Here is a 144,179-nt window from a genome sequence, read left to right on the forward strand (position 1 = left end):
GGTACAGTATTCTTCGGCTACTGTCTGGAGAGCATCATGCAATTGACTGTGGCAAATCTGTCCACTAAAGAGACATGACTGATTCTCCTCCAACTGGGCTAATTCTACTTTTAGTTACTTTTTATTATGCACTTCTATGTAGAGTGTTCAGATCTAACCCCAAGATGGATGGCCATTTACCCAAATCCTAACTTCCTTCCTTCTCCCCCGCAGGTTAAAAAAACAAAATAAAATTGATACTTCTGTGGGTTTGACAGCTGAGTCTCTTTTAAGTAGGTCAACATGGCAATTTTGACTTTAAGAGACCAAAGGTCACTAACTGCACAAAAGCATTTCTTCCTCCTGCACCTGGCTTTGCTCAAGTAACATTGTCTTTCCTTTTCCTCCTCACCACAGTGCTTGGGACGAGAATGTAAACATCGACATAAACAGCAGCCCTGTGACCACATGAGACTTCTCATCAGTAGGTCCTGTCAGCCAGCCAAGTGTTTCCTCTCTCGCTTGCTGGAAAGTCACTGAGGTTTCCGTGGTAATTTAGTGTCCCCTTTACTTTGGCCTCCATCTGAGAAAAAAAAAAAAAAAAACCATTAAATTGATATGGTTTGCATATTGTAAAAAAGAAAAAGCAAGTAAAACCAGTTTATTGTGAATTACATTTCTAAAAATATAACCTTTATCTCACAAGGTGATGGCATTACAGAAGCTGATTAAACATAAGTGGTAGAAACTCAGTGACTGAAAACTACTCCAGCAGGTGTCTACCATTTATTTACCTCATAACCATGTCCAATGCTGGGTCATAAAGGAACCAGATTATACAATGTCCACCTTTAAGAGACCTACTACATTTTTAAAAAATTCCTTTGGAAGAGTAGGCCAATTTTATTTTCTTATAAGTGAAACTAAGTATTTTGCCATAATGTGACATGTGGTAATTCCCAAGCACTATGAACACAGGACACTGGTAGTGAAGACAGTCCAGTTCTGGCTTAGCTTGGGCCCGGGCCTTGTGGTGCAGGCTACAAGTCTGTTGCTGAGCAGCTTAGTTTCAACATCTACCAGTGCTGCTTCCCTTCACTGTTTACAGAAAATATGCAGCCATTCTATGCAATCCTCAGCCAAGTACTTCTACCAACACAGGAAGGAGAGAAAATGGGGTTCTCCAGGCAAGAGTAGGACCCAGCAAGCCCAAGAATATAGTCTCCATCAGCTCAGGGCACTAGTCAGGAAAACAAAGACCCAAAGACAAGCCAGGCCTGACAGAAAATGGCAAGGGAAGGAAACTCTTCAAAAGGAGAGGAATAAATGAGGACCCTGAGTCACACGGCCAGTCCCACTCATGCCATATCCAAGCACCTTGAATAACATTTTACATTTATTTATCTTCTTAAGATTTATAGGCTGGGTGTGGTGGCGCACGCCTTTAGCCCCAGCACTCGGGAGGCAGAGGCAGGTGGATCACTGTGAGTTCGAGGCCACCCTGGTCTATAAAGTGAGACCAGGACAGCCAAGGCGAACACAGAGAGACCCTGTCTCAAAAAAAAAAATTATTTATTTATTATGTATAGAATGTTGTGCCTGCATGTACACCTGCACACCAGAAGAGGATGTCAGATCTCATTATAGAAGGTTGTGAGCCACCATGTGGTTGCTGGGAATTGAACTCAGGACCTATGGAAGAGCAACCAGTGCTCTTGAGCACTGAGCCATCTCTCCAGCCCCTTTGAAAAACATTAAAAAAAATAAAATAAAAACTGTCTTGGAGGAAAAGGTGTATCGATATTAATTATCATTTCAAAATTGTATTAACAGTTCTACTAAATAACCAGGGCTTTTTCATTCATAGTAAGATATATATATACCCACACACATTTGTAGAGGGGAATAATTGGATCTATGATATAACCAAATTATTAAAATGATAAGGTACTATTAAAATAGGATTTCACTCAGAGTAACATTGTTTAATTTTGAAAATTAAAGCATCCTATTAACTGGACTGTGAATGTCTTCATAGCAGAGTTTGGTGCAGTATGGCCATGGCCAGAAGAGGGCATCAGATCACATTACAGATGGTTGTGAGTCACTATGTGGTTGCTGGGAATTGTGTTGCTGGGAATTGAACTCAGGACCTCTGGAAGAGCAGCCAGTGCTCTTAACCTCTGAGCCATCTCTCCGTCCCACAGACGAGACTCTTTCAATCAATTACTTTTATTAGATTCCAATAGGTTGTCTATTAAACACACACATACACACTTTTTTCCCTCCTCAGTGTTGGGTTAGAGAAGTGGTACTGAAGCTTTTCAAACTGGCAGTTCTACAAGTTTAATGCCTTATATTGTACTTTTTGAGTGAAAAGTTAATTAAATCTGAACTTAAATTTCAGTTATTTGGAAAATACTTAGTATTCCTTTTCTCATTCTGGGAGAGTGGTGCCGAGTAAACAGAAAGTTCACACAGAGCTTGAACACTGGGGTCTTTTGAACAAGAAGAGTCCTGTTTGTCTACTTCTTTGTAGGGGTCACATTCACACCAATCACCAAAGCACATGTCCTCAACTACAATATATTCAAGCCAAATTAAGTTCAGGAAGATCAGAATGAGTGTTGGGCAGCTCACCACAGAGTTAATGATGGCCTATTGTCCCAAGACTGCTGCACAGATCCAATTTCTGCCCTAAGCTCAAGAGTAGACCAGTTTAAAGACAGTTTATTTTAATTTTATATGTCTGAGTGCTTTGCCTATGTATATGTCTGTCACCATATATGTGTGCCTGGTGTCCACGGAGGCCAGAAAAGGGCATCATGTCCTCTAAAAACGGCTGTGAGCTGCCACGTTGATGCTAGGAACTGAACTTGGGTCCTCTGTAAGAGCAGTATGTGACTTTAACTGATGAGCCCTTGAATATGAATGTAATAAAATGTTCGTGTGCACTGTTATGTGGCAGTGAGAGAATACTTTTGTGGAGTTGGTCTCTTTACCTCTTTTTGTGGGTTCTGGGGACTGAATCAAGCGCCTTTACCTACTGAGCCTTCTTGTCAATGTCTTTAATTTTGGTTAACTATTTTATGAATCCATTTTAGGCTATACATCAACATATTAAAATTCTTCAAAAAAGTCTTCTCGTGTCTAACATCTCATTTACCATTTTCCTTTGTTTTAAAAGTGCTCATTGGCACTAAGTCAAATAAAAAAAAAAAATTTCCCCAACGTTTGTTATTCCATTCATACTATTTGAAGACAGTTTAACCAGCAGCTATAATGATTATATACAACAGAAACCAATAGCTTGCTTACCATTAAACGCTTGCTGTACGTGTGTAGGCAGAGGTGAATGGGAAAGTGTTGCTGCATGCTGAGTTCCTGGCTGTAAACTCTTTAGTAAATCTGAGAGGAAAACACACTTGTCAGTGATCTTTAAGGTATCAACCCCTTAGATTAAACTCAGAAATAATGCTGTATTTACCACCAGCCTAAGCCCCAGCTCTAAGAGCTTCTAACACTACAGCATGCCTTATTTATAAAAAGGTGACTTAAGTAAACAGTCCTTAGTATGCTAGGACTCTGGCTTTCGCTTACATACTGCAGTACAATAGAAATGTGATACAGATGGTTCAGTTGTTCATCTAAATAGAGAGCCACTTACTCTGAGTTAGGCTATGATGGAAAGCGGCTGAGGTAGATCCCGAGGTGGTTGTCACTCCAGCTGTGTCCGTTCCAAAGCCAAGGAGCTCCAAGGGAAACTGGAAGGGCATGGTCACTGGAACAAGGCCACCCAGCATCCCAAAAGGAGTCACAGTTTGATTTGTTACAGACAAAGGTGATGTCATGAGAGTCAGAGGTGAGGCATTAGCCAATAATGATGCTCCTGCTGTGGACTGTGTAGAAACCAGGGATCAAAATAGATTAAGAAATAAAGCATCGCACCTAAATTGATCTTAACATTTTCATGGATGCAAGACTGCACCTTTATGTGTTCTAACAAATGAGAGAGAGAAATTAAGACTGGGGTAAAAAATACTAAGAATGGCTCTGAAAACCTGCAAATGACATTTGAAAAATTTTGAACACACAGCTCTTACATCAACACTGTAGACTGCTTCTTAGGTGTTCTTGCTTGTAAACCTCAAAGTCCAAAACTTGTATTTCCCCTTCTCTGCTTCTCCTTCCAAAAGCACAGACACGAGTAACTCCAGCCAATTTCACTGGACTCTGCAGGCTCCTTTCCTGGCCCTAAGCAGCTGTCCTTAACTGCTGCTCTCAACAGAGCACCAGAAGCAGCAGAGGCTCTGAGAAAGCGCCCCAAACTGAGAACTGCCCAATTGACACACCACAAAGGGCTCCAACTGTGAGCTAGCACTGCACCCCCACCCAGTTTTCTTTTTTTTTTTCTTTTTCTTTCTATAGCTCCACTGTTATTTGTAGATTTCTTCCCATCTCCCAGTAATAATCTAATATTATTTGTAGCCTTTTCTAAAAATCAAACTTACTGATCAACAGCCTCCATTTTCAGCACTACTAGTTTATCCAGAACTGCTGAAAGCTGGTTTCCACTGAGCTACTTTTCTAAAATTAGACTCCCTAAGTGTAAGTGTTTTCTTGCTAGGAGGTGGTGGCGCACACCTTTAATCCCTGCTCTTGGTTAGCAGAGGCAGACGGATCTCTGTGAGTTCGAGGCTCTTGCTCTTTGAGCACATTCAATTCTTCCAATGACTTTCTACGTAGCAGTTAAATAATTTTTCCACTTCTGATCTTTCTTCATTATGGGCACTTATCAAACATTATTTGATACATCCAACTTTCTTAGAAGCAAACATCACAGATTACAGTCCTGGCACTAGGAGTTTTCTTTTGTAGCCTGTAAGGTTTCCTTTAAAATGTTACAATTTTAACTGTGTTTAGGAAAATGGAATTTAAAATTTTTTTTTATTTTTTTAATTTAGAGATCAGAGAGGTAGCTCAGTGATTAAGAACCAGTGATTATAGAGAACCAGAGTTTATTTCCCAGCACCCACATCAGGCAGGTTCACAAAAGTCTATAATTCTAGCTCTAGGGGAGGGTCAATGCCCTCTTCTGGCTTCCAAGGGCACCTAAGTATTTTATGAACATGAGAACACACACATGCACACACACACAAAATTAAATATTAAAAATTATTTAATGGGGGTCTGGAGAAATGGCTCAGTGGTAAAGATCACTATGCAATTTCCAGCAACCTCATGGTGGCTCACAACCACGTATCTGATGCCCTCTTCTGTCATGCATGCAATACACACAAATGGAGTATTCATATACACAAATAGCTGGGCATGGTGGGGCACGCCTTTAATCTCGGCACTTGGGAGGCAGAGCCTGGTCTACAAAGCGAGTCTAGGATAGCCAAGGCTACACAGCGAAATCCTTGTCTTGAAAAACAAAACAAAACAATTTTAAAAAATTATTTAGAAGGTGTGACCTTTGAGGCCAGCTTAGTCTAAATAGCAAGTTGCAGGCCAGCTAGAACTTGCGAAAAGCTTTTTTTTAGTTGGTAATACGTATGAGTTATTGTTAGTTTTGTGTGCTATTTCTACTAAAACACCCCATTAATTAAGAATTGATGTTCTATTAATTAGTTTTTCAAACGGGGTCTCTGTGTAGCCCAGGGTGGCCTAGAACTCATTATGAAACACAGACTAACCTTGAAATGAGTTCTTCCAGCCTCAGCCTTGCAAGGACTGTGATTACAGGAGGACACCACCACGCCTAGTAAGGGTTAAAGGTTTCCTTCCTTCCTTTCTTTTTTGGCTTTTTGAGACAGGGTTTCTCTGTATAGCCTTGGCTGTCCTGGACTCACTTAGTAGACCAGGCTGACCTAGAACTCACAGAGATCTGCTTTTGCCTCAGCCTCCCTGAGTGCTGGGATTAAAGGTGTGCACCACCACAGCCCGCTAAGGTCTTATTTTTTTATGTGTTAGAAAATACATGTAACTTTCCAATACATATGTGGCATACTGCATATTATCATATACTCCAGTGTCCACACCACCACTGAACAGAAAGGGAGCTCAGTCTCCAGAAGCCATCTTAGTTTGACTCCACTACTCGATTTCCTCCACTTTCCTCCTTTGTTATCACTGATATTTATAACCTCAGCTCTGCCCTGTCACCTCGATTTTAGTCCTATGAATCAGAGTTTAGAGACTAACACTACTTTGGTTTCCAACACTCGACTAACCTAACGTGATCAAGGCTGCAACCACTACCAGGCCCACCTTGTCCTGCTGTCAGGAAGCCCTTCTTTTTCAGGTCCCTGGACTGTAGCCTGTGTCTGCAGGCCTCACAACTGAAGGACGGTTTCCTCTTTGCCTAACTTTCTCCTCACACCCAAGTACTAATCCTCAACATTTTGTTAATTGACACTCTGAAGAGCTGCCACTCTTTTTCTTTACTATGTCAATTGTGATACACAGTGGGTACATTTAAGAAAAAAGAAAAACTACCCAGTTAGAAAGAATACCTTTTTTTTTTTCCTTTTGGCTTTTCCAGAAATAATACTCTTCAAAAAAAAATTTTTTTAAAGAAACTAAGATAAAAAGAATCCTGTATCAATTTAAAAGTAAGCAATAATAGCTTCCTCACTTTAAACCTAAGCCTATTATAGTTTCAAGATAGTATGCAAGGCTATTTGTCCTGAATGGACTCTCTCAGCGAAAACAGTAAATAATGCAAATGAGCTGACCCTTTCAAAGCCTTTCTCTAAGAGTCTAACTGAAGCTTTACAACAGATGGAGAAGATAAGTTAGAACAAGTTCCTATTTTAAAAAAATAATGTGAATGCTGGGCATGGTGGCACACCCAGCACTTGGGAGGCAAAGGCAGGCAGATCACTGTGAGTTCCAGGCCAGTAAAATCTACAAAGCGAGTCCAGGACAGCCAAGGCTAAACAGAGAACCTTGCCTTGAAACAAACAAACAAACAAACAAACAAACAAACAAAGTGTATACCAGCAATTTAAAAAAATGCTATAACTAATGTTTTACACTTTCTAAGAATTTTCCAAATCTAATTTTGTTTATGGAAGTGGAATGCCAGGTAACCTCAACGTTACACTGACATTTAGGAGTCACTTCAGGAAGTAGAAAATCCAACTGTTTGTAACATGTGGGAGCACAGAAAAGCTGTCAACAGAATATATAGATAGTGTCCACAATTAGACATGTTTTCTAAGCTTTCTCCTTATGAGTGGAAGCTGCTTTTCTCAGGCAGGCACTTGATCTTATAAAGCAACCATTCTATTTGGTAAGAGAGCTATTTCCCACTCACCCAGAATAATATTCTGAAATATAGCCATCCCACTTTCTTGGTTAAGATCTCCTCTCAAGCCAGGCACGGTAGCGCACACCCGTGATCCCAGCACTCAGGGAGACAGAGGCAGGCAGATCTCAGTGAGTTCGAGGCCAGCCTGGTCTACAAAGTGAGTCCAGAACAGGCAGGACTACACAGAAAAACACAGTCTCTAAAAAACAGATTTCCTTTCAACAGTTTCCCTTCCTCACAGAGTACACCTCAAATCCTTACTGTGCCCTACCAGGTCCCCTTGACCTAGGGAGACCTAGTCTCCTAATAGTTGGTTACACAGCACACGGGGGCTCTTTCCCTTGGCATTTGTATACTGCTGTTTCCTATAGCCACACCAACTTCCCGTCTTCTCTATACATGCCTGTGCTCTGTTCTTCCAACTTTCAGCTCAAATCAAATAGTATTTCCTTTAACAGGCTTTCTGAAGTCTCTGATGTTACCAATAACCAAGTCTTAACTGTTTTTTTTTCCCACAGCACATGCTTTAAAACAACAACAACAAAAAACAAAAACAAAAACCCCACAACAACTTATCTTTAAATAAAGCTTATCTAAAAGATCTGCTCCAGGAAAGCAGGTATACTGTGTTGTTTCCCTTGGTTCTCCAGCTCACAGAAGAAAGCCTGGAACACACTACCCAGTTTGCTTACTGAATGATGGCTTTTAGAATCATAAAATGGCAAATACGTGGTCGTACAAAGTCAGAGTTGACAGTCAAGAAAGAGGAAGAATGCTCTGGAAGGAAAGTTATTAAGTAGAAAATAGAGCTAAAACTTTGATTTGAACGTTCAGCCTTTGTTCAATGACCTCTTTCTCTCTCACTGTGCTGCAGCTAGCGCTACAGACCCTTGTAGACAGGAGGTGCAGGCTTCACCAGCAATGTGCCCCAATGTAGTCCCTCAACAAAAACATCTGCTTTCAGCACCTAGGTTCAACAGACATCTGGAGGCCACAAGCAGCTGAGAAGACTTCAGAGATGCGGTCACATGAAAACTACCCAGTGGCAGAGGTGACGTAAAGTTAATCAACTGCTCATTTTTTCCTGAGTCAGACCAGTAAGACAGAAAGAGAGATCAGAGAGGGCAGGCACCTTGGGGTTTCCATATCATAAAGCCACTTGGGAGTGGAGGAGTACCAGGAAGGAACTTGTCAGGAACACAAATTTTGTCATGCAGCTTTCTTGATGACAGATCAGTTACTCTTTACAACAGTGAATGTCTTCCTTTGGGATACATGATTATCAAATACAAGAAGGCCAGGCAGATTTTAGAGGTGAAAAACAGCGAAGGACAATTTAACCAGACATTTGAAGGCAATGAGGTAAAAAAACAAAATATAAAACCAAATTTTAAGTGTAGAAATCTCCCCTACCGTTTTATAATAAGAAAGTAAATGAAGTTATACCTCTGATAGTGCAATAGAGACGATACTTATGTCATGGGAGATTTAACCAACATCTGACCACTATTTCAGCAAGATGGTACAGCTATATGAGAACTACAGTTCTTATTTTTGTAATGAAAGTCAGAAGATAACACAATGGTAACACTTATAAAATTAAGAGCTTGTCAATCATTCTTTTCTTCTTCTTTTTTGAGACAGGGTCTCACTATGTAGCCTTGACTCATCTGGAACTCACTATGAAGACTAAGCTGAACTCAAACTCAGAGCTCTGCCTGCTTCTCTGCCTGGGATTAAAGGTGAGCCACACCACACCTGATCGCCTCTCATTCTTTCGAGCTGGACATGGTGGTGCGTGCCTATAACCCCAGCACGTGGGAAGAAGGCCTTGTCTCAGAAAAAACAAAAATGTAGATGGTGAAAAAGAAAGTATGGGGACACGAATTACCATTTTTATTAGAATTTCATTTTTTTCTTTGATCAAATTAAAGGTTAGTTTTAGAAAGAGTCATCTCTCTAGCAACTATGAGCAGTAATGAAGGCTAATTCCCAGATCTTATCTACAGTTAACCATTTTAATGAGCAATCCCCATTATAGAGCATCTGAGTTTTGTTATTTCCCCCTCTCTTAGAGGAAAGGTCTCACTACTTTGCCTAGGTTAGACTTGAGCTCATGGGCTCAAGTGATCCTCCTGCCTCAGTGCTGGGCTGCAGGTGAAGAGCACTCCACTGAGCTTCATCTTCTTATAACAACAACATTTAGGACCAAGTACTTATACGTTATAAAATATGGATTTTTAATAAGGTATTTGCAACACTATATTATATAAGACCATTTTTTTAAAAACAGCCTTAAGACACCCTACAAATAAAAGGTTACGGTAGGCACAGGTGGTTTTTTTTTCTTCTTGCCTCTGAACTTGTTCATAGTGAATATATATGACTTCTAGGACAAAAATAAAACTAAGCCACACCACTAATGTGAAGGACAAGTCTCTGAAAGCCTCAGAGTATAGACAAGGCAGAGAAATGAACACAATACAAGAGAACACAGAAGTCAGAGCCAAGATATATATGAGGAGCAAATCAGACATGTCAGTCCAAGGCTATCCTTTAGCAGCTGGGAGACTACAGTTGGAGGACAGCTACAAGTCTGAAGCTAGCCTGGGCTACAGAGTAAGATCCTGTGTCAAAAAAACAAGAAACAAAAGAACACCCAAACCAACTTCTTAAAATAACCTTATGCTAAGTGGAGTGTATCAACACATGCTGGGAATCTCAGCTTCAGGACCAGAGTGCAGCAGGGTCCTAGCCAATCAGGCCTATGTACAAATGTCTACTCTCTAACATAGCTCTGAATCAGAAACAACTACGAAACAGAGAATAACATAATCTATTTTTTAATTAAAAAAAAAATCTTAAAATTACATTTATTCTTGGGTAGGGGGACTGTGCCATTGTTACGTGGGTGTGGAGGCCAGAGGACAACTTTCGGGAGTCTGTTGTCCTTCTACCAGGGATTGAACTCAAGTCGTCAGGCTTGGTGGCAGCACCTTTACCCATTTAGCCATCTCCCTGGCTGAGAATAAAATAGTCAGGTCTGAGGTTCACTATGTTCTAACTACAAAAATTAATGAAACTGGATAAACACAGCATAGTCTAAGGAGACCGGGGCTTAAAGGTAAATGTTCTAGTCATTTCAGCAGACAAAACACATCACTTATTAAAGGGAATAAGACAGCATGGCCTCAGACTTCTCTATAATCCCAAATACTAATCAAGGAATAGTGAGTGGAAGTTAGTGAGCCAGGAAGGCAACTCACGTAAGTGATACAACATAGAAAGAAATAATCAGGTGTGCAAAAGCAACAATAAAGTAAATGCTATTTTTGTCCTTTCTAGCAAAGAGTCCTTGGCTATTCGAGCGGCAAGTTTAAACTAAAAATTAACAAATTGAGAAAATGTGGTATATAGGCATTAGAACACTGAGCAGACAAAATTATACATGAATAACTAAAAAATTAATGTAAAATGAAATTTGGAGAGGATAAATTTAAAGAATACAAATGTATAAATTTGATGAAATAAACAAAAAAGGCTGGCTCGGTGTTAAAGCACTTGCTGCTCTCTCAGAGGACTAGAGGCTGGCTCCTAGCCCCTGCTTGTAGCTCCAGCTACATGAGATTAGTCACGCTCCTCTGGCCTCTTCTCAAGCACTGCACCCCATATGCACACCACGCGGCCACACACAGTTATGTAGACAGAAGACAGGGCGACAAGTGAGTATATGCCAAACTCCCGTGCTGCTGATATGTTGTTCTTGCTTTTAATACGAGAGAGGGGGTGTGGAGACTTTTTCCCCCCAACAGTGTGTTATATAGCTCATGCTGGCCTTGAACTTGCTGTGTAACCTTATGGTCACTTGGCCTCCACCTTGCAAAAGTTAGGATTGCAGGAGTATGCCACCATGTCTGGCTAGCTAAGAGATAAAGTTTTAAATATACACTCAAATTTTGTTTTTTCAAAATAAATGATTAGGTAAATGTGTATTTTTTCCTGGTATTGGGGATTGAACTTGGGGTTTCACACATGCTAGAGAGACTATCACTGAACCAACACCCCCACCTTCCCATCCTACCTTCTAAAGTTTTATGGCTTTATTTTCATGCAGCCCAGGTTTGCTTAGAATTCCCTATATATATAGCCCAGGCTGGCCTTCAACTTGAGTTCTTCCTGCTTCAACTTTTCCTGTGCTAGGATTACAGGTGTATAGCACCATACACACAGCTTAACATGATATGTGGTTGAAAACAAACAAACAAACAAAAAATCTCACACTCCAACAAAACTTCCCCCAGCACCATGATGTCAACATTGAAAAAATTCCACGGCCTTTATAGACCTATTACATCAGTTTATAAACCTATGTGATCAGTCTATTATAAAGACAAACTATATGCTGTACATATCACATGGAAAGGCATTGACTCAGAAAGTTTGTGCAATCATACATTTACCATATACACAGTACATACATACCTGCACACTGGCTGTTACCACTGAAGACCCTGAGGCAGAGGTTGGTCTATGTGCAGTAGACAACGGTTTAGTAGCACCCTGTGTTCCACTTCCTGTTCCCCCAGATAGACTAGTCCTATTAGCTCCACTTGAGTTAAGGTTGCTACCTCTGCTGGCAGGTACATTCATTGGAATTCCACTCAAGCTGCTCTTCCCAACAGTTCCAGTGGATGATGAGTTTGTTAGTTTAGAAGGGCCTTGAAGAGTTTTTGTAGTCGGAAGGCCAGAAGTGCGATTTGAGGGCAACAAATTTAGAGTGGGCGACTGTCTGCTGATGTTCACTCCACTGGGCTGTTTATGTACAGGGTTGTTACTTGGGGAGTGGCTACTCTGGGCTACTAGTGTGGTTGGACTTGAAGAACTTGGGCATATAGCAGGCTTGGGAGTAGGGTTGGATTTAGAAATAAGTTTAGTGGATACTGAAGGCTTAGCTGACAGAGAGGGTTTGGGTGAGGCAGAAGGTTTAGGTGAGGGCAAAGGTTTGGGAGAAGTGGCAGGTTTAGGAGATGCAGCAAGTTTGGGAGATGCAGCCATCGAGAAGGGAGATTTGAAACCCTGCGTAGAGATTTGTGACACCATAGCCTTGGCTAAATAGTTACTGGAGGTAGTGGTGCTCGGTGCTGTCCTAGAAACCAGGGGGTGGGGCCCCTGAGAACCATTTCCAGGTGATGGGGTAGACAAAGGGAGGCGGTACATCAGTGGCTTATCTGAAGTCTTGAGAAGTTGGGATGAACAGGAAAGCTGGGGGTTATTACTTAATTTCACCACTGGGTTGGTCTGTGATTTACTAATGGTGGCTTGTAATGGAGACACATAGTTCTGCTGGACAGCTGAGTGCTGGTGCACCTTTGTTCCTTGTGTTAGCGAAGAAGCATCTTGGGCCTCTGATGCTCCCAGAGCATGAGAGGAGGCAGCAGCTTGGGTTTGGGAGGAGGAGACATGAGTCTGTGAAGAGGAAGAAGCATGTATCTGGCTTGACCTTTGCAGTCCTTGCTGGAGGAGCCTGGCCGGCAAAGGTTCTAAGGAAACTTTAGGGTTCTGAATTGAAGAACCAGCAATAAGGCCTGAAGAAATACCAGTATGAGCTAAATCCTGGGGTTTCTTTGGTACTGGCCCTGTGTGACCAGCAATAAGACTTGATGAGTGTGCAGTCTGAGTAGAGTCTAGTTTTTTGGGAGTAGCCAGTGGTAGCTTACTCATGATGCTCGCTAGTTTTTCTTCTCTTAGCCCTGGACGAGGTTTTGTAGTTGGCACATGCAGCCGTGAGCCAACTGAGGGGCCCTTGTTGCCATTGTTGATGACAGCTAAAGCTTCAGAGACAAGATCCAGTGAAGAGGAGTGGAAAGAAAGGTCTTCATCCAGGGAGTCATCAAGGCAGATGGTTTCTTGAGCTGGTGTTGAGCTGGAGCTGGCTGAGGCAATGATGGGTGTGCTGGAGCTTGTGGAAGGACCACCAATGGAAGCCACCAAGGATGCAGGAGCTTTTGGGTCTTTTTTTGGGCTACATTCCTAACATAAGTAGCATTGTGTTGGAAAAAAAAAAATACAGAGAGTTAATTACAAATTTTAAATTTAGTTTTTATAAGACTAAGAAATTTTCTATTTTATTTTATTTTTTATTTTTGCTTTTTCGAGACAAGGGTTTCTCTGTGTAGCCTTGGCTGTCCTGGACTCACTTTGTAGACCAGGCTGGCCTTGAACTCACAGCGATCTGTCTGCCTCTGCCTTTTGCGTGCTGGGATTAAAGGCATGTGCCACCATGCCTGGCAAAACTAAGAAATTCTTATGATGACTAAAATTATATTTTGGTTATTTTGCTTGTTCTGATACAGGTCTGGTTATAGCCTTGCCTGTCCTAAAACTCCCTATGTAGACCAACCAGGCTGGCCTTGAACTCACAAAGATCCTAACTCAGTACCTCCCAAGTGCTGGTATTAAAGGCGTGCACCACTGTACTAGCTCTTTCCTCTCCTCTCCCAACCCCCACTCCCCCTTTCTTCAAGCTAAAAATCTTGAGAAGACTGTCAAAACCAAAACAATACTGAGAAGATAGTGCTCCACCCAGCTCTCCTTGTAACATAGTGTGTGACACACTGTACTACCATGTCCTGGCAAGTCATCTTGCCAGGACCTGAAAATGGGGCTAAAAGACACTTACTGAGGGTGACATCACTTGTCAACTCCACTTCTATCAAGTATTCAGAACCTACTTCTATTTGAGCTTATATGAAGCTTTATTCTCTTGGGGCCCAGGAGGGACTTTACCTTTCTGTCTAGACTATGACTCTTGTCTAATATGGTTTGTTGGATGCTGACTCTTGCTCTCTGGCTCCTTGTATTCCTATAGCTACCCACCACCAGCACATAGGAAAACTAGTAAGTTATTCAACCATATTTAATCATATGTCTACTCAGTATGATAAACATCATTTGTAATTTATCAAATATGTGTTTAGTATTTCCTACGAGTAAAGCTCTGTCCTAAGGAAATAAAGATATCAATGATTAAAATGCTAGATATCTAAGTGAATACTTTCTTAAAATTCAAGAATAGTTAAGAGAATTACTCTTCAAAATATTCAGAGTAAAGGAAAAATAATAGCAAGTTAAAGAGCAACCATTTATTTGTTGAAAGTAAACAAAGTACTAGATTTCATGTTCAAGAAAAAGACACAACTACTTCACAGATCAATAAATCATCTCAGAGGCTCTATTAGCTCTTTAGAAAGAAAAGGTCCCAAACCTAGGGCCTTACACACTGATGCATACAGCACATCGCTCACCTGCAGCACGGCGGGCAAAGAACGGACAAGAAGGGTCTTTACCATCACCCCCTACAGTGTCACAGTAAGTAAGCTGCTATGGATGCTGTTGTACTCTAACTTCCAGAGCACTTGTCCTAAACTTTCCTTCCAACAACTCCAACTTGAAAATCTCTCTACCTGTAGAATCATGGGTATGACCCAATTAGGGTCATACTTTGCTAAGCTGAGAAGGTAACACATGAGACCTATATTTGCGCATGTCAACAATCCAAGCACACTCTTAATAAAACTCCATCATTAGGAAGAGGATAGGACTGAGGTGAGGTCAATAAGGTTTACAGCAAAGTTTCAATTTTAAGTTTCTCTTTGGGGAAGACAGCATCTCATTATCCCAGGTTAACTCCAACTCTCTATCATGCCAAGGATCATCTTCTGATCCTCTTGTCTCACCTCCTGAGTGCTGGAATTACAGTCATGCTCCACACGACTGCTTTATGAGGGCTTCGCGCATGCTAGGCAAGCACAAATCAAATGAGCTACATTCTTGGCCCAGCTATGTCTGCTTTTAGGAATATTTTTATTGCCTTATCCACCATATATATTAATTTTGGCAGTGAAGGAAGACTTGTTCTTTGCTAAAGAATAGAAGAAATGTGGGAGGGCTCATAATCTAGCTACTCCTAAACACTGTTAAGATTATTTTATGTTTAGCTAGCTGGGCTCTGGTGGTGCAAGCCTTTAATCCCAGCACTCGGGTGGCAGAGGCAGGCGGATCGCTGTGAGTTCGAGGCCAGCCTGGTCTACAAAGTGAGTCTAGGTCAGCAAAGTCTACACAGAGAAACCCTGTCTCAAAAAAACAAACAAACAAAAAAAGGTTACTTTATGTTCTCTTTTCTTGGGAGTGGGAGCAGGTTGAGACAGGGTCTATGTATCCCTGAGTGGCCTAGAGTTATGTAGAAGACCAACTGATCCCAAACTTACTGCAATTCTTTTGCCTTTGCCTCCAGCGTGCTGGGATTACAGATAAGTACCACCACGCCCAGGTAATTTTATGTTCTAAATTAACAAATCTGTTAGGGATTTAATTGTTTGTGGTGTCCACTGATTCTAATCTGTAACTAATATATCCTCCCACATTGTCTATATTTCAGACATTAAGCTCGTGGGGCTTGTTTTGGGGCCTTTTTGTGTGGTGCTGAGATAAGCACGGGGCCTCTGGTATGCCAAGTATACTATGTTCTGCCTGAGCTCCACCTACAGTCTGTGTGGACTTTTAAGTAGGGAGGCCTAGGATATGGAACAGCACACAGCACAAAATCTGCTTCTGCCTGCTGCCCTGGGTTATTGCTAAATCAGTAAAATGACTCCCTTACCTTAGGGCTTTGTCACATTGCTCAAGGAATGCAAATTAAACTTTTAACAAAGGAGACATTTTCAAGCAGGCCTATCTTTCTCCAATCTAGACGCTTTGGCCAAGACAGAAACATTTTGTTTCTCTGCTGGTAGGCAGATGTTCTCCTCTCTGTCTATAACTAGAGATGCTCTTCTTTCAGCTTTACACAGGCTTCTTTTCTATTTTTGACTTGTACTGACCCCAGAAAATCCAACCTGCTATATTCTGAGAAGAGAGTGAAAATAAACACAATGTGATGGTGAGTAGTCTCTTCAAGGGCAGTGAAGGCCTCAGCAACAGACCATCAACTCAGTAGCTCCTCTTTGACTCTGGAATTTCTCCTTTGTATTTACAATCTTAGCTATGTTTTTTTGGACAGGGTTTCTTTGTGTAGCCCTGGCTGTGGTAGAACTTGTTCTGTAGACCAGGCTGGCCTTGAACTCAGAAATTCGCCCGCCTCTGCCTCCTGAGTTCTGGGATTAAAGGCATGTACAACCTTGCCCAGTCAACTATGCTTTTAAAGAATGTTTGTTCCATTTTATCCAATATATATATGGATATCATATATATATATATTTTTGTTTGTTTGTTTGTTTGTTTGTTTGTTTTTCGAGACTGCCTGGACTCACTTTGTAGACCAGGCTGGCCTCTTACAGCCAACTGCCTGCCTCTACCTTGTACCGAGTGCTGGGATTAAAGGTGTGTGCCACCACGCCCAGCCCAATATTTTTATATAGAATTAATGTATGTAAATTACTACAGCTCCACAACCATCTACTCCCAGCACTCTGGAAGGCAAAGGCAGGTGTTCTGTGTGAGTTTGAGGCCAGCCTGGTCTACAAAGTTAGTCCAGGACAGCCAAGGATAGACAGAGAAACCCTGTCTCGAAAAACCAAAACTAACCAACCACACAAAACAACAACAAAAACCCATGTACTTCTCGAACGGACTTTTTTGAAATTTCAAACAAGCACTTCTACTCCATAGCGTGGACCTCAACAAGGTCCACAAGGCGAGGAAGAACAGCAGGGAGCTGAGGCTCTGCCAAAGCCCTGGGCGCTCACCAAGCACACCTGTGGGACATGATCAGGGAGGTGTGCAGCCTTGCGCCCTGTGAGCGGTGCGCCATGGAACTGCTCAAGGTGTCTAAGGACAAGTCAAGTTCATCAACAAGAGAGTGGGCACACACATCCAGGCCAAGAAGAGGAGCTTAGCAATGTGCTGGCAGCCATGGGACTGATGCCTGAACCCCAATAAATGTTTGTGAGGGGGTGGGATAGGGAGGGGATGGGTGAGGTGTGTGTGTGTGTGTGTGTGAGAGAGAGAGAGAGAGATGGGTGGGGTGGGGATGGGTGAGGTGTGTGTGTGTGTGTGTGTGAGAGAGAGAGAGAGAGAGAGAGAGAGAGAGAGATGGGGACGGGATGAGCTGGCACAATCAACTTAGCATAGCACCTATTAATCTTAATCTTTGCTAAACAGCATGTGTCCTTTTCATCTTAAGAGTCTATCCCAATACTCACCAATTAGGACCAACTACAGATTTGCTGGACTCTTACCTTAACTTTGGGTTTTGATGCAGGAATCACCTTTTTCTTTGCCCTACAATAAAAGATTAAAACGAAGGTTATTCCAAAAGCAGTTGTGTGTCAGAAATTACAGCACACTACCCTAATTCTTTCCATTATTTGAAAACCTCTTTGAAGGCAGGAACTACATATAAATATTCAGTTTGCCTGGTGATCGTCAGCAATATTTTTCTAATTCAGATTGACTAAAAGGCAAAAAATTATTAAAATAAACATAGATAAGGAAAATAATTAAAAACTACCCATAAATATATAAAACATAAAATATCTCAGAACAGGTTAGCCTAAGGAAACTTGCTTCAAAGGATTGGTAAGAACTCACAATTATTTGTAGGGAAACAACTTCAATGTATGACAAATACAAACCAGGGCAATGGGTTATTGATGACATTTTACTTAAGAAAAAATTAAGGTTCTACTGAAAATTATTTAATTGCAAAAAACAAATAAAATTGTTAGAATAATAGCAAATTAACTATTTGATTAAAAGGCAAGAAGGAAGATTTGTGAGTTTGAGATCACTCTAGTCTGCAAAGTAAGTTCCAGGCTAGCCTGAGCTACATAATGAGATCCAGTCTCAAAATAAGAAGCTTTTGTTTTTGTTTGTTTGTTTTTTTCGAGACAGGATTTCTCTGTGGAGCCTTGGTCATCCTGGACTCACTTTGTAGACCAGGCTGGCCTCAAACTCACAGCGATCCGCCTGCCTCTGCCTCCCGAGTGCTGGGATTAAAGGCATGCGCCACCACGACCGGCTCAGTTTCTTTTGATTTTTGAAGATAGGGTTTCTCGCTGTAGCCTTGGCTGTCATAGTATTCACTCTGTAGTTCAGGTTGGCCTGGAACTCACTGAGATCCACCTGCCTCTGCCTCCCTGAGTGCTGGGATTAAAGGTGTGTGTTACCATCGCCTGGCTTACCTATCCTATTTTTTGATACAATTCAATCAATCAATCAGTCAGTCTATCAGTCAATCACAAAGATAGCAGTAACAATGGAACTATCTCTACAAAGCCAAGGAAGGGCTAGGACATAGCTCAATGGCAGAACATTTGTCTGGCAGGTATAAAAGCCTAGGCTCAATGTCCAGCATTGAGGGGAGCAAGACATAACGCCAAGGACTCATCCAAGCTATTTAAGAACCCGAGGCAGGCCAGGAGTGGCGGTGCACACTTGTAACCCCAGCACTAGGGGGGCAGAGGCAGGCAGATCTCTGAGTTCGAGGCCAGCCTAGTCTACAAAAAGGACAGCCTTACACAGAGAAATCCTGTCTCGAAAAACCAAAAGAAAAAAAAAAAGGAAAAAAAAAAAAAAGGAAAAGAAAAGAAAACAAAGAGAACCAGAGGCAGAAATATCACTTGGCGCCCAGGGGTTTAGGAACAGACTGGCAACAAAGCAAGCCTCTGTCTTGAAAGGAAACACAAAGCATAACTGAAACAATGGATCTCTAATGATATGCTAAGAAAGCATCTAAATACTTAAAAATTTCCAGTTCTTCTAACTGTCTGTATAAAAGGAAGAATTTTATAATATCCCCCAAATACTAATTTGAGGTCTTAGCAAAATTAAATTAAAAGCACATTAAAGTCCTCAGCAAATTATCTATAACTTATTAACTTTATGTATTTCAATAGCTTTTTTTTAAAGTGCTGGAGATGAAGCCAAGGGCTTCTACCACCTGAGCTACTTTCCTGGTGAATCAAAACGTACCCCCGACCCAGAAACAAACCCAACACCTGGCTGTGTGTTAGGGGAATAATGGCCACTCTTTAATAGTCTTACTGGTTGCTTACTGGAGAGTGCTTCCTAGCATATGTGCTTAACTTCTCCTATAAACATTTTAAAATGTTGATTTTTTTATTTCCAAGTGATTGTGCATCTGTATATAAACATGCCTCATTTACTATACAGTGGTCAGAGGGCAACTTCCAGCAGTCAGTGTTCTCTTTTCACCACTGGGCTCTAGGGCTCCAATTCAGGTTTAGGTGGCAAGTGCTTTAATCCACTGAATTATTTCTTAGACCTAAAATCTAGTTATTTTTATGAAGCTGCGTTTGTTTCTCAGGTTCTCTCTTGTCCCAGCTGGCATTAAAATTATTAACTCTATTATACTTGCTTAATAGGCTTTACAACACAATAACTGATCAGTTATTTCTCTATTCTTAACGCTCTAAACTAATCTGGCTTCCTCTTTGCCAAAAATCCCAAGATAACTTGCACTGTATGGCATTCTCTCCTCCAGCTAAATCCCTTCCTTTCTCCTCTAGCTTCTCCTCCCCTGTCTGGCAGGAAGTCCAGCCCTATTCTCTCGCCTGCTCAGCATTGGCTGTAAGCTGCATTACTGGGATACCAGGGAACAACTGGGAAGCAGTGTTTACACAACATTGAGACAGGAGATTCTTAGAACAAGGATTGCAACCAGATATGGCAGGTATAGAAATCAGCATTTGGATTACACTATAACCTTAACCCTGAAGAAATGTTTTTTATTTTTACTAAGTAAATAGCCAGTTCTGTGTACACAAAGAAGAACACTATACGCTCAACTCATCCAATGCAGACAGTGAGAACAAGGGGAAGCTAAACTAAGCTCCCTGCTGCATGACTCCCTACAGCAGAACACCACTCTAGACTGGGAAGGTTTGCAGAGTATCTCAGGATGGTTTCTAAAGTCAACAATCGTAACAACATCAAACAAAGGGTGGCAATACAGAGATGACCTAAAAGTATCCTTAAGTCTTACCTATGTCAATCAGCATTTTAGTACGTAATATTTTTTTCTTTTCCTTTTTTTTTTTTTGAGACAGGGTTTCTCTGTGTAGCCTTGGCTGTCCTGGACTCGCTTTGTAGACCAGTCTGGCCTTGAACTCACAGCGATTTGCCTGCCTCTGCCTCCCGAGTGCTGGGATTAAAGGCGTGTGCCACCACCCCCTGGCTAATATTTTTGTTTCTTAAAGCTGCAATATGAATAAAAACAAATAGAGAAATCTAGAATCAGTATTTACTCACGGAGCAGAAGTAAGATGATTATGTACACTCCGGCTTTCCTTAAAAAGCATTCTGGAAAAATTAAAAGACAAAATTATCTTTTACAGTAAATAACATGGCAATGACATCACTTTCTTTTTCTTTTTTTCCATACAAGATCTTGCTGTGTGGCCTAGACTAGCCTCAAACTTAGTAATACAGCTCAGGCTGATCTTGAATTCAAAATCCTTAGCCACTTGATTTTTGGCTTATTTACCAAGATAAAGTACTAACAACTTATTTAATAATATATTTTATGAAATGTTTTGTATTATTTCTATGTATGTAGAAATGAACAGAAAAGTTTACGTTACTCTAAGATGATAGGCTGAAGGTGGACACTGGTGGTGCACACCTTTAAGCCCAGCCCTTAGGAGGCAGAGGCAGATAGAAATCTGAGTTTGAGGCAAGCCTGGTCTACAGAGAAGAGTTTCAGGACAGACAGGGCTGCAGAGAGAAACGCTATCTCAGAAAACCAAAACCAAACCCCAAACCAAACAAGACAGACAATAGGTTGATAGCCAAGTTTTGTTTTGTTGGGTTTTTTTCCCCTCTCTCTCTCTTTCTCTCTCCTCCCCCTCCCCCTTTCAAAATTCCTCCAGTCAGGCATGGTGGCACATGCCTTTAATGACTTCCACACTCAGGAAGCAGAAGCAAACAGATCTTTATGAGCTCAAGGCTAGGCTAGTGGTCTATGCAGATCCAGCTGGCTCTGACACCAGAGACCTTCTCGCCTCTGCTTCCCATACCCTGAGACTGGAGGTGTGTACCATCATGTCCCACAGTGACTTTGTTTCTCGCCTCTGCTTCCCATACCCTGAGACTGGAGGTGTGTACCATCATGTCCCACAGTGACTTTGTTTCTTAACATGGGTTTCACTACATAGTGCAAGCTGGAACTTTCTACTATAGGCTGGCCTCAACCTGTACTCCTTCTGCATCGTTCTTACTAGTGCCACTAAATCCACCATGTGATTCCTTTCTGTGCATTAAAAGCCCCTCAAGTTTATAACCATCATCCCCAACCTTTTCCCATCTACTAAACTCAGAAGCAAAAACAGAAAATTAATTTCAATTAAAAAACAAAATCTTTATACTTAACTTATTTATATTTCCACAAAGACATAAGTTTTGCTTTAGTGCTAATGATATAAAATACTACACACACACACACATTTTTGTTCTGTTGAGGTGGAATCTCAATGTAGCCCTGGATGTTGAACATGTAAATTCTTATTTTATTTTGGTTTTTCAAGATATGGTTTCTCTGTGTAGCCTTGACTGTCCTGGACTCGCTTTGTAGACCAGGCGATCTACCTGCCTCTGCCTCCCAAGTGCTGGGATTAAAGGCTTGCGCCACCACACACACTTTTAATTTTTTTGAGATTAAATTTTGCCCCTTTCCCTTGCCTCCATCAAAACCTCCCTATGTACTAACCCCTAAACATGCTAAACATGTAAGTTCCTTTGTTGTTGTTGCTTTGTTTTTGGTTTTTCAAGACAAGGTTTCTCTTTGCAGCCTTGGCTGTCCTGGACTTGCTTACTAGTGCACACTGGCCTCGAACTCATAACAACCTGTCTGCCTCTGCCTCCCAGCGTGTTAGGAGTACAGGTGTGCGCCACTGCACCTGGCTAACATGTAAATTCTTAGCACAATCAATATGATGTGTTTTTCTGTGCAAATATATATTTAATAATATTGACAATAACAAAAAACAACAAAATCCTGGAAGGCACATTTCTTTCTTTTTTTTTTTTTTTTAAATATTCTAAATTTAATTAAAAATTTAAAGCTTAATATAAAATGGATATTTTCTAATATATTTTTTATTGATTATTTGGGAATTTTATTTTTTTTTCATATTTTTTTATTAATTTATTCTTGTTACATCTCAATGTTTATCCCATCCCTTGTATCCTCCCATTCCTCCCCCCCCCCCTTTTCCCATTATTCCCCTCCCCTATGGGAAGGCACATTTCTTACCTTGCCTGCATCCAGCCCTTAGGCCACAGTGGCTTCACCTCTGTCTCCATGAAGGATTTAAGGTAATCCTCAGCAGATTGGCTTTTATTTGGCTCTAATTCATAGCATCCCAATTTGATCTCAACAAGGTTACATAACAAAGTTCTAAATAGATTTAAAAATATATAGATATATATAGATATATATTAGTATAGAACTCTGAACTATGAAACTAAAAACAAGATTTAAAAGAGGTTACACTTTTGAAGCACACAAATCTGGTTGCAATAAAGAATATTAGCTAAAGAATTCAGACAATGATAAGAGTTCTAACACTGACTATTGGTTGCATAGTCAATCCCCACCATGAAACAATGCAGTCTTTAAGTAAAGACTGAAAGGGGATAGTTGTGGTACAGCAAAGCAAACAGTTCACATAAATATATTTGTTACATGCTTATCCTTCTGCATCTAGGGTGACTCTAGTCCACTGAACAGCTGACTAAATGTGCTACATAAAAACGAAAACACCAACATCCTGAGGAAACTACACCAGATTAATATTGTTGAGTATGTTTTCTTTTCTTTCCTTTCTTTCTTTCTTTCTTTGGTTTTTCGAGACAGGTTTCTCTGTGTAGCCTTGGCTGTCCTGGAACTCACTCTGTAGACCAGGCTGGCCTCAAACTCACAGTGATCCACCTGCCTCTGCCTCCCAAGTGCTGGGATTAAAGGCGTGCGCCACTACACCTGGCCTGAGTATGTTTTCTTACACACTAATCTTGGGTTGTTTACAATCTAGTCTTCTACTTCCCTCAGATTCTTCTTCTCATCTCATCTCTGACTATAAATGAAGACTGAGTAACAAAGCTCACCTAATGGTGTCATCCCAGTGGAATTTCTTTCGTGGGCCTATGACTCGTTTCCCTGGTTTTTCATCATCATCATCATCGGATCCATTTTTTTCCCGCTCTTCATCGGCTTGCAACCTAAGAAATGAAAACCTTTTTATGAAACATAGTTTTAACACAGAATTCACAATACTTCAGTCAAATCTTTATTCAAACAGAACAAACAGGAAGGTATATTTCCACATAATATGGTGAATTTGGAACCAGTATAAGTGGACCTTTGAACTGTAATAGAGAGGACAAATGCTTAGCCTTTAGATCAAAATATCTACTTGTGTCTAGCCCTAGCTTAGTCAGATTGGTCAACATGTGAAATGCCTGATCAGCATGAGCTCTTAGCCTTTTTTTCCTTCTTTTTGAGACAGGGTTTCATTATGAAGCCCATGGTAGCCTATAACCTGGATCAGTCACCCTGTTGAAAATTAGGAGATTTCTGGTTTATAGGCATGTCCCATCATGCCCACTTAGGTTCTTGTTTTGTTTATATCCATGTACTAACCAGACAAAGCTTTTGACAGCAAGGTAGTTGAGTGGGAAGTGATATGTCACTTAGAATATATTCAATGACATCATCTCAATGGTATATATGGTTTCTCAAGGATAAGGAGTACTTAAGAATATCAGCTAGCCAGGCATGGTGGCGCACACCTTTAATCCCAGCACTGGGAGGCAGAGGCAGGTGGATTGCTGTGAGTTCGAGGCCAGCCTGGTCTACAAAGCAAGTCCAGGACAGCCAAGAAATCCTGTCTCGGGCAGGGTGTGTGTGTGGTGTGTGTGTGTGTGTGTGTGTGTGTGTGTGACAACAAAAAACAAAAAAAAAAAAAACAAAACCCAAAAGCAATGAAAGAAAAAATCAAAAAGAACATCAGCTAAAAGTAGACTTTCCAAAGCCAGCCCAAAGCAGAGATACATACTTGGCACACTTGGCTTGACTGCGAGCCTGGCAGTCCTCCTGGTATTTAAACAGCTGTTCAGGCATGACGCTGCTAACAGCTAGCTTCAGTTTCTGCAGAGGCTCTCTTAAACGATCATCCTGGGGGGCAGGGATATATTCGGAGTTTTAAAAAACATCCTAACAAAACTTATTCTATAAGCAGATCCTCAATAGGTGAAATCACACTTTATATTTTGATTACAGACCTGAAATGTTATCTAACATGGTTATTTCTTCTATAGCCCAATACACCTATCAGAGTCCAGTGTTTGCTTGCTACTTCACATTCTTAAGGATAAGCCCAAATTTTGGCTAGTAAGCTCTACGAACAAATGGAAATACAAATATCCTAGAGAATGAGACAGACATTGCCCAGACTATTGTTTAACAGCTGGTTGGAAGATATGCCCAAAGAGGATACACACTACAACATACAACCTACTTTGGTGACTACCAATAGGATGTGGGCATTCTGTTCTCCCAGTGGTTGTTAGCAATTATAACTTATGCTGCAAGTAAAAATTAAGTTCAAGGCCAAATGAAAGAGAAAACTGAAACTCTTCTCCATATGGGTTCAGCATAGAAAGAAAATAAGAGTTTTGTATTGGACAGTTTAAATCAGCCAACAGCATTTTGATCTTGCAAATAACATATAGTTAAGTGCTTTACTAATTAAATCTTTATTATTATCATAGGCACAGAAATAGCTTAGCTGTTTCTTCATTGAAGCACATAAGAACTGACCTCAGAGATTCATGTATACCAAGCAAACCTTCACTCTGAGCCAAGTCCTGAAACATCATTATATAAACTCTGATAAAAGATGTATTTAGAACATAAAAATTATGACTAGAAAGCATTTTAACCTATTCCATGGATACCAATTAATAAACTAATATAATGGTATCTGGCATAATATACTATTTAAAATTTTTTTCAACATTTAGTTTTTTGAATAATTATGTAGTTAAGATGACCTCCCTGGAAATTTCCAATATCCATCAGATAAGCTAAATGAGATACATGCATATAATAGAGAGCTTTACACAGATCTGCAGAAATGGATTTCTATTATAGGTAGACACACATCTGAGGCACAACAGTGTTAGAAACAAGTTACAGAAGAAAATCATTTGTTTCTATCTATGTGAAGCTCAAACAATATAAAGCTTACAATACAATGTCTAGGGATACAAACGGTGTGACAAAGCTTAGGACCAACAAGGACAAGATCGATGATGTCTTTCTCCCATAGTCAATGAAACACTAAATAACTTCAAATGTTTCTTTGCAAATATTTTGGGTTTTGTTTTTGTTATTGCTTTTTTCAAAACTGGGTCTTCCTATATAGTTCTGGTTGCCCTGGAAATCACCATATAGAACAGGCGGCCTCTGCCTCCAAAGTGTGGTATTTAAGGTATGCACCACGGCAGCTGGCCCAAAGCATCTTATAATCTGGCAATGGGAATGCAGCTCCGTTGGTTGAACATTTTCCTAAAATGTACTAAGCCCTAGGCCTAGGTTTAAGTCCCAGAAAGACACAAAACCAGGTGAGGTGAGGCCAGTCACAGCTGTGCATGTCTTTAATCTTAGTATTCAGGAGACAGTGGCAGGCCAGTCTGATTTATATACCCAGTTCTAGACTAGCCAGAGCTACATAGGGAGAGCCTGTTTCAAACAAAACAAAGCAACAACCAAAACCAACAAAACAAACAAATAAACAAAAACACATAGGGAGATAAACCCAGATTCTGTTCCAAGAACCCACAACATGGCAGTTAACACAACCTTGACCTCCAATTCTGGGGTGCTAACACCCTCTTCTGCCCTCTGTGGGCATCATGAGCAGATGTACACACAGGAAGAGCACTCACACTGAAAGTAAGGATACAATGTAACACAAACAGAGCATTGAAGGCCTACAATCTCAGCACCAAAAGTAAGCCTGCTAGTCTAGGTCTTACATTCTCCACTTCTCAAAAAGGAAAAGGCAAAGTGTCTTATATGCTACACCAGTGCTCCTCTGGGTTGGGTGTGGTGGTGCATACCTTGAATCCCACCACTGCTGGTGATCTCTGTGAGTTCAAGGTCAACCTGCTGTGAGCTCCAGGCCAGCCAAGGTACATAGTGAGACCCTGTCTCAAAAAACAAAAACTAAAAAGTGTTTCTATTTCTAGTTCTATTTTATCAGAATTCTTGTCATTTGAATTTTGGCTCCAACTGCCAATGTCTAAAGTTGCTGGCAAAAAAAGAAAATAAGAGCCGGGCGGGTATGGTGGTGCACACCTTTAATCCCAGTTTTCGGGAGGCAGAGGCAGGAGGACTGCTGCATGTTCGAGGCCAGCCTGGTCAACAAAGCGAGTCTACACAGAGAAACCCTATCTTGGAAAGCTCCCCTCAACAAGCCCCCAAAAAACAAAACCACCAACCCCCCCTGCGCAAAACAAGAGATAGCAATACAATTTCTTTGTTCATTAATCTGCTTTGAATCAAGAAGGAATTAAAAATTCTCAAGTCAAAAACAGTCTTTGTTAACAGAAATCAGTGCCTTAACAAATAATCCTATCTGTGGTACCTACACACTGACTTTCTAGTTCAGGAATGTGTGCCACAGGAACCAGCACTTTTCATTTAAATCTATCAACTGCTGAATGAAAATTTCTAAAATATTGTGTGTGTTGTTTTTCGTGCCATAGCACATTTGTGGAACTGAGTTTTGGTAGGCTTACCACCTTGCTGGCCCTCAAGCCCCTTTAGCAACTCCCTACGCGCAGTAACGTGTGTGACAGGACTGTAAAGTGAGGGGCGTGCAAAGGCTCTTCGCAAACATCTTACAGGTCACAGCCCAAAGATGGGGGTGCCACTCTCCCACTTACCTGAACGTTAAGATGGAGCTTCTTTAGACGCTTTACCAGGGTTTCCTTATTGCACGGCACAAAAGCTTCAAGATGGGAGTAGACGCCACTACGAATGACAGGGCCTACTTCTTGTAGCTGTAACTCGATGCTGACCAAAAAAAACCAAACCAAACAAACAAACAAACAAAACAAGAACAAAACAAACAAACAAAAAACCACACAACAGTAAACAACATAGAATCCTTTTTACACAGCACCATATAAGCTGGAAAAAAGCTGGGTGGTGGTGGTGGTGGTGGATCCTAGTAGTGGGGAGGCAGAAGGAAACAGACCTTGGAGTCTGAGGCTAACTTGGTCTACAAAGCAAGTTCCAGGACAGCCAGGACTATACAGGGAAACTCTCTCTCTTGAAAATCAAACAAACAAAACAAAAACAAAAACAAAATAAGAAAGAAAGAAGGCAAGCAAGCAAGCAAAGGCAGATGTTTCCAAAAATTACATTCACCATAGTCCCTACAGTACTTTCCCTTAAGGATCTGAAAAGGCAAAGCTCCTCCTACTCAGCTATGCACACATGCTATTCTATCTCTTCATCTTTGTTTCCTTTATCATACCTGTGACACAGCTGTGTATTTAATAGCTTTCTCAAATTATTATTTTTTTTTATTTTTTATTTTTTTGGTTTTTCGAGAAAGTGTTTCTCTGTGTAACTCACTCTGTAGCCCAGGCTGGCCTCGAACTCAAGAGATCCACCTGCCTCTGCCTCCCAGTGCTGGGATTAAAGGTGTGCACCACCACACCTGGCTTTACTCAATTTATAAATGATCCGTTCTCACTCTCCCTGCCCCCCCCCCTCACTTTTTTTTCTTGGTTTTTTTGAGACAGGGTTTCTCTGTGTAGCCTTGGCTGTCCTGGACTCACACTTTAGACCAGGCTGGCCACGAACTCACAGGGATCCACCTACCTCTGCCTCGAGTGCTGGAACTCACTTCCTTTTTTGGGACAGAAAACTAATTGTTAAATTTGCATTTTGCCTAGAAGTTATTTCATTTTGATGAACCAGCCTGACTCCATCTTAAGATTTAGAAGCCATCTTGCTACAAGATCAGTATAAATGTCTTTTTGCTTTCGGTGTGACTTAAATTTGACCATGTCTGGACCCATTTTCTGGAATTTGACATGTTCCACACCCTATACCCTAACCTCCACCCTGATAAGATGTTTTGCCAAATAAACCCAAGACTTCCATCTTTTTGGGCCATATAATCCTTACTTCCTCCTATGTTCAATATTTTCTCAACCTCAGTTTAGGGAGATAGCCCTCTCTGACAGAAAAGAAAGCTTACTTAATATGAACAAAAAATTTGGTTCAGTGGTCTTTACTCTCATTAGGTGGGATTAACTGCCCCAGCAAGATTACAACTCAAGTACAAATTCTGAAGCCAGACTTTACTCTGGGACTCCAGGACCAGAATGCTGCCCCAGGAGGTGTGTACCTTAAAGATGTTCCAAGGTCCTGAGGCATGCTCTCTATTTGGCAGACTGTTAGAGAGAAGTGCCACACACACACAAATAAATCAACCACATGGTGGCTCACAACCATCTATAATGTAATCTACTGTCCTCTTCTGTCATACAGGCAGGGCTCTGTATACATAATAAATAAATCTTAAGAAAGAAAGAAAAGAAAGAAATCAGCAAGCCCCTGCCTGAGGAGGCCTCATAGTAAGGCATCTCCTTCTACGACACCTGGCACTGGTCTGCTGGGATCCTGCTTGGGACAGTGGGGTACCTGATGAGTACATGAACTCCTGTCCACGGCTCTAGTGAGATTCACACTGCACATCTGGTTTTTGGCTCCTGGTTCTTGGTTCTTGGTACCCTATAGTTTCATGTGTTTTTCTTTTCTTTAGTTTTGTTTTTTTAAAGGCAGGGTCTCTCTGTGTAGCCCTGGCTGTCCTGGACTCACTTTGTAGACCAGGCTGGCTTCAAACTCATAGCGATCCAACTGCCCCTGCCTCCCGAGTGCTGGGATTAAAAGCGCACACCACCACACCTGCCTTGTTTTGTGTTTTATTTTCTCCTGCTTATGGCACTATAGAAGTCACAGTGCCTATTTGGTTCTTGGATAATGGAAGCCAAGACAGAAATTTTGGTCAAGTCCAGTTAAATGTATGCATGAAGATGGTTAGCACATGTTTTGTTTTTGACTGCTCTCTTCCAACAGTCTATGTTCTGTTTACTTTTTGCTGTCTTCATCCCTTAAATGTTTTATACTCTGTGCTTGTTAGTTTCACTTTTGCTATCTCTTTAAATCTGCAACCTCTGCTGCTACCACAGGGGCACACCCCATCTCAGAAGCCCGATAACTTTTGCACTGCTTTGTTTTCCCTTCATCCAAGCCAAGATCTGGGTCAGCTGCTAGGAGCTGATCTAGGAGCTAGCTGTGATGGGGCACTACACAGAAAGCCAGGGCAGGTGGCTGGGACCGCTCAAGGTCTGCAGTGCGGGGGTGCTATTAATATTCAACCATATATTTAGTAGCAAATGACTGGATAAATATTAAGGTTTTTATAAATTATAAAGGTTAAAAATAATTTAAAATGCAAGTCATAAGCATCTAAAGATATGAAAACTTAAATAACTTATATGGGACCTAAAAGGTGATTTAAAATAAAAGTTTCAGATTTTTTTTCCCCTCTCTGTGCTATTGCCATACTAAGATTTTAAAGGTCCAGAGTTTTAACACCAACCAATGGAGTTCTGACGAGCTGGTAAATAATCCTCTGAGACAACAATTGAAACAAGCGAATAAAGATCATTTTGCATGTGGCATTCAAGTGGCTGGTAAGAAAACCCAACGTTACTGAAGAAGGAAGTCCAGAAACATTGCAGAGGACAGGAAACATCTGACAAAAAGCCACAGCGGTCTGGGATTATCTCCAGAGGAAGATTCAGTTCTTTGAGTTAGGTTGGATACCCAGAGAGACACAGGAGACCTCAGAGCAGTGGGAGCCTCGGGCCAAGAACAAGGAATGATGAAAGAGCCATGAGACAGGGAATCACAGTAAGCCACCCCAAAAGACAATTTTACTTATATAGACAGACTTTTCCTACATTAAAAATGAGAAACTACCTTTCAGACTCCTTGAGGACAGGGTGGGAATTGAGGGGGGACAGAAATGTTGCTTGAAAAAGGCAAAGTAGGACTCGTTGCAATTATGACCTCCAGAGCAAACCCCTCTCTACTGTCACTTACAATCTTTATAGTTTTCCTCTCAAAAAAGATTGAAAAAAATAACTGTACAAGAAAAGTTAGCTATTATGATACAAAGACTTGAGAGACAAGAGACAGAGGAACTAAAAGAACAGAAAATGCTTAATTGTGAACCCGTGATACCTAATGACAGTGAGGATCAAGGTAGGCAGCCCAGCTCACTGGCATAGGATGAGAGTACCTAAATGTTTAGCTTCTATGTGGGTTCATATAGATCTAATTGTACCTTGATAAACAGAAAGGTAGAATAAGATTAGCTGAAAGACTATTAGATCAACCTGTACACTTTAAAGATGTTTTACCATCAGGATGGAACTCAGACAATATGGTAGGCTGGGGAAGAGGGTTTGTCTATATTTCCAACAGTAAAGAAAGACTATGGCTTGCATCAAAACTGATAAAGATCCAATCCAAGTAAGAGAAGCTTCCACACGAAAGGCATGACTCAAAGAAGAGAGGAAGAAAGACAGCAACACAGACAATGCAGAAAGCAAATCCCTCTGCATGGAGGAAGCTTTACAAACCAGCTGAAGGCTGGCAAACTGGAAAACCTTGATGTTGAAATGGACTTTTGCTGAAGGACCAATGATCAGGACTGCAATTATGGAGGATCGCGGCACCAATGCCTGAGTGGATCTTCATAAGGACATTTGGACTGTTAAGTTTATGGGATTGATAATAGTTTCTATTGTGAAAGTTAAACTGTGTACAATTTTTAGCTTAAACAGAAAGGGGTAAGTTGCAGAGAAATTTTAATTCAGAATGTGGCTGTTCTGGCAAGAGATCACATCCAAAGACCTACTAGGTCTGTGTGATCTGGCTAGAATACAAGCACACCTTTAATCCTGGAGTCAGAGGCAAGCAGACCAGAGTTCAAGGCCAGCCTGGTATAGAGCAAGTTTCAGTAAAGAAAAGAAAAGGTCCAGGTGTAGTGGTACATGCCTCTAATCCCAAACAACGAAGGTAAAGTTAGTCTGTAGAAGGAAGCGCCCATGTTTGAAAGTGATGTCTAGTTATGTGGCAGAAAACATGATGAATTAGAGAAAGACTAGACAAAATAGGATACAGCCAACTCTCACGAGAAGAGAGGGGAAAGGGAAGGTAGTACTTAAGGGTAAGGGACAAGGGGCAATACAGAGAGAGGGGGGACAGGGTGGAGGCAGTTTTACCAGGTTAGTAATGGACTGACAGGTTGCAGAGAGAGAGAACTCAGGTGAAGAACAAGCTAGCCAGTAAATGAGAAGCCAGAGTAGAGCAGATTGCTGGAATTACTTTGAGGCCAAACTGTGCACTACAAATTGTTCTACACATGCCAGACCCAAGTAGTTCTAAAAAACTTAAGAGCCCTGGACTTGCTGAAAGCTGATTTGAACCAGTCCAGCAGACAGGACAGCTCTCTGTCTCTTCAGCTGGGTCAATAAGCCAGACACTTCTAACAAGTGCCCCACCGCCTAAATCTCCTCCTGGCCTTTGACTAACAGTCCAGCCTTCCTGGGCCCTGACAATTTCAGCTGAGAAGCTGTTACAGGAAAGAATATACTGTCACTTATCCTCAACAAAGGTTGGGATGTTAGATCCAAAGGAAATTTCCTGGCAAAAGTGACAAAATGGCTCCTTTATTGTCAAAAAGGTACCTATTAAAACCAAACAGACTAAGATTTATCAACAGGTAGATTCACTACCTGAAATAGTTCTACAGTATGATAGGGGAACTCCACCTGCTCTATACAGAACAAAAAGGATGGTTTAAGAAATGCTTATATGGGGGCTGGAGAGATGGCTCAGTGGTTAAGAGCACTGTCTGCTCTTCCGGAGGTTCTGAGTTCAATTCCCAGCAACCACATGGTGGCTCACAACCATCTAAACCCTATAATCCCTTCTTCTGGTATGCAGGTATACATGTAGATAGAGCACTCATAAAAATAAATTAAAAAAAAAAAAGAAATGCTTATATGTCCTAAACTAATATCAAAAATAATTAGAGAGACCCTAGCCATGACACATATTTGGTTCCTCGCCATATAAAAACTGCAAATACTTGCTCCTGCCAGCATTATCAGTCTATACAACAGATAGAAATGACCATCCCTTATCAAGTATTTGAAAGGGACACATAAAACAAGGGGAAATGATGGACCAGCCTGACTCCATCTAAGATTAGAAGCCATCTTGTTACAAGGTCAAAATAGGGTCCTTCCTGTTTTCTTTTCTTTTTTTTCCCCCGAGACAAGTTTCTATGTGTAGCCTTGGCTGTCCTGGACTCACTTTGTAGACCAGGCTGACCTTGAACTCACAGAAATCCACCTGCCTCTGCCTCCTGAGTGCTGGGATTATACACATGCACCACCGGCTCCTTTGTGTTCTTTAAGACTTAAATTTGACCATGTCTTGACCCATTTTTCTAGAATTTGACATGTTCCACACCATATAGCCTGATCTCCTTCATGATAAAACGTTCTGCCAAATAATTTTGAGATGTTCTGCCAAGTTCCCAATTAGCCAAACCCTTGAAAACCTTCTAGTCTTGTAGGTTTTTAGGCTACATATGCCTGACTTTCTCCTGTGTTCAATGCTATTTTCTCAAACCTCGCTCTAGGGAGCTAGCCCTGTCTGACAGAAAATAAAGCTTGCATAACTTGACCAAAAAATTTGGGTCAATGGTCTTAAATCTCATTCACTGAAATTAACATTTTTTTTCTCTTCTCTCTTGATTTAACTTTTAAATAAAGCAGCAAAGCTTGTAATAAGTTACCATATTTTAGCATAGAGAAACAATAAGGTGTCTCTCAAAATGAAAAAGATTACTATCTACAGGTGCTACTGAAGAAAAATAACAACAGGTGCCAGCCATTATTGAAGGCTCTTAGCTGGGTTGGTGGTGCACACTTGATCCTACTTGGAAAGAAGAGGCATGGATCTCTCTGAATTTAAGGCTAGCCTGTTCTATATAAGAGGTCCAGGCCAACCAAGGCTACATAGTGAGACCTTGTATCAAAACAAAACCAACAAAATAAAGCAAATTGGGGCTCTTGATAACAAGAGTCAAGCCACCACAGATAATTATAGGACATAGGACAACATACAGGGAGATTAGAAAACCCTCTATATCAAATGAATTTATCACCTCTAAGATATACTATTAATTTCAACTGGGTGGTGGTAGTGGCAGTGGAGGCACACACCCTTAATTCCAGTGCTTAGGGGCCAGAGGCAGGCAGATCTCTGAGTTCGAGGTCAGCCTGCTCTACAAAGCAAAGTTCCAAGACAGCCAGGGCTACAGAGAAAAACCCTGTCTTGAAAAACCAAAAATTGTAATTTCAGAAAAACAAAACAAAACAGAACAGACAAAATCACACTCTTTAGAATTGGTAAAAAGAAAGATTACTGGTATTAGAAAAACTAGATAGTGAACAGGTTAAATTCAAGAGCCCACACAGGGAAACAACATCATAGTCATGAATGCTATGCAGATATGCTTGGTTGATCGCATTTGGCTAGACAGTTACTAAGGGCCTAGACTCTTAGTAGCAGGACTTCCGGACTTGCCTTATTGTTAAAAAGTTAGCTGCGATTAAAAATAAAATACAAACTCTCCAAGTACTAAGAAATTCCACATAAGTCTAGTGACTCAACGAGACAGTTTAAAAAGTTATTGGTTTCCAAAAATGTTACCTCAGATAAGGGAAAAGCTGACTCCTTGGGGAGAAACCAAGTGTTAAGTCCTCTGCTAAGTCCTTACTCATTCAAAAAGCACCAAAGAGCTTGAAGGTCTCGAGAGGGCATGGGGGGTTCAGCAAACTGAGTGCTCGCCTAGTGCACTGAGTGGAACTGCAGTCAGAAGCCCATTACCTTTTAGGAATGCATGCTTCAGGTACCGGGAAAGAAAATCAAGCGAGTATATTGTATACTTGTTAATTCAGGTCAAATTCAGATTTTTTTTTTAAAAAAAGGTGAATTGAGAAACCAATGTTTTCCTCTTCAGCAAAAGGAAGAAATAATGAGGCTGCTAAGCCTGGGTAATGTCATAGGACTGCTGCATCAAATCATCACCACACGCTATTACAACACCAACTCTGTCCAGAAGAGAAAAAGCATGAGGAGAGGGGAAAAAAGAGGGGCAAAGACGATAATAAAGTGACTAGGAGGAGGAAATCTCAACTCTGAGCCTAAGGGCTTGAAGAAATAAAAATTAGAAGGGGGTTGGAGAGTGGAGCTGGAGAGATGGTTCAGCAGTTAAGGGCACTGCCCCTCTTCTAGAAGACCCAGGTTTGATTCCCAGTGCTCATATGGAGCCTAACAACTATGTAATTTTAATTCCAGGGGATTTGACACCCTCTTCTAACCTCACTGGGCACCAGGCACATGCATGATACAGTTACATATGTGCAGGCAAAATACCCATACATATAAAATAAAAATAAAAACATTCATAAAAGAGAAACAAGAGTAGATGAGCTCCCATGAAGAGATTTATTTTATGACAGACGGGGAAAGAATGAAAAGAGAAGCCAATTAATGGAACAACAATCGTGTGTTTACCTGCTCTGCCAGAGCGGAAGGACGGGCTACTGGCTCTCCCAGGGTAAAAATAGATTTCCCCTCTTATAGAAGAGTGAAACAGAGGGGGGAGGGGAAGAGGGAGAGAGCAAAAAGGCCAGTATTAGCCACGAGGAAAGGACTGATCTAGTATACAGGGAAAGAGAAAAATGGCTAGTGAGATCTGATTATGAATTTGGGACAAGTCTGATGAGTACCAGCGGCACTGGCTAATGAATCTGGAGTTTAAAGGTAATCAGTAAAGGTGGCAGCACAGAGGTGAAGAACCATGGACCTCTTTCAGGCACCTGCATTCAACCTGAAAATCCCTGGCTAAAACAAAGAGCTCTTCTGCTGCTGCACTGGAAGGAAGCACACTTGTGTTCCAGGAGTCTATTTTTTAAGTATCAGGATAGCAGAGCCTGCAACTAATTATAAATAATGAAAAAACAAACTTTATATCTAATATTTCTGTTATGGTGCTTTAAAAGACAGGAGTCACAGAAACATTGCTTGCTTGTATCTTTCTGATACTATGTAATACCAGAGCAGACCAATTTTTGGGGGGTGGGGATGAGGGATGGGGAGGGTTAAAGACAGGCACTCTCTTGTAGTCCTGGCTATCCTGGACTTGTTTTGTACATCAGGCTGGCCTTGAACTCACAGAGATCTGCTTGCTTCTGCCTCTCGAGTGCTGGGATTACAGGTGTGCACCACCACGCACAGCCAGATCAATTATTTTCACGACACAAGTATAATGTGTTTCTTTCCTCCTGGTTACACTTTTATCTAGTTCTGTCTGCAGTCAATTATATGCTTATACCCTATAATCAACAGGTAAAATCTCGGACAACCACTTACATCTTATTTTGCTACAACCTTCAAATTTGAAGCTTCATTAGTATCAGACTCTGCATATAAAACTGACACTAAAGCTAAACATCTGCTCATTTAAGTATAATCCATGTCATATATGAGCCTTCACCTTTTTCTCCTTATCTGATTTCTAAAAGTTAATATAAACTTACAGGCAAGATTTGTTTGTTTTTTGCAAGAGAGGGTTTCTTGGTGTGGCCCTGGTTGTCCTGGAACTCACTCTGTAAACTAGGCTTGCCTTTGCCTCCCACCTGTACCACCACACCTGACTCCAAGATTTCTTCCTTGAACTATAGTTTCCATTTGGCTATAAATTTTGTATGCATTATAATTAACCTCACTATAACCACAGAATCATGTCCCAATTCTAAGTAATGGAAATAGGTGGACAATTATACCAATTTGAATAAATACTCTAAACTCACAGACATTTTTATATAAGGTGACACAAAATACACCTAGAAATAGCTGAATAATCAGTCTACACAGTGGTCCCTGGCTTTAAAAACTAGGAATATCAAAGGCTGTAACTATTGTAAGTAGTATGGCAAACAAATGCATCTGTCTTACAGGTCAATTAATGAAATATTTAAAAATAACATTTACGTGGGTGTGCGTGCACCTGTGTGTGTATGTGTGTGTGTGTGTGTGTGTGTGTGTGTGTGTGCGTATACATCTAATACCATGTGTATATATGCATACATATGGCACTATGGAGTACCTGTGAGGAGGCTCTCTCCTTCAGGTCATCAGATTTGATGGTAAGCACTTTATCCATTGAGCCATCTGTTGGTTTTCACAGGTCAACTATGTGTATGTATGTAGTTTTTTGTTGTTGTTGTCTGTTTTTAAAGTCAAAGTCTCATATAGCTCAGGCTAGCCTATAACTTAATATTATTCCTGAGGGTGACTTTGAATGTCCTGGCTCTCCGGCCTCCACCTCTACAGTGCTGAGATAACAGGTATAAAGTACCACTGCCAGTTCCGTGCAGTGCTAGGGCATCTGGGACTGTTCCAGTTGAACCATATCCTCAGCCCCTTAACCACCTACTTATAATTATTATCCTACGTGTATGATGTGTGCAGACGTGAGTGGATGCAAGCTGCAGGGTGTGGAGCTCAGGGGCAGGTGACACTGGGAGTGGGTTCTCTCCTTTCATCTGGGTTCTGGGGTTCAAGCTAAGAACAACCTTGCATAGCAGTATTTTTTACCCACTGAATCATCTCATGGGCTCTCAACTTGCATCCCAAGCTAGCTTCAAATTTGTAGTTCTCTTGCCTCAGCTTCTTGTTGCTGCAATTAAAAGCAGGCACCACCACTCTCTGTAAAGTTTTTATTAATGAATTGGTTTATTAATTTGAGATAGAGTATATCAAGTAGCCCAGGCTGGCCTTCAACTCCCAATGCAGCTGAGGATGGCCTTCAGCTGTTCATCTTTCATTTCTGAAGTGCTAAAACTGCAGATGGGGACCCAGCACACCCAGTTTGTGCAAATCCACGGCTAGGCAAGCACTTTACTGACAACAAGCTCAGCAGCCTGCAAGGTTAGCCACTGGTTCTTTTTTCTTTCTTTCGAGGTAGGAATTGAACTTAGGGCCTCACAAACACTAGACAAATATTCTATTATTAGGACTTACTCCCAGGCCAGGTTTAAAAAGAAAAAGATAAAAATCACTTACTCCAGAAGAATATTATTCATATCCTGTGTAAAGAATTTTTTCCTTCCTTCTTCATCAAAAAGTTTGGCAGCCTAGAGAAACATAAGAAAAGCAGACAACATAATTCACAATTACTGACATGAATTATCTAACAACAACAATAATAAACTTCATTATCAGTAAATTAACACAAATTTGGACCTAGGGTCAGGCAAAGCCATTTGAGATCCAAATCAAAGAGGCTATCATGTATGTTTTCTGCAGTGGCTGTAATAGCCAACACAGACTTAGTGACTTAAGAGACTTTTCTCTCACCTGGACATGCAAAATCAGTAGTGCTATGCTAAAATCAAAGTGACAGCAGGTATAGTTTGTCTTTCTGAGAGAATTTTTAAAAAGAAAGATAAATGCTCCAAAAAGTTAAAGGCAAAGCACACAGTGGGTAAGAATGGCACATGGAACTGAAGTACCGCCTAAAATAAAGCAGCCTCCTAGGGCCACTACATGACAACCAAAGGGACATACTGTACCTAAAAAGAAGCAATGCGTTGTTCACACCTGTAGGCCCAGCACTTGGGAGGCAGAGGCAGGTGGATCACTACTGCTGTGAGTTCAAGTAAAGGACAGCCAAGATAACACAGAGAAACTGTCTTGAAAAACTTAAACAAAAGAAGCAGCAACTCGAAAATACACTAGCACTACCTATTTTTAGACTTAATCATCAAAGATCACAAAAAGAATGAAACTAAAAACTGAGTATCGACCCTGTGATAGATAACCCTTGCCAAAATGCCTAAAGTACAGAATGAACATTTCCTTTGAGTAAAAACATGTAAGAATGTGTGCGCGCGTACACGTACACACACATATGCGCGCGCACTCCCAGGCTAGTCTTGAGCTTGGTGATCCTCCTGGGATCACAGGCATTTGCCACATGTCCACCTTAAACTTTATCACCTTTTTTCTTAAAAGACTTATTTATTTTATGTAGATGAGTATCTGCATATATATCTGCAGGCCAGAAGAGGGCATCAGATTACAGCACAGATGGTTGTGAGCCACCGTGTGGTTGCTGGGAATTGAACTCAGGATCTCTGGAAGAGCAAACAGTGCTCTTAACCACTGAGCCATCTCTCCAGCCCAAACTTTGTAATCTTAAAAGCTTTAATGTGATTAAAAATTAGACAGGTTGGGCACGGTGGCACACGCCTGTAATCCCAACACTCAAGAGGCAAAGGCAGGTGGATCACTGTGCGTTCGAGGCCAGCTTGGTCTACAAAAGTGAGTCCAGGAAAATCAAGACTACACAGAGAAACCTTGTCTCAAAGAGCTAAACAAAATCCAACTTAATTTATTATTATGTATATAGTGTTCTGCCTGCATGTACATTTTCAGGCCAGAGGAGGGCACCAGATCACATTATAGATGGTTGGGAGCCACCATGTGGTTGCTGGGAATTGAACTCATGACCTCTGGAGGATCAGTCAAGTGTTCTTAACCTCTGCACCATCTCTCCAGCCCCTTAAAATCCAATTTAATATTAAATGTCACAAATATGCCAGGCAATAGTATTTTCTACTCTTGTCTTTGATATGTTAGGACTTTCATTTTATTTCATTGCTTAAACTGCTGGGTTTTACCTACTGCTAAGTCAACCCGCATCATTTTTTTCTGTGCTGAGCAAAACCAGGACCCTGAACATGTTAAGCAAGTTCCCAAGCTAAGCAGCCCTCAAACCACAATATTTTAAAAACAAGATTATTTCTGCTTCCTATAGAGTGCCCTTGATGGTGTGTCTATGAACTAACTAATTTTCTATTTTCTGTTTGTTTTAGTTTGTAGTCTATGTACTTTATATTCATTATCACACAGCTCTGCAGAAACAGCTAGATGCTGGTATTACATCTGCTCCCCAATCTTACAAATAAGGAGCCAAAAACTTAGAAAAGTTACACAAGACTCCCCCAAATCGAACTGCCAGTAAGTTGTGCAGCCAAGATTTAGACTAAGGCCTTTTGTGCAAACCACAAAACTGTCATGCGCATTCGGGTGTACAGGCAGGCAAAACACTATATACTTAATAAATAATAAACCTTTAAAAAAAAGAAAAGAAAAGAAGTAAAAGACTTGTACATAAGGCACAGGAGGGAACTTTACAAATACAACTTTGGAGGCTCAGGAATTAAGACCAACAACTAACAAATGGGACCTCATGAAACTGAAATTTTCTATATAGCCAAGGACACCATCATTCAAATAAAGAGAAATCGGAACACCAAGAAAACAAGCAACCAGCTATTGCTCCTCTTCGTAATAGCCAGCAGATAGCCTAATGTCAATCAACAATGAATGAGGAGTAAAACCATGGTACTTTTAACTGTAAAAAAAATTCAGCTGTAAAGAAAAATGAACTGAGGCCAGGCGTGGTGGCGTACGCCTTTAATCTCAGCACTCGGGAGGCAGAGGCAGGTGAATCTCTGTGCGTTTGAGGCTACCCTGGGCTACAGAGTGAGTCCAGGACAGCCAAGACTACACAGAGAAACCCTGTCTCGGGGTGGGGGTGGGGGTAGGGGAACACTTTAAGAAATATAGTTAACACTGGCAATGAGCTCTTTTAACACAGTTCCTCTAAACCTGAAGTGAGGAAAGAAATTCAAATAAGTAAAAACAGAAAGCAGCTAATAGTAAATCACAACCTTAGAAACATTAAATAACACGAAAAAGAGTTTACAAAGCAATCAATCAATAAAACCAAAGGGCCAGTTGACAAAAGAAGAGAACCCTTCTGCTCCCCTGCACAGGACAGTTAAGGGAATAAGAGAATAAACACAACATATGGGTGACTTAAATGGAGAAGTCTTAGGAGAAAAACACAGAATAGAGGGGAGCTCATATATTAGGTTACCAAGAATGATTCTTAGCAGAACCTATCTTCAAATTCATGAATTAAAATCTATACACCCCTCTAGTTGAATAATGGATGCTTCTGCTAGGGGTGAGTAATTCAAATTTTTCCTTATGTATGAAGTACAGTCTATATTGTTTATAGTAGATGGGCCAGTCTCAGCCTCCACTGCTGAGACTGTAATTATCCACTACCACACCTGGTTTATATTATTTTTATAATCACAGGAAGAAAATTCAAAATGACCAAAATAAGGCATGGATTTAGGCAAGCATGCTAAAGTAATCAAAAATCAATTTAAGCCAGGCCTGCCAAATTTGAACACAGACTATCCTGTATCTCAGATGAAAGGGGATGTATGAGACTGGGTTTTTCAGCTAGTTAACTAACAAATGAGTCCAATATGAGAAGAGACGTAATGTGACAGCTGTCACAGTGCGAATACAGCTAATGCTTACGATAGCTTCTGATGAATTAGAAAAATAGACCAGAAAATAATTAGGGTCTCAAAATGGCTCTGAGGTAGAACTCTTTTTCAATACAGAATTTCTCTGTGTCGCCCTGGCTGTCCTAGAACTTGCTCTGTAGACCAGGCTGGCCTCCAACTAACAAGGATCCACCATGCCTCTGCCTCCTCAGTGATGGAACTAAAGGTGTGTGTCACTACCACCCGGCTAGTAGTAGAACTCTTAACTAGGTTATATGAAGCCCAGGATTTCATCCCTTAGAACTGCAAAAGTAAGTAAGTAAAACAGAACAGCTACATGATGAAATAGTTTGGACCAAGTTAAGTTCAGGTACACTTCCACAATGCTACTATGTATATATAGCCAACGTCTAAAAGAGACTATGGAAAATAAATTGTTGGGACTGTGTGCTGCTTATCTCTTAAAAATTTAAACTACATGTTTGTGTAGCAAATAAAAACCAAAAGCATCATTACACTTACTACACGAAGGTCCTCAATGCGTTTCTCAAGAAGCAAAGGCAGACCATCGGGAAGTGTAGGTGCCACCTTGGGTGTGACCTGAGGGACGAAGGTGGGCTGGGTGGTGTTTCCATTTTCTCCCCCTGACTCGGAGAGGGGACTCCCGTCAGAAGTAGCATCCAGTAATCTGTCAAAGTCAAAATCATCTAGCATCTCTAGGGCATTTTCAGCTTCCTGAAACAATTCATGTTCGTTTGTGCTAACAAAAATAGGGAGATCTGGATCAGCACTGTTCAGACTTAAGTCCGGGATGTCATCCCCCAAGGCTGTGGCGGCACAAGGGGGCTTAGGCAGAGAGGAAGTGCATGGGGTCACTGGGACTTTAGGAGTAGATTCCTTCTTCAAAGCATCCTTCTCTTTTTGAAATTTTCGTATCATGGCAGCCAGAGAAAGGGAATCTTTATAGCGTTTCTTCTTTTTTTCAGACTTGTGTGAATTGAGAGCCACAACTCTGTGAAGGGGGAGAAAACTGGTTAGGCTGCATCATTTTGAAAGTTGGTAAGTAAGATAATTAAATCATGTGGGAGATGGCAGAACAAAATTGTCTTCTTAGTTTCTTATTAAATTATATTTTCATGACAGCATCTTTTTCACCATCTTCTAGATGATGCGTCAAGGTTTCCCACAGCCCATGCTGGCCTCCAGCTCCCTAAGTGCCATCCTCTGGATGTGCTTCAACTGCATCAACCTCCCAAGTCCTACAATTAGATATGGACCTGCACTAATTCTTCCAGGTTAAAAAGTTGTACTGAGTGCTCGCTTCGGCAGCACATATACTAAAATTGGAACCACACAGGGAAGATTAGAACGGCCCCTTTGCAAGGATGACACACAAATTGATGAAGCGGTCCATACTTGTTCCTGATTGTGTCATGGTTCTTCTTGCTGTAGGTAGTTATTGTATATATGTGTAATAATATAAATCTATATGTAAAAAAGAAAAACTATTTAAGAAAAAAGTAGTTTAAATTTTATCATAAATCTGGACTACTGTTAACCTTGATGAATATTCAGTTTCACCTCAACCTACATTTTCTAAAAATGGTTTTAAATAAAAACAAATTCCCTCAAAAAAAAAAAAAAAGCTGTAATGAACAAAATAGTCAATGAAAACTCTCTAAGTATAATCTGAAACACCCTGAGTCTCTTAAGATGACAAAGCCTCCTGCTTATTAATAATAAATACAATAGCATTAAAATGCAGTAGGTCATTATCAAATTAGATTAAGTAAATACATTAGTGGTGAGTATATGTTTTTAAAAGGACACCGCAGTGCTCGTGGTGCTCATTTCCTAATAGGCTTAGCATACCCCAGCTGTTTGGGTACTTTCTTCCTTGGCTTCTTCTCTTTTTCCCCTTCCTCGTTCCGCTTCCGCTTCTTTACTTCAATATCATCTCCTTTTATTTTGGGAACCTACAAAATGGTAAGAGAAGGTGTCATTGATCAGTATACCAATAGTCTCCTCTTTGATGTTGGTAATGCAGCATCTAAGGTTTTAGCATGTCAGTGTTGCTATTACTTGCTGAAAGTATGTGTTGCTGAGGTCTATGTGCACTGCTGCCTGGTTCTAGTTGCTGTTGCTGCTGTTGTGTAGGTGTATGGGTACAGATGATGTGAAGGCAGGGAGGACACTGGGTACCTTCTTCAGTTGTTTACCTCATTTCAAACAGGGTTTCTCACTGAACGTGGAACTCACCAACTAGGCTAGACTAGCTTGTGGGCAAGCCCAGACATCCTTCTGTCTGTGCCATGCCAGGGTTTGGATTACAGGTGTACGCTACCATGTTGGGCTTTTCACATGGGTGCTAGAATTACAGGAATATGTGCCACCACACTAGGCTTCTTAAATAGGAGCTGGGAATCCAAGCTCAGTTCCTCATACAATGATATAAACTCTACCAATTGAGCCATCTCAACTGTGGTTTTGATTCAGCTCAGTGGGCCTTTAAGTTGACACTTTGAATAAGGATTTTAGTGATTCTAGTTTTTTTTTAAAAGTCTTTGGCCCACAGCTATGGGCAATATTCATTTTACAGCTATAGCACAACAACAGAAGTTGTTACAGATTAGGTCTGAGAGAAGTTAATGGTTATGAATGGCTCTTGTATAGAAAATCTTACTTTCTTGTTTGTTTGCCAGCTTTGTTTTTTATTTTTAGAGACAAAGTCTCACTCTGTAGCCCTGACTGGCTATAAAAACCAGGCTAAGATCCACATGCCTCTGTCTCTCAAATGCTGACATTAAAGATTTTGTTTGTTTGTTCGGTTTTTCTTTCTTTTAAATAATGTGCAGATCAAATCCAGGGCCTTATGCATAGGAAACAAGCACTCTAGCATATAGGTGTATCCCTTGCCCACATCAATATAATTTCAAAATGTAATTAAGTAACATTTCACTAAACAATAGTATTTTACTTTTCTTCATGTTCTATTCTGTGGCACAAATAATATTAAAAAAGCCTATCCTAAGTCCAGGTGTGGTGGCCCATGCTTTTAATACCAGCTCTCAGGAGGCAGAAGCAGGTAGATCTCTGTGAATTTCAAGTCAGCATGATCTACATAGCAAATTCCAGGCCAGTCAGTGATACAAGTATATCCTGTAATCAGCAAAATGGCTCAGCAGGTGAAAGTGCCTGCTATGCAAGCCTGAAGGCCCACGTTCAATCCCCAGAGCTCACAGTAAAAGGAGAAATCCAGCTCTCAAAAGTATAGTATACACATGCTCACACTCGCACACACGCATCATATATACACATATAGTAGTAATAAAAAGTAAATAATCAGGGGCTGCAGAGATGGCTCAGAGGTTAAGAGCACTGGCTGCTCTTCCAGAGGACCTGAGTTCAATTCCCAGCAGCCACATGGTGCCTCACAACCATCTATACTGAGATCTTGTACCCTATTCTGGTGTAAATGCAGGCAAAACACTGTATACTTAATAAATAAATAAATCTTTAAAAAAAAAAGGTGAATAATCAAAAAATACTACCCTGGTGTGGGAGTTCAGCTCAGCAGTGGAATGATCATTTAGCATGCAGGAACTCCTGGGCTCAATTTTTAGCAAGCACAGCAAAAAATAAATAAATAGAATAAAACAGAAGGCATAACATTAATTCTATGCTCTCCTTACTGCTGAGATGTCAAACTCACCTTGGGTGGCTTGTGCTTTTGGTTATCTGTAATATCATCTTCTTCAGTATCTGAAGCTTGGCGAAACTGCAGAGTGCCAGTGTTGATATAGAAGCCTCCATATTTTGTTGTTAGAGAAGCAGGAACTAATTCGTCATACTAGGGCAAAAAAAGTTTCAAATACACTCTGATGTCTATTAATTCCACAAATGTCAAAGAACAGCACTTACTGACAATTTCCTTAAATACTAACTGCAAATCCAGCAATCCCAGCAGTCTGCACACCCCCAAAGAGCATGAAATCAGTGCGCCAAAGAGATGCTGTGCTTCTTAGCTTACTGCAGCATCATTAGCAAAAGTCAGGGCACTAAAGCAACCTAAGTGTCCATCAATAAATGAATGGAATATTAAAATGTGGTACATTTATTTATATAGTGAAACACTATTTGCCATTAAAAAAGAAAGCCAAGCAGGGTGGTGGTGGTACACAGCTTTAACCCCACAACATGGAAGGAAAGGTAGGTGTTTCTCTGTGAGTTCATGGCCAGCCAGATTTACATAGAGAGTTCCAGGATAGCCAGGCTAGACAGTGAGACCTTGTCTCGGAAAACCAACCAACCAACCAACCAAAAAACGTATGTAGAACACATGTTAAGTGAAAGAAGCCAGCACAGAGAGACCAATACCACACACTATCCTTTGTATCTGGACTCTAAATATGCTGAATTCATTAAAGTACAAAGCATAACCTTAGATACCAGAGGTTTGGGATGAAGAAGAAAACTTTGTATTTCAAAATAGCTAGGAGACGTTCTTATAATGTTGTCACCAAAAAGAAATGGTGGTTGAGGTGATTATGCAGGCCAATTATCCTTAACACCTGATCATTAAAATATGTACATTATCAAAGTGTTACACTGTACCATATAAATATGTACAATTAGTTTTTGTTAATTTAGAATATATGAAATCAAAACTCTAAGAATGCTGTTCACAGAATAAGTTTAGAAAAAGTTCAGATCTGAAGTAAAAGGTAGATGTGATCATTCAGTATACTTGAGTTTAGGAAGAACTCTGACTGGTGCTCGCTGATAAAGAGTTAAGACCAAGGGGACTACTATTCTTCATCCCCCTTCCCTTTGCTACCATTTTTTTGTTTCTTGTTATAAGTTAGCAAAACAAAATTCCAGCTTATTTGTTGGATGATGTTCTTTTTTTTTTTCTTTTAAGTGTAACTCTCATTTTATTTGTCTTAAGTATTTTTTTCTTCTGTCCTGCCTTTACACGAGCTTTGGCGGACCCGCAGGTCTAAACTGTGGTGGCAGTGTTCGGTTCTTCTGGCCTCACAGGATGGAGCCCTGACCACCTTGCTGTGAACAGCACAGCTCACGCAGCAATGCAGCCTGATGTGGAGCTGGGGAAGCACATAAGCGTCAAAGACACTGGCTTCAGAGACGTCCCTGACAGCAGAGGCCTCCACAATGTTCCGGATGACAGACTTCTTAATGGCCTTGTCCTTGGGCACGCAGCGGGCGCAGTTTGTGCAGCTAATTGGCTATACGTGGCCGCGGCCCTTTTTAGCACGACCGTTTTTCCTCCTTTTTTTGGTCATCTTGGAGCCAAGACCCGAAAGCATTAGATGATGTTCTAAACACATATCCAACAAGCCAAAAATAAATAGGAAATAAACAGCAGCTTCATAGGCAAAGAAAAAATATTATTTTTACCTGTGGCCTTTATAAGCATCTCATACAAACCAAGGGCTTATAGAATACCCTTCATGACAACAGTTCTTTGAGAAGCCAAAACAAACTAAAGCAGAGAACTAAACATTCAGCTAAGAGGCAAGTCTTTAAAAACTCCGGCGTGTGTGATCTTATTAATAAGGAGATAATACAAAATAATAAAATTCTATCTTGCCTCTATGTGTAAGTAGAAACATACCTTTAAGTATTTAAAAGAAAAAAGCATACATCTTTAAGGAAAGAAAACTGACTACACAGTCAATAAAGATATACTTGAAGATTCAGCACAAGCCTGGCACTGTGCTGGGAATCTTATACCGTGTCCCTAGAACTCCAGTCTAAGGTTTATCATTATTTCACCCAGTATGATGGACAAATGGCAAAATTTTAAAAGAAGGCAATTTTTCTTTTTCTTTCTTTCTGTGTGTGTGTGTGTGTGTGTGTGTGTGTGTGTGTGTGTGTGTGTGTTTGTGTATGTGCGTGTGTGGTCTTTTGAGACAGGTTCTCTCTGTGTAGCCCTGGCTGTCTGGCTGTCCTGGACTTACTCTGTACACCAGGCTGGCCTTGAACTTAAGAGATCCGCCTGCCTCTGCCTCCCAAGTGCTAAGATTAAAGGTGTGCACCACCACACCTGGCTAATGAATGAAGGCCAATTGTAAACAATCAAAGTATTTATTTGAGAAAACATCCTGTACCTAGCAGTACTAAGATACCTGTAACCAGAGCACCTTTCTACTCTACTCCTGGGATTCTTCAGATTATACTTTGTTTTATTTTATTTTATTTTATTAAAACATCTATCTATTTATTTCATTAGTATACAGTGTTTTGTCTGTATGTATGCTTGCACACCAGAAGAGGGAACTCAGGACCTTTGGAAGAGCAGGCAGTGCTTGCTCTTAACCTCTTAGCCATCTCTCCAGGCCCACTCTGTTTTATTTTTAAAGAAAAATTCGTGGGGTTAGAGTGATGATGGGTTAGCAGTTTGGTTCAATTCCTATCACCCACATGGCAGCTCACAACCATCCCTAACCAAGATTCAAGGGACCCAATGCCCTCTTTTGACCTACGTGGCCACGAGGAACACATGTGATGCACAAGCACACATTCAGGCAAAACACTCATCCGTATGTATAAATGTACATATTAAAATCTTATATATTATGTATATAATAAAACCTTAAATAAATCTTAAAAACAAAGAAAACATCATTGTCACAGGCAAGAAAACTCCATATTCTATTGGTCACTATAAAAATATAAAGCACCATGGCACGCATCTTTAATCCCAGCATTCAGGAGGTAAAGGAAATTGGAACTCTGTGAGTTCAAGGTCAACCTGGTCTACATAGAGTGTGCCAGGACACCCAGAGCTACATAGAAAAGAAACAAAATTATTAAGACTAAGCATAAAAGATGTGATTTTAAGCTGATTCTTTCAAAAAGTTATAGAAAGGGATTTAATTATGCTTAACTTTTAAAAAGGGAAATGAAGAAAAGAGAAAGAACTACTCTTTTGATTTACTAGACACATTACTCTTCACATCCCACAGAAAAAGGCTGGTATTACTGACAAGTGAAAGAGTAAAAATCATCACATGATGAGATGAGCATCCCTGTATCTTTGATTCCACATACAGAAAAATACTGCTAGTACTCAATGCTTCTTCACATGGATGCTTCTCTCTGGTCCTCATGACACCCTTGGCAGGCAGGGAAGGCAAACATTATTCCTGTTTTGCCAGTGGAAACAGGTAAGAATCTATCCAAAGCCATTTTATGCTTATAGTAAAGTTACCAGCCAACTCCTTATCCATCTGCTAAAGCAAAGCACTTCTTCATGAGGGAAACACTCACCCCAGAGATTTAGGGCTCTAAGCTTTCTGCTGAGCTTTCTCTATCTGACTGCTCAGAATAAACGTACACATATGTAACTGAGCCATTCAAGTGGAACAAATTTAAGAGGCAATGAAAGAACTTAGGATATCCTAGTTCTAGGTCCTTGACAGAGACTAAAAAGAACCTGGGAAAATCTCTGAACACTAACTTTTGGCAGTTACACAAGTTCAGTCCTTTTACAATTTGGAAAGATAAAGGTGAGACTGACTGTAGGCCTTTTAGGTAGCAGAGGACTCTAAATATTCACTTGGAATAGATGATTTTTTTAGTCTCTATGAAATAATTTATTAACATGAACAGCTTACTGATAACAAGCCAATAAATTCATTTGATTGTATTATAATTGTTTTATGTTTGAATTATAAAAGAACAAGGTGATTTTTAAAAGCCAGGTGCAGTGGCACATACCTGTAATCCCCGCATTTGGGAGGCAGAGGCAGATGGATCTCTGAGTTCGAGGCTATACAGTAAGACCCTGTCTCAAAAAAACTTAAAAAAAAAAAAAAAAAAAAGCTGGGGTTGGGGATGGCACACACCTTTAATGCCGGCAGAGGCAGGCAGAACTCAGAGATCAAGGCCAATCTGTTCTACAAAGTGAGTTCCAACACAGCCAGGCTACACAAAATGTTGCCTCACATACATACATACACCTACACGCATATACAGACACAGACACAGACACACACATATCCCTGCTATAAAATACAGTGAATTAACCTAAAAAGCCATTTATGTGAAAGTATGAGCACATGCAATGGCCATGGCTGAATTTCCTTTTGGCTAAGTCAGAATTTAAATCTACATATTAGCATTATTACCAATGTTTGATACTTGCTAATGCTCTTCAACATATTTAAATTCACTTTATTTGAATCTCAAAGCAACTCTGGGAGATCGTAATTGCACAGAAAACTGGGTAACACTGACATGCTTTCTTGATCAACTGTCAAATTAAGAACTGAACCTGGAGGGAGAGGGGAAAAAAAAACCTGAACCCAGGACTTTTATACTGAGTTCCAAATAACAGTCAATACTCTAGATAGAAACATCCCAATTTTAACTTGGCAATTGCTAAGTTGTTGCAGGATATTTAATCCCATTGTGATCCCTGAGATTGTGAACTGTAAAAATCTGTCGTTTGATCTGGCTCAGTCCTAGCACACACCTTTAATCCAACACTTTTCTGTACACAGGATTCAATTAAGTTAACCCTAGGTCAAGAGGTGGAGCAAGAAACCAGCTGACAGGGATTAAAGAGTAAGAGGGACTTTTGGTTGAGGGATATTTAAGACAGGTGTAGGAGTAAAAGGGCACATCTTGGAGAGCGTGCACGTGCTTGTGTGAGTACATGTACTTTTGTGCTTATGACAGTGTGTGCTTGTGTGTGCTCATATTTTTAAATAGAGTCTCATATACTCCCGACTACCCTCAAGTTGCTATGTATTCAAGAGTGACCTTGAGTTCCTGAGTCCAGTCTTTACCTCACCAATGTTGGGACTGCAGGTATACAGTATCATGCCTTTTAAAAACCTTCTCAGTGTGGGCAAAGAGTAATGATTTTTTTCCAGGAATTAATGATAATTATGCACTAAAAAAAGCAACTTTAACCTCAAAACATTCTTTTTTTTTCTTTTTTCCTTTTTTTCCTTTCCTTTTCTTTTTTATTTCTGAGACAGGGTTTCTCTGTGTGTAGCCTTGGCTGCCCTGGACTCAATTTGCAGACCAGGTTGGCCTCGAACTCACAGAGATCTGCCTGCCTCTGCCTCCCGAGTGCTGGGATTAAAAGTGTACGCCGCCACCAGCAAGCAGCACCAGCATCACCAGCACCACCAGCAGCAGCACCACTGGGCTCCTCAAAAGATTCTTGAAGGACTGAAAGCACAACAAACTACCTTGCTGGCAAACCAGGACTTCCTGGCCAAGCTCAGCCTAACAGTTTGTTACCAAGCCTGCCAGGAATAAATTTTGCGTTTTTTAAGTGGTAGGGAAAACATCAAATTAAATATTCTGTGATGCATGAAAATTACATGAGTTTAAATTTCACAGTCTATCAGTAGTTTTACTCTTAACATTGCTGCACTAATTCAGTTATATATATTCTCTGTGACTGCTCTCATGCTGCAGCTACAGTAGAAGAGCTGTAAGAGACACCATATGGCCACAGTCTAAAATATTTACCACATGGCCTTTTATAGAGTTTGCCAAAACCTGGCCTATGACAGGAATATAGTAACAACTTACCATGAACAAGCCAACATTACAAAAATGTAAATCTACAGTACTAAAAAAAATCTTCAAGCTATACAAACAGCTTTAAAAAGCACAAATAAACATTCACTGAAATATTTTAGGTTACTATGCCTGATTTCTACTGCCAAAAGCTTACTGCCGTATTAAAGATATATTACTCACAGCCTCTGAATTATCAATAAATGGATCTGTCTCATCATAGCCAAAGCCTATATCAATTAAATCTTGTAGCCGATCCTTCCGATGTTTACGGGCTTTCCCACCCTGCAAAGAAGAGATATGTTAGACTTACTCAGTAACTGTGCTGTTTGCATAAATTAGAAGAAAAAAGACCTGTTAGAAGAATATACATGATTTTTGTAGAGAAACCCTCTGTAGGCAACTGGATCTCCCTATATCCTGCATGTAAACTCAGTGACTGCTTCTTCAGAGTAGAATAAGCCAAAGTAGCTGTAAAGTAGATAATCTGTCAACGCTTCCTCAACTGTATAATCAACACTAATAATTGTCACTAGTAAGTCAAATCGATGGCATTTATCTTTGACATAATAAAAGTTACTTTCAAACTCTGATCTTTTTTCAAAACCTGTGACCTTTGCTCAGCCATGAATCTATAAAATAAGTGATCCATGTTCTGCAAAGCCATCATGATTACAAAAGCCAAGGAAAACAAAAAGTCACTCTTACTGGGCATGGTAGCACATGCTTTTAATCCAAGCACTTAGGAAGTAGAAGCAGGTGGGTTTCTGTGAGTTCAAGGTCAGCCTGGTCTATATAGTGAGTTCTAAAACAGCCAGAAGTACTCTATATTTAAAAAAAAAAAAAAAAAAAAAACCTCTAGATAAGCCTAAGGAGAGGACCACCCCCAGAGTTATCCTCTGACCTCCACATTTGTCATGGGCATGTGAATGTGTCTCATGTATGAGTATGCACACGCGCGTGCACACACACGCACACTAAATTAGGAAAGTTCTTTTAAAATTTTATTATTATGGGGGCTGGAGAGATGGCTCAGAGGTTAAGAGCACTGGTTGCTCTTCTAGAAGTCCTGAGTTCAATTCCCAGCACCAACATGGCAGCTCACAACTGTCTTTAACTCCAGTTTCATAGGATCCATCACCCTCTTACACACCAATGCAAATAAAATAAAGTATTTTTTAAAATAATAACTATTCTATCTTATGTATATGAGTATTGCTTGCATATATGTATGTGCACAGGTGCACGTCTGGTTCCCTCAGAAGTCAGAAGAGAACACTGGAGTCCCTGAAACTGGAGTTAATGATGGGTGCTGGGAACCAAACCTGTGTTGTGTGTAACATCAATAAGTGATTTAATTACTACTGAGCCATTTCTCTCCAGTTTTTTTAAGTTTTATTTTCTCTCTCCCTCTCTCTCTCTCTCTCTCTCTCTCTCTCTCTCTCTCTCTCTCTCTCTCTTTTGGTTTTTTGAGACAGGGTTTCTCTATGTAGCCTTGACTCTCCTGGACTCACTTTGTAGGCCAGGCTGCCCTTAAACTCAAAGAGATCCACCTGCCTCTGCCTCCTAAGTGCTGGGATTAAAGGCATGTGCCATCATGCCCTGCCCTTTTTTTATTTTTTAAGACTTCTTTTTTGGCCAGGAACAGTGGTACATGCCTGTAATCTCAGCAGAGGCAGGGGCAGGCAATCTCTGTGAGTTCATGGCCAACCAGGTCTACAAAGTGAATCCAGGACAGCCAGAGCTACACAGAGAAACAACCCTGTCTTGAAAAAGAAAAAAAAGACTTTTTAAAATTTTAGTTGTGTGTGCACACGTATGTAAATATACACATATATGCATGCATGTGTGTACGTACACACACACACACACACGCGCGCGCGCGCGCGCACCCTCAGGAGCCAGAAGAGGGTACCAGATACTCTGGAGCTGGTGTTAGAGTGGTGAGCTACCTGCCATGGTGCTGGGAACCACACTCAGGTCCTCTGCAAGAGCACTACATGCTCTTAGTCACCCAGCCATCTCTCCAGCCCCCAAAACCTATTATTAAAAGCTATACATAAATGCTATATAACTGTACACACAGACATTCAAGAATATGAAACCAAGCACACACAGGAACTGGTGAAGACAGAGCATGGCCTGTTGTCTAACCTGTTCTCAAGTGTACAGTGGCAAGGTCCACACTCCAGTTTTGATGACTGCAATTATGTGAAGTAGAACTCCTGTTGAGTGTGTAGCTGGGTGATGAAACTTGTGAACTTATAAGTATTTTTAAATGCAGTATTTCTAAAGCAAAACAATGGCAAACACAAACCAGTTCTTGATTGCATTATTCAATTTATACCTTACTTTGTCCCTGGCTGATGACAGCTTAAGGAGTTCATTGTATCTCAGATACAAGTTTCACATAAGCTAGGGATAAGGAGTACAGAGCAACCTCCTCTGTACCACAAAACCAAGTGTGAATTCTGCTTCTGAGCCTCATTACGGATATTTCCATTTACAGACTCAAACACAACTATGATTTCTAAGCATCCCTGCACCATCCCCTCATCCTGTGAAGAGGGAGGAGGAGGAAGAGAGAACTACCAAGGATCTGGCTGGTAAGCTACTTACTTCAAAGCCACGGTAGGCTTTGTAGAAAGAGGAAGACATGAATCTCTACTGTCACTTGGTTCCAGTTCTCACAGGGACCACTTTAATGCAAATTAAGTCTAGTGTTTATAAAGATGGATACACTTAATCCAATGTATCTTTAAATAAAAACCAAATGCAAAGAAAATGATACTTGAGGGCCAAAAGGGCTACATCTTTGGAATCATAAACAATGTCTCTAAGGCAGTACCCTCTCTTCAGAGTAACTTCCAAAGGCAACTCTAACTAACTGTTTGCCACATACACTAATACTGAAACATCTACCCTCCTCCCTCAATCCCTGTCTCCCTCCAAATAAACCCTCAGGTGGGGAATAACTAAATGGGTGCTGGGCTGTGGTGGCACATCCCTTTAATCCCAGCACTCAAAAGGCAGAGGCAGGCAGATCTCTATGAGTTCAAGGCTAGCCTGGTCTACAAAGTGTGAGTTCAGGGCAGCCAACGCTACAAAGAGAAACCCTGTCTTGAAAAAACCAAAAAGAAAGCAAAAGTAAATGAAAAAAGAAAGATGTTATAACTTTTTAAATTCAGGGACTGGAGAGATGGCTCAGTGATTAAGAGCACTGTCTGCGCTTCCAGAGGACCTGGTTTTCAATTCCCAGCAACCACATGACAGCTTACAACTCTGTAACTCTAATTCCAAGGGATCTGACACCCTCACATCAATGCACACAAAATAAAGCTAAATAAAAATAAACAAACAACTTATAAAATTCTACTGAGAATTACATACATTATCTTACACCATTATTTAAGATTTTAAAGTATCTACTAAGGGCTTGGGACTTAGCTCAAAGACCAAGTGCATGCTTAGCATATGTGCAGTCCTGGATTCTCTTTTTAGTAGTCCTACCAAAACATATGTCAAGAATGAAGCTACAGAGACCATGCCTGCAATTACAGTTCTTAGGAGGCTGAACAAGACGACTGAAAATTCAATGACACTCTTCTCCACAGTGAGTTTAAGAACATAATATGCTGGCCAGGCGTAGTGGCGCACCCTTTAATCCAGCACCCTCGACGCAGAGGCAGGTGGGTGGCTGTAAGTTCGAGGCCAGCCTAGTCTACAAAGCAAGTTAGGACATCTAAGGGGGCACAGAGAAACCGTGTCTCGAAAAACAAAACAAAACAAAAAAACACCCCCCAAAAGATGCAATATGTTAAAATATCAGAAGTTACTTAAGCTCTTTTAAAATTTTTTATTATTATTTTCTGCATAGGAGTATTTTGCTTGCATTTAGATAGGTATACCATGTGCATGCCTGGTGCCCATAAAGTGCAGAAGGTGGTACTGAACCCTCTGGAACTGGAGTTCTGGACAGCTGTAAACTGTCATACTGGTGCTGGAACTGAGCCCAGGTCCTCAAGATTAGCGAGTACTCTTAACTAATGAGCCACCTTTCCTCCCCCTCCTCCTCCTCCACCATCACCACCCCAGAATTTAAGTTCTTATTCCCAAAGAACTAAAAGCAAGATAATCTGCTTAAGAAATTTGCCAAGCACCTACACTGCACCAGCCAGTACTGTAGCCAGAAAGATTATGACTATACTAATTATAAACAATAAAAAGGGAAATTACATGAAGGTTGTATGGAGTCCTTTTTAACAGATGACCTAATCAAGTTTTTCCTAAGACATTTATGCTTAGATAAAACACATGCAGCGAAACACTTGTGGGAGCTCTTGGGTAATTCCAAGATAAAAGTTTAATAGAAATCACTTGGCTAATACATGGGAAATAAACCCAATTTAACTAGTTTAAAAGGGAAAAGTGCAGCAATCTCAATATCACCAGTTACTAGAGGCATAAAATCTGTATTTAACGCCCCTAATTCTGTAATTAGATCATGATGAGGACAGCTACTACTCAGAGTGCAGATCTGCCCTGCATCTGACACTAAGCACTTCCATCTTATCTCACATTCCACAAATGAAAAAATACCAAAGCTTAGGAAAGAGAGGCAACTCATCAATGGCTACTGCAGTGGTTTGAACAGGTGTGGCCCCCAGAGACACATGTGTTTGAATATGTGGCCCATATCGAGTGGCACTATTAGGAGAAGTGGCCTTGTTGGAGGAAGTATGTCACTGGTGGAGGGCTGTGAGGTCTCACAAGTTCAAAGTCTGGTCAGTGTAAGAACAGTCTTCCTTCTGCTGCCTTTGTATCATGATGTAGAGCGCTCAGCTCCATCTCCAGCACCATGTCTCCCTGCACACCGCCATCCTTCCCACTATGACGATGACAATGGACTAAACCTCTCAAACTGTCAGCCAGCCTCAACTGAACACCCATTATAAGCTGGCACACACCAGTAATCCTAGCACTCTGGGAGGCAGAAGCAGGCCGATCTCTGTGAGTTTGAGGCCAACCTGGTCTACAAAGTGAGTCCAGGACAGCGAAGATTACACAAAGAAACGTTGACTTGAAAAACCAAAAACCAGGCTGGAGAGATGGCTCAGGTTAAGAACGCTGACTGCCTTTCCAGAGGTTCTGAGTTCAATTCCCAGCAACCACATGGTGGCTCACAACCCTCTGTAATATGATCTAACGCCGTCTTCTGGCATGTAGGTGTACATGCAGATAGAACACTGTATACATAATAAATAAACCTTTAAAAAAAGAAAAGAAAAGAAAAGAAAAGAAAAACCAAACACCAAAATAACACAAAAAGATTTGTACTCGATAGTGAAAGTTGCTGTGGTCATAGTGTCTCTTTACAGCAATAAAAGCCAAACTAAGACAGTTAAAAAGACTCATTTCTACCTAGAAAAATGATTAAGAGATGTTACAGAGCCTGTAGGGTCATTTTTCAGCTAAAGCCTTCCACTCAGTGTCAGAATTCAAATCAGTGCCCACATTGTCGCATGTCTTCAGATTAGCTTCTCCCACACAGTACCCATTTTCACACTTACTCTAATGAGCTAGCAAGACAGCTCAGAGCTTAGAGGTACTTACACACAAATTCAATCCCTAAATCCCATTCATGGCAGGAGAAACACAACTCCTAAGTGTTGTCCTCTGACCTCCACAATACATGGTATAGCATGCATTTATCTACTCAGGAGCACACACATTTCATTACCTGATACAATTAAAGTGATAATAGCACGTGTTAACACGGATGAAGAAGAACTAAACATCTCCCATTTCTCTTGTGGAGACACAAAGGGATATAATAGCCCAGTGTGAAATCCTACACTTATAATCCCAGCACTTGGGAAAGCTGGGGCAGGAAGATCATGAGTTTGAGATTATCCTTGACTACAGAGTAAGATACTGCCTCAGAAACTAACAAACACCCAAACAGGCCAGGCCTGGTGGCACCTGCCTTTAATCCCAGCACTCAGAAAGAGGAAGATCTGTGAGTTTGAGGCCAGCCTGGTCTACATAGGAAGCTCCAGGACAACCACAGGACACAGAAAAGCCCTGTCTCAAAAACAAAAAAAAATTTTAAAGGGAGCAAACCCAACAATCACTTTGTAAGAATGGGCAGTGGTGATGTATGTAACACCAGTGCAGGGTGGAGAGAGGGAGACAGATCTCAGCACTCACTGGTCACCCAGTGTAGCCAATACAGTGAAAAATCTCTTCTCAAAAAAAAAAGGGGGGGAGGGGGGCAGCTGGAGAGATGGCTCAGTGGTTAAGGGCACTGGCTGTTCTTCCAGAGGACCTGGGTTAATTCCCAGCACCCACATGGTCATCTGTAACTCCAGTTCCGTGGGACCTGACACCCTCATAGAGGTACATGCAGGCAAAACGCCAATGTACATAAAATAAAAATAAATAAATCTTAAAAAAAAAAAATTCTCTAGCCTTCACGCACACCTGAGAGCACACTTGTGTGCACAACAAACTCAAACATGCACATGAAAGAGCATACACACAATAAAAATGTATGGCTTTTTCCTTTTACATTTACTATTTCTGTGTGGGTCCACAACACAACACACATGTGGAAGCCAGAGGACAACCTCAAAAGTTGGCTTTCTTCTTCTACCATGCAGGTTCCAGGGGTCAAACTCAGGCCATCTGGCTTGTCACCAAGCGTTTCCCACCCCTGCTGCCCTCCTCGCCCAGCCCCCACATTAAAAAAAAAAAAGTTATCTCACCTGGTAGTACACTGGAGGCGGAGGCAGGCTGATCTCTTGAGTTCAAGGCCAGCCTGGTTTAGATTCCAGAACAGCCAGGACTACACAGAGAAACCCTACCTCACAAGGGTGACCTAAACAACTTGGACAATCCTCCTGCCTCAGCCTCCCAAGTGCTGGGGTTACAGGCCTGAGCCACTACATCCAGGTTGAAAATATATGTTAATATAAAATATATGCTGTGATTTTTTTTTAAAGAGCAGCTTTATGTGTAATAGTCAAAAATTAAAACCTGGGGCCAGTGAGATGGCTCTGATAGTGGAGGCTCTGCAGCCATGTCTGATGACTTGAGTTCAGTCCCTGGAACTTACAAGGTAGAGGAGGAAAACCGACTTCCGCACGCTATCCTCTCACCTCAACATGAGGAGAAAATAGAAAAACACTTTTATAAAAATAATAAAACCTCCCAACTTTGAGAAGAGTACAATGTCCTTCATGTGCTGAATGAATATGACACTGGGAGACCCACTGACACAGGAGACACATGCATGACTCTCAAAGCCACCATGCTAAACCAAAGACCCAAACAGACAAGGTTCATTTACAGCAAAGTCTAGAAAAACAAAAAACCTACAGAAACAAAAACAGACCAGAAGTTTCTAGGGCTTTGGCTAGTGGTAGAGAGGACTGCCTGCCAAGATATCCAAACAAACTCTGTGGGGAGATAAAATTGGCCTACACCAAGACTGTACATTCACTCTTAAAGACTGCATGCATTTATTAAAACTCACTACGTTGCACAATTAAAATTGATGAGTTGTTAGTTAAATTATAGCCTTCAAAGTCTGTCATTCATTTCTTTCTTCTCTACTTTCCTTCCTCCTCAATCTCTCCCCTTTTAATTTTAAAAAATTTGCCAGAGCTTGGGGGGGGGGGGGGAATCAAACTAAGAATTATTATTTCTACTTCAAGTCTGTCTCCCACAAACCTTTGCTTCAGTTTGGTCACACCTCCAGCTTCCTTTCCATTCTAATGACCAGGTCTAGAAAGGTGATCATTGTTTTTACCTAAATGTATTCTATCCCATGGCTAGCCTCACTTCCCTCAAGTTTATTACTATATCTTACTGTGTCTAATGAATATTTCAAAAATAATAGCCTTCTGCCTCAGAAGAATCCTTATTACAAAACATTCAAAAGCGCTAACATTACAAGTTCAAGGCTTTCTGCACGTCTGCCTGGCTGCCCACCTTTCATCCCTGACTTTCTAACGTGAACTTTCTGGTCCACCGAGATCCCCTCCCCAGGCACTGAATCCTACTGTCTCTCATAGCTCAGCTTGACTTAAATTTTTCTCTAGGATGACAATTAAAATCACAACCACCCTTTTCTGTTCATGAATACTTTCAGGAAGAGGCACAAGGTACAATTAATTAACTGATTATAATTTGCTGGGGGAAATCTAAAACAAAACAAACAACAAATTCACAGTCTGTTGTGATGAGCAAATACAGCTTAGTTGTAATTAAATTTAGGAACATATGTGTCTAGTCAAGGTTACCAGCTTGTTGCCACTAAAATTGACTGTTATTGTTGGCACTCAATGGAGCAAAATAGTAGTGCTATTAAATAGGTGTGAATTCTTTTAATTTAAGTGTGAATCTTAAAGAGATTATCAAAAAGAACTAACTAAAGCTTTGACTATAATATTAATCTATAATCTCACTAAAAATCCTATCAGTAAGCATCAAATTATGTGTGTGTGTGTGTGTGTGTGTGTGTGTGTGTGTGTGTGTGTGTGTGTGTAATCTCAAACCATTCAATGTTAACAGCCATTTCAAAACAAAAGGCAGCCAGGCACTGTGGCACACGCCTGCAATCCCAGCACTTGAGGAGGCAGAGGAAGGCAGATCTCTGAGTTTGAGGCCAGCCTGATCCAGGACAGCCAAGGCTACACAGAGACAAACCTTATCTTGAAAAACTAAAAAACAAAAACCCAAAATGCTATATAAGGAGTAAGAAAAGCAGTTTGTTAAGCCTTATTTACATTCAGGTTAATCACAGAAAGATTGCTACGAGTGTTTATTAAACACCTGAGCCCAACAGTGATGGCTCAGTGGTAAAGACACTTGCTGCCAAGCCAGACAACAAAGCTTGAGTCCCCAAGACATACATAGCAGAATGAGAAAACAGACTCCCAAAAGTTGTCCTTGGACATCCACACATGTAATGTGCACGTACACACCCAAACAGACACCACATAAAATACATAAGTAAGTAATTTTTAAAATTTAAAAACAGGTGGTTGTAGAGATGGCTCAGACAGTTAAGAGCAACTGTTGACTTGCAGAGGACCCTTGGGGTTTGATTCTAGCACCCATATAGCAGTTCACGCTCATCTGTAATTCAGGCCCACAGTTAGAACTTGCTATGTAGCCTATACTCTTCTCAAAACTTGTAATCTCCCTGCCTCAGCATGCAAGATGAAAGGCATGTAGCACCATGCCTGCCTTGGAATAACACATTCAACAAACGCCTGAAAGGAGCATATACAATGCAAATTTTAAATATTAGAATTTTACCTAAAGGAGCCGGGCGTGGTGGCCTTTAATCCCAGCACTCGGGAGGCAGAGGTAGGGGGATCGCTGTGAGTTTGAGGCCAGCCTGGTCTACAAAGTGAGTCCAGGATGGCCAAGGCTACACAGAGAAACCCTGTCTCGAAAAACCAAAAAAAAAAAAAAAAGAATTTTACTTAAAGGAACTCAAGACAGACTGGCCATGTGTCCTCCCTACTAGACAGACCTATTCTGAATCACTCTCTTTTTCAGTATCTTTAGCAAGACTGTTCACTACAACAGAATCAGTCTTAATTCACAATTTTCTGACCTTTTAAAACTGTACAGTTAACACACTAAATAGACCTTATAAATATCAATTTTTACTTCCACAGAATTAAAAAAAATCTTCCATTTTGTTCCATTTCAACTGAAGAACATCCTAAAGCTCTTTTTCTAAGTATTCCTTCATGATGACTCAGCCATCAGTACTGAGTCATTAGTACTGGCTTAACCTGATAATCAGTATCTCAAGCCAATGCTGAATGATGACAGCATTAGTAAACTAAAAACAAGATTTTCCTAGGACAGGACCCCACTGCCTCTGTGACAGCAAATGGAGCAAAGCATCAACACTCACTGGTCACTTTTGGCAGAGAGAGTAAGAATGACATTAAATTGTAAGACTCTGGTCCTACAGCTGAGAAGAAAAACACCCTGGTTACAAAGCTTCTCAATTTGTACCACAGCCCTCTACAGTTACATCTTTTTATAGCCATGCTGATTTCAGCCTTCTAATAAAAAGCCTACAGTTTTCAATCAGTGGAGACAGTTACCAGGACAGAAACACTAACACACACATCACTTATGGGTGTCAGATCTTCCACATGTCCTAAAACTGTTTCACAACAGGTCTGCAGGGAGGTTGAAAATTTATTTAGCTCAGAGGCCACAGGATAAAAATGGCTCAGCAGCCAGACACAGTGACGCACGCCTGTAATCCCAGCACTTCGGAGGCAGAGGCAGGCATATTGATGTGAGTTCAAAGCCAGGCTGGTCTACAAAGTAAGTCTAGGACAGCCAAGGCTACACAGAGAAACCCTATCTCAAAAAAAAATTTTTTTTAAGGCTCAACAAAACAAATGATCAGAATTAAACAAAAAAGTGCTCTTTGAAAAAGAATTTCATTTTCGTTTAAGACTATCCTGTTAGCCAGGTGCAGTGGCCCACACCTTTAAGCGCAGCATTCCAAAGACCAGGGCGGGCAGATTTCTGTGAGATTGAGGCCAGCCTGGTCTACAAAGTGAGGCCAGGACAGCCAGGACTACAAAAGAAACCCTGTCTTTAAAAAAACAAAAACAAACCTATCCTCTCCTCTTAAGAGAGTTTGTCTGTTTGTTTGTAGCTTTGACTGTCCTAGACTTACTTTGTAGACCAGGTTGGCCTCAAACTCACAGTGATCCACCTGCCTTTGCCTCCTGAGTGCTAGGGCGCACACCTGGTTTTCCTTGAAAGATTTTAAAAGATAATCTTATAATTTTAATATACACTCAACCCTGGATTGGTTCAAAAATCTCCAGATGTTCAACTATCCATATAAAATATCATATCTTTATATATAACTCACTTGTGTCCTGCTTTCTACTCTATCTCTAGGTATTTATAACATCTAATACAATGTGAATGCTCTGTAGCTATAAACCTGTATTTTTAGGGAGTAATACTAAGAAAAAAGTCCTCCCATGTATAATAGACTATACCTTTCTTTCTTTCTTTCTTTCTTTCTTTCTTTCTGAGTATTTCTAATCTTCAGTTGTTTGAATCCATGGAGGCAGAATCTACAACTATGATGAGCTGGTGCCACAATACTATTTTTTCATTTTATTTATTTATTTGTTTTGTTTTGTTCTGTTTTGAACACAGGGTCTCTCTATGTAGTTCTGGGTGTCCTGGTGCTTGCTATAAGACCAGTTTGAAACTAGTAGAGAGCCACCACATCCCGCCTTGTTACAGCTCACCAATGAACCAGTGAGTGATACAAGTCTTAAAACAATTACATGTATTTGCAATATCCACTTCCCAGTGCCATATCCAAGAGAACTGTTGAAAGTATTGATTGTGTTTACTCAATTCTTTTTTGTTGTTGTTGTTGTTGTTGGGCATGGTGGCATGTAACTTTAATTCCAGAATTTGGGAAGCATAGGCAGGCTAGCTAGTCTGTGAGGTAAGTTCCGGCCACCAAGGCTACATAACAAGACCCTAAATACATACATACACACACACACACACACACACACATATCCTGAAGCTACATAGGACTCTGACATAAGCATGAACATTGGTACTCAAGTCTCTAAGGTAGGTAGAGGAAGCAGATATTTTTCTTTTTAAGTACACCAACTTTAAAGGTGCAATTCATCAGTGGTAGTAACTGCTTGGCAAGGAATTGCTCAGAATCAAAGTTAGCTGAGTCCCATGTGAGGCACCAGGCATTGTGCTGGTCACCTTCACAGAGATGACTAAATTTATGCCCAATTCTAGACATAGAAGTTCTCCAGACATGTAGGGTAACAAAGCAGCTAGGGAAATCACCAAGAGTAATCTTTTGGGCATCACAAGTTATATTGTGTCCTACACCAAATCTAAATCCACTAAAATTAAAACTTTGTTCATTGCTCTGGCATACACCACCTAGAAACTATCTTAAAACCTAGCTAGAAGCCGGTATGTGTATCCTTAACACCTACAACCTGAGCTAGGAGATAAGAGACAGGAAGATCACGAGTTTCAGTGAGACCATCTTAAAACAACAAAACAGACAAACAAAAAACCAACAGAAAAACACCTCACTACAAATAAGCATAATTTTTTTTGGTATCTTTTCTTTTAGAACACCTACCAGTTCATCTGCTTTAGTGAAGAGCCACAGAACATATACCCAGAAGGACTCTTAAAAAAAAAAAATCTCAGTTCACAGATATGAAAGCCGGGGTTTAAAGAGCAAAATAACTTCACCCAAAGGGCATAATTTGTTGGTAGCAAAGAGAAGCCTAAAACTCAACTCAACTTCCACTGTATTCTGGTATTTGTCTCACGCAGGAGCCAAGTGTCAACTCTAATTTGAGTTGCACTTTGAGGATAACAGGGGTGGCAAGGAGTGAATGCTGGTGTCCAGCCTCTGTGAAGTACTTCTGGTGCTCAGAGTGGAGACAGAATGCACCTCACTCCTCAACTCAGCAAGAGCAGTTAAAGCCATAGGACATCAGGGCTTTGAACTAGGAGCTTTCTACAGACAGCTATGCTAAAAATTGGAGAAAAATGCAATATGAAAATTATATTATACTTTTATAATATATTTATATATTTTCTATTAAAATAAGAACTGATATATTGTTGCATATAATATAGGATATACATGAATATTTAAGATAAGTATGACAGCAGAGCGTGGTGGCACACACCTTTAATCCCAGCACTCGGGAGGTAGAGGCAGGCGGATCTCTGTGAGTTCAAGGCCAACCTGGTTACAAAGTGAGTCCAGGACAGTCAAGGCTACACAGAGAGACCCTGTCTCGAAAAATAATAAAAAATAAAAAAAAATAAAAAAAGAGAGAGATACATATGATATACTGATTCCGATGAATTCTTAAAAGTACAGTCTGTAAACCCTCATGACAGGGAAGAAGGGTGATGAACTGCCAGGCCAGGAGCACAGTTCTCTTCAGCAGTGGGAGGGGAACAGGGTCAGAGCGCCACTAGGCCGGAGGTGCTGACCTTGCGTGACCATGGATCAGTCACTTAACCTTGGGCTTAGAGCTTCATTCTCCTCACCTATAAATACGGTAAATATTACTTACCTTATAGGTTTGTGTGTGTGTGTGCTTTTTTTTTAATTGTAAAATTTGTTAAGCAAACTGCCTAGATTCTAGAAGGACTGACTATAGTGAACACAGCCTATTAATACAGTCAGGACAAACCTGTAAAACTGTCTGGCTGTCAAAACCATTCATTCAGCTTCAATCTGTGAGATCAAGATAAGTAAGCAGTTGCTATTTATAGGCCCTCCAACGAGCTGCACAGAGAAAACAGGCCAATAGGGTAAAATTACCTAGGCGGACACTATTATACTCACATATTTCATTTCAAACTTCTTAGCCAACATTTCCACTTCTTGCCTCTCCTTATGCTCATCAGTAAATGGGTCTTCTGTATGAACAAGCTTCTTCTGATTCAAAGGAAATGGAGAAAGAAACACAAGTTAGCACTACTTCAGCTACACTGCTATATGCTACCATGTATCAACTACAATTTAGTATAGCCGAATGTATATTTAATAGTGTATCAAGTAGGTATTAAATATTATATAACTTTACCTATTGTATTATTTTCCAGACTTGAATATACCTTTAAATTTCAATGAGTCAATTTTTCCTAATGTAAACAAACAGGCCAAAAGCATTAAAAGCCTTTAAAAAATGATAATGGTTCACATTAGGAAAGTTTCTGCAGTTAATACTTACACATTGTACAGTTTTTTTATGGCCAAGGATTCAGCAATCTGTATTTACTCCACTTGCAAAATGACCCCATCCAAAATAAAGCAATCTCTCCCCCAGGCCAACATTAGGTAAAAATGAAAATACAAATTTTATTTTGATATTATCCCTAAAAAGGACTAATTGGTTCAGTCATGATATATCCCTAAAAAAGTATTCAAATTATTAAGACTCATCATGTGCTTCTACGTTATTACTTGAGATTCTGCAGCGGTCTTGGCTTTCTGCTGAGACTTAGAATCAATAGTTTATCACCTGTCTCCAATCAATGCATATCCATTCAAGGAATACACAAAGCTAAAAAATGTGCAAGAGCTCATCATAGCTTCCTTATAACAGTGTAGAATGAAACACTGTTCTAAAATACAGTTTAAAACACATAGACACATGCGCACACAATAAGTAAGAATCCTCCATTCGCCACCCACTTGCCAAAACAGATAAACGTATATCCTTTTCTGATGTTACTACTTTTTCCATTTTTAAAAAATTTTTTATTATTGTGTGCTGCATGATGGGGGTGGGTGGGCATATGCATCCATGTGGAGGTTATAGGGCAATATTGTAAGGTCTGTTCTCTCTTGCACCTTTCTGTGGATTCAGGGGATAGAACTCATGTTGCCAATCTTGCATCGACCTCAGCTTACTATTTTAGCAGACAAATTTTATACGTATGCTTCTCAGTGTAAAAAATTTTAAAAAGATGAAAAACTACTTTAAAAAAATACTATTTTTATCCAATTTTAGAATTTTACTTTAAAAGTAAATTTGGTTTTGTTGTTTGCTTGTTTTGTTTTTTGGAGACAGGGTCTTACTATGTAGTCTTGGATGACCTGGAACTCACTATGTAGACCAGGATGGCATCGAACTCAGAGATCCTTCTGATTCTGCCTCCCTAGTGCTGGGATTAAATGTGTGTACAACCACACCCATCTGAAAGTAAATTTTTAAAGGGTTAATTTTTTTAAACTGATAGAGCAGCTTTAAATAAATAAAAAATGATAAATAAATTTAAAAATATTACAACCAGGATAAAGACCTGAGTTTGGAATTTAGGCACTTCATTCTAGATCTGAAGACCAACACACATAATCAGCCTAAAACATGAGAGGGAAACATGGACAGGATAAAGACAGGAAGGTTCACCCTGCCCAGCACAGCAGAATAAAGGGAGAGAGACTCCTTAAGATTTTAAGGAGTTAATTTTAGAATCAATTTTTAGATGTAATAATAAATATTCATAGAATTTCTTATCCTGATTGCATTATCAATGAAAAGAATAAATAACCCATGGGGAAACAAACTAGCAAAATTAAACTGGTAAAGAAGGTAAACACTAAGTTAGGGGTACAGCAATCCCCTAAATCTAATGCAAAGGACTGCAGGCAAACAACACGTTTTGTTGTTATAGATTGCTCCCTCCCATCACTGCGTAGTCCAAATACTAGGTCCTTATTACCAATCTGATGGGGATCTTAGGACAGTTTTATTGAACCCTGAACCTCTCACACACTAGTCAAGAGCTCTCCCACTGAGCTTTATCCCCAATCCAGCCAGACTCATTTTACATATATAAATATAAACATGAAGATTTCTAGGATTTTTTCTTTGTTTTACTTAGAATCACCTTTAAATGTCATTCTAAACTTTTTTTCCAGACAGGATTTCACTACACAGTCGAGGTTGGCCTCAAACTCACAACCCTACCTTAGTATCTGATAAATAGACCTATCACCATACCCAGGCTGTTTTAAAGTGTCTTGGGTATTTAATACAGGCTTATCTCTTGTTGACATATGGTCTACAAAATTAAAACAGGCTCACCCCTCCTTTACAGTTAAGAATAATGGTGGCACTCTCAATACTCAGGAAGCTCAGGTATGAAGTCTGACAGAAGTTTGAGGCCAACCTGGGCTACACAATGAGACCTTACCTCAAATTAACAAGCACCCACAAAGAATCATCTCTTTTCCCAATAAAAACTCAAGAAGAAACCCCACCCTCAGGTGAAACAAATTGCAAATTATGAGCTGCCTATGTGTGAACTCAATGCAATGATTTTCTCCTTTGATCTTAGTAGCATGTTCAAATCTTCCCAAGTCTTCTCCAACACATGCAAGTGGCAAGCCAGAGAATACCACAGAGCTCTGTAACAGGATGGTTACATCACCGCCGGTGTCACTTGTCTTTCTCTTTACAGGAACCATTTCATTCATTATGTTCTCAAATGGGTGTTCAGGTTATCTGATTTCTTGGCTTGCTAAGAAATGAACTTTTTTCTTATGTATTGGTCACATCCAAAACTTACTTCACAATGCACTATTGCCAGCAATGGTGAGCAGACTAATCTCTCAGGGGTGACTACGATGCTACCTTCACCACCTGAACCACAGCATGACATCATACCACATGGAGCAAGGCAAAGGGCTAATCTAACCTGCAAGGTGATCTTGCTTTTTTTTTGGGGGGGGGGGCATTGTCCTGGACTTTGTAGATCAGGCCGGCCTCAAACTCAAAGTGATCCACCTGCCTCTGCCTCCCAAAGTGTTGGGATTAAAGGCATGTGCCACCACCACCCAGCTCAAGCTGTGATCTTGCTTTTTAAGAGTTGGCCAAACTATATTTTTGCTCATACATGCAGAAACATTCCAACTGAATTTCTGTTCATTGGGGTTACATACTTCATTTAGCAGGTGGAAAGGGGCTTACTTACTGAAAAGTACCCCAGTGCAGAGGGTATTTACACATATTGTTGCTTTCAACTACCTCCAGTTGACAAACCTTGTTCACAGACATATTTAAAAACTGAAACTTTTTCTTCTAATTTTACTTAGCCTACCACAGACAGGTATAGTATTCAAGTACAGTAGCTTAAAATTAAAATTATTTTGAAAAAAGTGTAACTCTAAATTAACCTGAGCCAGGCCTGGTGGTACAGGACTATAATTCCAGCTACTCAGTAATCTGAAACAACAAGATTCTGAATTCAAGGCCAATACAGCTACAAAGTAAATTCAAGCCCAGCCTGGGCAACTTAACATTATCTTGTCTCAAAAACAAAGAACTGGGTTGTTACTTGAAGTCATGTCAGTAATACAACATATTACTGGCCTATCATGTTGAAGAACTTTGAACACGTGCTGAGTCCCAGCACTGAAAAAAGAAAAGACTTCCCAGAAGAGGAAAACCACTTCCACACATTCTCCAGTTGGTCACTTACAGAGTTGTTATTTATACATTCTTTGGTGATAAATATATTAAGTGGGACTAGTCACAGGAAAATGTGGCAAACGTTTCCTATAAAAGTATACCACATTAAAAACAGAATATATTCTTTTGTGGAATTACAAAAGATATATGGTTATACAATGAGAAAATTGGACCAAAAAAAAAAAAATCGCTAAATTTATAGTATATAAATCCCTAAGTTGATAGTATGTATGAAGCAAACAAAAAAATTAAACCCAATTCATCTGTTTCCTAGAACATAAAAGTACAGCCATGTACCAAACACTGCTTTAAGGGTCAGGGAAAGATCATATACACACTGCTAAGTACCACAAAGCCTAACTAGAGAGCAAGTTAAATGGTAAGCATCATATAATGTATTAAAACACCTGGCATGATGGCCCACACCTTTGACCCGAGCACTCAGTAGGAACAGGCAGAGGGATCTGAGTTTGAGACAAACTCACTACAGAGTGAATTCTAGGACAGCCAGGGCTACACAGTTAACCCCTATCTCAAAAAACCAAACCAAAACACACCTAAGTCAGTGTAGGTACTTTCTTTGGTGCTTGTACAATGACAAAACACTAACTAGCACTATGTATTTTTACCTAAAGACGGCTTTGTCCTGCGGTTTTATTACACTTATTTACTGGTGTGTATGTGAACAGCTTGCAGAAGATGGCTCTCCTTCCACCACGTGAGTCCTTCATTCTGTCTCCAGTTTTGGTTTTTTGACGCGGGGTCTCACATGTGGCCCCCAACTCGCCATCCTCCCACCCCAGCCTCCAGAGTGCTGAGGTTACAGACTAGCATGCCCATCTACAAAATGTTCTACATCTGTAACTTAGGAAAATTATAAAAAATTGCACATCTACTTATATTAGCAGGTCAAGTATAATTTTCTTTTGAAAATGCTCCAATTTAATAAACAAAAGATGACATATATGAGTTCTGAATGAACTGAGTAGACAGGACAAAATGTTATGTGAAAGTGACGAAAATGGTCTCTGCCCCTAACAATTCAATTTCTCTGAAAACATTTTGTAATGATGGCCACACAATAATACTTGGAACTAGCCATCAAAGGATTATCTGGCACAAAATGACCACAAACTAATGGTATTATTCAATGTGAGACTTTTGACTAAAGAGTCCTTCACTGCAACAACAAAGATAGTTGATGAAAGGAACTAATGAATTCTAGAGTCCATTAGACCTGCTCGAAAGCCGAGCCCAATAAAGAGCATAGTCGCTAAACAAGAGGGCAATGTCTGTCTGTCTGCTCCCCCTCCCCCTCCTAAAGATCACCCACAACAATAAAAATTACAGTCACCGACAAACCGCTGTCCTAATCCCCATTGTTCACCGCTTTCTTCTGAAGGCATACCTATGTATTTTCCTAAGTTTTTTTTTTTTTTAATTCAAAGCCAACGTTTTTCCATCATTCTCCAAAAGACCACAACGGACAAATACCCCCAATTCAAACTAATGAGAGGCAAAAAAAAAAAAAAAAAAAGAAATGATTGGACAGCCACCGGGTAAGACAGGAGACCTTTCCATTCAAAGGCAATATGCACAAACTCAGCACACACAAAGCTAACAATATTTACCAACACGAGTGTAACCACATTAACGAATCCACTTTTTCATTCTAACGTGTAATTTTTGGTTTCTGAAAATGTTTAATTTCTCTAAAATCCCCTTCAATCAAGGAATAGTTAAACCACCCGGCCACGAGCCCACTCGGCATCCCTGGCGCCCGGTACAGCTGGGTTGAGGAAGGATGAGGATGAGCCGGGGTCACACAATCTCTCCGCTTCAGACCGGGGGGCGTGTCCCCCAAGGTTTTTTTCGCTTCCCTCCTACCGGAACGACAGATGGAGTGCCACAAGAAGCTAGCCGCACGGCTCGCGGGGCCTCGGGATTTGGTGAAGGGGGATCAGAAAGGAAAAGGAGGAAAAAAAAAAAAAAAAAAACACTGAGGTTTCGAAAGGTGCACAGAAAACCGGCTCGGCGCGGTGTGGAGGGGGCAGCCTCTGCCACCTAGGTGGGCCGAGCCGCGCAGCTCCCACCCGGTCTAGCCGCCCGGCCCCCCGCTACCCCACCCCCGGGGCGAGCCAAGTGCAGAGCAGCCCGGGCAGGCGGCGGGTCCGGAGGCGCCCGGGTTGTGGGGCGGCCCGGAGGGAGGGACCCTCTGTACCCGTTGTTCTCCGCACAGCAGCAGCTCCGGGTAGCTGAACTCCACGCAGCTTTCGTCCGTGGGGTCCTTGAGCACCAGCTCCAGGCGAACCGTCTCCTTCGGGGGTCGCGGCGGCAGCGGCGGCGGCTCCACCCGCGAAGCCGACTCCCGCGGAGGGGGAGCCTGCAGGGGCAGCGGCGGCGGCAGCAGCGGCGGCAGCGGCGGCGGCGGCTCGGGCCGCGGGGGCTCGCGCTGCAGCGCCATGGGCGGCTCGGCGCGGCTCACCTCGCGCTGGGGGAGCGGCTTGTCGCGCGCCGGGGGCTGCGCGTCAGCGCGGGGGGCCGGCTCCGCCCGGGCCGGCTCGCGGTACGGCTGCGGCTCCAGCCGGGGGGGCTCGCGCTCGGCGCCCGCGAAGTCGGCCTCGCGCCGCCTCACCGGTGACAGGCTAATGAACGCGACCCTGCGCGGCTCCGCCATCCCCACTGTCCTGGCCCTCTGCGCTCGCTCGAGCCGGAGGCTCTCTCCTCGACGCCGCACGGTGTGCCTGCCCGCCTTCCCCTCCGCTCTCCGTCACTTTTCTTCCCTCCAGCACCCCCAGCCGTCTCCGTGGACGCCACCGTGAGCGCGGACCCGGTCCCCGCGCCTTCTACTACGTTCTGATGGGCTCCGCCACCATCGCCAGGGTCGCCGCGGCCGCCATGTTGGATCCCCCACATAAATAGAACCAGGCCGCTGAGCGGGCGCATGCGCACACAGGAGACGCTCGCGTCCACAGTCGTGGCTGTTGCTCAGTTTTCCCCTCAACAGTCTGGAGTCCAGACAGCCCGGCGGAAGTGACGTCACAGACAGCCCTGTCTCCGTGGCGACGGGGACGCTAGCTAGGCTTTGGCTCCAAAGGAGGGGTTTGGGGTTCCCGGAGTGATTTCCTCTTCTCGCCCGGAAACCGAGGCACGCTCACAGATCCCTCAGGGTGAGCGTTGCGATGTGCCTGGGACCGACCCAGTCATGGCGCCGGGTCCCGCCCGACGTCGGCCTCTGGCTCTTAGCGCTGGGGAGCAGGGTTGTCAGCGGAGGATTCCAGGCGGACCCTGGAAAGAGGTGAAGGACTCGCCGCCGGCCCCTGGGCCTGCCCATGCGGTGCCCAGTCGCCTGAGGTGTCCAGGGTAGAAAGGCGAAGACTATGCCAGCCCCAGACCCCTCCCGAAAGTGCCACGCTGCCGCCCACACCGCTGCCACCCACTCTTTTCCCTAGCCGCTTTGCGCACGGCGGGGAGACTCTCTCAATTGGGAAACCGAACTGGCAAACGAACAAACAGTTCGCGAAGACGGGAACGTTTCAGCAGGGTTTGGTGTTGTTTTAGCTAACGCACGGAAAAAAAAAAATGTTAGATGGTTCATTTCTGAGTGGGAAGGAGCGCTGGCTTCTTTGGAGCATCTGTGGGGAACGAATTGGAGTTCAGATTTTAACGGATGAGATTTACTGGCCCTTTTAGTCTATTCAGTAGAAAGTGAATTTTAAGAATCCCTGTACACATCCTTAAGGAAACCCAAGCTCGTTAATTGCATTAGCTATATTGGATGTTGAGGAGCTGAGTCAAAGAGACGTCATAGACATTTTTAATAGGTTGGTATTTGCTCTTCTGTTCCTTTCCAAACGTGTAGCAAACGGTGATGCAATGTTATTCCGAATGCCCCTCCCCACCTCAGCTCTAAGCCAGGTGTGGAAGTGCAAGCTTTTAATCTCAGGAAGAGGCAGACTGTTCAACAGGGTCTACATAACCAGCCCCAGGCCAGCTAGCACTTAATGGTGCCAGGTGGCACCCCGGCAACAGAGGGGATCTACCTAGTGAGTTCCAAGCCAGCCGGATCTATACAGGTAGACCCTGTATATAAACAACAACAAGGTGATGGAAAATCTCTTCTAGCTTTAAGATGCTGCAATACTTCCTTGACGCCATGTTTTACTTCCATCATTCCTTCCACTACTCCTGACTCTGATTGAGGTCTCATATTTTGGACTTAGTGGTACTTAAGTGACCTTTGTGCCCTTAGACTCTGCTTCTGCCAGATTTACAGTGGGACAGTTGTTCCTGAAACACTTTCCGTTGTATCATTCTCTATCTCATTTCCAATTGACCTGCAACATGAGCACTAAACCTGTATTCAGTTTCTGCAGTTCATTCCAGAGATTGCAGTCTTTCCCTGAGCCAAGCTCTTCTGAGGTATACCCTCATCCTACACCATCATCTGCTGGGTGCATCCCAATAATTTGAAGTAGATTCTGATTGGTGGCATAACCTGTTCACATCAGCACTCAAGGAAGGAAGATCTCTCTGAGTATGAAGCCAGCCTGGTCTACAGAGTGAGTTCTAGGACAGCCAGAGCTAAGGAGTGAAACCCTGTCTCAAAAAACAAGATCCCAGTATATAAACACACACCCAGTTGGGCGTGGTGGCACACGCCTTTAATCCCAGCACTCGGGAGGCAGAGGCAGGTGGATCACTGTGAGTTTGAAGCCAGCCTGGTCTACAAAGTGAGTCCAGCCCAGCCAAGGCTACACTGAGAAACCCTGTCTTGAAAAACCAACCAACCAAACAAACAAACAAACAAAACCACACACACAGAGCTGGGTAGTGGTGACACACACTTTCAATCCCAGCATTTGGGAGGCAGAGGCAGGCAGATTAGAGGCCAGGCTGGTCTACAAAGCGAGTCAAGGACAGCCAAGGCTAAACACACACACACACACACACACACACACACACACACACACACACACACACACACTATAATGTACCTTACTGTGTAGCATAGAGTAAAAACAGTGATGGAAGTCAAAGGACAACTTCCTGGAGTCTGTTCTTCCTGGTGGCCAGGCTTGCATAGCCAGTGCCGGTATCTAAGGAATCATCTTGTTGACCTGGAATTGTTTGAATGCTAATTTCTAGTTGTGAATATATTTTCCTACACAGACAGTAATAATTACATAAAATTGATTTAAGATATATATATTCATAAACATATTTGATATTTTTTCACTGTAACTGCTCTGAAGTAACAATTTAGATTGTGACATCACCAAGAACAAGTCTTTGACTAGTTTATTTGGCAAAAAGCATATGTACCATATTCACCATATCCATCAGTGCTTTTCTCTTTGAGACAGGCTCTCAACAAGTTGGTTGTCCTGGAACTCACTGTGTAGACCAGGCTGGACTTGAACTCAGAGATCCTTTTGCCTCTGCCGTCCTAGTGCTGGGATTAAAGACATGTACCAGCATACCTGGCTGGTTTTCAACCCTTAATATGATCCCTTTCTCTTTTGCTACATCAGTAAGCAATTAATACTGTCATTTTAAGATTTACGTTACCTGAGAAGTTATACCAATGACTTTACATTTTAAGAACCTATCTAAAGGACCTATTGAAAGTTTCATCCTAATGAAGTTATAGGTGTAATTGTTTTCCTTTGCTTTCAGACTTGTATAGCTAAGGCTGCCCCTGAAATTCTGACCACTCCAACTCACCTTCTAGGTGATGAGGTCATTATAGATACACCCCTCCACACCAAGCTATCTTATGAATTTTGAAAGTATAAGTTTTGCCTTGGTAGCTGTACCTTTAATCCCAGCACTCAGGAGGCAGGGGCAGGCGGATCTCTGTGAGTTTGAGGCCAGCTTGGTCTACAGAGAGAGTTTGAGGACAGCCAGGACTGCACAGAGAAACCCTGTCTCAAGGCATATGCCACTGTACCTGACTTGTATTCCTTTTTGTAATAAGACATCCTCTTTGAGAGCAATTTCTAGTATCTTGAATACTATCATTGACATATACATATGATATTAATGGCCTCTTTTCCAAAAAACATAGTTTTCCCCCTGAAACTCAGTAGAAAAATTTGAGATTTCTGTCAGCAAACAATATTCTCATGTGCTTAGTTATGCATGTAGCAGAGCATTGTGATAATGCAAAATTAGGCTGCCTGTCCCATGAATACTAAAAGACTTGCCTCTCACGAAGCCATACCCTTGTTGCCCTATGCCCTAGTCTTAACAGTTGTACTCTAAGTTCTAAATAAGGACTGGCGTGGTGGGTGTTGATGTTTTCTCCTAAATCCTATTGTAGTTTGTTTTGTTTTTGTTTGGTTTTGCACTTTGAGGCAGGGTTTCCTCTATGTAGTCCTAGCTGTCCTGGACTCACTCTGGAGACCAATGCTGGCCTCAAACTCACAGAGATCCTCCTGCCTCTGTCTCCCAAGTGCTGAGATTAAAAGTGTGCCACCACTGCCTACCTGATTGCTTTATTTGTTTATTTCAATGATGCTTGTAACTCTCAGACTTGGTTCTGAACCCTCTAGTGGTTGTCATTCTGAAGTGAAGTAAATGGCATCTAGTTAGAGACTGAACAGGTCAGGAAAAAATAATTTTGCTCCTAGGGACTAGGTAGGGGTAGAAGATAGATACATACACATTTCTGAGAAAAATTTAGAAAACCCTAAATGATATAGTTGTAGTAAGGGGCCCATAAAAAGGCTAGGAAGAAGCCAGGGGCAGTGGGGCACGCCTGTAATCCCAGCACTTAGGGAGACAGAGGCAGGTAGATCTCTGAGTTCGAGCCAGCCTACAAAACAAGTCCAGGACAGCCAGGGCTGTACAGAGGAGGCTAGGAAGAGGTCATAGTCAATTCCTAGTGAGTGCCAAGTCAGAGTTGTTTTTATTTAACTATATACTATTGTTTTTAATATGTGTGTATTCGTGTAACAATTCTATATCCTAATAGATCAAGCTACTAAGCTACGCATGTGCATGTGCACTGGATGTACATGTTTATGTGTGCACATATGCCTATGGGTGTTGATGCTAAATGTCTCCTTCAATCATTTTCTGCCTTATTTTCAATTTGTTTCTTACATTTATTTATTTGTGTACTTGTGTGTTTGGGAGGGATAAGTAGGTGCATATGTACCGCAGTGTTCGTGTGGAGGTCAGAGACTAACTTGTAGGAGTTGGGTCTTTCCTTCCACCATGGGGGGGGGGGGGCACTGGGGGTCAAACTTGAGGGGAGCTTGGTGGAGCCTTTGCCTGCCAGGCCACCTCATCAGAACACCTACCTTAGTTTTTGAGACAGGTCTCTCACTGAACTTAGAGCTCTATCGACTGGTTTAGGCCAGTGGGGTGGCAAGTTCCAGGAATCCGCCTGTCCATTTCTCACGCCAGTGCCAAGATTAGACGTGTGCTGCACCAGGCCCGGCCTTATACATAGCTTTTGGGAGATCCAAGCTCAGGTCTTCACGCTTGTGTTAGCAAGCAGTTTACTGCCTGAGGTCTCTCACTGGCCTCCTAGTCAAACCTCCTTGACAACACTCATGTGAGGAACAAACATCTTGTAAAGCTCTGAAGGAAGAGATCTGAAGAAAGAAAATTTAAGTGCAGCCTCGGGAGGGAATGGGCTGGAGTTGTGAAAGAAAGGTAGACTATAGAAATGTACTCCATTGAAAAGTGATGTACCAGGTCATTAAATCTTATTATAAGTGGAACCAGAGGCTGGAAAGTTGGCTCATGGTCAAGAGCAAGTACTACTCTCATAGAGGACCTGAGCTCAGTTCCTAGGGCCTGCTTCAGGCAGCTCACAGCTACCTGTACCTCCTGCTCCAAGGGATCTGACATAGAATACGAGACTCCACAGGCACCTGTACCACATACACAAACATACACAAATAACAATTAAAAATAAATTTTAAGTAAATATGAAACCAGATTTTTGTTTGTTTGTTTCTGGTGTGTGTGTGTGTGTGTGTGTGTGTGTGTGTGTGTGTGTGTGGTTTTCGGTTTTTTGGTTGTTTTTTTTTTCCGAGACAGGGTTTCTCTGTGTAGCCTTGGCTGTCCTGGACTTGCTTTGTAGACCAGGATGGCCTTGAACTCACAGCAATCCGCCTGTCTCAGCCTCCCGAGTGCTGGGATTAAAGGTGTGTGCCACCACACCTGGCTCAGTTTTTGTTTTTTTTTTTTGAGACAGGGTTTCTCTGTGTAGCCCTGGCTGTCCTGGACTCACTTTGTAGACCAGGCTGGCCTTGAACTCACAGCAATCCGCCTGCCTCTGCCTTCTGAGTGCTGGGATTAAAGGCATGCACCACCACACCTGGTCCCAAAGCTGTATTTCATTACATTTTATTTAGGTATAGGGGCTGGGGAATGGGAATCAGAGAGCAACTGAGCAGCAGCAGCATGGGTTCTTGCAGTGTGGTCCTGCGGAGGAAACTCAAGTCCTCAGGACAACTGCAAGTACCGTTGCCCATTAAACCATCTCAACAGCCCAAAGAACTATGACATTCTGTATATTTTTGGTTTTCTCCAGTTTGATTGGAAAGATAGGATTTTCTTTTTGTTCTTTCGTTTTTCAAAACAGGGTCTCTCTGTGTAGCCCTGGCTGTCCTGAACTCACTTTGTAGATCAGTCTGGACTTACAGAGAATTCACAGCTTGAATTCACAGAGATCCACCTGCCTCTGCCTCCCACATGCTGGGATTAAAGGCATGTGCCACCAGATCCAGTTTAGGATTTTTTTTTTTTTAAGGTTTTGTTTTATTATAATTTACTCGTATTATATCTCCATTGTAACCTCCTCACTCTTATCTTCCTGTTCCTTCCCTCCCTTCCTCTTCCACCCTATTTCCCTCCCATAGACCTCTGACAGGTGGGGTCCTTCTCCCCCACTGTCTGACCACAGCCTATCTATGAGGCCTCATCAGGATAGCCTGCATCCCCTTCCTCTGTGTTCCCACAGGGCCTCTCCCCTAAGGAGCAGTGATCAAATCAAGGGCACCAGGGTTCATGTCAGACACACACACATGTGGAGAAAGAGCTGTCCATCAGCTACAACTGAATAGGGGGTCTAGGTCCTCTGCTTACAAAGTCCTTGGCTGGTGCTTGAGTTTGTGCAGCCCCTGTGGGTTCAGACCCACCAGCCTTGATCATCTCCTTGTGGAGCTCCTGACAACCCCACTGCCTTCCATGCCCCAACTCTTCCATTCAACTGCAGTGCTTCCCCCAGAGTCTGGGTGTGAGTCCCGATCCCCCGCTGGGTGAAGTCTCTCAGAGGACATCTATGTCAGGCTAATATCCACTTATGAATATATACCATGTGTGTCTGCCTGGGTCTGGGTTACCTCACTTAGGATGATCTTTTCTAGTTCCAACCATTTGCCTGCAAACGTCAAGATTTCCTTGTTTTGGGGGATTTTATTTAACTGGCTTAAATTCTTTTTATTTTGAAATTATTTTTCAGAGCCAGTTCCTTTACATATTTGTTAGTAGTTCCATTTTTCTATTTTGCCCCTCCGAGATAACATCTTACTGTATAATCCGTACTGTTGTAGGATCTGAGATTCTGTTGTGGTCCCTGAGATTATGAACTGTAAAAACCTGTCTTTTGTTTGGTGTGGTCAAGTTTTAACACCCACTTTTAATCCAAGAGCTTTCTGAACACAAGGATTTAATAAAATTAGCCCTAGGTCAAGAGGCTGAGCAAGAAACCACCTGACAGGGATTAAAGACTAGGAGGGGCTGTGAGTTGAAGGGTAGTTAGGACAACTGGTAGAAGCAGCAGGAGTTGCAGGTCCTGAGCTCCTTGGCCTTTGGGTTTCTTGAGCTTTGAGCTAGCAAGCCTTTGGCCTTAGGGGTTTTTGGCCTTTTCCTCCTGGGCTGTCAGCTGAACTAGTGAGCCTTTTGGGCCTTTTCCATCAGGACATGAACTGAGGAGGAAGGCCAGCTGGGTGCTTTCTTTCTGCCTCTCTGGGCTAGCAGCCTTTCACCCCAGCATCTAGCTCCTGAGTCTTTATTGGTAAAATAAAAGATTTGTTTAGTTGGTTTTTTGGGTTTTTTTTTTTTTTGGTTTTTGGGTTTTTTTGTTTTTTTTTTTGTTTGTTTTTGTTTTTTTGAGACAGGGTTTCCTCTGTGTAGCCTTGGCTGTCCTGGACTCCCTTTGTAGACCAGGCTGGTCTCGAACTCACAGCGATCTGCCTGCCTCTGCCTCCTGAGTGCTGGGATTAAAGGCGTGGGCCACCACGCCTGGCTGGTAAAATAAAAGATTTGGCATGTGCATTTAAAACAATACCATACTGGTTTCAAACTCTCATCCTCCTTCCTCAGACTTGTAAGTGCTGAGATTCTAGGCAGGCACCGTCATATGACTTCTATGTTAACTAACTTTTGGAGTTGATTAGTCTTTCCTGTGGCATCCTTGTGCTTATCTCAATTATCTTTCTATAGCTTCTCAAGATTCCAGTGTCACTCATTTTCATTTTGTTTGTGTTTCTGTGTAGCCCTCCTATCCTGGACTCACTTGTAGACCAGGCTGGCCTTGAACTCAGAGAGATCTGCCTGCCTCTGCCTCTGAGTGCTGGGACTAAAGGCATGCAACACTAGGCCTGACCATTTTCTGTTTTTAGTGTAAGGATTCAGAACCTTGTCTCCTGAGCCTTAACATGAATCTAATTTAGATAGCCTCTTTTACTTAAAAGTTAAAGGACTACAGAGTGAGATCCAGGACAGCCAGAAACCCTGTCTCGAAAAACAAAACAACAAAAAAAAAAAAGCTAAAGGAAAGTTTTAATCTAGGCATTGTTTTTTTTCTGTCTCTTTGGTTTGTTTATTTTAAATGTTTTACAGCTGGGATGGCAGTTTTGTGGCAGGATGTTTCCAAACATGCCAGAATCCCAGAGTTTGATCCCTAGCCTAACACAGGAAAATTTGTCAATATCATTGTGATCAAAATATATACACACCTTTAATCCCAGCATTTGAGAGGCAGGCCGATCTCTGTGAGTTTGAGGCCAGCCTGCTCTACAAAGCAAGCCAGGGCTACACAGAAACCCTGTATCGAAAAACAAAACCAAACCATAACTATAGAGTGAGAAGTAGGCTGCCCGGATCTAACACTACCTCTGTTGCTGACCATCAAACCCTCTGTGACCTTTACACTAAGTCATGTAAGCATTTTGTTTCAGTCTCCCAATTTCTAAGGTGGGAATAATAACGATATGCATAATATATACCATACACACAGTTTAAAGCATCGGTGTCAGACAGGTGAGTTGGCTCACCTAGTAAAGGTGAGTGTGGCTAAGCCTGAGGACCTGAGTTTAATCCTTATGACCCACATGGTGGAAGAACAAAACCAACTCAATTTGTTTACTATCTTCACACACATGCTATGAAACACATGTGCCTGCATTCACATGTAATAATTTAAAAACAGTGTTTGAATTAAGTGGGTTAATGTTTGTGAAATGACGTTCTTTTCTTTGAGGCATAATGTGCAGACAATTTTAATGAACGGCCCATGAGTCCTTGAAGGGAAGGTCTATTCTTTGGCATACTAATCTACTGCTTAGTCCCGATAATGTTTAGATTACCACAGGTTTTACTTACAATTTTTATTTCACCTTTCATGAACTGCTATTTGTATCTCATCATTTTTGCTTTTCGAATATTGGTGCCTTTGTTGCATATTCATAACCATTGTATTCATCAGGAGACAGCCTTCATCATTCAAAGTGAGTTTCTTTGACTTGCTTAATGATTTTGACCCGAATCCAACCTTGTTTGATTATGGCACCTGCTCTCTCTATTTGCATTTTCCCAGTTGTACCACTGCCTGTCTTTTACTGTTCATGAATTACTGTGTTCTCAGTAAGAGAAAGCATCCCAGGGTTGGATTTCACTTTGTAATCCAATCTGCCAGTCTTTTGTCTTAATAGGTGACACAGACCCATATACATTTTGAACAAAGGTATGTTCGAGCAGAGACATACACATTAATTTATGGTTTTTCTCCTTTACATATTTCAGAAACTCTTTGAAATTGCCTAGTTGCCATGTTTTTGTATATGTTGCTTCTGGTAATTTAAATGGTTCCTATTCTTGTGCAATGAGGTAAAAAAAAATTTTTTTTTGAGGTAAAATTAAAATGACCTTAATTCTCAATTTCTTTGGACGTTGTCTACAACATTAGTTATTTCTCTGTATTTTATATTTAACTTGTTATTATGAGGTACACCCATGCCTGTGACTAAATGTATCACCAGTGACTAATGTACTAATACTACTGTCTGCCTTTCTGCCCAGATAAAGTGCTTTATTACATCTTTCATATACATGTACCATTTCTTTTTTCTCTTTTTTTTCTCCCCCCGCCCCAGCCGAGACAGGGTTTCTCTGTGTAGCCTTGGCTGTCCTGGACTCACTTTGTAGACCAGGCTGGCCTTCAACTCACAGCAATCCACCTGCCTCTGCTCCTGAATGCTGGGGAGGCACCACCCAGCTCATGTACCACCTTCAAGTAACATTTTAAAAAGATTTCCTTATGTGTACGTGTGTCTGTCTATGTGAGTGTGTACCACGTGTGTACAGGCACCACAGAGACTAGAACATAGCATCTGATCCCTTGAGCTGCTGTTGTGAGCCCAGTGTGAATCCTGGGAACCAAATTCTGGTTTATAGCAAGCACTCATAACTGCTGAGCCATCTCTCCAGCTTTTTTTTTTTTTTTTTTAAATCTTGGTTTTATTCCTTTTCTTGTTCCTCTCTTGTGTTCATTTCCCACAGATGCTAAGCTCTGTTGTCTCTGTGCTTTGACTATTCATCTTTGAGGAACATAAGTTTTCCTGGGGAAAGCAGCTATAATGAATATGTAAGTGGAAGACTGGGACTGTGTGCCCACCGAGCAGACATTCATCCGCTGATACTGAGGTTAGATTTACTCTTCACTTCATTTGATAAGCAGCTGGGAGATGCTTTCCACAAATACTGACTGTATCCCTGATGTCCTGCTGCCTCCTCAGCATCTCAGAACTACATCCAAGGAGATTTTATGTTAAAATGTTGCATTCGTCATATTTTAATCAAACAGAAAGATTTTGTAGTCTTTGTGTCTGTCTGTCTATCTGCTCCTATGCCATCTCCCCCAAACCTGGTTTCTGTTGCATGGACACATACCATTCAAAAATGTGGACACATCCCGTCTCCTAACACAATTGGATCCATCTTTGGTTGAATCAGTGTGTGTTGCTTACAGTTGTTGGGTTTTTGTTGTTTGTTTTTCAAGATTTACTTGCCTTATGTATATGAGTGCTTTGTCTGCATGTACGTATGTGCTCCTCCTGCAGGCTGGTGCCCACAGAGTTCAGAGAAGGCACTGAGACCCTGGAACTGGAGTTAGTAATGGTTGTGAATCAGCATGTAGGTGCTGGGAACTGAATCCTGGTCCTCTGCAAGAATAAGTCCCTTTTGACCCCTGAGCTTTCTATCCAGCTCTGCCAGGCTTCCTTTAAAAAATAGTTATATTAGCCGGGCGCGGTGGCGCATGCCTTTAATCCCAGCACTCGGGAGGCAGAGGCAGGTGGATCGCTGTGAGTTCCAGGCCAGCCTTGTATACAAAGTTGAGTCTAGGGCAGCCAAGGCTAGACAGAGAAACCTTGTCTTGAAATACCAAAACAAAACAAAATTATATTATGTCTGCTAGTAGTGGCACATGGCTTTAATCCCTGCACTTGAAAGGTGGAAGCAGGTGGATCTGTAAGCTCCAGGCCAGCCTGGTCTACAAAGTAAGTTCCAGGACTCTGGGGAGAGTTTTTGCTAGCCCTCCACCTTTGGCTTATTTTCTTTTTAGAATTTATTTACCTTTATTTTATGGGTATCGGTGTTTTGCCTGCATGTACGTCTATGTAAGAGTGTCAGATCTTGGAGTTACAGAAAGTTGTGAGCTGTAATTTGGGTGCTGGGATTTGAACCCAGGTCCTCTGGAGGAGCAGTCAGTGCCCTTAACTGCTAGGCTGTTTCTCCAGCCCATCTTATTTTATTTTCATGACAGGTTTTCTCTGTGTACCTCTGGCTGGTCTAAGATTTGCTTTGTAGACCAGGATGGCCTTGAACTCACAGAGCTCCACCTGTCTCAGTGCTGGGATGAAAGGTGTGCTAGCTTTCCTTTGGTTCTATGGGCAAGGGTTTCATGGGGCTTAAGAGGTGGCTCAGCAGTTAAGAGTAAGTACTGCTCTTGTGGAGGATTCAAGTTTGGTTCCCAGCATCTCTATCAGGCAGCCCATAACTGCTTGGAATTGCAATCCCAGAGGATCTGATGCCTTCCTCTTACCTCCGGGGGCACTATACTCACTTGTACAGACTGAGACAGAGACACACGTGTATACACATAACTTAAAAGTGAACTCTTTAAAGGAAGGGTCTCATGTAGTTGAGGCTATCTTCAAACTTGTTATGTAGCTGATAATGACCGTGAACTCATTATCTTCATGCCTCCTGCTCCCACGTGCTAGGATTAAAGAATGTGTCACCACGCCCAGCGGCAGCTTGCTGGTCCTCATTTAGTGATAGAATAGGACACAGTGATTCCACTGCTACAAACTCTTTTCACAGCATCCCTAATCCATCCTTAGGATATAGTCCCAGTAAACATGAGGAAAGGCCCCACCGACCACAGATGTACTGAGGACTAATACAGGAGTTTTCAGTGATACTTTGAACCAGAGCAACATCAAAATGTTGCTTTGTAGCCCACTTTTCCAACTCAGCAATGTGGCCCATAACTGTTTCAGTAGTATGTTAGCTTTCTGTGGCTTCCAAAAAATTACAGAGAACACTGGCTAAAAGCAACAATCTTACCAAGTCAGAAGTCTGAAAATGGGTCTACTTGGGCTAAATTTAAGTCCTTGCCAGCGTGTTAGTTCTCTCTGGAAGCTTCAGGGAAGAGCAGCCCTTAGCTCCTGGCTTTCGTTCTCCATCAGCAGAGCCAAGCAGCCTTGGCTAAGATGTCCTCATGATGCTATCTTGGACTCCCCCACTTCCACTTTTTGTTTTGTTTTGTTTTTCAAGACAGGGTCTCTCTGTTAGCCTTGGCTGTCCTGGACTCCCTTTGTAGACCAGGCTGGCCTCAAACTCACAGCAATCCACCTGCCTCTGCCTCCTGAGTGCTGGGATTAAGGACCTCTGTGATTACATTGGATCCAGCAGAGAATCCTGCCATCTCCCTAAATTAAGGTTAGCTGGCTAGTAACTGTTTCCCCCCTGCAACCTTAAGTCTGCCTGTGACTCACCAACCACATGAAAACTAGAATTGGCTGCAGCCTTTGTGGCCTCTTCCCATGGCAGCTCCTAACTCCCTCTCTTGGTAACCTGTGCTTATCCTCCTGTTTCCTTTCTCCTATCCTGCCTCTGCCTTCTGAGTGCTGGGATTAAAGCCATGTGCCACCACCGCCCAGCTCCACGTTGTTTCTTAAATAACTCAAAATAACCAGGAATGAGGGCCCACACCGGTGATCCCAGAACTTGGGAGGTGGAGGGAGAAGGATCAGAAGTTCTAGGTCATTCCCCATTACAGGGGTACATGGGACACTGCCTCAAAGAAACAACAACAAAAATAGAACTTAACTAGATCATGCCTCAGGAGCTGGAGAGATGGCTCAGAGGTTAAGGACTCTGTCTGGTCCTCCAAAGGTCCTGAGTTCAATTCCCAGCAACCACATCGGGTGTCATAACCATCTATAATGAGATCTGGTACCCTTTTCTGGCCTGTTGGCTCACATACAGGCAGAATACTGTATAAATACTAAATAAATCTTTTTTTAAAAATAGGCAAATAAAGCCGGGTGTGGTGGCACACACCTTTAATCCCAGCACTTGGGAGGCAGAGGCAGGCAGATCTCAGTGAGTTCGAGGCCAGCCTGGTCTACAAAGCGAGTCCAGGACAGCCAAGGCTACACAGAGAAACTCTGTCTGGAAAAAAAAAAGCAAATAAACAGTCAATCATTGTGGCATATACCTGTAACTTTAGCATTCAGGAGGCAAAGCAGGCAAATCTCAGTGAGTTCCAAGCTAGCTGGGTCACACAGACCCTGACAGCATACACACACACACACACACACACACACACACACACACACACACGTGTACATATATGTATGAATGACTGTACATATAATAGAGTATAGCCACCACCTGTTGTCCTCTCACCTGAGCTTAGCCTAAAACCTCCTGGGGAAGCCCTTAACAAGTTTCTGATGCTCACAAGTGTGCAAATATGTGTACATATGACACATTCAAGACACATGTGATGGTATTCCCTGATCAATTTAATGTGTACTCTAGAGTTACAGGAGGCTAAATCCCAGGCTCTGCTGCTATGGGACCCTCTGTAAATAGGCAGGCCTACTGTTTAAGCATTCCTATAAAGTACAGATAATCCTCTGTTTTATATGATGGAAAATAAAGGAGAGGTGACTAATTGTCTAAGTGCTGTTTAGAGTTTGGGATATAGACATTAGTAGGCACTAATTCATTTCCCATTAGACCAGGGGTTCTCAACTTGCTTAATGCTGCAACAGTTACTGTTGTAGCCGGCCTGTGGGTTTTTGTTTTTTTTAAGGTTTTTCGAGACAGAGTTTCTCTGTGTAAGAGTCCTGGCTATCCTGGACTCGCTTTTGTAGATCAGGTTGACATCGAACTCACAGCCCGCCTTTGCCTCCTGAGTGCTGGGATTAAAGGCATATGCCACCAGGCCAGGCTCAGGCCTGTGTCTTTAATGTACAATGCCAGTGTGGAGTGATACAGTGCCTTGATTCCTGTGTACTTGGATGTCTGCTGTCTGTGCTGTATACATGGCAGGATCCTGGCATCTTGCTGCATGTTGATTTTGGGGATCCATTCTGATTGCTTCTCCCAAGTGAAGCAGGAGGTATCTAATTTACATATCTAGAAACACACACACCCCATTGCTCTTATTTTCTTCTTATCTCTCCTAACTCCTATATACTCGTTTTGTTTTCCCACTATGTATCCAAGGATGGCCTTGAAATCCTAATCTTCCTGCCTCTGCCTCCTAAATTCTGGGAATCTACAGGAGCCACCATACCCAGCCCCATTGCCTATTTATTTATTTATTTATTTACTCATTCACTTTATGTATATGCACAACAGAAGAGGGAATCTGATCCCATTACAGATAGCTGTGAGCCAGGTGTGGTGGCGCACACCTTTAATCCCAGCACTGTGCAGGCAGAGGCAGGTGGATCTCCGAGTTTGAGGCCAGCCTGGTCTACAAAGTGAGTTCCAGGACAGCCAGGGCTACATAGAGAAATCCTGTCTCAAAAAACAAAAACAAAGGAAAAAAACCTAAAACAAATGTATATATGTTTCACGAAAATCTTCCCAGTATTATGTTCAGTATTGTTCATTTGGCAGATACATGAAGAAGCTTGCCCTGGTTTTGTTTCCTAAAGTACAAAGAATACAGCTACTCTGAGACTTGTCCATCTTCAGAGATGCTAGGTTTTCCCTTTCTCTCACCTTGTAAAAACCTATAGTACTCAACTTGTCTCACTACAAGCCACATATGCAGCAATTTGCTTACTGAGCGACTGATCCCAGAAGCCTGCTACCTACCAATGACTGCAGCTTGGTAGAGGATCGCGTGCCCATCCTTGAAATCACACAGCTCTGGAAGCCCTCTGCCAGGACTCTTGGATAGGCTACTGTACAAGATGATCAAATGATAGCAGCATTTTAGTATATAGGTCTTGTCACTGCAGCTAGGAGGAAATGTCCTGAAACGCTAACAGAGAAGGAAAACAAAACCATTATCTATTCCTAAAAGCCAATAAATTAAATGGTTATTTTTGAGTGATTTTGGAAGAAAGGCACAAGGAAAGCCCAGTCTTTTCACCAGTAGACTACATGGGGTGTCAGCACAGACCCAGGAGATCTGCTGCCCGATGTCTAAGTCCACGCATATCACCTACTCATCTTGATGCTGTAAGAGCCAGGAAGGAAATGCCAGCCAAACAAGGTCCTGGATCACACATTCAAGTGCAGGAACCAGTTCCGGTTAGCTGAGAGAGGAAGCTGGCCCACGACCTGGGGCTCAGCAGCTTAGATGGGAACTCTGTTCTCCTTGGCCCACTTCTTCATGATCCTGATGATATAGTCCACTTGGGTGTTTCCTGTGCTTCTCAGTAAGTGCAGAACCTCTCGGAGGGTGTCTCTGAGGAAAGGTTTAAACAACAAACGGACTCAGTTGAGAAGGAAAACCATCAATCTCATGATGTTGCGCTACATCCCAGTGAGGCACTTGTGCCCATGGATGCTCCAATGAGTGTCAGCCAGTTACAAAGCTGCTGGGGTCCTTTTTGCTTTGTTTTTTGTTTTTGTTTGGTTTTTAGAGCCAGGGTTTCTCTGAGTAGCCTTGGCTGTCCTGGACTTTGTAGACCAGGCTGATGTTAAACTCACAGAGATCCACCTGCTTCTACCCCCTGAGTGCTGGGACTAAAGGCATGCGCCATCACACCCACTAAGCTGCTACTTTTCTAAGCCATTGTAATGGGTGGCTTTCTCAACAGATTTTTTCCAAAAGGTTCAAATACACTAATAATATAAATGAGAATAGCAGTAAGGACTAAAATTTGGTGGATACCCAGCATTTATATTTTAACTAATTAAAACACGTTTTCACTTAAAAACTCATGTATGCATGCATGTGTCCCTTTCTGAATGTCTAGGAGCACCTGACATATGGGCTGGGATTCAAGCTCCAGTTCTCATGACTCAAATGCTCTTAACCACGAGCTTTCTCCAGCCTCAAATTCGAATTCCTTACAATGACAGCTGGGATTGTAGGTGAGGCCGGCTGCAGCTTCCCTGTTGTCTCATCAGAACTCCGGCAACTGACTGAATCTGCTCCCCTTGGAGTCTTGTTTTCTATTCCTTTTCTATCTGAGAAACCTTCTGCACCTGACTACGTGCTTTTATTTAGGGCTATAAGCGGACACAAGGCAAGAAATAAATTTTGATAATTTGCTTACAAAATTATATTTCCTATCCATATGCATTAAGCAGTAAATATGTTGCATGGAGTTATTTTTAGAGCACGGAATTAATGAATTAGTTTTAGCCCAGGCTGGCTTTGCTAGCCTTATGCTCACAACTCTTCTTCAGGATCCCAAGTGATAGGAATTTATCTTTAAATATTTTAGTTTTTATTCACATAGAACTATAAACCTCTTAGTTTTACATAATCAAATATATTAACATTTCCTGGAATATAAAAAAGCAGAAGCAAAAAAAGAATTATCAACCATGTTTATTTTTTTTTTTTTTTGCCTAAATAAGAGAGCAGAAGGAAAAGCCAATAGGCAGAGATGAGAGTAGAAATGAGAATAGCATTTGTTTATAGAAATGGCTGTTCATGTGGAGCCAGATGTATACCTTGGCCTGGATTTGGAGGCTTGTATACTTAGAGTCCTCAGTATGTATAACTTAGAGTCATTTGATTTCATAAAGTAAGACATTTCTGAGAAAATGATGACACAGACAATGTGAACATCTCAATGCTGTGTCTTTGAGATCTCCACAGGCATCCTCTCCCCAGGGCTCTGCCTATTCGTTACTTACTTGGGCTCTCTGCCAGCTAGAATCATCTGGAAAATGCCCACACAGGCACCCCTTTTGCCTTCCCAGTACTCAGGGTTGGGATCCAGCCTCTCTAGGACATCAAAGGCTTTGGCTGAATAGTAGAACTGGCCCATCTGCAGAAGAAAACATGGTGGCAGGACTGACAGTTAGTCAAGGCGGGACCCAGTGACACAGATGGAGTACAGAGAATGGGGTGAGGCGCACACAGCCATTTTGAGGTAGCAACTTAGGTACATTTCAACTCCTAGCTAAAACAAGAAAACCACAGTTTAAGTGCATAGGTTCATTTAAGGCCATGTGCCCTTACTTTCAGTGATAGAAGATTTAGTCTACATACCATTGAATTATGCTGCCATCAAGACATTTGTTTCTTCTAATTCTATTCTACTTTTGTGAAAAACTGATGGCTGTCTTGAATTAGGTATCTTTCTTTGTATCTACATGTAAATTTCTTTTTTTTTTTTTTTTTTTTTCTTGTTTCTTTGTTTTTTCAAAACAGGGTTTCTATGTGTTGCCCTGGCTGTCCTGGACTCGATGTGTAGACCAGGCTGGTCTTGAACTCACAGAGATCCACCCTCTAGTCTCTTCCTCCCAAAGGCTGGGATTAAAGAAATGAGCTACCACAGCCCAGATAAATTAGGCATTTTTCAAGTTTCCTCAATATATTACACTAATCTGATCATATTCAACTCAAAACATTTTTCTTTCCCTGATTCTTAGAATTTCCTAAATTCTTAGATTGCCTAGACTATGAGGATTCTAAGCACAAGAACTCTTAATTCATTTCAATAGACACCTATCCCAAGGAGACCCAGCACATTTCCTTAGCCTCCCAGAACATGCTGGGCACAACTGAAATCTGCCTAGATGGGTTTCTTGAGTTGGCTCTCAGAGCTCCAAATTACTGGGTGATCCTCTTCACTCTGCTGATTTGGTTACCCCTCCAGCCCACTTCCCAGCCACTGATGAGTGCCTTAAGGTCTACACTGAATTCTCGGCTTTATACTGCTTGGGAAAGCCCAAACTTCCTCCCTGCAGCTCAAGTAACACCCTTCTCCTGTTTTTCTGCCTATCTCACAAGAAAAAGAGTTCTTCCTCTTCACAGGCTAGCCTTTCTGCCTTCACAGTCTGTAAGCTAACACATATACACAACAGTGTGTGTGAAACATGCACATTTTACTATGTGTGAAGACATTGGATCAACCACCTAGGTCCACATGCTGTGCCAAAACACAATCTTTTAGCATATGGCTTCCAGATGACTCCTGCTTCCTTACTCAGCAGCAACTGCTATTCCCACTTCTATATACTTTAATTTTGTTGTTGTTGTTGTTTTGTTTTTTCAAGAACAGGGTTTCTCTGTGTAGCCTTGGTTGTCCTGGACTCGCTTTGTAGACCAGGCTGGCCTCGAACTCACAGCGATCCGCCTGCCTCTGCCTCCTAAGTGCTGGGATTAAAGGCGTGCGCCACCACGCCCGGCTACAATAATCAACTTTTGCTTCTAAACTGGGGCAGTGGTGGTGCACACCTTTAATCCCAGCACTTGGGAGGCAGAGCCAGGCGGATCTCTAAATTTGAGGCCAGCCTGGTGTACAGAGTGAGTTCCAAGACAGCCAGAGCTACACAAAGAAACCCTCTCTCAGGAAAAAAAAAAAGAGTTTTAGCTATATGGTATACTTTATTACTGTGTGTCTTATAGTTGAATCAAACTTACATTTTAAGATACACCTATGTCTCAAAAAACAAAAAACAAAAAACAAACAAACAAAAAAAAGATACATCTATATTATTATAAATAGAACTAATTAGGTTTTTTTATTTTTCTAAGGTATTTTCTTAAGTTTTTATTTATTTATTTTGGGGTTTTTTGAGACAAGGTTTCTCTGTGTAGCCATGGCTATCCTGGACTAGTGTTGTAGACCAGGCTGGCCTTGAACTCACAGAGATCCGACTGCCTCTGCCTCCCGAGTGCTGGGATTGCAGGTGTGCACCACCACTGCCTAGCTTTTATGTTTTTATTTTATTGTTCATTTCCCTGCACACGTCATGGCAAACATGTGGAGGTCACAGGACAGTTTGTGGGAGTTGGGTCTCTCCTACCATTATGTAGATTAAAGGGATCAATCAAACTCAGGTTGTTGGGCTTGGCAGCAGGTGCCTTTACCTCATGGGATGATCTCATTGGCCGAGTTTTAGTTTTATTTTATGTGTAGGGTGTAAAGGAACTTTAATTCACAACATGGCTGCTGTGGTAAGAGATCACAAGCAAAGACCTTCTAGGTCTGGCTGGAATACAAACATGTCTTTAACCTAGGCTGCAGAAGCATGCAGACCTCTGAGTTCTAGTTGGTTCTGTTCAGTCAGTTTGTTTGAATGAGAGAGTTAAAAGCAGAAGGGGGGAAGGAGAGAGAGGAAGACAAAGAGGTGGAGGAAGAGGAGAGGAGAGAAGAGAGGGGAGAGAGAGAGGAGGCAGTTTTACCTGGAGAGTTTTACAGAGACAGGGTGAAGAGAGAGCAAGCTGGACACAGGTGAAGACAGAAGGAGCCAGAGAGAGAGAAGGAGCCGGAAGAGTAGAGCAGATTGCCGAGTCAGTTTGATCCAAGCAGAGCAATTCAGTCAAGCCAGTTTGAATGAAGTCAGCTTGTAGAGAAGACTGAGTCAGAACAGCTGAGTTGAACCAGCCAGCAAGAGTTCAGAAAGAACTAGAAAGGGTGAGCTTATTCAGTAATCTCAGAGGCTGAGAACATTCTAGGCCTAGATTAGATTGTATGGAGGCTAGAAGCTTCTGGGACTAGGCCTAGGTTAGCAGACAGAGGCAGAAGCCTCCAAGATGACAATTACTTCAGTCAAATAAAAGTTACTTTTACAATAGCGGTGCTTGTCCATATGCATGCCTGGGAACAGTGTGGATGTCTGCTGCCTGTGAATGTCAGAAGGCATCAGATCCTGAGACTGAAGATACAGATGATTGTGGACCACATGTGGTTACTGAACACCAAACCTGGGTCCTCTGCAAGAGGAGCAAGTGCTCTTAACTGCAAAGCCATCTCTCCAGCCATCAGTATCTCCAGTGTTATTTTTAAATAATTACAGATCCATAGGGAGTTGCAAAGATAGGACCATGTCTCCTGTACTTCTAACAGTCAATGGTTATAGCTTCTATAACTATAGTAAAAAAAAAAAAATCAAAATCAGGAAGTCTGCGAGGGCACTGCTGAGATGACAGGCCTGAGCAGAATGCCAAGTGCCTCCACTGCCAACATCCAAACTCCTCCTCCAAGCCCTTCCCTGTGTACCCAGCATCCCTAACACTAGTTGTTCTTGGTAATGTTGTCACTGATAATGCTGTAATTTCAAGATTTTTTTTTTTTTTTTTTTTTAGTTTTTTCGAGACAGGGTTTCTCTGTGTAGCCTTGGCTGTCCTGGACTCGCTTTGTAGACCAGGCTGGCCTCGAACTCACAGTGATCCGCCTGCCTCTGCCTCCCGAGTGCTGGGATTAAAGGCGTGCGCCACCACGCCCGGCTTCAAGAATGTTTTTATATAGTTATAAAACACAAAACTGAATTTTCAGCACAATGTACTTGATATTCCTTATTAATTTTGGGAGCATCGTCAGTCTTAACACTCAAATCAAAATTTGAGTGGGGATCCCTCCTACTATTGAAGGGTGACTGTAGTGAGAACAAGTTGATACCCAAATAAAAAGGGATGACATTTCTGATGTTATGGTGCAGTCTTCTTACCAACAGCTAGTCAGTCTCTAGAACTCAGTTTGGCTGATGCCACTGATCCTGTTTTCCTTTCCCATCACCCAAACTCACCTTGTAGCAGTCATTGGCAATGAGCTGTAAGAGGCTGAAGGACTCACCAGAGGTTTCCATCTTGAGATAAAGTTCCCAAGCTAGTCTTGGTTTCTTATTCATGATATCTACAAAAGGAAACAATTATTTATTTATGACAGTGCCTCAAGATATCACCTAAGCTGTCCTTCAGCTCCAGCCCCAAGCCTCTCACTTGGGACAGGGAGATGGGAATAGAAGAGTACTCCTCCATTCCCAGCTTAGGTATATTTTAACTTAATTTACATTTATGATATGTGTGTGCCCTATGGAGGTGAGAGGGCACTGGGCCCCCTAGAGCTGGAGTAGCAGGAGGTTGTAAGCTGCCCGGGTGCTGGGACCTGAATTCAGCAAGCACCCCTAACCACTGAGCCATCCATTACCTCAGCCCAGGCTCAGGCTTTGCAGTGTACCACTCTATGGAGTCGGATTTATATCCCCCAAATACAAAATAGTGGTAAAATACCTCTTACATGGAAAGCTTGCAATGCTGCCCTCTAGCTGGCTCCTTACCAGATTTAGATCAAACCAAAACCAGTTAAGATTTATATAATTATTTTTCGGACTGAATTGCTTTCTAGATGTTCATTATTCATTCCACCCTGTTTGCATTTCCACCTGCACAGTCTGACTGTGTCATGGTCCATGCTTATAATTCCAGTTTTGGGGAGATAACGGCAATGGGACCAGAGTTTAAGGCTAGCCTCGGATATAGAATGAGATTCTGTCTCAAAATACTACTAGCACCACCAACAAAAAGAGTATGTAATTGCTAAAATGTTCCTGTGACTACAAAAATAGATTGACCATTTTAAGGATAGCTTTAATTGTGTGTGTGTGTGTGTGTGTGTGTGTGTGTTGTTTGGAGTTGAGGGGCATGTGTCAGGGTGCATGTGTGATGGCAGTTCTCTTCCATGTTTCTTTGGTTTTCAGGAGACAAGTGCCCCTGGTGCATATTTTAAATCTGACTGGCTGGTAACAATGTCCATGCAGGCCTGACCCTGTGTGCCCAGATGAGGCACCATCCATAGACTCTGAACCCCGCCTTAGTTCTCTTTACTTTTATGCTTCCCCTATTTAATATTTAATTTTAACTCAGTGAGCCACCTCTGTTGTGCCCTGTTGTCTTTATTTTTTAAATTTAATTTATTTTGGTTTTTTTGTTTTGTTTTGTTTTTGTTTTTTTGAGACAGGGTTTCTCTGTGTAGACTTGGCTGCCGTGGACTCACTTTGTAGACCAGGCTGGCCTTGAACTCATATTGATCTGCCTGCCTCTGCCTCCTGAGTGCTGGGATTAAAGACGTGCGCCACCACGCCCGGCCCTTATTTTGTTTTTTTGAGACATGGTTTCTTACCTTATTTTAACTAGTGGACCACCTCTCTTGTGCCCTGTTGTCTTTATTATTTTGATTGTTTGTTTTTGAGACAGGGTTTCTCTATATCCTTGCCTGTCCTGGAACTCGCTCTGTCAACCAGGCTGGCCTTGACCCACAAAGGCCTGCCTGCCTCTACCTTCGAAATACTAGGTCCAGCTTATTTTTTAATTTTTATAACTCACAGAATTAACTAACCTGGGCTCATAGAGGTTCACAGAGACTGAACTGAGAATCAGGGAGCCTGCTTGGGTCTGACCTAGACCCTCTCTCTATGTTATGGCTGTGTGGCTTGGTCTTCTTGTGGGACTTCTGGCAGTGGGAGAGGGGCTGTCGCTGACCCTTCTGCCTGCTTTTAGAACCCTTTTCTTTCTACTGAGTTGCCTTGTCCAGCCTTAATATGAGGCATGGTCTCACTGCAACTTAATATGCCATGTTTGGTTGATATTCCTGGGAGGCCTGGCCATATCTGCAGGGAAAGGAGGAGGAACGGAGTGAGGTGGGGGGGGGGGGAGGAAAACTGCAGCTGATCTGGATATAACATAGAAGATAAATTTTAAAGAGAAGAATAAATCTTAAAAAATGTTTTTTATTCACGGAACTGGAGTTCCAAGCCCTTGGGAGCTGTCTGCTATGGATGCTAGGATGCAGACGAGTCCTCTGGAAAAGCAGTGGTGTTCACACACACTCCTGACTACCTAACCACCTCCCATCCCAGAGCAGCTATTAAAACACAAAACTAACAATAACAACAAAACCCACAAAAATTTCACTCCATAGTCCTGGATAGCCTAGAACTCAATATGTAGATTAGGATAGCTTTGAACTCACAAAGATCTACCTCCCTCTGTCTCTCAATCAGTTTATTTTTTTCCTCCGATATATCTTAGACTGACCACAAAACTCTCCATGGAGCCAAGGATGGCCTTGAACATCTGGTCTTTCTGACTACCCCTTAAGTAATGCTGGGGCTTTGGGGATTATTTGTTTTTGTTTTAATATCTGTTTAACTTTTTAAATTGTCATTCTCAAAGACATAAGTAGACCTATAATCATGGGTCTCATGGTCTCAGCCTCTTGAATGCTAGTATTGTTTTAGGTTACCTGCTTTCATCCTACCTTCAGCTGAAGATGACTTATCTCTGCTCTCTGCTCTTTGTTTTTATTGTTCACCCTTTCTATTTGCTTTTCCCTCTTACATTTTTTTCTGTTGCTCAGATAATTACTAGTCTTAAGCAGTTTGTTTCCCTACTCTCCCTATCATTAGTAACTAGTATCTTGGCACAAAATGTACTATTCTTGTTTCTTTACTCCTCTAAAATTGGTGGAGTGGAAGAGGCAGTTGCTTTTAACTGACACTTATTGCATTTTCATGGTAGGCATGTCCATGGGTTAGTTTTGTTTCTTCAGTTAATATTCTACTCTCAGTACAGAGCTGGGTAATGAGCCTAGAGTTCTGTGCATGTGGTCTGAGGGTTTAGCTACTGAGCTACACTCTAGGAACAGAAGAAAAGAAACAGCATCTTAACTCTACAACAACCTAGAACCTCTTAAACATGTGTTTCAGTAATAGAAAGACAAAATCCCAAATGTGCAAATCCCAGTGCAGAGCCTGGTGTGGTGGCGCACGCCTTTATCCCAGCACGTGGGGGGTAGGGGCAGGTGGATCTCTATAAATTGAGGCCAGAGTCTATCTATAGTGACCACCTGGCCTATCTAGTGATTTCTAAGACATTCAGAACTGCATAGTGAGACCCTGTCTCAAAAGAACAAAACAAACCAAAAATCAAGTCTCAATGAAGAAACAAACAAACCAAAAACCCTGGAAAATCAAGACAATACAACTACTCTGAAAATTAATAATTTCACAGTAATGGAGTCCAGTGAGAGTGAAAGTAAATTAGGTGAGACAAAGAAGTCAAAAGAATGACTGTGAGAACGTTTATTGAAATCAAAGAGACATAAATAATCTGAATGAAATCAAAGAAAACATAAACAAATAGCTGAATAAAGAAGTCAGTATGAAAAAAATCAGTATAAGGGGCTGGTAAGATGGCTTAGTGGTTAAGAGAGCTGGCTGCTTTTCCAGAGGATTCAAGATTCTGTTCCCTGAACCCACATGGTGACTCACAACTGTCTGTAAATCCACTAACAGGGGATCCAATGCCGTCTTCTGGCCTCCTCAGGCACTGCATTCACAGAGTGTACACACTCATACACATAAAAAGAAAAAAGTTTAAAAAAGATCTAAATTGTTAAAAACATTAAAGATGAAAAAGGAAATCATAAGAATAAACACTTGTGAAACTTAACTTGAATTTTTTTGTTTTCTTTCCTGGACTCACTTTGTAGACCAGGCTGGCCTGGAACTCACAGAGATCTGCCTGTCTCTGCCTCCCCAAGTGCTGGGATTATAGGCGTGTGCCACCACACCCAGCTTAACTTGAAATTATGTAAGTCAAAATTTCAGTAAGGCATACAAAAATTTACTGGAAATCCTTGCCAATAGAATGGATCAAGTGGAAGACGGCATTAGGACTTGGGGAAAAAGTAGCTAATCTTGGTTATCAACTTGACTCTATGGAATCAATGAAAACACAAGAGTCTAGGCATGCCTGTGAGATGTTTTCTTACTTGAGTTATCAGAAGACAGATGCCCCACACTAAATGTTGGCCACATTGTTGCTTTTCACCTGCTTGCCCTCACTCTCCTGACACTCACCTGACCCCCTGCTGAAGAGCTCCTATGCCTGTGTTAGAACTAATGTCTTTGGGATTCCAACATAGATTGAAGACCAGCAGCTCCCTAGGAATCCTCCAGGACCCCAGTGCCAGCTTGGAAGAATGCTGAGCTATCCAGCCTTGGGGACAGAAAAACTACCAGATTTTCATCCTTTTCATCATGAGACAGTCACTGTAGGATGCCTGGACGCTAGCCGGTAAGCCAGAATAGCAAATCATATGTGTGTGTGTGTGTGTGTGTGTGTGTGTGCATTGTGTGTGTGTGTGTGTGTGTACATCCTCTCAGTTCTTTTCTGTTAAAGAACCATGGTTAATAAGTCACCATTCATATAACAATAAAAATATTAATGGAAGATGAAGAAATTATATATATATGGGACATAATTAAAAGACTTAATATATGATTCATGGGCATAAAACAGAGAGACATTGAAGACAAAGGCAGAGACATATTCAATATGGCCATAACAGGAAAATGTAAAAATCTAGGGAAAGACATATCCATACAGGAAGCCTAGGAAACATCTGAGTAAAGAAACAACCTACAGAAGGGACAAAGATATTGGGTTAGCCATATCTGATGGAGTATTAATGCCTGTAAAAAGTAAAAAGCTCCAAAAACCCCAAAATACCAAAATCTATATAACATAACCAATAAATGGGCTAGTAAAATTAATTCTCAAAATATAAAGCATATTAACAAATAAGCATATGAAAAAGGTTCTGCATCCTTAGCAGTCAGGGAGATGGAAATTATAGCCACATGAGATTCCATCTCTTCCCAGTCAGAATGGCTATCAAACAAACTAAGTGCTGGCGAGTGTGGCGAAGGGAGCCTTTATACAATGCTGGTGGGAGTGCAAATTAGCCTAACAGGTTCAGAAGTCAATTATGAAAATTCCTCAACATCTCTGACTAGTAGGGTGTGGTTAGCGTGGTGCAGCACTCACCTAGCTCACACAAGGCTCCAGGCTTGAGCCCCACAAAGCAACAGATCAAGACATCTACGATCCCAGGCCTTCACACCACAAAAGACACTTGCACACCCATGCTTATTCTGCACTATTCATAATAACCAAGTTAGGGAATTAGCTAACATGCCTAACACACACACAGAGAGGGGGGGGGGATATAAAGAACAACTAAATTATGTCATGATTTAGAAAATGTGTACAATAATGCTTGAGAGCATTATTAACATATAAAAACTCAGACAAATATCTTCTCTCATTTGTGGATCTTGGATTTTATAAAGACTCACAAGCCCATTTTCCCATATGATAGGAAAGTAGAAGGGAGATGGGGAATGGAGGAAACTATGGGAGGGTTTGTGGGGTGGATATGGTCAAAGTATATTATATACTTGAAATTATCTTGAAGAAACATGGCACTATGTACAGTTAATATAGGCAAAAAATCTGGGAAAGGGGGAAAGATATGAGAGAGAGACTTATTAGAGGTTATCAATAAATGAAAATTATATTTTGACATGTTGTTACTTTTCAGATTGAAAACTGAAAAGGCAAAACCAGTATGACAGCACCATCCCTCCAGTGACACTGAGCAGATCTGGAAGCTGAGCAAGGCTACAAGAGCCTGACATCTGTTGGCAGGAGCAGTGTGCTATGTCAGCATGGAAGGGCGGAACTAATCACAGGAAGTTACACATCACATCACATGGCAGCTCTTACTGAGGAGCATAAATAACCCTTAATTTCAGTGTCTACTCATCCTACAGAACACAAAGAAGTATAGAAAATGCTTAATGTGATTCCCAAGCAGATTACACAATGGAGAAGAAAAGGAGGATTCTTGTTGTAATGTTGAAAAAGAAAACTTACAGCAGCGAGCTAACCAACTGAGGTAAATGTAATCATTTTTCAACTTTTCACTTTGGATCAAAAGGAAAACCTATGAGAGAAAAGACAAGGAATATACACAAGGCTGGTATACAATAAAAACGGACACTATCAACTAGGCCAGGCTGCTGATACTGTAGCCGTATTTATATTTTAATAGTAAAACTGAAGAGTTAAGAGGAAAACATTAATGATTATAAAATCTGTATGTGTAATGACATTATGCTTTTTCTTGGGCGGGGGTTTCAAGACAGGGTTTCTCTGTGTAGCCTTGGCTGTCCTGGACTCACTTTGTAGACCAGGCTGGCCTCGAACTCACAGTGATCCACCTGCCTCTGCCTTCCAAGTGCTGGGATTAAAGGCGTGCACCATGACGCCTGGCGACATTATGCTTTTAAGAACAGTTGCTTATTTATGGGCACGCATATGAGCCTGCATGAGTGTATGCACACCATGAATGTGCAAAAGCCCTCAGGGGACAGGAGAGATCCCTGTCAGATTCTCTGGAACTTAGACTGCAGGCAGTTACAAGTCACCACATAGGTGCTGGGAACTAAACCCTAGTCTTCTGGAGAAAGCAGTGAGTGCTCTTAATGTGTGAGCCATCGCTCCAGGGTAATATTGTACTCTCTAACGTAAACCACAATGAAACAAATTGAAGTTACTTATGTACTCTACCTGTGTGCATGAGAGTACATGGAACATGTATAACGTGCTGTGCGTATGGAGGTCAGAGGGCAACTTCCAGAAGCTGATTCTTGCCTTCCACCTTGCTGCTGCAGGCTGGCTGGCCTGCAAGCTTCCAGCCAGTTCTCCTGTTTCTGCCTCCCAGCTGTAAGAATGCTACCACAGCCAGCTTTTTATGTGGGCTCTAGGGATGAGTTTAGGTCGCCAAGCTTGAGTGGCTAGCTCCTTAACCTGCTGAGCCACCTCTCTGGCCTGTTCTGTTCTGTGTTTTGAGGCTGGCTGCTCTGCTACTAAGCACTGGGTTTGTAAAGAATGAGTGCTCCTCCCTAGCTAAGCCAACCTTTAGTAGTCCTTTACCCTTGCCCAGTGTATTTTAGCGAGAAGAATTTAAGGATGCTTTTAGATATGATCATTCAAATGCCTTTAAAAGCAGGCACCCTGATAAGTGTCATCATTTGAAAGAGAGAAAAAAAAAAGCAGCACTCACCTCTTCACCCTCACTGGTATTGCCTGTTGCAGCTTTGGCTTGGGCGTAATTAAAGTTAAAGATGTCATCATTATAGAAGTAACTCTGAAAAAATGTGCCAAGAACAGGCCACACTGAATATTAATATTAAATATAAGATCATCAGCTACACTAACTAAATAATCGTTTTTTGTTTGGTTGGTTTGATTTAGTTTTTTGAGACAGGGTTTCTCTGTGTAGCCCTGGCTGTCCTAGACTCACTTTGTAGACCAGGCTGGCCTCGAACTCAGAGCGATCCGCCCGCCTCTGCCTCCCGAGTGCTGGGATTAAAGGCGTGCGCCACCACACTTAGCCTAAATAATCTTCTTAAAGTTTATTATTGCTGGGCATGGTGCCGTACACCTTAATTCTAGCATTCAGGAGGCATAAGCAGGCAGGTCTCTGTGAATTTGAGGCCAGTCTGGTCTATATGGTGAATTCCAGGCCAACCAGGGTGACCCTGTCTCTCAAAAAAAGTAAAATTAATTTATGTGTGTTCTCTATGCACATGCATGATATCGGGGTGAGGATGTGGGTGTGTGTGGTGGTAGTGGGGTACTTCGTGATATGTGTGCTGTGTGCATGTGGAGGTCAAAGGACAATCTGTGGTTCAGCTCTAGCTCTTTCCTTCTGCATTTACTTGGGTTCTTGAATTGAACTCAGGTCACCAGGCTTTTTTTACCTGCCCCCATAGAAATAATCTTAAAAGCCAGTGTGGTACATGCCTTTAATCCCTGAAATTGAGAGGCAGAGTCAGGCAGATCTCTGAGTTTGAGACCAGCCTGGACTACAAAGTGAGTTCCAGAAAAGCCAGGGATACACAGAGAATCCTGTCTCAAAAAAAAAAAAAAAAAAAAATTAATTCCATGATGCCATGAATACTACTAGAGAAGAGAGGCTATCTATAAAATTATGTGTATATATATATATATATATATACACACACACATATATAATATATATATATACATATATATATATACAATTTTTTTTTTTTTGTGGAGAGAAGTAACTGTGATTGCCTTGAACTCCTTTTTTATTGTTTTGTTTGTTTGTTTTTTATTTTTCTAGACAGGGTTTCTCTGTTTAGTCCTGGCTGTCCTGGACTCACTTTGTAGACCAGGCTGGTCTTGAACTCACAGAGATTAGTCTGCCTCTGCCTCCTGAGTACTGGGATAGAAAGCATGTGCCACCTTGCCCAATTTGGCCTCAAACTCTTAATTCTTTCCATCTCACACTGCATGTAGAGTTTGTCACACATAAAGTCATATAGATAATTCATACTGACCTTGAAAGAGTTGAGGTAAATCAAGACATCATCAAATTGTTTAAGCAGGAAGAAACAGGAAGCCATGCACTGCCTCCCTGGTATTGTATCTAAAATGGAGTTGAGGAAAGGGAGAAGGAATCATGGAAATTCATGAAACCAGAAGTTGTCTTTAGTTAAAATTCGAGTTACTGTAGAATTTAGAAACAGGAACAAAGCTGGATGTGGTAGTGCACGCCTTTAATCCCAGCACCAGGAGGCAGAGGCAGGTGGAGCTCTGTGAGTTCAAGGCCAGCCTGGTCTATATAACAAACTCCAGGAAACCCTGTCTAAAATAAAATAATGAATCCGTGATCTCTTTCTAAGTCCTGATTCTGAAACTAAGTTCTGCTGGCCCCAGACTCTAGACTCAACTCTCAGAGTCTACAAGAAACATGTCCCCTGCAAGTACACTGGCTTTGGTATCCCCTAGTCCACCTTCAAGAGGCTTTGGTTTATGCAGTTCCAATACCTCAGCTCCATCAGTGTGGTCCAGACCCCATATTTATATGTCCAACACAACCTACCACCTCCAAACTCAAGCAGAGAAATACTGTGTCACGGAGCTGACTCTGATCTGGTCCTGTGTTTATCTCTGGTCTTACACTCCTATTTGAGATAGCAGATGCTAGTGTGACACCCTGACCCACACCCATGGCATTCTGAAGAAGGCTTGATGCTGTTTGCTGTTACCATAGTCTGATAGGCTCCGTAACCTATTTTGGTATTATGCTCCAGGTTGGCCCATCTCACTAGTAAGCCCACAAGGGCAGGGATTCTTGTTTTGTTTGCTGCTACATTTCCAATGCTTTAGTATGTTTTTGTTGTACAAATCAAAAATAAAATAGGGAAAAGAAGGCTGGGCATGGTGGCACACGCCTTTAACCTCAGCACTCGGGGAGGCAGAGGCAGGCGGATCGCTGTGAGCTCAAGGCCAGCCTAATCTACAAAGTGAGTCCAGGACAGCTAAGGCTACACAGGGAAACCCTGTCTCGAAAAACAAAAAAACAAAAGGAAAAGGAATACTGCTTGATAAATACTATTGGTGAGACATTTATGAATCTTCAGGAGTGACTTTTTTTTTTAAAGTTAACAATCAGTTCAGCAAGCACACGTTTTTGCTACGTAGACCAAGGATGGGCTGAAACTCACAGAGATCCACCTGCCTCTGCCTCCATAGTGCTGGGACTAAAAACATGTCCCACCATGCCCAGCAGATTTAAACATGTTTTCAATAATTTATTTACTTAAAAAAAAAAATGTTATGTGGGGGATGGAGAGATGGCTCAGAGGTTAAGAGCACTATCTGCTCTTCTAAAGGTCTTGAGTTCATTTCCCAGCAACCACATGGTGGCTCACAACCATCTATAATGAGATCTGGTGCCCTCTTCTGGTGTGAAGGTATACATGCAGGCAGAACACTATATGTAATAAATTAATAAATCTCTTTTTAAAAAATGTTATGTGCATTAGTGTGAAGTTATCTGTATCGCCTGGAACCGGAGTTACAGACAAGTGTGAGCTGCCATGTAGGTGATGGGAATTGAACCCAGGTCCTTAGGAAGAGCAGACACTGCTCTTAACTGCTGAGCCATCTCTCCAGCCACTTGCAATCCCAGGACTTAAAAAATATATATTTATTTATTTATTCGTTCATTCTCTCTGCCTCTCTCTGTCTCTGTCTCTGCCGCTCTGTCTTCCCCCGCTTCCCCCTCTGTTGTTTTTCCAGACAAGGTTTCTCTGTGTAGCCCTGGCTCTCCTAGAACCCACTTTGTAGACCAGGTTGGCCTTGAACTTAGAGATCCGCCTGCCACACCAAGCCATCTTTCTCCCTTCCCCCACCCCCTCTCTTTTTAGTTTTTTAAGACAGCATTTCTCTGTGTACCCTTGGCTGTCCTGGACTCACTTTGTAGACCAGGTTGGCCTTGAACTCACAGTGATCCGCCTGCCTCTGCCTCCTGAGTGCTGGGATTAAAGGTATGTGCCACCACGCCCAGCTTTGTCTCTTTTTAAAGATATTATTTTTATTTATGTGTATGGTGTGTTTGGGGCAGATGTGTGCAGATGCCCACAGAGCTAGAGGAGGGCATCAGATTCCCGGGAACTGGAGTTACAGACAGCTGTGAGCAGCCCACCATGAGTGTTGGGACCCAAACTCTGACCCTCTGCAGGAGCAATACATGCTGTTAACCACTGAGCTCTCCCCCGCCCCCTCTCATGGACTCTTATGTTTTTTTTAACATTCAAAGTGTATTTTAAGCCAAGCGTGGTGGTGCACACCTTTAATCTCAGCACTCGGGAGGCAGAGGCTGGTGGATCGGTGTGAGTTCGAAACCAGCCTGGTCTACAAAGTGAGTCCAGGACAGCCAAGGCCACACAGAGAGACCTTGTCTTGTAAAAAAAAAAAAAAAAAAAAGTGTATTTTATTACATTTCTTTATGCATTTTGAATTGTGTGTATATGAGTGTGGCCATAATCTGCCTGGCATGGTGTGCATGCAGAGGTCTGAGGACAAGTCATAGAAGTTGTTTCTCCTATCATGTGAGTTTTGGCAAATAAACTCAAGTCGCTGGGTTTGTTGGGGAATGTCTTTACCTACTGACTCAGCTCACTGGTCCTTATTTTTAATTTTTTCTTTTTTTAATGTATGTGACAAATGTGTGTTTACGTATGGTGTGTATGTATATTTGTCTATGTACAAGTATGTGTAGTATGGCATTCATAAGGTCATAGGACAGCCTGACATGTTGTTCCTTACCTTCCTCCTTGTTTGCGTCAGGCCCTCTTGCAGTTTGGCCATATATGCCAGGCTAGCTGCCCTGCAAACTTTCAAGGACTCCCCAGCCTCCACCTCCCATCTCACAGCTGGAGCACCACGTTACAGATGCTCACTGCTCTCTTTCCATGGATGCTAGGCCAAATTCAGGCCCTTGTGCTTGTTATTACAGGTACTTTATATCACAGAGCCATCTCTTCAGTCTGGGATTATTTTTATAACCAACAAAATCTTTTCTGAATTCAGGCTTTGCTAGATGTGGTGATGCATGCCTGTAATCCCAGCACTTGGGAGGCAGAGGCAAGATGATCATAAGTTCAAAGCCAACATGGTCTATATAGTAAGTTCCAGGCCAGCCAAGACTACATAATGAGACACTGTCTCAAAAAACAACCAGAAAAGCAACAAAAATGTGTGTGTGTGCAGGAGGACCTAGAACATGCCAGAAGGTTAATATATGAGGAGCTGCTAAAATTTCTGTAAGATCATTTCATATTACAGCTATTTATAACTCTCAGGAACTAAGAAGCAAATTTATTCCTGTTTATTATTTATTCTCACATCACTCTTAAAAATATACTTATTTATTTTTTATGTGTATGGGTGTTTTGCCTACACATGTCTGTGTATTATGTGTGCCTGGTTCCCATGGAGGCCAGAAGACGTCAGTTCCCTGGGAATGGAGTTACAGACAGTTGTAAGCTGCCATGTGGGTATTTGGAATTGAATTCAGGTCCTCTGTAAGAGCTGACAGTGCTCTTAACTTATGAGCCATTCCTCTAGCCGCACAGCCTTTTTTTTTTTTTTTTTAAACAAGGCTATTTTTATTTTTAATTATGTGCACATATGAGTGAAGGAGAGATAAACGTGTTTTTTGTTTAGAACACAAGTGGGGGATGAGAAAAAGACTTGTGAGAAAGCAGGTGATGTTTATCGCCTTAGAAGTCAAACCACCATGTGGAGAAGATTGGTTGTTAACCAGTTGAAAAATATCCTTAAACAAATTCTGAGAAGAGATATAAACGTGAGCCAAAAACAAGAGGCAGAGCCTTTGGAGACTTGGGATAGTTTTGGCTGTTCATCACTCCACTTCAGGATGTTCCTAGAGAGAACAGCTTGAGGGAAAGCTTCGGAGCTCTGGGCTCTGGCTAAGGCTTTGGGCTCCAGTTGCTCCAGGTTCCAGCAGAAGAAATCCTGCTGATTACACCAGGAGAATCGTTCCTCTGAACTGATATCCTTAAGGTTTCATTATTGTATTCTTTAATTGCCTTTTCCTATTGTTTAGGTTAGTTGAGTTATAAGTGAGGTACTCTCAGTTAATAAGTTCGTAATAAAATATAATTGTTAAGAAAATTGAGCCTACATATGAGTGCAAGTGCCTGTGGCGTCCAAAAGGAAATATTGGATCCCCTGTGGTTACAGGCAGTTGTGAACCACTTGATGTGGGTGCTGGGAATTCACCTTGAGTCCTCTGTAAAAGCAGCAAATGTTCTTAACCACTGACACATCCAGCCCTCTCTTATCCTACTTTCATTGATATGTTAAAAAGGGATAATTCTAATATTTCCTCTTCCTGAGTTTGTGTGTGTGTGTGTGTGTGTGTGTGTGTGTGTGTGTGTGTGTGTGTGTGACTGTTGCAATAGGATCTCCTATATCCCAAGTTGGCCTTCACTATGAGGCTGAGGATCCCTTGAACTCCTGATCGTCCTGTTTCTATCTCCCAAGGGCTGGAATTATAGGTACCACAAGGCTTCCTAGTGCTAGGCAAGCATGCTACAAAACGAGCTATATCCTCAGCCCTCCTCTCCCATTTCTACCTCTTGTTTTATAATAAGAAGCATAATATATATTATATCCCAAGACAGTCAGACTCACTAGCCGATATCGTCCAACTCCCAATTATAAAATGTGTTCAAAAGGACAGATCTTAGACATACCACATTCACTAGCTGATCCTCCTACCAACTGGAAAAATTGCTGGGCAATTTTCATATGATCCCTCTGCAAAACAGAACAGAACTGATGGAGAGGAAGCAGCCACAAATATTTCATCTATATTATACTTATGATGTATTTTCCTATATGTCATTTAACATGTATCCTTGTTTCAAACCATTCTCAAGTTCTTTTTAGCACAAGCACCTAGACAATTACAACCTGATATTGCATGAAAACAGGTAGAGTCGATTATAGAAGAAAACCAACCTCAAAATTCTACCCTAAAATCCATGTATTAAATAAATAATGTACACATTCAACAAATATGTAACTGTGTGTGTGCACTTTGTATAGATGCTATAGACATAACAAAGATTGTTTATTACACTCACTTATCTATGTAGAAAGTATTTGTTGTCTGCATGGAGAGACCCAAAGATGAATGGCATCCTTCGTTTCATAAAAAACTTAATGTGTGCTGGGTGTGGTGGCACACGCCTTTAATCCCAGCACTTGGGAGACAGAGGCAGGCGGATCTCTGTGAGTGTCCAGGAAAGACTGGTCTACAAAGAGAGTCCTAGACAGCCAAAGTTATACAGAAAAACTCTGTTTAAAAAAAAAAAACTTAATATGCTACATTAACATATAAACAGATAAAACCTAATTTTACCTTTTTGTCTGCATGCCTGTCTGTTCTTGAGAAAGGGTTGCACTATCTAATACAGGCTATGCTTGAACTGGAGATGCTCTTGCCTTGGCCTCCTAAGTGCTGTAGTTATGTGTGTCTCCATGCCCAACAGCAGCCTAACTTTAGACTGCTTTCATAATTAAAGGAAGCTCTTTAAACCAAACACTGGAGAGACTGAGGCAGGAAGACTGACATTTGATGTGAGTTCAAGGCCATTCTGCGGATATTGTATATGAGACCCTATCTCAAGAAACCAAAATTAAAAAACAAAACAGACAAACAAAAACCAGCCAAGCCGTGCTGGTACACACCTTCGATCCCAGCACTTGGGAGGCAGAGGCAGAGGCAGAGGCAGGCAGATCTTCTAGGCCAGTGTGGTTTACAGAGTGAGTTCCTAGACAGCCAGGACTATGTCCTGTTTCCAGGGGGAAAGAAAGAAAGAAAGAAAAAGAAAAGAAAGAATGAAAAAAGAAAAAAAGCTTTCTAAAAGAGATGGGAGTATATTTCCAGTACCTCAACAAAAGCTTTTCTAGAGAAAAAAAACTTGCCAATTTCTAGATGCCAAATCCATTGTCTATGTTTGTCAATGAAGAGATTATTACATTGGGGCTCTTTTAAACAAAGTAGCAAGTTTTATGGTTAAAGCCTAAAAATAATCTCTGCATAATAGAACTGTTTTTGCAAAGACCCTAGACTGGAGGATATAAAGATTTAAAAAGAAATGAAGGACTGAGAAGGTGACTCAGAGCTGGGTCCCTAGCACCCCACCCCCAGCAGCAAAGTAAGAGGACCTGCAGAAGAACCCAGGCATGGTGAGGGTGTTACTGGTTGACATCAGTATTACTTCTGGTCTTTACATAACTAGAACTTTGCAAAATGTGGATTACCAACGATTTCATACTCACCGAACCCATTTCCTGGCCAAGGGCTGCATTGACAACTCCCTTGAGGATGTACTCCTGGGAAAACACAATCAGACCAATCACAGTTAGGTAGGCTTTCTTGTTGGCCCCTTGCACCAACTCTACTTCATATGCCAAGTTGCTTTTCTCTGCTATATCCCTGACTTATGAAAGGACAAGGAGTCTGGTTTGATTTCTATATAGCAGAGTTGATCATTGTAAAAGTTCAGTCTTTAAAAAAAAACTTTTAATTGAGCATCACATAACATGCGCATAGTGTATAATATGCTGCATAGCCTTCTCACATAAAAGCTCAGTCTTAAGCAGAAACAACTCAGTGGGAGGCTGGAGAGATAGCTCAGTAGGAAAAGGGCTTGCCATGTAATTTGAAGTCCCTAGTTCAATTCTCAGGACCCATGTGAAAAGCCACTTGTAATCCCAATGGTGGGAAGGTGGAAACGGGCAGATTCCTGGGGCTTGCTAGGCAGGCCAACCTAGCCCCAGCACGGAGAGACCCAGTCTCCAAGGACAGGTAGACAGTGCTCATGGAAAAAAGACCACCACATATACCTCATTTCCCCTCTCCAGTGCCACAAGAACTATGCTTTGGCTCTTTTCATGAAGAGTGAAAACATCTGATCCCCACTCATAGGATACTTTCTCTTTTGGAGTCCTGTGGCATCATCTCTATCTTTTTCAGTCTTGGTTCAAATTTTATTAATACCTTCCTCAGCATCATCAGCTTTTATTAAAAGAACTTATTCTAGCGGGGTAGTGGTGGCACACACCTTTAATCTCACACATAGAGGCAGGCGGATCTCTGAGTTCAAGGCCAGCCTGGTCTATAATGAGTTCTAGGCCAACCAGAGCTACAAAGAGAAACCCTATCTCAAAGAAAGAAAGAAAGAAAGTGCTCATTCTAAGTAGCATAAAAGATACTGGAGCCTCCAGTTCACTTGAGAACTAGACTTGATTAGGCTCCACTGGGCCTGGAAGTTTTTTCATTCAGGTGGTTTTCCTTTATTCTCATTTTTAGAAAAACATTTATTTATTTTCCGTGTGTGTGTGTGTGTGTGTGCGCGTGTGCACGTGCTTCTGGGTATGGGTATGTGTACACACTAGAGCATGTATATGGAAGTCAGAATACAGAGTACAGTTGTGGGACTTATTTCTTTCCTTCTATAATATGTATTCTGGCAGGAGCTTTTCCCAGTAACCAATCTTGCCTGCTTCATTCAGTCTTTTATATCAGGAAGGGATGCTTTCTATGTACTTAGCACATAGTGTTGAAGCTACAAGAGAGACACAGTCCCTGACTGCAAGGAGTTACAGACACTTACATAGCAGTTGTTCATTTCATTGAAACTATGTATTTGATTTCTTTAAAAAGTCTTAATATTTTCAAATTTAGATCTTTTAGGGAATCAAAAAATATTAAGGGACTTGAGCAACATTCTTCTTAAAAAGCCCAAAACATTCATTCTCATACCAAAGACCTACAACCCATCCGTGTCTACGGCCATCTCAGGTTCTACAGCAGTAGTCTTCCTGGATACAGCTTACAGCTGTGTGTGCAGGGCTGCTCTCCATGCATTTAATAGAAATGGAAAGCACCTCCAATTACCTGAGGCGTAGTAGGTTCCAGATCCTTGATTAAATTATAAGCTTCCTGTACATCATCTGCAATGCAAGAAGTCGGTAGTCACATGAGCCTGTGCTCCAGCAAAGGCTCTAAAGCAGCCACTACAACGTTGAGGGATGCAGCATTTAAATATTCATACAAAATCGGGCTGAAGGTGCAGCTTAGTAATAGACTGCTTTACAGTATGTGCAAGGCCACACACACACACACACACACACACACCAGAGAGAGAGACAGAGAAAGAGAGAGAGACAGAGACAGAGAGAGACAGAGAGAGAGAGAGACAGAGAGAGAGAGAGAGAATATGATGTTTTACTTAACCTTTAATTCTCTAAGTTCAAGGTTGTGTATTTATGCTATAGAAAGCTATTATTTTTCTTTTTTTTAGTGCATGTATGCATATCATGTGTACATGTATGTAAAGGCAAGAGGACAACTCCTGGTGTCATTCTCAAGGTCTACTCACTTTGAAACCAGTTAGGTTAGATGGGCCGGCTAGAGAGACAGGAATCCTTCTGCCTCTACCTCCCCAGTGCAGTGATTACAAGTCCATGACACTACATCTGGACTTTCACATAAGTTCTGGAGCTAGAACTCAGGTGCTCCTCGGCTGGGCATAGTGGTGCACACCTTTAATCCAAGCACTCAGGTACCAAAGGCAGGCGATCTATGTGGGTTCAAGGCCAGCCTGGTCTACAGAGCAAGCTCTAGGACAGCATTAGAGAGACCTTGTCCTAAAAAAAATGTAGGCTTGGTGTTATGTCAATCGATTTGTATTTAAATAAGAAAATGTTTCCTCCTCTCTTTTTTTTCAAAAAGTAATATACATTACATATTAACAATGTATGTACATTGTTATGTATGTACATACAATGTAACAGTGTATGTCGCTGGCTGGTCTAGAAGTCACTATGTAGAACAGTCTGACTTCAAACTCAGATCCACTTGCCTCTGCTCCCTGTGTTTAGGGATTAACAGTGTGTGGCACCCACACTGGAGTCTTTGGAGGTTTTACAATTTGCTTTTGTTTATGCTAGGAATCTTTCATAAAATAATTTGTAAAATATATTCACTTTCATTAATTCAGATCTTTTTTTAAAGTTTACCTTTTTCTAATTTTTAATAATTTATCTATTTTCATTTTATGTGCAGTGGTGTTTTGCCTGCATGTATGTCTGTGTGAGGGTGTCAGATCTTGGAGTTACAGATAGTTGTGAGCTTCTATGTGGGTGCTGGGAATTGAACCCTGGTCCTCTGGAAGAACAGTCAGTGCCCTGTTAATTCACATCTAAAAACAAATTTCTTTTTGCTTATCACACAGTGAGGACTGTTTGCAAAACATGTTCTCACAAAATAAACACATTTTTCTCAGTGAGGAATATGTTGCCTGGTTTGCTCTACCATGCGCCTGAAAAAGCCACAATGCTAGTTTAAAATCCATAGCCAAGTACCATACATTGGAAAGTTCTGGGAAAAGCTAATCTGAGAATGTTTCCAACAGTGAGAGCATTAGATATCACATTCTCTTTAAGTCATAGTATTTCTCATAAGTTAACTGGGCTACAAAGCAAGAGATAGAGATACTTTGAGCAAATGTAAAAGTTGATAATTTGGGCTGGAGAGATGGCTCAGAGGTTAAGAGCACTGTCTGCTCTTCTAAAGGTCCCGAGTTCAATTCCCAGAAACCACATGGTGGCTCACAACCACCTGTAATGAGATCTGGTGTCTTCTTGTAGTGGGCAGGCACACGTGTGGGCAGAATACTGTATAAATAATAAATCTTTTTTTAAAAGTTGATAATTTAACAACAACAAGAACAAGAAAATGTAAATGTGCATTGGCACAGCCATATCTAGTGGGAACAGTGACAGTCATAAGGCCAGCACACCTGGTTGACAAAGCTTCAGCAAAGCTGAGCTGAGGGATGAAAGCATTGTGGTACGGTCCCCCACTTTTTGGCCTTGATCTCTACGTGTTGAATGTTTAAGGGGCTTTTACTATTTGTACAATTTGGGAATATTGGATTGACAAATTTTTTTCTTACGAATCATGTACGCCCTCTCCCAGAAACACTGTTTCTAAGCTTCCCTGGGAGTGTCCTGACATACCACCCCTCCTGCCTTTACGGAGATGTCCTTATCTGGTCCCACTTGAAGATCTTCCTTACGCCCTTGAGGTTGTGACTCAAATAATTATGCCCGAGAGCTCCTTATAAGGCTCTGACTCAAAGATAACCTTCAGCACATCTGCCCTAGATGGTCCTTATTCAAGAACTAGATAATCAAAACAAGGTAAACTTGTAAAGGTAAACAATATTCAGTAGGCTAGAGAAGTTGGCAGCAGATAAAATTAAAGTCCTCTTCCTTGTAAGGATGGACAAAGAAAGATGTGAATACACGATAATAGAATAAAGTATTCAGACCTCCTTTTCTTAGAAAAGTTAACTCACACAGGGACACTGTGGTGTTGCATGACCAAGGAACAAAGAATACCAAGATTAGATACATAAATAAATTCTACAAATGTATAAAATAGAAACATTGTATTAAGGCAGAAATTGAATAATAACTGCAGCAACTTTGGGCTGAAGACTTTTCTTGGGCCTAGTGCCAATTTAGTACTCTATTAAAATTTGGTACTACATTGCTTGGGACATATCAATGTGCCCAGGCTGGCTTGGGGATTTTCTTTCTGTCTGGTGCCCTTGAAATTCCAAGAGTTACCAGCCTGAGAACAGGCTGTCATGCTTGGCGAAATGTGCCCTTGAAACTACAATATTGTTAAATGTTGGGATATAGGGTTGATGAGGAAAAATGACTGTGATAGATAATTCTCTTCTGTCATGGTTTATCAGTGATGACTAAACTTATGACCAAGCAGAAGTTAAAACATGTGTTTGGGCGCAAAAATGATATGGTCTATGTTTTAGAGCAACATGCATCTACCACTGCCTACTGAGTTCTGTAAAAATAAAGAAGCACTCTACTGTCAACCAGTCAGGCTGGACAACTGCTCCAGCCCCCATGTCTGACTCATTCCTCCCTTTCTTCCACTCTTCCATCCACATTTCCTCAAGCCCTTCCCTCATCCGGGGACAGGACCCTAGAAATACGTTTTCTTTTCTTCCCCCTGAGACAGGGTTTCTCTGTATAGCCATAGCTATCCTAGAGCTCACTACATAGCCGCAGACTCATATAGGTATGTGTGCCTCTGCCTCCAAAGTGCTGGGATGAAAGGTGTGCATAGCCTAGCATGAATGTACATTTTCATAAAAGGCAAACAGGAAAAAGAAAATAAGGGAAAGAAAATATTGAAGACACAAAAGGAAACTGACAGAGAGCAAAGGACAAGACAGTAAGATGAAAAAAAGAAAAACAATGAGGGAGAAGTATATAGTGACAGGAGAAGAGAGAGAAGGAGGGAAAGGTACAACAATTAAGTGTTATTAATTTTGTTTTGTCTCATAAACTTGTTCCAAATACATCTTTGGAAGCACTATGCATTTAAAATGTCTGCAACTAATTCAGTCATATTAAATATTGTAAAATATTTTTCATCATAAGTCAGAACATGACACTTTCCTCTTACCTTGACGAAGATAGTAAATCACTAGGTTTAGCCTAGCTTCAGGAATGACATCAACCAGAGGAGGCAAAACCTGCAAAGCCCCTTCACCTCCTCGGAAAACAACCTGCATAGAGAAGAGTGTTACTGTGACATCGTGTGTGTGTGTGTACACTCATCACTAGAAATGCTAAGCCGCCCAGGAGTGGTGGTATACCCCTGTGGCACCATGCCTCAGGAGACAAGTAGGAGGAGTGCCAGTGTCCCCTCAGCATCATGAAAATAAAAAGCCAATGATGGCATTTATATAATGTTTCAGAGCCTATTTCCTCACTTCCCAACATAATTATTATTGATTAAATGAGTTAAAATGGGATGTGTGGCATATAGTAGGTAATTTTTTTTAAAGATTTATTATGCGTACAGTGCTCTGCCTGCATGTACACCTGCACACCAGAAGAAGGCACCAGATCTCATTATAGATGGTTGTGAGCCACCATGTGGTTGCTGGTGATTAAACTCAGGACCTTTGGATGAGCAGCCTGTGCTCTTAACCTCTGAGCCATCTCTCCAGTCCCTATAGTAGGTAATTACATTTAATTCTACAAATGTTCATTAGTCCCTATATGCCTGCTACCATATTAAGCAGTGAGGCTATAGCAGGACCAAGTCACCCTCCTGCAGCCACATAAATTATTCAAGTATGGAGAGGCCTTCAGAAAGCAAGCAAGGGCGAGCGAGATGACTCAGTAGGTAAAGGTGTTTGCCACCAAGCTGGAAAACCCGAGTTCAATCCCTGGTACCCGCCTGATAGAAGGTAAGAACTACAAGTTGTCCCCTGACTACCACATACATGACACATGCAAATTGTTCTCTGACTGCTACAAGTCCACTGTGCAGAAGGAAAACATATATCCACACATACATATAGAAATAAATGTAATAAAAATTTAAAAACAATATCTCACACTGTTCAATTTCCATAGCCTGGCAAGTGTTTAGAACAGAGTAAACTGTCCACAGACACACTGAAGCTAAGACACCAGGCACGAACTACATATTTCCCACCTCAGGACACTCATTGATCATTTCCCCCGATTCCTCTTTTTAATGTCCCTTTCTTTACCAAGGGGACTTGTACATTTGCTTCCTTGATCCTGTGACTTCTAACTCCATCCGGCCTCGGGTTCTCCATTAACTACTGTATCTTCAGTCTTCCAAAGCAGCAGTCCTACTTCTCGACTTGGAGCTCACACAAGGGTTTCTGTTCTCCTGTAAAATCTCCACGTGGTTCCTTTGTTCTCTCTAAAGAATGCCCCATTTTCCTTTCTTTCAATGCTAACTTTCAAAAGCTGTTCCGACTGCTAATTTCCTCTTACCCTGTCAGTCCTCAGCCTCCCCTAAACGTGTCTTTTGCTCCCAGTGCCCTAGTCATCTAGTCACAAATCACCCCTTTAACTAAACGCAAAGGACTTTTCTGTGTTCTTGTTCCATGCTTATGTTCAAAGGGTTTGATACTTTAACATGGCAGGAAAAATCACAGCCACCATTGGCAATATTCCACCAGGTGGTGGGTGTTACGGAGAAAAGTTAAAAAACAAGATGGCTCAGCCAGGTAAGGGCTGGTTACTTCAGGCTGAACACCACTAAGCAAAAGAGCCAGGACCTGAACATTTTTAAGTGCCACTGCTGATGCCATGAGTGTAAAATTCCACACATGCCCTCAGAGTATAGGCTCGGTGGGTGTGGTGACACACGCCCTTAGTCTTAGCACTGGAGACTGAAGGCAAAGACAGGCAGATCTCTGAGTTCCAGGCCTGCCTGGTCAATATTTATACAGGGTTTCAGGCCAGCTAGGGCTACACAGTGAGACTGTCTCAACAAGAAAAGGAGGCAGGAGAGGAGGAAGAGGAAACAAAGCAGAAAGTGAAGTTGAAGTTTCTGTGAATACTGTTTTCAGATGCACCACACAAGACCATTGGCTCAGTGCTCCCAGTGCTGGCTTAGAAGCACGCATTCTGCATCTCATTGTGTTGTGTGATGATAGATACAACTTCATCTGAGCCTGGATTTATTTTACGCAATTGCCATTATAATCCAGCACTAAACCTGTTACTCATCACATGTTACTTTCCACTTTCTCTAGGGCAAACTTACTACTCTGGTACAATCAGCCTCTGGCCACCTTACACATGTCACTCTTGTTCTAGATTCACTTTCTAGATTAAAATGAACCCTCAAAAACTCAGCCAGTCTTCAAAGGTGAAGCAATTGTTCCCACTTACTCTAACTTATGAGGGTATGTTCCTTTGTTTTTTCCAAGGACAAGAAACACTCGAATGCCCCTTTTCCCAAATGTGACCCATATTCTGCTTTCCCAGTAAGAAGTGTCCTAAGCTCAGACATGAATGCTGGGGCTCCATATTGACCACCTCCCCTTGGGGCGGAGGCCTGGCAGCACTCAGAGAAAGGGGAAGCAGGCTATCAGGATGAGACATGATAGGCTGTGACCATATAGTTGGGGAGGAGGTCCCCCTCGGTCACAGACCTAGGGGAAGGGAATAGGGTGAAAGCGGGAGGGAGGGAGGAATGGGAGGATACAAGTGAGGGAATAACAGTGGATATGTAATCTAAATAAATTTTTTAAAAGTGTCCTAAGGAGCCAGGAGTAGTCACCCACACCTGTGATCCCAGCACTCAAGGAGGCTTAGGCGAATCACTGTGAGTTTGAAGCCAGCCTGGTCTACAAAACAAGGACAGCCAAGGCTACATAGAGAGACCCTGTCTGGAAAAAACAAAACAACAACAACAAAAATGTCCTAAGGAAAGAGACTGGTATTTGAAACTCGTTTTATCTCTTCCACAGTAAGGCGGCACTCCCTGGGGTAGTGCAGGATTTGTCGGAACATCTCCTTTATGCATCTTTAATTGCTGTGATGTTGCAAAATAAAATAGGACTCAAGTCAATCAGGATAGAAACCTTACTCACCAGATTGTGCCTGATGAGTTCCTTAGCAAACTCAAAGGGCGAAGAGGCGTTATCCATCAGGCTTTTGAGCTCTGCCTGGAATATAAAAAGGAAAGACTTACCAAAGTAATGAACATATAGTTCTTATTTTTTTAAGATTTATTTTGTTATTATATTTATTTATTTTGATTTTTAAAATTTTGGTAGCCCTGGCTGTCCTGGAACTTGCTATGTAGATCAGGCTGGACCTGAACTCACATAAATCTGCCTGCTTCTGCCTCCTGATGCTAAGATTAAGGGGCATGCAACATCACACCCAGTTTATTTTCTTGACTTACGTTACGGGGTGTGTGCGTGTGTGTGTGTGTGTGTGTGTGTGTGTGTGTGTGGATATATTCACATGAGCATGGGTGCTTCTAAGACCAGAGGTGTCAGTTACCTCTCAAGCTGGAGTTATAGGTGGTTAACCATCTAATGTGGGTTCTGGGAGCTACAAATCTCTTTTTTAAAAAAGTGTTAACGATATCAAGCTCAAATTCAAGACTTTTGTTCATGTGGGTTTTAGCCATCAATATTTCCAATGTGAGACATTAAAATAAAAAACTAAATAATCAGCAAATAAAAATAATAAGTAATTCACTATATGCTAATATAAATTATTTTTAAAAACTATATTTGCCAGGCAAGGCAGTGGTGGCTCATACTTTTAATCTCGGCACTCAGGAGGCAGAGGCAGGTGGAGCTCTGTGAGTTAGAGGCCAGCCTGGTCTACAGAGTGAGTTCTAGGACAGCCAGGGCTACCCAGAGAAACTCTGTCTCAAACAAACAAATAAATAAACAAACAACAAGCAACCAATAATCCAAAACTATATTGACCAATAGAAGTTGGCTGTGTTTTGTGTTTTCCACAAGAGTCTCTCTCTCTCCCTCCCTCCCTCCCTCTCTCTCTCTCTCTCTCTCTCTCTCTCTCTCCCTCTCTCCCTCTCTCTCTTGTCTCTGCTGTTTATTGAAAGGTTACTGTAAGCTTTGGAATGAAGGGAAGTAACTTGAAGAGAAGCTGACACCTGGAAGACCATTTCCATGCTAGTGTCTGGGAGTCTAGTTTAGAAATGCCTTTACTGCTTCTCAGGACAAGTTAGCAATGGTACCACTTCCATCATCTCTTTCCTCTTTACTTTAAATATAGCCCTGAAAAAGTCTCTGCATGCCACCAACACACAACAATGACATGGGATTATTTCTTCTTTCATGATTATTTTGAAACCGTAAGACATTCTGTTCTCTACAACTTTACAGTACTCTTAAGATGTTCTTTTGTCCACGATCATATGATGCAAGGGAAATTCTTTTCTTCTCAGATGAGATCCCATTCCACTGGCTTCATTGACTTATATGATATGAATTATCCACACTTAATTCCACCTGTTTTAAAAATATCTGGCAGCTGGGTATGGTGGCACACACCTTTAATTCCAGCACTTGGGAGGCAGAGGCAAGCGGATTGCTGTGGGTTCGGGGCCAGCCTGGTCTACAAAGCAAGTCCAGGACAGCAAGGCTACACAGAGAAACCCTGTCTCAAAAAACAAACCAACTGGGCTGGAGATATGGCTCAGAGATTAAGAGCACTGGCTGTTCTTCCAAAGGTCTTGAGTTCAATTCCCAGAAACCACATGGTGGCTCACAACCATCTGTAATGAGATCTGGTGCCCTCTTCTGGTCTGCAGGTGTACATGCAGTTAGGACATTGTGTACATAATAAATAAATAAATCTTTAAAAAAACAAAAAACCAACCAACCAACCAAACAAACAAACAATATATATATTTGTATAGTCTTGCTGCTAGCTTGCTCTGAGGATCTCCTGAGGCTACAATCTCAGCACTACACCAGCAAGTGAGTCCTGTGATTCTCATGCTTGCAGCTGCCTCCACAGCCTTTCCCCGCCTCAAGACAGGGTTTCTCTGTGTAGTCTTGGCTGTCCTAGACTTGCTTTGTAGACAAGGTTGGCCTTAAACTCACAGAAATCATCCACCTGACTCTGCCTCTCTGAGCACTGGATTACAGAGAGGTGCCATTGCTCCCGACTTCCACAACAGTACTAAGGGTGACAAGTGATACACCTGGGGACAGCATCACTATGTGCACATGGTGAGAGTGCCAACACTGTACCCAGGCAGACTGCATGCCTCATTCAAGCTCTGGCCTGTTTCATAGCCTCTGCTAAGTTGTTAGGGACCCATCCACCTCACATCACAATTTAAAGTATTGAAGATTATTTAGTTTAATGCTCTTACTGAAGACAACTAAAAAATTATAGATAAACTATTAAAACATTTCAAAACAAGACAGGTGATGGTGGCATATGCCTTTAATGCCTGCACTCGGGAGGCAGAGGGAGGTAGATCTCTGACTTTAAGGCCAGGCTGGTCCACAAAGCAAGTCCAGGACAGCCTAAGCTACACACAGAGAAACCCTGTCTTAAAAAACTAAAAAAAGTTATGTCAAAAGTGAAGAAGAAGAGGTCGGAGAGATGGTTCAGAGGTTAAGAGCTCTGGCTGCTCTTCCAAAGGTCCTGAGTTCTGAGGCTCTCTGCTGATATGTAGGTGTACATGCAGGCAGAACAGTGTATACATAATAATAAATAAATAAATCTTTAAAAAGCGAAGGAGAAAACAAGCCACTTTTGAACTGGAGGGTTTATGAGTTTCATAGAATTAGAATTTTAATATACGCATTACTTGTTCTATGAGAATTTCGTTGTATTTTTAAAATTCACAACATATTTTATAAAATCAGAAATTTTCAGTCAGCCATGGTGGCCCCTACGTGTACAAGGTACACTTAGAAGACTGAGGTGGACAGGTCAAGAGCGCAAAGCCAGCCAGATGATGCAGGAACCATGCACAGTGAGGACCTAGGCCCCCTGCTCAGATGTAGTCAACTGGCAGCACCGTCTCCTTGTGGGTCCACAATATGGGGAGTAGGGACTTCTTCTGACATGGACTCCGGTGCCCACTCGTGGACCATTTTCCCCTGGCGGGGAGCTTGCCCGGTCACAGAGGAAGAGGATACAGGCAGTCCAGATGAGACTTGACAGGCTGAGGTCAGATGTTAGGGGAGGAGGGCTCCCCTTTTCTGAGGACTGGGGTGGGGGTGGGATGAGGAAGAGAGGGTGAGACAGGAAGGTGATGAGGGAGGGGGCTACAATGGAGATGTAAAGTGAACAAATAAAAAAAAAAAATCAAAATAAATCCTTGAAAAAAAAGTAGGGACTGGAGAAATGGCTCAGTGGTTAAGACTATTGGCTGCTCTTTCAGAGGACCTGGGTTTAATTCCCAGTACCGACATGGCAGCTCACAATTGTCCATAACTCAAGTTCCAGTGGATCCAACTCCCGCCCCTCCAGATATTTATGTAGACCAAATACCAAATGTACTTAAAATAAATTAAAATTATATTAAAAAATACTTTGGATAAACCTAACCAGGTGTCCTGGCTTGAGAGGTCTAAGTAAGTCTTAGCCGTTAATAACGGGTCTCCAGTTGGGTGATGTTCTGGAGAAGCAGGAAGCATGACTGTACTGCAGGACATATGACACTGGCGGGAGAAGTAAGGTCCCAAAAGACTGGCACCATTTCTGCGTGCCCTCTCAGTGCCTCTTGTTTATGGATCCAGGTGTATGCTCTGACCCGCTGCTTCCATGCCCCGGCCGTTCCCCTGGTGCTATAATTCCTGCCATGGGATGATAGGCTTCTATCTCTCTGGAACTGTTTGCCCATTCCTTCTGTTAAAATAAATCCTATGATCTCATAGTGTTTGGCCACAACCCCAACAGTACAAATGGGAGGAACGCATGTCTAAGAAGCAATACGGAAAGGTAGACAAGGTTTGATCTAAACAATATCTGAGGAGTTCCTGACCTCACCAGATTTGACACATGGCAAGCCTAGAGCCAAGGAGCGCTGAGGAGGGTGGAGGAGGGAGGGAGGAAGAGAGGGGAAGAAAGAGCTATCTAGAAGTTCTAATAGGAAAGGATGGGTGATGGCATGTAGATGAAGGAGAAGAAAGTGGCAGACACCCCAGGTTTCTAATAGCGGTGTACTGGACACATGATGGTGACCGGCAACTACAGAGTCACAAACAGACTTTAGAGAAAGAAGCTAAAGCATTTGGTTTTAAATGTTTATATTAATACCTAGGTAAAACTATCTAAAATACACTAAATACAACATAGATCTTTCAGAAGTGAAATTCCTTTTAGAATATCAGGGTTTTTTAAAAGTTCATATAGGGAAGGGATTTTGCAGGACACCTTTAATTCCAACACTTCAGAGGCGGATGCAACAGATCTGTGTGAGGTCAAGGGCAGCGTGGACTACATAGGGAGTTGGAGGCCAGCCAGACTACATAGTGAGACCCTGTCTCAAGAAACGTTTATACAATTCTTTGGTTATAAAACCACACTGGCCATAACCAGAGAGCATTAATACAGAGCTATAGATCCTGGAGTTTACAGAACAACTTGGGGACTGTTATAAAGTAACCCCCCTTAGAACTGAGCTAGTTAGAAACACATCTGCGGCCTACCTCAGCCGCCTTGCCGTTATAAAGGCGAAAGTGATTACAGGCCTTGAGGTTGAGTGCGATGGTACTATCAGGAATCTGCTGCAGGTAAACAGCCAGGACCTCTTGAGACACATCATAGTAATCCAGTTTGTAGTAGCAGAGGGCCACGTAAACATTGAGGGCCAGGTATTCCCTGTTAGCAGAAAGATACAGGCTGAAGTGTGTTTCACAGAAATGTCTAACTGCAGAGCTCAAATGAACAACAAGGCAAAGATGGTAAGACAAGGATCTGCCCTGGAAGGAAGAAAGCAAGATATAATTAGTACATTTTCTTTCTCTTTCTGAGTTGTAACATTTGAGTGTCTTTAAATCAGCTTTGATATACTTCTCTTTTATAAAAGTTCTCATTAGAACATATCACACATAAAAATTGGTTGTTGATGACATTTTCACATACACATATAGTGTATTTTGATGGTATTCAGCCCCCTTTATGCTCTCTTGCCCCCTTCCCCTTCCTCCTTTCTATTAGTCTCCCTTCTCGTGTCTTTTTGTGTATGAACCAGTGAGTTTAATTAGGTCACTTATAAAGGCAAGGATGAGGGGCTATGTATGGGAACAAAGGCAACTTTCCAGTTGATATATAACCACTGATGGAAATGCCTCTCTCCCCGCTTCAGCAGCTATTAACTGCCCCTGTCTCCTCAGGTAAAGCGCATAAGCCCCACCTCCCCAGCAACCATTAACTGTCTATAAGTCCTCAAAGAAGGGCAAGGCTTCGTGAGCATCCCCTCCTCCATATTGGAATGATGAATGGTCCAGTTCTATTCAGGAAAACATAGCTGGTAGGTATTCAACAGTATCCAGAAGGCAGCATTCTTCAACACACTACCCTCCCCTTACATTCTCTCTACTCTCTTCCTTAATGTTCTCTGAGCCTTAGGGGGAGTGCTATAGATGTTTCACTTAGGGAACACCTCTTTGACCTGTTATGAGTGCCCATAGTTAATGGCACCCACTGAAGAAGTTTCTCTGTCCAAAGCTTGCAGCAGCACTAATCAATCTATGGGTATAACCATAAACATTTAAAAGGCAATCTGAGATGTACATCATGTCCCTGTAGAAAAACAACAGTAGCTTCTCTACTAGGGCCAATGACTTTTATAGTTATGGGCTTTTAACCAGTTTTACAGTACCAGAAATGAAATCCCCTTGAGGAAAAGGCCTCAAATCCAAGCAGAAGGCAGTTGGTTGCCCCCATAACACTTATGCCACTATTGGACTAGCGGGCAATCTTGCCTAGCATGTTGGTATTTTGGTACACAGGGTCCATAGCTGAATAAGAGTGGTGATGACAATTTTCTTCTAGCAGTTGCCATAGAACCTTCCAGCACTGTGAAAGATAGCCAGGTGTCAAGCTTTGAGTGAGATTGGGCCACATATGCTCATATATTTGAATTCTTGGTCCACAGTTGGTGGAACTGTTTGGGAGGTGTGAGAGGTATGCCACTGGGAGAAGGCTTCGCGGTTCCAAAAAGCCCAAGATCATTTCCAATTAGCTCTCTCTTTCTCTGCCCCATGGTTGTTGTCGTAACATTTAAGCTCTCAGCTACTTCCCCAGAACCACACCAGCCTGCCACCATGCTCCCTACCATGGTGGTCATGAAATCACACCCTGAAACTGTAATTAACCCTCAAATTAAATGCTTTCTTTTATAAGTTGCTTTTGGTCATGGTGTCTCTTTATAGCAATAGAACAGTAACTAAGACACCAGAGGAGGAAGCTTTCAGCTCAGTTCCAGCTAGGTGTCTCTGTACCTTGCAACAAAAGTATGTGGACTCTTCAATACTAGGACATCTTAGTTCTCTGGTAGCATCTGGCTCTACTGAGTAGCCAATAGCAATGGCAACAGACTGTATTGTTCAGGGGCCTTAAAGGCCTTCCTGATCAACAGTTCATAGGGATGTAGCCCACACTTGGACTGGGATTTTCATTTAATAATGTGCATGTCTACATACCATGTGTGTCCCTGGTGCCCATGAAGGCCATAAGAGGGCATCCTCTGCTTCCAAAATAGTCGGATTACGGTAGTAAGCTTCCATGTCCAGACTTACACAGTGCATTCTTTTCATTGTTATTTTATAAATTATTATTTTTATTATTATTTTGGTTTTTCAAGATACAGATTCTTTGTATAACAGCCCTAGCTGTTCTGGACTTGTTTTATAGACCAGGCTGGCCTTGACCTCACAGAGATCCACCTGCCTCGGCTTCTCAAGTGCTGCAATTAAAGGCATGCACCACCATGCCCAGCTATAATTATTAATTTTTAGAGATAGCATAAAAAGTAATAGGTTTTATTATGGCATTCTCATACATAGGAATCCTTATATTTTGTTCTAAGTGTTCCTCCTCCTCCTCCAAGGCCATAATTTTTCAAAAAGGGCAATATCATCTCTAAATGGCAAAAACTGATTCTTATGGGAAGGTGAAAAAATCATTCATCTTATATAAACACATACATAATATATATTCTCTCTATACATAGTCTATGGAATATATATGTATAGATAGAAGAAGACAGACAGACAGATATTCTAGGGAAAGTGATGCCCCTTTTGGCCTGCATAGACAGCAGACACACACTTGGTACACATACATGCATGCAAACCACCCATACACAAAAAATAATAAAACTAAGAACAAAAACAACAAAAGAAAAAGGGTAGGGGCTGGAGAGATGGCTCAGCGGTTAAGAGCACTGACTGTCTTCCAGAGGTCCTGAGTTCAATTCCCAGCAACCACATGGTGGCTCACTGCCATCTGTAACGTGATATGGTGCCCTCTTCTGGCCTGCAGGAGTACATGCAGGCATAGCACTGTATACATAATAATAAATAAATAAATCTTTTTTAAAAAAGAAGGAAAAAAAAAAAAAAAAGAAAAAGAAAAAGAGTAGAGAAAGTCTGATGTGAACAATATCCAAAGAGTTCTTAATCTCACACGATTATCAATGAAACAGATTTGAACGCGTGCTGGTACTAGGTCCAGCAGAGACTAGCTTCTAAGGCTAATTAGCAACAAAGAAAACTACTAAGACGCAGAGATGAGGAGAGAACACAGACCTGTTGTCCAGCAGTATCCGCTTGTATATATCAATAGCTTCTTGGTAATGGGATCGCATGTAGTGGATCGAGGCCAGACTAAGCTGGTCCTCTTTGATATCCTGAAGATTCTGGTGAAAGTTCATCAGTTTCTTCTCATCATTAAACTACAATTGTGGGAAAAACATGCACAGACTCACATTCATGTGAGAGAGAATCACAGGTAACGGAGGCCTGAACTGTATCCCTATTTTCTCCAGCTCTTAGCTCCTCATCTCTTTGGTCCTGCTGCTGAGAAAGGATGAGAAAGACAGAGACTTGGCAACAGGGAGGCCCTACGTTACGGCTGTGATTTATTACTTCATATCTCCACCCTTCTCATCTCTTCTCCTCCTGTTTTTGGCCTTTCTTTCTCTTTTTCTTTCTTGCTCTCCTTACATGTCTTTGCCCCCTAATGATTCTTTCCCAGTCCTCTCTGCCTCCATCCCTTAACAATCCTTTCCCATTCTTTAGTATTTCTTTTTCTTCAGTGAATGCTGTGTAATCAGAATGTCGTCGTGTAACTTCAGGGACATAGCTTTTAACTTTCTGTTCTGGGTGTTTTCATCTTCTCTTCAGTTGCTATATGTAGCAGTTGATTCAGGCCATCAGAATTCAGCCTTTATGCTTATGTATTAGAAGGCAGCTATGAATAACAACGGCCTCTGTTATACATGGGATCAAACTGATACCTTTTGTATGTAACTCTCAATGCACACACTATTCACTCCTTCCTGGTGCTTCAAAGCTTGTATCTTTATGTTTAAAAAAGATTTAGTTTGGGCTGGAGAGATGGCTCAGAGGTTAAGAGGACTGACTGCTTTTCCTGAGGTCCTGAGTTCAGTCCCCAGCAACGACATGCACGGTGGCTCACATTCATCTATAATGTGATCTGATGCCCTCTTCTGGTCTGCAGGTGTACATGCAGACAGAGCACTGTATACATAATAATAAATCTTAAAAAAATAAAAAAAAAAAAAAGATTTAGTTCTGTCAATTTTACATGTATAGGTGTTTTCCAGTATATATTTATATACATTCAGTGTGGAGGACAAAAGAGAGCACTGTGTTCTCTGAAACTATAGTTACAGACTGTGTGAGCTGCCACGTGGGTGCTGGGAACCAAACACAAGTCCTCTCCAACAAGTACTCTTAACAGCTTGCCATCTTTCCAGCCTTTTTCTTTTAAAGATTCTGTTTCAAAATCCAGGGACTTAAAGAGAACTGTCCTCACTGGGTGTGGTGGTTTGAATGACAATGGCTCCTATACACTCATATGTTTGAATGCTTAGTCCCCAGTTAGTGGAACTGTTTGAGAAAGACCAGGAGGTATGGCCTTATGGGAGTAGGTAGGCTTTGGAATAGGTGTGTCACTGGGGGTGAGTTTTGAAGTTTCACAAACCCAAGCCAGAACCAGTATTTCTCTATTAAGGGATGGTGTGCCACCCTCTAAAGAGAGACTGGGCTGTTACCTCAAGTGATAGCTAACTTTAAGATGCTACCTAAAGGAGTGGTGGTGCACGCCTTTAGTCCAAGAACTCAGGGAGGCAGAGGCAGGCAGATCGCTGTGAGTTTGAGGCCAGCCTGGATTTACAAAGCAAATTCAGGACAGCCAGGACTACACAGAGAAGCCCTGTCTCTAAAAACAAAAACAAAACAAAAAGATGCTACCTAAGATTCCCAGATGAAAGCATCATTTGAGTGCTGGAGAGATGGCTCAGACGTTAAGAGGTCCTGAGTTCAATTCCCAAAAACCACATAGTGGTTTGCAACTATCTATAATGAGATATCTGGTGCCCTCTTCTGGTGGACAGGCACACATGTAGGCAGAACATTGTATACATAGTAAATAAATAAATCTTTGTTGTTGTTGTCATTGTTGTTTTCCGAGACAGGGTTTCTCTGTGTAGCCTTGGATTTCCTGGACTCTCTCTGTAGACCAGGCTGGCCTTGAACTCATAGAGATCTGCCTGCCTCTGCCTGCAGGGTGATAGGATTAAAGGCATGTGCCACCACTGCCAGGCTGTAAATACATAACCTTTTAAAAAAAAAGAAAGAAAAAGAAAGAAAGAAAGAAAGAAAGAAAAGTCAGGTGTGGTGGAGCACACCAGTGATCTCAGCACTGGAGAGGCAGAGGCAGGTGGATCTCTGTGAGTTCGCGGCCAGCCTGGTCTACAAAGCAAGTCTAGGACAGCCAAGGTTACACAGAGAAACCCTGTTTCAAAAAACCAAAAATAAACAAATGAAATAATAAAATAAAAACATTAACACACCAGGAGATAGAGGCAGGCAGATCTCTGTGGGTTCAAGGCCAGCTTCATCAACATAGTAAGCCCAAGCTGTTGTGTAATATAATATCTATGTGGTTTGATGTCCCATTTCATTATACCTCCTGAGTCTCCCTGAGTGATGATCCCCTAAACTCCAGCTCCAGAGATCTTTCAATGTGTCCTAAGCCCAGACAAGTTGAGACTTTTGACCCCTGAAGAGGCAGGGCCCTCCCCTTTATTGTCCTATGAAGAAGTTCTAGAAGACAGATTCCCATTCTTCAGCTACCCTTAAAATTAAGGGGCTGGGGCCTGGAGAGGTGGCTCAGCTCTAGAGGACCTGTTTCCGTTCACAGCACCCACATGCCAGGTCACAACCATCTGCAATTTCCAAGAGACCTGACACTCTCCTCTGGCCTGTGCTGGCACTGTCCACATGGTGCAATACATAAATGCAGGCAAAATACCCATATACGTAGAATTAAAATTTTTAATTAAGGAAGTGAAGTCTCAAATAGAGAAATTGAGGCAGGATAGAAAGATAGGGAATTATGGTGAAATGGAGAGAAAAGGGTGCGAGAGAATCAATTCCCAGCAACTACATGGTGCCTCACAACCATCTATAATGAGATCTGGTGCCCTCTTCTGGCCTGCTGGCTCACATACAGACAGAATACTGTATAGATAATAAATAAATAAATCTTTGAAAAAAAATGTGCAGACTGTACCACTCTCAGCTACAGTTAATATGCTACATGAAGAAACATTCAGAGGAGCTGGGCATGGTGGTGCATGCCTTTAATCCCAGCACTTGGGAGGCAAAGGCAGGTGGATCGCTGTGAGTTCGAGGCCAGCCTGGTCTACAAAGCAAGTCCAGGACAGTCAAGGCCACACAGAGAAACCCTGTCTCCAAAAACCAAAAAAAAAAAAAAAAAAAAAAAAAAGAAAAGAAAGAAAGAAAGAAAAGAAACATTCAGAGTTTTCAAGAGAATCTACAGACTAAAGTGTGTATATGGTACACTCTATTTTTAAATTAATGAGAGAAAGAGAAAGAGAGAGAGAGAATTGGGAAACTAATTTGGGAAGATTTCATAGGCAAGAGCTACCATTTATCTCTTCTGTAGACTATCTTGTGACATTAAAAATCTGGATTTAAAACAGTGAATATACATAGTGTGATCCAAATTTGATAAAATAAAACAATCTGCATTTTCAAAAAGATATGGGGTTAGAGGTATAGCACAGTGGTAAAGTACATGCCTAATATGCATAATGCCCTCAGTTTGATCTGCTACTAAAGAAAGGGGAAGGAAAGGGTGGGAGAAGGTGGGAAGGGAGAGAGAGAGAGTGAAAAAGATACAATTTTAAGACTAGATGAGAGCTGGAGATGGGTTAGTGGTTAAGAGCACTGGCCGAGAGCAGATGGCGGGGGAGGGGAGAGTGTTCCTCTGACACGAGCTCTGGTGCCCTTGATTTGATCACCGCCCCTTGGTGGAGAGGCCCTGTGGGAACACAGAGCAAGGGGGTGCAGGCTGCCCTGATAGGCTGTGGTCAGATGGTGGGGAAGGAGGACCCCACCTGTCAGAGGTGTAGGGAAGGGGAATAGGGTTGAAGAGGGAGGGAGGATAGGAACAGGAAGATAAGAGAGAGGGGATTACAATGGAGATGTAATATAAATAAATTATTACGTATAAAAGAGCATTGGCTACTGTATCAGAGGACCTGGGTTTGATTCCTAGTACCTCCCTACATGGTGGCTTACCACCTTTTATAACTCCAGTCCTAGGGGAATTAGCATCCTCTTCTGGCCTCCTTGGGTATGAGATGGTACACAGACATACATGCAGCAAAACACCCATAATTAAATAGTAATAATAATAAAAGAACAAAGTCTAGATCAGAAAATGTTGGTTGTTGTGTATATGCATATCTTTTTATGTATACAGTGCTCTATGTATAAATGTACAGCTGCAGGCCAGAAGACGGCATCAGATCTCATTATAGATGGCTGTGAGCCATCATGCAGTTGCTGGGAATTGAACTCAGGACCTCTGAAAGAGCGGACTGCTGAGCCATCTCTCCAGCCCATATGTGTATCTTTTTAAAAAAACTATTTCAAAAAGAATACAATGAATATATTGTATTTTTTAATAATATGAAAACACAAACTATTTCTTGAAACCAAATCAAAGACTTCCATTTCTAATAATAGTGGGCTTGCTGTGAGTATAGTCCTTTCACCAAGAACTAGAAGTTTGAAAGCTACTAGAAATCTCTGTGGAGGTATCAAAAGTACAAACTTAATGAAGATCTGTGATGCCAAGATCCCAAACAGAAAGAAAGGATGGGATATAAGGTACCCACCAAGGTGAGCCCAGCAACACTGATCTTTTAAGGCCTCTGGTTAGTTCTTAATTGGCGCCTGAGATAGCAAAAGCCTAGCACAGCTTGTTGGAATCATTTGGGCTTGATGGATAGACGTTAGAGGCTGTCAGTAAGGAGTCCTGGAGGGCTGATCTAACCAAGAAAGCAAAGTGGAAACCCACCATCTCTCAGAAGAGCTGGAGACCAGTTTTAAATGGCTGATACTGGTGGCAGGAGCCAGTCTATTTGCTCCTGTCTCGTGTGCCTGCCAGACACTAAGTAAACCCTCTGTGGAAGATAACACACTGTCTAGAGCTTTGAGTCATCATCATAGGATTTCCATCTATAGTAGCCAGAATTCAGTGTGACATGATCAAGTATACAAGAGATAAGCGCATTAGACAAAATCATCTGTCAGGAGAAAAGCCTATAAGAGTTCTTAGACCTAAGCTTTAAAAAACTGCTATCAAGCCGGGTGTGGTGGCGCACGCCTTTAATTCCAGCACTTGGGAGGCAGAGGCAGGCGGATCGCTGTGAGTTTGAGGTCAGCCTGGTCTACAAAGTGAGTACAGGACAGACAAGGCCACACAGAGAAACCCTGTCTCGAAAAACCAAAACAAACAAACAAACAAAAAACTGCTATCAATATGTACTGAAATTGGGTCATTTTAATTAAAAAAATTTAAATGTTAAAATTAAAATATACATTATGGAAAAGAACACAACAACTGAAATTAAGAACTAAGTAGATGGATTTAGTAAATCCATTAAGTAAGTGATTAGACACGGCTGCAGGAAGATTAGCAAGACATTTCCCCAAAAATATATAGAAAACAGAAGTGTTTACTGTGACACAATGAAACTATCTGTGTAGATACATATTATTAAAGTCCTACAAGAATGAACAAAACAAAAACAGAAAAACCCAACAACCAAAAGAACTTCAACATGTAAATGACATAGGGCTATATACAGTAGCCTCGAAAGTGCTATTAAAAATACCTGCACCAGCAAGCTAACACAGAGCAAACATGGAATTAAAAAACAAATCAATGCAAAAAAGAATACAAGAAAGGGGCCAGGCAAGGTGGCTCACACTTTTAATCCCAGCACTCCAAAGGCAGAGGCTGGCAGATCGCTATGAGTTCAAGGCCAGCCTGGTCTACAAAATGACTTTAGGACAGCCAAGGCTACACAGAGAAACCCTGTCTTGAAAAAACCAGGAAAAAAAAGAATACAATTTCGAGGCCAGCCTGGTCTACAAAGTGAGTCCAGGATGGTCAAGGCTACACAGAGAAACCCTGTCTCGAAAAACCAAAAAAAAAAAAAAAAAAAAGAATACAAGAAAATAAAGAAGATGGTAGAATTCTGGTTTTTTGAGACAAACGGAAAAGAAGCAGTTAGATAGCTGGTGCATGCCTTTAACCCCAGCAGTTGGGCAGCTAAGGCAGGACGCTTATGTGTGTGCATGGTTACCTTGGGCTATGCAGCAAGTTTCAGGCCAGTCTGTACAAAATAGCAAGACCATATCTCAAAGGCAAGGGCTCTGCATATGGCTCAGTAGCAGAGCACTTGCCTAACATACACAAGGCCCTAGGTTTAATTCTTTGTTTTGTTTTGTTTTGTTTTTCGAAGACAGTTTCTCTGGGTAGCCCTGGCTGTCCTGGACTCACTCTGCAGACCAGGCTGGCCTTCAACTCAGAGATCCACCTGCCTCTGCCTCCCAGAGCTGGGATTAGAGGTGTGCCAGACTCCCTAGGTTTAATTCTTGGGGGGGGGGGGGCGGTGTTAATTCTTAACACTGTAAAATAATAACAATTCTGTTGCCAAACATTTCAATGCACCAGTATATTTTTATATGTTATTTGTTTCTAGTTTGATAAACTTTCTGTAAAACAATTTAGCGACATTAACAGAAACTTCTAGTTAAGTATTTCCCACCACTGTTGGCAGAAGGATGACAGAAAGTGTTTTTAAAGCATGAAGTGTGGAATGAGGAATGCCTACCTTGTGAGCCAGATGGAACAGCAGGCGGTTTTGGAGTCGGCTTTTTGGAGCTGAAGAAACAAAAAGAACCATGTTGCTTGGTAAAGACTTCAACAGTTGGGCTGCAGAGATGGTTCAGTGGGCAAGAGCACTTGCTGCTACTGCAGAGCACCCAGGTTCAGTTCCCAGCACTCACAAGTTTACAGCAGTTCATAACTCCAATTCCAAAAGACCTGGTGCCCTCTTCTGACCTCCAAGGGCACATGCAGGCAAAGCATTCACACACATAAAATAATATATGGGGAAAAATTCAATAGTCTATGAAAGCTAGTCCCTTGCCGGGATAAAATAAGACTCAGGGGACCACCCCATCCTTACCTAGCTGTGTCTGCAGGTCCTCACCTGCAGGAGCAGCAGGAAAGCCAGAGGAGAGCTTCCAAGGACCTGCTCTCCACCCCCACATTACCAGGCACTACTATGGTGCCCCACAGCCCAGTGCTCCACACAGTGTGGCCTGCGTCTGTGCTGTCTACACGCTGAACCAAACACTTGTAAGACACAGTCGTGTCACCTCAGTGCACGCATGGATCCACGTACATTTTGGGATTCACCCCAGTGGTCTTTCTCATTTTCCCCCTGAAATTTCCTTCTCTAGAATTATATCCCCACAGTCTCCTAACTCCAGAGTTATGCTGTCATGCTTTCCTCAACACCAGTCCGCTCTATTCCAGGGACCGTCTACCGCAGTGAAGAGCCAGCTTAGGCAGGCTTCCAAGAAAAAGGGACATCCTTCAAGTTCCGTCTTCTTCGTAGTCTTGTCAGTTTTCCAGCTCTGCGATCAATTCTATACTTCTTTTACAGAACCAAATCTTCAATGCATGAAAACGTAGACAGGCAGCTAAGTACGGAAATGAAGTTAACTCCTGTGACTATCCTCTATACGCCAGTAGTCCTCGCAGCCCAGACCCTTAGAAACATGAGCTGTTAGAACCCCAAAGGACCTGGTGATCACATCTGGAAAACTTTCACAAGCATATATGAAAAATTGGGGTACAAATTAAAAGTAGTTTCAAGTTCCCCATTTTCAAGGAAAATGGGGTAAGTTTTATACATATAAATAGAAATTCTATATGGAAAATAATTTTCTGTAACAATTGCTTTTGGTGGTGAGGGAAACAATGTCTTTCTATGTAGCCCTGGCTGGCCCGGAAGTTCTGGCCTTGAACTCAGAGATCCTCCTGCCTCTGGCTCCAGAGTGCTGGGACTAAAGGTGTGAGCCATCACACCCGGCTTCCTTACAGTGTCGAAACACCTCCTCGCCCACATTCTTAACTTTTCCTTTAGTTTCATTTTATTTCTATTCTAGTTATCTTTCATCTTTTCTTCCATGTTTCTTCCCCCTCCCCCCCAGAGACAGGATCTCTCTGTGTAGCCTTGACTGTCCTGGACTCACTTTGTAGACCAGGCTGGCCTCAAACTCATAGCGATCTGCCTGCCTCTGCCTTTGGAGTGCTGGGATTAAAGGCGTGCGCCACCACCGCCCGGCCTCCATGTTTCTTTTTTCTCCTTCTCTTACTTACAAGTTTGAAAACAACCCTTGTGTGGTGACTCAGACAAGTGTCTAAGGAGGTCAGAGGGGAGTCTGCTGGACTCTTCAGGTGGGCTCTGTAGGCTAGCTTCTCAGGCCTCTCATTATGAGCCATAGCCTCACAGCAGAGTAGCTTGAGCAAGGCTCCTATCACCGCCCTCACCTGAAGGCCACCTGTGGTGCCTTTTAAAGACACCTTGCCCCATCTTCTCCTGGCAAGGGTCTAGTTTTCATAGACTACTGACATTTTTTAATAGCAAAGTTATTTTCAGCTCTGGTGTCTGTTGCTGGGGTTGAGGTTTAATTCTGTGGTACAGTACTTGACCAACAAGCATTGGGCCTTGAACTAAATCTCCAGCACCCAGAAAAAAAGAAATACAGAGATTGTCAGACTAGATTTAAAAATAAAAGAAAGCTTCAACTGTAAGTTGAAATGCCTATAAGACACATACTTTAGAAACAAAGATAAAAGCAAGTACAAAGAAAACACCAATCATAAGAAAGTAGGAGTTATAACAATAGACAGAGACATTAAGCCAAAATGATACATTAAAAACCCATTTTACCTTTAAACCCAGCAGCTTCTGCTTGTTTATACATCCCAAGAAAAAAGTAGGTGCAGGCCAAGTTTACCCACACTTCCGGATTGCAATTTTCCTCCTTTGTTGCATTTTCATATTCCTGAAACAGACATTAAGTGATGGCCTCACTTGGCAGTAAAGCAACTGTCCATTTTCTCTGGTGAAAGAGGAGTTCTCGCTGATAGAGCAGCTTACCCTGTGGGATCCTACATCTCCTCAGCTGCCTCTACCAGAAGACATTCATCTTGAACACAGATCTTATTTCCCCCTCATTTTTAATATGTTTTAGAAACCTTCAGAAATTAAAACAACTAAAATATATCTTGCTAGCCAGGTGGTGGCAGTGGACACCTTTAATCCCAGCACTTTGGAAGCAGAGACAGTCAGATCACTGTGAGTTTGAGGCCAACCTGGTCTACACAGCAAACTCTAGCACAGTGAAGGCGACACAGAGAAACCCTGTCTCAAATATATATATGTGTGTGTGTGTGTGTGTGTAGTGTGTGTGTGTGTATATATATATTTCTTCTTACAGAGGACCCAGGTTTGATTCCCAGCATCCCACATGATGACTTAAAATTATCTGTAACTCTGGTTTCAAAAGATCCAATGTTCTCTTGGTCTCTGCAGGTACCAAGGATGCACATGGTTAATACACACACGTACAAGCAAAAACACTCATACCCCTCAAATAAATAAACCTAACATTTTAAAATAAATATGATAGAAGGCTCACCTGGCATGTGCCAGATTCTGAGTTCAGTCTCATGCTATTAGTAATATGTTGTAGAGTCTCATTAGTATATATGTAAAAGGAAAGGGCAAGAAAGATACAGTTGCACACCACAACATAGAGACTCTTTCTCCTTTTTATAAAGAATTGTATTTAGGGGGCTGGAGAGATGGCTCAGCAGTTAAGAGTGCTGTCTGCTCTTCCAGAGGTCCTGAGTTCAATTCCCAGCAACCACATGGAGGCTCACAACCATCTATAATATGATCTAATGCCCTCTTCTGGCATGCAGGTGTACATGCAGATAGAGCACTGAATACATAATAAATAAATATTTTTTTAAAGATATTATATTTAAAATCACTGTATAATACTAACTTCCACTATATATAAATAATACTATCACGTGTGCTAAATACTCAGACATTATATTGCAGTGCTACACATGGTGACATTTGTGGATTTTATACAAGTATTTTACTATATATATTATATAGCAAATTGAGAAGTTGAGCAGAATAACTTTTCTATTAGTACTTACCATTTATTTATTTATTGGTTCTTGTTTTGTTTTGTTTTTGTAGACCTTGCTGTCCTGGAACTCACTCTGTGGACCAGGCTGGTTTCTAATTCAGCTATCTGCCTGCCTCTGCCTCCTGAGTGCTGGGATTAAAGGTGTGCACCATCACTGCCCAGCTATCTTATATATTTTTTTTAATTAGCTTACAAACTAGCAGGTTTTCCAAAAGCATTTTCATCAGTGGTTTTACTTGCCCCTCCCCTCCTTTTCTCCTCTAGCCGGTCTTTGGACTCCCTACTGCACACCACTCCACACACTCCCCACACGTATTTCCCTTTCCACTTTCATACTAAAGCAGAATAAGATAGAAAAACCAATTACTAGATGTTGGTATACGTACTAGTTTAGTGACTTACATCAAGCACTGTTCATACTGCCTACCTGCCAACATGACTTCATTTGCACAGCTGAAATAATGGGCCGTTGCCCTTAACAACATGCTGCCTGCCACAGACTGCCACCACAGCTTCTGCAGAGTCTTGCTGCACCGCTTTATAGTGTTCGAGTACAAAAAGAGAGTGCAAACTGGACCAGGGGTCAAAGCCTTTCAGGAGCTGTCCTGGCTTCAGGCCACCATGGACAGCTCCTCTCTTCCACCCTTACTGGTACCGGAGTGCTTATTCCGAAAAGAATTCCACAATTCCATGTATTCAGTCGCCCTCCTCACCCCTCTCTGAATCGGTAAGCTAAGGGTCAGTGGATTCCTTTATTAGAGACATTAGGACTAAGGAAGGCAGCTAGGACAATTTCTTTTTATTTGGTTTCCTCCTTCATTGTTTGGCTGTTACCATGAGTATATAGCATATAATGTCATCTTAAACACCAGTGTGATTTCCCCCACTAACCTCCAGAGCTCTCTTGTAGTCACCCAGGTGAAAGGCACAGTATCCAATCCACAGGTTCGTATCATCTTCTTGCTCCCCAACATGGCGTTTGAACTTCACATCAAGAGTTCATGAAAAAAAAGTTAAAAAGCACTTTAATAACAAATGTCATGTTTTTTGTTTTTGTAAAGGTGTGCTGAATTATTGACAAACAAGCAGGATGTATTCACTTCAAGCCTGCACTGACCCAGATCAGCACAGCCACCTTCTGATTGTCATGGGAGTTCATTTTCTCAGACACTCTAGATTTGTTTTTCTGTGTTTGCTAGCACCTTTCTCCAGAAAGTGTATGCATTATCTAATAATTCTAGATGATGCGCAAAAATTATGTAAAACATTTAAAAGCCAAATAACCCAAGGTTAGAGGCTAGGCAATGATTCAAAGATCCCACAGTCAGTCCCTATAGCAATAGGGACTTTAACTCAGGTCTGTCTCCAGAGCCCAGGCTCCCACCACTGGGCTCTGCTGCATCCACTCTCACACTCCATCCTACTCTGTTAGCATTCTTGTTTGTTTACTAATAGTTCAACACCCTCCTCTGAAGACAAAAGCCAAGAAAATATTCTATTACCCCAATCAGGCTGGCTTACAGACTAGAGGAGTTGAAGATGTACAGAAGATAGTCTTATTTGTGCCCACTATAAACATTTAAGAATTCCTTGGCAAAAAAAAAAAGAATTCCTTGCCTAATAAAAATTAAGATTTACGGGCTGGAGAGATGGCTCAGAGGTTAAGGACACTGACTGCTTCTCCAAAGGTCCTAAGTTCAATTCCCAGCAACCACATGATAGCTCACAACCATCTATACTATAATGTGATTTAATGCCCTCTTCTGGCTTGCAGGTGTATGTGCAGCCAGAGCACTGTATACATAATAATAAATACATCTTTTTTAAAAATTAAGATTTACTTAAGAGGAAAGAACTGAGAAGGAGTCTCAATTACCATGTGTCCTAGTTTCACTTCCATTGCTGGGATAAAAACCCTGACCAAAACAACTTAGGCAGCTGGGCATGGTGCTATGTGCATAGCCAGGAACAGTAGCACACATCCTTAATCCCAGCACTTGGGTCCTCTAGAAGAGCAGCAAATGCTTACAAAACACATAAAAATACCAGACTGTGCTGAGTGTGGTGGCGTACGCCTGTAATCCCAGCACTCAGGGAGGCAGAGGCAGGTGGATCTCTGTAACTTCCAAGCCATCCTGGTCTACAAAGTAAGTCTAGGACAACCAGGGCTACACAGAGAAACCCTGTCTTGAAACATCCCCCTACCCCACCCCCCAACAAAACCAGCCTGGTGGTCTACAGAGAGAGTTTAAAGCCATCTTAGTCTACCTACAGAGACCTTGTCTCAAAAGCCAAACCAAAACATCTTTGGTTGTAAAGTGAGTTCTCTCTCTTTTTTTTTTTTTTTTTTTGTTTTTTTTTGTTTTTTTCCAGACAAGGGTGTAGCCTTGGCTGTCCTGAACTCACTTTGTAGGCCAGGCTGGCCTTGAACTCACAGCAATCCGCCTGCCTCTGCCTCCCATGTGCGTAAATTGAGTTCTTAAAACAGAGATAATACTGTATAAAATTTTCAACAGGCCTGCCTTCAAATTCCTGCCTACTTGCCCAGTATGGACTATAACCTGGAATTATAAGCCAAATAAACCCCCTCCTCCCCTAAGATTTTTTGTTTTCTATTGTTTTAATTTTCATTTTTTTTCATCTTTAATCAGTCTGGAATTTGTTTGTTTTGTTTTGTTTTTTTCAACACAGGGTTTCCCTCTGTAGCCTTGGCTGTCCTGGTCTCACTCTGTAGACCAGGCTGGCCTTGAACTCACAGAGATCCACCTGCCTCTGCCTCCCCGAATGCTGGGATTACAGGTGTGCACCACTACTCCTGGCTCAGTCTGCTGTTTTTATTTTTAATTATGTGTATGTAAGTACTTGCTGCTCTTCTAGAGGACCCAAGTTCAGTTCCTGGCACCCTCATAAGGCAGCTCACAACTTTATGTAACTCTAAGTCTAGGGGATCCAGTTCTTCAGGCATCTGTGGGCACCTGCATTAGGATGCACATAACCTATACTCAGACACAAACAACTAAACATAGTTTTAAAAATAAACATGTAGCTGAGCAAGTGTCTCCCTTGGGAGACAGAGGCAGGTGGATCTCTGAGTTTGAGGCCAACCTGGTCTACAGAGTGAGCCCAGGACAGCCAGGACTACACAGAGGAACCCTATCTCAAAAACCAAATAGGCAACAACAACAACAACAACAAAAATAGACATGTACATGATATTCAATTCTCTGACTTGCACTGTTAGAAGGTTCGTCCAAGTCACCTCTCCTCATGCAAAAGAGGAGAGTTGATAGAAGAAAGCCAAAAAAAGGTGGCCCACACCTTTAATCCCAGCACTCAGGAGGAGGATCGCTGTGAATTCAAGGCCAGCCTGGTCTACAAAGCGAGGCCCACAGAGAAACCCTGTCTCAGGGGGAAAAAAAAAACCGAAAGAAAGAAAGCCAAAAAATTGGACTCAATATCAAAGCACCAGTAAAACACATAGGATTTGGGGTGGGGCGGGTACGAAAGACTGAGATACATACATAAAGCTAATCAAAGCAATTATTATGGACAGTTTCATAGTTAGACGATGGTTCACATCGATGTGGCCAGTGGGAAAATGCAATACAATAGACGAAGCACTGAGCCCCAGACCATGCTGCCGGAAGTCTTTATCCTTTGGCTCACTCCTCACTACCATGTGCTTTCCGCAAGCAGCTCCCTGTGCTCAGGCTCTGAGGACAGGTTGTGTCGGAAGGGCTTCTTACGCTACTTACCCAAAATGCCGCTTCTGGAGCACCTCTGCTGACCTCCATTCAAACTGGACAAGCAGTACCTTAGGACTATAAACATCTGAGTAACTGCCCTTGGCGCCCCCAATACGTAGTAAAAAAGTGAGATCTTGCCGGGCGTCGTGGCGCACACCTTTAATCCCAGCACTCGGGAGACAGAGACAGGCAGGTCACTGTGAGTTCAAAGCCAGCCTGGTCTACAAAGCGAGTCCAGGACAGCCAAGGCTAACACAGAGAAACCCTGTCTCAAAAAACCAAAAAGAAAAAAAAAATGTGAGATTTACACCCTGGCCTGGGGTGTTGATCCATGGAAGAATGCTTACTCCAGGCTCTGAGTTTAATTCCCGCCTTTGTTCCAAAAAAAAAAAAGTGGACACTGCCATGTAGGCTTAAAGTGTTTTATGAGTTTGCCATATTTTTAAGATAAACATGTTTTTTAACCAAAATGTTATAATAGAAAAAAGTTATAAACCACTCAGGAATTATGATAATCAATGTGTGAACTGACACTGTCTTCTATGTAATGCTGTATTTTTAGATTAGATCACCATCTGTGGGACTAGAAAAAAATTTTAATTTATGTGTACGAATGTTTTGTCTTCATGTATGTCTATGCACCATATGTGTTCCAGTGTTGAAGGAGACCAGAAGGCGGCCTTGGATTCCCTGACATTTCAATAATGATTATGGGCAAACACATGAGTGCTGGGAATCAAGGTCCTCTGGAAGAGCTCCCAGTGCTCTTAACTGTTCAGCCATCTCTCCAGCCCAAAATTTTTATATTTTTATCAGGTTTATAGTTACCTTGGAGTCTGAAATATGTGTCTATCTATATGTACTTGGATTCCCCAGAATGTACCCACCTGTTGCAACAGCATAGCAACCAGCGCTCACCCCACCACTCACCAGACAGAAGCAAACATTCTTTGGACATTACCTCCAATAGGGTAATGGCGCCAGTGAAATCTCTTTGCGAAAGTAGATCCTCTAGTTTTGGAATCTTCCTTCCTTTCTTCTTTCTTTTGTCAGTGTGCGGTGATTCCCCGCCCACAGCGGGTTTGGCCCTTGAAAGCATCTGTAAAACAAACACCAAAAACGGTCAACTCAAAAGTCATTTTAAAATCTGATTTACAAGTCAAATCCTTACCAACATACCCTAGGAAGTCTACTTAGATTCTTTATTTAACACGCATTTTACTAAAAGGGCCAACATCTTCTACTGAAGGGGAACCAAATAGCTACTTCCAACTATTTTATCCAGAAGAGATGAAAAATCCACGCAATTTCTACCATCTCGGTCTTCCCTGGGTTCCCCCGCCCCCAGTCCACAAGCAGATCTGGTGTCAGGAAATGGAGAAACAGGAGGGAAGAGAGCATCGAGGTATTTATCTTTGCATCACTCCCTAATCCCCGTGGAAACACTGGAAGGATAAAGGGATTGCTCTCTAGAGATACACCAAGATCTATCCAATAGTGTTTCCTGAGCTCAAAGCCCGGGTACAAACCTATCCGAAGTCTCCCCCCCCCCCCCTTACTATTCAGAGGCACTAACCATCTTGGCGTCGGTCCTGTCAGCCCTTGTCACAGATAGTCAGTAAATGCTGTGCCTCGGCGAGGTGCCACATCTACACGGAGCTCCGTCTCCACGGCAACGCCGCCTGGAGGCAGGTCCTTCTGAGAGAAGAGCGCGCCCGAGAACCAGTGTCCTCAGCTTCTTGGTTCCGTGCGTTTCCGCAGCTGGAAGAGTTGACGTTTCTCTCTAGAGACCAGCAGATCCATGTTGTTTGTGCCGAGAACGAAAATGTGGTTGTGTCTCTACTTAGGAATGTAGTTTAGGAAAAGGCAACTTAAAATTACAACTAGGAAGTATATTTCAAATGCAAGATTTGGAGGGGGTGACGTAATTTTAAAGGACCACTTCCGTTTTGTCTAACGTTTTGTTGCGCCGCAGCCCCACTTTGTTTTCCGCTGGTATCTGTAGAACGGAAGGATAGTTTGGAGGCAGAAGTGATACCAAAATATTTCCTTGAGACACTGTAAATCCCAAAGACGGGAGAAGAAAGATCACCACCCCGAATCATCATGGCCAAATTAAAAAGTACGATGAAAGGACAAGTTAGAGGCGTAAGCTTTGGATGTGAGGAAGGACAGGATTTTATAGAGCTCAGGGGTAGGAAGTTTCCAAATAGGGGGAAACAGGCGGGGTTACAGGAGCTTAACAAGTAGTAACAAGCTAGTCCTAACGACCTTCTGAAACAAAGACATGGTTGCATGGTGGGCTTAACAACAGGTAATCATAACAAGGGAGTCATAGGTGGCCATATAACCTTTTGAAACAAAGGTAAGTTTGCAAGATGGTTATAAACAGCTTTATGGAACGAAGCCGTGATTGACATTCCGGGAAAAGGCAGTGTAGAACCATTTGTAGTTAAGGTTATAGGTAGGGGCATAGCCGAACCTTTGAGAAACAGAGAACAGGGATGAACCTAGTTTGTCGTTACTATAAATTGGCTTTTAAGGCCAAGAGGGAGGCAAGCTGGTTCTTCAACACACGCAGAATTAGAAATGGCAAAAATGTGTGTTGACTGGATTTACTCCAGAACACAGTTAATATGGCTGCAAACAATATTTTTAAATGATGGAGTTGTGGGATGTTGGAGCTAGAACGGTCCTTAGAGGACATGTAGTCAAACTTTCAGAACAAACAAAACTACAGAACAAACAAAACAACTTGGGTGAAGTTGCATAATCGTTATATAGTTTGAATTACTTTGCATCCTACCCAGAGACTCACATATACCATAAATGTATTAAAGGCAGGTATGACGTCTTAGATTATTTTTTTTCCATAGTCATCTCCCTCCAGCCTTAGTATCTGCAGTTTGCTGGAGAGTAAATGACTTTTGTCTTTTTATTACACTTTTGTATATGCACAAACCAATTGATATACAGAGGTACATATCAAAAAGCAAATGCACAGATGCACAGCTTTACCTTTTATTTAGTGCTCTACTTAAAATTCTTTTTGTTTCAAATTTTCAGAAATATTCCTATTTTTAATAAAGTCAACAAAATTATTTTAGCTACTTTTTGTGGTGTGATATAGATGACAGGTATTTTAGTGGAAATAGTCAAATAATTATAAAATTCATCTTTTAAAAGTTCAACTCAATAGACTTTAGTGTATTCAAAACACTGTGTCATTACCAGTCTTAAGTTCTAGATGGTCCCAGAAAGAAGCCCTACAGTACACAATGGTCATTCATCATTTTATCCTCTCTTGCCTCTTGTCACTCATTTATTTTCTGTCCCTGTGGACTTGCCTATTTTGAACATTTTATAGAAATGAAATCATACAACGAAGAACCATATTCCAAGTGACTAAATATTGAAAAATTCAAAATCAGCAGAGCAAAATGATTAACTATCTTATCATTTTACCTTGCTAGTACAGAAACATGTAGAAGTTTGGGCTCCAGTGTAGAACTCTCAGAATTTGTTGTGGGTGTGGCAGTGCTCAAAGATCTAACCCCAATTCTCAGCCTTCAACCCTTGTCACCCCATGCTGTAACCTGCGCTGAAAGGACCCTGTGGACCCTCGAGGAGCTTACAGATTCAGGCTTTAGGTACCCATTTATCCTGACATCTGTCATACTCTTAAAGAGAAAACAGACCCAGGGCAAAGCCCTACTCAAGCATGCAGACAGACAAGAAGTTGCATGGATAGAGATTCAGGGTTCTAAGCATTGTGGTGTAAAGGAGGGAGTAACAAGAATTCAGCACTGTAGATTCTTTTTTTTTTTTAAATTTATTTATTATTATGTATACAGTACTCTGCCTCAATGTACACCTGCAGGCCAGAAGAGGGCACAAGCTCACATTATAGATGGTTGCGAGCCACCATGTGGTTGCTGGGAATTGAACTCAGGACCTCTGGAAGAGCAGTCAGTGCTCTTAACCTCTGAGCCATCTCTCCAGCCCTGTAGGTTCTTTCTGTCTTGTTTAGCATACAGTCAATGTAGAACCCAGAGCAGAGGGCTAAAGTCAGCCCTGCTGATAATACTGTATGACACCCTGCTGAATTTACTAAATCAGCTGAAATGACCCCCAATTAATGACAGTTTATGGCATTGCTTTGAATCTCGGAATACTTGCAGAGACGTAATATGCTTGTGTTTGAGACATGTTGTAGTTATAAAGGACAGAAGGGTTGTCCCTGAGTGTACTTGGGAAGTTCTTCTTCCCAAAGACAGCTCCAAGAACCACACCTGGTGTTATAAAACATGTGATAACATCAGCACAGGAAAGCTGGCTGCCGGGGTGAGAGACTGCTAAGCCTTGCAGCATTATTATAGTTGGGAGAGGACAGCAGCTTCTAAGAAACTGTAATACATAATCTAGGCCATGTAACTTTAACTCAAACCGTTGAAGCGTGCAATTAAATCAAGCATGAGTATATCTTATGATATGCAAAAATGCTTCCCATGAAATTTGATTTTGATTGTTTAAAAGGTAATCTAGTTTTGAGCTCAAGGCAGTATTCTCTTAAAGATTATTTATTTTGATTGTGTGTGTGTGTGTGTGTGTGTGGTTGTGTGCGCACGCGCGCGAGGGCGCCTTTATTTATCTATGCAGGTGCCCACAGAAGCCAGAAGAGGATGTTGGATTTCCTAGATCTGGGATTACAGGCAGCTGTGAGCTACCTGATCTGTGTGCTGGGAACGGAACTCTGCTCTTCTACAAGAACAGCAAGTGCTCCTAACTGTTGAGCCATCTCTCCAGCCCAGCGGGATTCTCTTGAAACTCTGTCTCTCCAGTTTTACCCTAATGCATACTGATAACCACTTGTGGTCCCCAGAAACCACTGTGGCAATTATTCCTCTGTTCTTGACAGAGCCATGAGATGCTAAGGGAATTTTAAGACATTAAAGAGTTTTAATGAGGCCTGTAAGGAAGGAGATGCCTAGCTCAGCATTACAGTATGTACCTAGCAGGAGTGAGGCCCCAAGTTCAAACCCCAGCGAGGGGGGGGGGGAGTTTGCATATTTCTCATTAACGTTGGTTTTCCTTAAAAGAAAAATCTCTTCAAAAGAAACCTTTTCCCAGCTGTGTGGTAATAGTGGTGGTGGTGGCGGCACATGCCTTTACTCCCAGCATTTTGGAGACAGGAGGATCTCTTAGTTCAAAGCCAGCCTGGTCTACAGAGTGAATTCCAGGATAGCTAAGACCACACAAAGAAAACTGTCTTAAAAAAACAAACAGACAAACAAACAAAAACAAAAACAAACAAAAAACCTTCCACATTTTCACTACAGACAATAGGAGCACTATTCTATTTAAGTGCTGTTAGCTTTGTTGTTATTAATCACTAGCTTTATAAATAGTCATCAAAATGAGTGTTTCGGGCTGAGGAGATGATTCAGTTGTTAAAAGCCCTTGGCCCGCAAGAATAAAGACCCAAGTTCGGATCCCCAGCACTCACATAAAAGACTTGGTGTAGAGGCTCATTTCTGTAATCCAAGTGCTGGGGAGGGAGGCAAAGAAAGGCAGACTCCTAGTCCATCTTGCTGAACTGGTGAACTCCAGGTCAGGGACAAATGGCACGTGTGCTGATGTCAGGGACAACTTTGTGGAGTCGACTTTTTTCTTCCATCTTCCTGTGGAGTCTAGTGATTAGACTCAGATTGTAAGGGCATCATTCCTTTTCGTGAGTGAATCATATCCCATCCTATGAACAGGCACGTTCTGCTTACATCCCCATATTATGCAGAGCAGTCGATACTTAGTGAGTTTCCAGAGCCTGGTGTTCCCATTAGCCTCATACTCATTGTCCTGGGATTTACAGCACAGCATCCATCTTATTCTGTATTGTATTGGATTCAAGGAAGATGGCAAACCATAAACAACTTCCTACATCAATGGTTCTCAACCTGTGGGTCACAGCCATTGGAAAACACACCAATGATCTTAGGAACTGAAACACTGCTCAGTCGCCCAATGGCAGTTATGATGTAGCAACAAAAATAACTTTATGGCTGTGGGTCACCACAACATGAGGAACTGTAATAAAGGGCCACGGCATTAGGAAAGTTGAGAACCACTGTCTTAGATGTAGCATGCCACTGCCTTTGCCTGCAAGGCTCATTCCTTTTATGATTTTCTATATATTGGTTTGTATTTTGTCTCTACTTACTTCATCACACAAAAGCACTGGCTTTATGAGAAATCAGGAAAATGTGCATTAAATCATAAGACAGCCATAGCTGTACACATCCAATATAGCTACAGTCAAGCTGTGAGCCTTGGCTATTGTCACAGGATGTCTTGACTCAGGCTGAAAATTCCCTTTCCAAGTGGTTCATCCACACATGGGACAACTTGGCACTGGGTGTCGGTGGGAGGGCTTAGTTACTTGCCACTTGGACCTTTCCATAGAGTGACTTGAACGTTGACATCATTTGAAAGTTGGCTTCCCCAGATGTAGGGGACAAAGAGAAATAATGTTTTATTTATTTATTTACGTATTTATGTATTTGGGTTTTTTGAAACAGGGTCTCTCTGTATTAGCCTTGGCTGTCCTGGACTTGCTTTGTAGACCAGGCTGGCCTCGAACTCACTGCGATCTACCTGCCTCTGCCTCCTGAGTGCTGGGATTAAAAGCATGTGCCACTACGCCCGCCTTAATGTTTTTATGACCTAATTTGGGGAGTCACAGTGTCATGTCAGATTACTCAGGTCACTCCTATGCAACTTGGGAAATCACACTGGTTACTTGCTGTAGGCAATTCTCATCAAGTTAATGTCACCCACCCCAAGACATCAACATCCTCAAAGTAAGCATTGTTGCTGAGAGGAGGGCATGCAGCCTGAAGTTCCTCATTTCAACTCCAAGACCAATAATAAGGTCTAAATATGGACTGAGGGAATGACTGGCCCTTTTCTCCTATGTGGTTAGATCTTCTCTGACAATGCCATCCTCACTGGGAGGTGCTGGCGCACGCCTTTAATCTCAGCCCTCAGGAGGCAAAGGCAGGTAGATCGCTGTGAGTTCAAGGCCAGCCTGGTCTAGTGAGTCCAGGGCAGCCAAGGCTACACAGAGAAACCAAAACCAAAACGGCCCCCCCAAAATGCCATTCTTTCCTACAGGTTCAAGCTTGGGGAAATCCCTGGCTGTCCCCTGCTTCTATCCTCCCTGTCATCTGATCGTGTGACTGATGCCTCTCTCCACTCCCTATAGCTCAGTGGAACACCTGTTTGGCATGAACTTTGGGCATTCCATCTGATTCAACTCAGACACGGGATGTACTTTAAGTTTCTGTGACTTAGCTGACTCATTGTAGTCTGTGTGTTGCTGCCTTCTGAATCCTACTGTTCACAATGCCAATGTGTCCTCACAACTCCAGCCTTGCACTCTCCACAGAATTACATCTTTGAAACTCTCACCTATGCCAAAATCATCCAGTAAAACCACATTAGACAATGGAGAAAAACGAAAGTCCAAGAATAATAGACAAAGCTAAAAGCAATGAAACAGCGAACTTGTTCTCTGATGTTCTGGAAAAAAAAATTTCCCTTCCTTTCCCATTCCTGTCAGCCCTCTAGAATGAGTGATCAATTGTCAGTAATTGTCTTTCTTGACTATACACATTTTGACTTGCAATCTTACCTGTCCAGGAAAACTAGGCACCAAGCTGGAATACAGTGTTGAACACAGGAGTGTTTGCTGACTCAAGTACCCATGCTCAGGACACAAGGTTTAGTATCCTGGCAAGGACTACTGCTAGGACAGCTCCCCAAAGCCTGGAAAAGTGATGACACATAGTGTATTAAAATTCTTAAGTTGCTATTCAGACAGCAGAGGCGGGAAACAGAACGTACCCGTAAGATAGGTATATATTAAAGTAGATGTAGTACTTTAGCCCAGGATAGCCATTAGAGGGTTATACCCCACAGTGTGGCTCAGAGGAACCACAGTCATCAAGACTGTTGGGAACACACTAAGGAGAGGTACATCAGCTGGCACAATGCCAGCTCTTTGGGAGTCTGGATAGGGAAGGATGGGGAGTTTGAGGCCAGCTTGGAAAAAAAAAAAAAAAAAAGTAAAAATCAAGATAGAGAAAACAAAGCCCCAGAGGCACAGTGGGGACATAACTGATACGGGATGGAGCTGTCTTCAGAGTTGACAGCAGTGAGCATTCTAGGATTGTAGCTGATTGCAGGCGCTCAACAGCAGAAGCTGAGGAGCCATAGTAACAAGGCAAAAAGTGGGAGACAAAAGGGCACACTCTGCAAAGAACCTGGAGACTGTAAGCAGAACAGAGTTTCCCACAGAAGAAAATAGATGTGTGAATGACAGTGTGCATTTTAGTATATGCCCTCTGTAACAAAAAAAAAAAAAAAAAAAAAAAAAGGGATTACGCTGGGCAGCGGTGGCGTGTGTTTTCAATCCTCACAGAGGCAGGCAGATCTCTGTGCAGTGGAAGCCTACAGAGGTCTGCAGAGCTAGTTTTGAGATAGCCAGAACTAAATAGTGAGATCCTGCCTCAACACACACACACACACACACACACACACACACACACACACACACACACCAGAAAGGAAGAAAGGAAGGAAAGGAAAAAGAAA

General features: G+C 41.9%; 2 protein-coding genes and 1 non-coding gene across 4 annotated transcripts; 1 reads left to right on the plus strand and 2 right to left on the minus strand.

The window, feature by feature from the left end:
- Nucleotides 1-222: 222 nt before the first annotated feature.
- On the minus strand, nt 223-70,768 carry Ubn2 (ubinuclein 2). 2 transcript variants are annotated; one of them, XM_051151708.1, is made up of 18 exons: nt 69,779-70,768; nt 63,924-64,016; nt 50,675-50,776; nt 44,640-44,777; nt 42,800-42,903; nt 41,450-41,939; nt 37,617-37,687; nt 27,266-27,395; nt 24,370-24,488; nt 23,420-23,533; nt 22,569-22,712; nt 20,567-20,617; nt 17,533-17,575; nt 14,602-14,652; nt 11,780-13,327; nt 3,647-3,878; nt 3,298-3,387; nt 223-562 (listed from the first exon to the last, which is right to left on the minus strand). In XM_051151708.1, exons 1-18 carry the CDS (start codon nt 70,232-70,234, stop codon nt 513-515), a joined length of 4,026 nt encoding a protein of 1,341 aa, XP_051007665.1. In that variant the 5' UTR covers nt 70,235-70,768; the 3' UTR covers nt 223-512. The 2 variants fall into 2 exon arrangements, with proteins under 2 accessions (XP_051007665.1, XP_051007666.1); XM_051151709.1 differs by lacking the exon at nt 14,602-14,652 and having other exon boundaries at nt 69,779-70,766.
- LOC127194957 (U6 spliceosomal RNA) lies at nt 42,241-42,347 on the plus strand. Its single transcript, XR_007831334.1, has one exon. It is a non-coding gene; the product is annotated as a U6 spliceosomal RNA (small nuclear RNA).
- A 14,539-nt stretch (nt 70,769-85,307) lies between the features above and the next one.
- Ift56 (intraflagellar transport 56) lies at nt 85,308-137,259 on the minus strand. The gene is made up of 18 exons (XM_051151710.1): nt 137,104-137,259; nt 136,489-136,626; nt 132,673-132,765; nt 130,503-130,617; nt 128,370-128,419; nt 121,714-121,859; nt 118,609-118,780; nt 114,043-114,117; nt 111,078-111,180; nt 107,472-107,527; nt 105,851-105,904; nt 104,257-104,320; nt 99,526-99,614; nt 98,220-98,303; nt 97,028-97,097; nt 91,054-91,160; nt 87,211-87,344; nt 85,308-85,804 (listed from the first exon to the last, which is right to left on the minus strand). The coding sequence occupies exons 1-18, from the start codon at nt 137,104-137,106 to the stop codon at nt 85,693-85,695; spliced, it is 1,665 nt and encodes a 554-aa protein (XP_051007667.1). The 5' UTR covers nt 137,107-137,259; the 3' UTR covers nt 85,308-85,692.
- Between the last annotated feature and the right edge of the window lie 6,920 nt (nt 137,260-144,179).

This window comes from Acomys russatus, chromosome 10, assembly GCF_903995435.1.
Source record: "Acomys russatus chromosome 10, mAcoRus1.1, whole genome shotgun sequence".
Classification (NCBI taxonomy): domain Eukaryota; kingdom Metazoa; phylum Chordata; class Mammalia; order Rodentia; family Muridae; genus Acomys; species Acomys russatus.

What these genes read in the sequence shown, in the direction of transcription:
- Ift56 (XM_051151710.1), bottom strand. An exon ending in AACTCATCAGGCACAATCTG is followed by an intron (nt 111,181 to 114,042) that starts GTGAGTAAGGTT and finishes TTCTCTATGCAG; the next exon opens with GTTGTTTTCCGAGGAGGTGA. An exon ending in TGGAACCTACTACGCCTCAG is followed by an intron (nt 105,905 to 107,471) that starts GTAATTGGAGGT and finishes GTGTTTTCCCAG; the next exon opens with GAGTACATCCTCAAGGGAGT.
- Ubn2 (XM_051151708.1), bottom strand. Translation starts at nt 70,234, where the DNA reads ATGGCGGAGCCGCGCAGGGTCGCGTTCATTAGCCTGTCACCGGTGAGG. An exon ending in GCATTGAGGACCTTCGTGTA is followed by an intron (nt 37,688 to 41,449) that starts GTAAGTGTAATG and finishes ATGTTTCTCTAG; the next exon opens with GCTGCCAAACTTTTTGATGA. An exon ending in TGGTAACAGCCAGTGTGCAG is followed by an intron (nt 3,879 to 11,779) that starts GTATGTATGTAC and finishes GTTTCTACACAG; the next exon opens with TCCACAGCAGGAGCATCATT.